Source organism: Bos grunniens, chromosome 2, assembly GCF_055505025.1.
Source record: "Bos grunniens cultivar Pamir isolate PY7600 chromosome 2, Bosgru_T2T1.0, whole genome shotgun sequence".
Taxonomy (NCBI): Eukaryota; Metazoa; Chordata; class Mammalia; order Artiodactyla; family Bovidae; genus Bos; species Bos grunniens.
In genome coordinates, this window is record NC_141166.1 from 66,957,270 (window position 1) to 67,101,448 (window position 144,179).

Below are 144,179 nucleotides of genomic sequence, written 5' to 3' on the forward strand. Positions count from 1 at the left end.
TTACATATGGTAATGTAAGTTTCCATGTTGCTCTCTCCATATATCGCACCCTCTTCCTCCTCCCCACCCTTTATGTTCATAGGTCTGTTCTCTATGTCTCTTTCTCCATTGCTGTCCTGATAATAAATTTATCAGTACCATCTTTTTAGATTCCATATATATGTGTCAGTATGCAATAGTTTTATTTCTCTTTCTGACTTACTGCACGCTGTATAATCGGCTCTAGGTTCATCCACCTCTTTAGAACTGATGTGTTCCTTTTTATGGCTGAGTGGTATTCCATTGTATGTATGTACCACAGCTTCTTTATCCATTCATTTGTCAGTGGATATCTAGGTTGCTTCCATGTTCTAGCTATGGTAATTAGCAAGGCAGAATTTTAACCGCTGGACCACCAAGTAAGTCCCAAGCAGAGGCTTTGGGCAGAAGGCAGGGCTAGATCAGAGGCTTCCGAAGGCAAGGCTGGATCAGGAGGTGGGAGCCATGGCAAGTGCAATGCATAGGGTTTTCTGTGTGCAAATTCTGTGTTAAATTTTGGGGGGGGGGGGTAGAGAAAATGTGTCATTAATTCAATGGTCCAATCAGGAAGTTTGGGAGAAGAAATCCTTCTGAAGTTCTCTTCAGAACCTATTTTAAACACAAGGGAGAAGGTTTGTTTTTGTTTGGTTGTTTGTTGAATGAGATGTTTTCTCTTTGTGGTTTTTGTTGGTTAGTGGATGGGTTTTGTTTTTTCTTATTTCTAGTGTTATTAATAAAATCTCATCATGGCACTAACTAGCATGTATTACCCTTTAAGGGTCATGAATCACAAATGTAAGCATTCTCAAGGTCCAAATTTGTTTCTGGAGAAAGATACACAGGCCTGTAGCAATCACTCTTCTCATCTCACATTCTTGGCAGATATTGCTAATCAATCACTGAAGGCTATCTCAAGGCTGATTATGGAGCTGCACATCACTGAGCACACTAGGCTACCACTGCCAATCAAGAGGAGTTGCTTTCTTATCTTAAAAACCTTCTCCATGCCTGCTCTTTGAAGACAGAGACCCTGGGTCACCCTCAATTCTACATTTCCAGCATTTAAGATGAGACCTTGCATACAGTGGGATCCTCCTGGTGGATCACATGGTAAAGAATCTGCCTGCCTGCATTGCAGGAGAGCTAGGTTCTATCCCTGGTGAGGAAGATCCCCTGCAGAAGGAAATGGCAACCCACTTCAGTATTCTTACCTGGAAAATCCCATGGACAGAGGAGCCTGCTGGGCTATGGTCCAGGGAGTCACAAAGAGTAAATGGAGTGACTAACACTTGCATACCATAGGTCCTTGGGATACATACAAGGAAGAGAGAGACAAAATAGACAAGAGGAACCATTAAGAGTCAGGTTATGGGACCTCCCTGGTGGTCCAGTGGTTAAGAATCTGCCTTCCAAGGCAGAGGAGACAAGTTCAGTCCCTGGTCGGAGAACTAAGATCCCACATGCTGCAGAGCAACTGAGCCCATGAACCACAAGGAAATATCCCACATGCTGCAACTAAGATCCTATGCAGCCAAAGATAAATAAATAAATAGAGTCAGGTTACTGGAGACCCAGTGGCCTGTGATAGAAGTTCAATCTCATCCCTGATCAGCCTCAGAGCCCAGAACTCTTTTCCATCCATCTTGCTGTAGCCCCCAACTTAGGCACTGGGGAGCTCCTTGTATGCTGTGGGTTTATGCAGATGCACAACTGCTGAGGTGGAAAGAGCACTAATTCAGGAGCCAGAACGCTGGGTTCCTGTCCCAGCACAACCACTCACCTGCTGGGAGATCTTGAGCAAGAAGTAGCCGGGCACCACCCTCAGGCATGCGCCCTTTGTAGACAATGGGGGCCTTGTGTCAAAAGGCTGCTGTCCATCAGTCCTTTTCTCCTCAAATCTGTAGGAGTCCACTGCTGTCATCGTCCCTCCAGTGGAACTGGAGGACGCTTCTGCCCTCTCACTTATGTTCCTGGCTCAACAGCATCTCTCTTGAGAAGGCTTTCCTGGATATCCTAGCTCATGGATGGTACCTTTCTTCCTTAGAGCCCCTCAGCATTGATGGCCTGCCCCACGATCGATTTGAGCCTATATTTAGCTTCTCTTGTTGTTGAGCCATCTCCCATGGGTGTGCTCTCTTTCTCCAAATAGGTAGGAGATTTCTTGAGAGCCGAGAATATGTGCTTTGTATTTCCTTAATGTCTTTCACAAGAATAAAAGCAAAGTGAAATATAACAATAATGATGGTGGTGGTGGTGATGAAGATGATGGTGATGATGTGATGTTTGATACTCATTACCAAACATTTTACGCACACGTGCTCATCTTTTTCCTAATAACAACCCTGAGAAGTGTTATCTTTCTAACTTTTCAATGTGAAAGCTTAGGTACAAAGAGTTTATAGGATTTGCCCACGGTACACCAGGAGGGAAAGTCTGGAGTCTCAGTGCCTCTGGCCCAGACCCATGTGTTTAAGAACTAACTGCCACAGCCTGAAAAGCCTGGCAAAGAGTAGTTCTTGCTGTACACCTACATCCACAGGTTCAAACACCTTGAACTGAAGATTCAAACACCTTCAGTTTGTGACACTTCTGTCTAGTTCATCTCTATATTCCCAGTGCCTAGCGTAATATTCAGTATATGAGCATATGAATGAATGGAGAGGCTCTAAAAGAAAGGTCACTCCCAGGCCCTGCCAGCCATTCCCTGGTTCAGTACCACTCACCCATCCATAGTTCCAGTTCCCTGCCTTCAGGCACATCATGAACCTGTAAGGCTATTTGAACAAGCTAAGGAAGACCCACTCACTTTAAATCTTCTACTCATGGCATTTACCTAGCAGCCTCTCTAACCCTGCATAAGTAATTCATCTTTCACATTTCCTTTTAGAACATTTTAGAACTTCTTAATAAACTTTGGGCAGCTAATTAATTTACATATCTGATCGTCCTAAATGCACATTTATACAGTTTCTAAAGAGAACCAACTCTCAAATTCTTCAGCTACTCCTTGCTAAATCATTTCACTTTATGATGGAAACAGAGAGTTAGATGGGATTCAGATCTGACCACCTCTATCTGCAGTGCCACTTCCCCATGCTTGTTCAGTCCAGACCTTTTCAAGAGTCTTCCAAAGCATTGTGGTTACACATCACCCAGGGACCTTGTTAACATGCTGATTCTGATTAAGTTGTCTAGAGTGGAGATAAAGAGCCTGCATTTCTAACAAGTTCCCAGGTGATATAGATACTGTTGGTCCCTGGACCACATTTTGAGAAGCAAATCTCTACCTTTCTCCTAGTTTCAGCAGAATGCCTTCTCCCCACTCCCAAGTCCATTCTACATCCTCCCAGTAATTAAACACACAAAACTGATCTCATCACTTTCCTACTGGCAACCTGTGGGATCCTGTCCATGCTCCTTGGCTTGATTCTGGTCATTGTGGTCATCTTGGAGCCCAGCCTGTATCTCTGTACCCTCCTTCACTTGCCCCATCACACTACTCTTCCCCAATACACCCAGTGTGTGTCTCCCTCATTTTTGTGGCATGCTTATCTCTGAGCTTCCACAAAGCCTTCTCTGGCCTCCCTTTTCTTCTACCACTCCTCAAGCCTGATGAAAAGCTCTTTCCTTCTGACTCCATAACACCCTCTGTGTAATTTTACTGGAGCACAGGTGCATTGATCCAGGTTGGAGTCCCCATCAGACCAGGACTTTCTGGAGGGCAGGGACCAACTCTATCTTGCAAATCTCCATATCCTCTGTGACTCAACAAATATTTATGATATTAATAGAATGAACAGATGAGATCTCTTTGAAAAATTCTTTGACACATAAAGGAGGACAGTTAATTGAATTTACAGAAGGAAGAATAGCTCCTTTGCTGTTAATACAAATCATTGTTTCGTGTATAAACTAACTTTTCAAGGCTAATAAGATGTTTGCTTATATTAATATGTTTGACTGTGTCATTTACTTTGCAAAGTTCAGGCAAATTTTTAAAATACTGACTGTCATTAAACAATTTTTAAGGGTGGAGTGAGCAAATTAAATGTATTTACTTCATAACTTACACAGAGGATAATGCTCTTTGAAGTGGCTGCAGCACAATTTTTATTCTGTCTTAGAGTCATTGTTTCCTGAAGAATGATTTATTCAGAAATTATAATGAAAATTACTAGCAATATTTCACTGGAGATAAATCAGTTCAGTTCAGTTCAGTTTCTCAATCATGTCCGACTCTTTGTACCCCATGGTGCAGCACAGAGAAGCCAGGCTTCCCTGTCCTTCACCAACTCCCAGAGCTTACTCAAACTCTTGTCCATTGCATTGGTTATGCCAACCAACCATCTCATCTTCTGTCATCCCCTTCTCCTCCCGTCTTCATCTTTCCCAGCATCGAGGTCTTTTCAAATGAGTCAGCTCTTCGCATCAGGTGGCCAAAGGATTGGAGTTTCAGCTTCAGCACCAGTGCTTCCAATGAATATTCAGGACTGATGTCCTTTAGGATTGACTGGTTGGATCTCCTTGCAGTCCAAGGGACTCTCAAGAGTCTTCTCCAACACCATAGTTCAAAAGCATCAATACTTCAGCACTCAGCTTTCTTTATAGTCCAACTCTCACATCCATACATGACTACTGGAAAAACCATAGCTTTGACTAGACGGACATTTGTTGGCAAAGTAATGTCTCTGCTTTTTAATATGCTGTCTAGGTTGGTCATAGCTTTTCTTCCAAGGAGCAAGCGTCTTTTAATTTCGTGCCTACAGTCACCATCTGCAGTGATTTTGGAGCACAAAAAAAAGAGTCTCTCACTGCTTCCATTGTTTCCCCATCTATTTGTCATGAAGTGATGGGACCGGATGCCATGATCTTCGTTTTCTGAATGTTGAGCTTTAAGCCAGCTTTTCCACTCTCCTCTTTCACTTTCATCAAGAGGCTCTTTAGTTCTTTTTTTCTGCCATAAGGGTGGTGTCATCTGCATATCTGAGGTTATCGATATTTCTCCCGGCAATCTTGATTCCATCTTGGGCTTCATGCAGCCCAGCATTTCTCATGATGTACTCTGCATATAAGGTAAATAAGCAGAGTGACAATATACAGCCTTGAAGTACTCCTTTCCCGATTTGTAACCAGTCTATTGTTCCATGTCCGGTTCTAACTGTTGCTTCTTGACCTGCATACAGATTTCTCAGGAGGCAGGTCAGGTGGCCTGGTAGTCCCATCTCTTGAAGACTTTTCCATATTTTGTTGTGATCCACCCAGTCAAAGGCTTTGGCATAGTCAATAAAGCAAAAGTAGATTTGTTTTTCTGGAACTTTCTTGCTTTTTCAATGATCCAGTAGATTTTGGCAATTTGATTTCTGGTTCCTCTGCCTTTTCTAAATCCAGCTTGAACATCTGGAGGTTCACAGTTCATGAACTGTTGAAGTCTGGCTTGGAGAATTTTGAGCATTACTTCGCTAGCGTGTGAGATGAGTGCAATTGTGCAATAGTTTGAACATTCTTTGGCATTGCCTTTCTTTGGGACTGGAATGAAAACTGACCTTTTCCAGGCCTGTGACCACTGCTGCATTTTCCAGATTTTTGCTGGCATATTGAGTGCAGCACTTTCACATCATCATCTTTCAAGATTTGAAATAGCTCAACTGGGATTCCATCATCTCCACTAGCTTTGTTTGTAGTGATGCTTCCTAAGGCCCACTTGACTTCACATTCCAGGATGTCTGGCTCTAGGTGAGTGATCACACCATCATAGTTATCTGGGTCATGAAAATCTTTTTTGTATAGTTCTTCTTTGTAGTCTTACCACCTCTTCTTAATATCTTCTGCTTCTGTTAGGTCCATACCATTTCTGTCCTTTATTGTGCCCATCTTTGCATGAAATGTCCCTTTGTATCTTTAATTTTCTTGAAGAGGTCTCTAGTCTTTCCCATTCTGTTGTTTTCCTCTATTTCTTTGCAGTGATCACTGAGGAAAGATTTCTTATCTCTCCTTGCTATTCGTGGGAATTCTGCATTCAAATGGGTATATCTTTACTTTTCTCCTTTGCTTTTCACATCTCTTCTTTTCTGAGCTATTTGTAAGGCCTCATCAGACAATCATTTTGCCTTTCATTTTTTGGGGGATGGTCTTGGTCACTGCCTCCTGTACAATGTCACTAACCTCTGTTCATAGTTCTTCAGGTACTCTATCAGATCTAATCCCTTGAATCTACTTGTTACTTCCACTGTATTATCGTAGGGATTTGATTTAGGTCATATCTGAATGGTCTAGTGGTTTTCCCTACTTTCTTCAATTTAAGTCTGAATTTGGCAATAAGGAGTTCATGATCTGAGCCACAGTCAGCTCCCAGTCTTGTTTTTGCTGACCGTATAGAGCTTCTCCATCTTTGGCTGCAAAGAATATAATCAATCTGATTTCAGTATTGACCATCTGGTGATGTCCATGTGTAGAGTCTTCTCTTGTGTTGTTGGAAGAAGGTGTTTGCTATGACCAGTTCGTTCTCTTGACAAAACTCTGTTAGCCATTGACCTGCTTTGTTTTATACTCAGGGCCAAATTTGCCTGTTACTCCAGGTGTTTCTTGACTTTCTACTTTTGCATTCCAGTCCCCTATAATGAAGAGGACATCTTTTTTGGTATTAGATCTAGAAGGTCTTGTAGGTCTTCATAAAACTGTTCAACTTCAGCTTCTTCAGCATTACTAGTCACGTAGGTCTTCATAAAACTGTTCAACCTCAGCTTCTTCAGCATTACTAGTCACGGGATAGACTTGGATTACTGTGATATTGAATGGTTTGTCTTGGCAACAAAAAGAGATCTTCTGTCATTTTTTAAATTGCATCCAAGTACTGCATTTTGGACTCTTTTGTTGACTATGATAGCTGCTCCATTTCTTCTAAGGGATTATTGCCCACAGTAGTAGATATAATGGTCATCTGAATTAAATTCACCCATTACAGTCCATGTTAGTTCACTGATTCCTAAAATGTTGATGCTAACTCTCGCCATCTCGTTTGACCATTTCCAATTTGCCTTGATTCACAGACATAACATTCCAGGTTCCTATGCAATATTGCTCTTTACAGCATCGGACTTTACTTCCATCACCAGTCACACCCACAACTGAGTGTTGTTTTGCTTTGGCTCTGTCTCTTCATTCTTTCTGGAGTTATTTCTCCACTGATCTCCAGTAGCATATTGGGCACCTACTGACCTGGGGAGTTCATCTTTCTGTGTCCTATCTTTTTTCCTTTTCATACTGCTCATAGGGTTCTCAAGGAAAGAATACTGAAGTGGTTTGCCATTCCGTTCTCCAGATAGATAGACAGACATAAACTTTCACACAGTATTAAGAATAAAAATAACAACCACAAATAATAATAGCTATAGTTTATTACACAGTTACCCAGTACCAGGCATAAGGCTCACTGTTTACATCTGTGATTTCATGTGATCCTCACACTAACCCTGGGAGATTGTCTCCATTATTCCCTTTGAACCAACAGGAATACTGAGGGTCAGAGGGACTGAGCGATTCATCAGCGGGTTCCCACTTAATGTCAGAGGCTTCTTTCTGTGCTCATAGCCACTAAGCAAGACTGTCAAATGTTTACAGTGATTGGATGTGGTTCAAAGACAAGTGTGTCAAGTGATCGCGTGGCATAAGACAAAAAAAGTGGAACAGAGCTTCCATTCTCTGTGAGCTGCCTTCATAAGACCAATGCAACACCCAAGATGGCCACATTAGTAGGAGAGATGCAAAGCAGATTTATCCTTGATGGAAACTCCACTTGTAGTGAGGAATAGGAGGCAAACAAATCTAAGTGGAAATGCAATTATTAGGCATGGAATGATAACAGCTGCCTGGAGTTAAACCAAAAATGTCTTACATGAGAGCAGCCTATAGTGTGGATCAAGATGATGTAAATGACTGGGAGAGAGGTAAATATCTACGAGAACCCCTTGTCTCATGCCTCATACATGGCACATCATTCATTCCCTAAGGTGTCCCTCTGACGCTGTTATAGCTGTCACCATTTAATAGATGCAAAAACTGAGGCTCTCAGAGATTCAGGAATTGCTGCCTAAGTAACAAGACAATCTTTGTTTTTTTTTTAAGATTTATTTATTTTTGGCTGTATTGAGTCTTATAGCGGCACACAAGCTTTCTCTAGTTGCACGGAGCAGGGACTATTCTCAAGTTGTGGTGCATGGGCTTTGAGCACTAGGGCTTCAATGGTTGTGACGCACAGGCTTAGTTGCTCAGTATATGGGATCTACCTGGACCAGGGATCAAACCCAGGTCCCTGCATTGGCAGGCAGATTCTTAACCACTGGACCACCTCGCAGGACAGTCTTTTGAACTCAGGTCTGTCCTGTGTTCTTGGTGCAGTTGTGTGGAATATGCTCACCTCCGCTAACCCCAGTCACTACAATGCTGCCATTCTTAATGAATTTTTTTAAGTTATCAAAAAGTCATTTGCCGGTAGACTCAGCCTGAGGCTGTGGCACATACCATAATCAGAGGAAAGAGACTTGGAATTTCAGGAAATCATGGAAAAATTAGTAACGTGAGAGCATTGAGACTTATTGAAAGGGCAGGAGAGTAAGAAAAAATTTTTTCATTTTATTATTGGAAACCTGAAGAGATGAAAATATGACCTTCTTCTGCCTCCCCTGCTTCTAAAAAGTGACAAAAGTGTTTCATATTCCTACAAGCTATATTAGGAGAAGTACCTCCAAGTGTGTGCCGCCTCCTGGGAGCTCAAAGTTTCAATCTTTTTTTTTTGTTGTTCTTTGGCAAGAAGAAAAGAGATGCTGTTTTAGGACAGAAGTGTCCATATGGTTTTGATCTGGGTTGGGCTCTAGCCAAACAAAGCTGTAACCCAGCCTGTTCCTCAAACCATATTTGCCCCCCAACTCAGAGATGCCCTTTCCCAGCTAACCACTAGGTCCTTCCCAGACAACTGACAAACACTAAAGAGAATCCTCAGATCAGAAACCCCAGAGCTCAGGCCCCATCCCTGAAGAGACCACAGGGTCCCAGGAATTGTCTTCCACTCACTCTTACTTCTCTCAGCCTTAACTTCCTTTTCTGTGAAATGGGGAGACTTTTGCTCCTCCATAGTTTTGTGGAGAGCAAAAAAACATTGCACAGTGTTTTAACTAGGCATTAGCTTTTGCTGGTGACTCAGCAGTAAAGAATCCGCCTGCAGTGGAGGAGCCATGGGTTCAATTCCTGGGTCAGGAAAATTCTCTGGAGAAGAAAATGGCAACCCACTCCAGTATTCTTGCCTGGAGAATTCCAAGGACAGAGGAGCCTGGTGGGCTACAGTCTATAGGGTTGCAAAAGAGTCAGACATGACTGAGCAACTGAGCATGCTACGACAGTTTTCATCAGTATTAACTAGCACTAACTAGGCACTTAATAAAAGAAGCTATTTTATGATTGTCATCCTCTCCAATAATATTAAAGTAGAAAGGCCACCCAGTGAGGGCAACCTTTAAGGGAGGTACCCTTTCCTCCCACTGCTGTGAAGGTGATGGTCAGAGGACAGCATGTCCACCAGGGTGCAGGTGGCACTCTCACCCTGGAGAGGAACTATACCTCACTGCAGCTCTATGACCATGCAACAGGCCAAGGGCAAGGACTTCTTTAACAAGAGGAGTCTGAGTGACTTCAACGGGCAATGTGAGCCATACCAGTGCCCAAGCTGTGCTATGTCCTGAGCTCCTTTTGCACTATAACATATACTGGGCAGTGTGCCCTGCACCAGAGCCAGGGGGGCAAGTGAGATCTGAAAGCCAGCCTGCGCTCCATTGGTCAAGCCTGTCCCCTGGCTAGAGGAAGGGGGCACTTCTGAATTTGCATCCAGATGTGGAGCAGCCAGTGGTGGCCACATGCATCCGGTGGAGCTCATAAGACCAACCTTTGATCATAAAGAGTCCTTCCTTCTTCTCTTCCTTCCACCAACCCTTTCCAAGACTCCCCTGTTTGTTTGTTCACTGATCCCTGCTTCAAGGGGCCCAGGATCTGATAGGGGACAGACGTGAAGGCGAATGACTACAGAAAAGGGCAACCCAACCAGAAAAGCGGCTCCTGATCAGAGAGGAGCAACTGCCCCAAAGGGGTGAGGGACTGACTCCAGATTACATGACTCATAGTTATTGGGCAGAGCCCACATGAGAAAACTTCATGAAAAGGCCAGAACATGCAGCCAGATTCAGAGAGGACATGGGGAAGGAGGCACAGGAGGAAAGGAGAGGCAGGAGTGGGAGGAAGAGAATTCAAGATGTATTAGAAAGTGTGAGGTGGAAATGAACGAACAAAGAGGGCCCAGCTGGGAGGAAGAAGCTTGTGACTGGGTGTGTATGCATGTGCATGTGTATACACATATTTGTGTGTTTATTAGGGGTTGAGTGCAATCTGTATAAGACACTGAGATGATCTCTTCATAGGCACTGTCTCCTTGAATTCTTGTGGCAGTCTTGTAAGGTAGTCTGTGTTATTCCCATTTGGCAGATAAGGACCATGGAACTCACAGAGATGAACCCCAAGTAGCCTCTGTTGATATACACAGAGCCCACGCCATCTGTAGGGCAGCACAGGAAAGGGAGAGCTGTCCTTTACTGCTAGGAACACAGCTCCTCCCATGTCCCCTCTTCATCTTCCCTCTGTGGCAGCTCTAGGTTCAAGGCAGGAGCCCAGGGTCCCAGAAGCTCTGGTCTGCCAACAGAGCCAGGGCCTCAAAGGCCATAAGCAGATGAGGTTAAGGTGTCTGACATGGAACCAAAGATGCCTCAGTACAGAGTCCAGAAAGCATTTGGAGAGCTGTCTGTTTTTCCTCAGTCCAGGTACATGGTGCCTCACAGTTATATTAATTAGACAAATCTAATCATGGAAATGAACTGACCCAGATGATGAGCATGACACTCAGCCTCAAGTTCCTGGTGACTGTCAGAAAATCCAATTAAGATAAAGCTGAGCCAACCATACTTCAGAAAGATGATTGGAGACGGGGGTGGGAGCTGAGGAGAAGCTAAGAAAAGAAATCATATCTTAATATCCATTAAATCAACCTTCCTCTTAAGCAATACCTCTTGGGCTGGGGAGAGGCCAGGAGGGATCTGTTAGAGAATTAAATGGAAAGTAGGCATTGCCTATTCCCCTTTTTGCTATTTTCCTGAGATTCTGGTCAGGGGGCATGTGGTGGGCACAGGAGATGGGGACACATGGGTCTATGTGCCATCTAGAAAATGCTGGGCCAGGAGTGTGGGAGTCCAGTGTCAAGTCTGGGCTAGGCACCATCACGAGTGAACCAGGTAACCTTAGGCATTTTGTTCATTGAGCCTTAATAAAATGGAATGCTAGAAATGAACCAAAGCCAAATCATAGAGTGTCTTCAGAGACCCAGGGAAATTGTGGATATGCAAGAATTTGAGAAAGTAAAATTTTCTATCAAGTAGGTTGCAGTGAATTTTAGTTTTGCATAATGAAATAGCAAACAGAAAACACTGGTGAGGATGCTCAAGAAGGAAGTAAGTGTTAGTCACTTGGTTGTGTCTGACTCTGCGACCCCATGGACTGTAGACCGCCAGGCTCCTCTGTCCATGGGATTCTCCAGGCAAGGATACTGGTGTGGTCATTCCCTTCTCTAGGAGATCTTCCCCACCCAGGGATCAAATTCAGGTCTCTTGCACTGCAGGCAGATTCTTCACCATCTGAATCACAAGGGAAGACCTAAGAAGGAAGGGTGAGGATTTCTTCTTCCTTTCATCCATCCATTCCAAATGCATTGAGCCTCTGTATGCCCAAGGTCACAGAAGGAGATAGAATATGGTGCCTGACTCAGACAGAATCTTTTATATATAGGCCAGGAAAGAAGGTGTTTTGTGTCTGTTTTTCTTCCCATTATACCCCAATAATACTTGACAGTAGTTAATATTTAAGAGTGCATACTCAATAAATACTCGTTGATTAAATGAATGAACTACCAATTTTGTAAGGGTTCAAGACAAGTACACAGACATTTCAATAAAGTATGGTAAAGTCAAGAAGAGTGATAAAGCAGCCAGGCGAACTCCATGAAGGGCACCTCACCCGCTGGGGCGGAGGGAGTTCTAGGAGTGGCTCCGGGAAGGAGTGTGCTGGGAAGGAGAAGTCGGGAAAAATAGACCAAAGCCGGGCTGGGGGGTGCTAGAGACAGTCTGGGGCCCTCCATCCACCTTAAGGAAGGAGGACCCAAGGATGGGGAAGTCAGATCGTAGTCTTACAAAAATACTGTGTGTGTGTCCAGTCAAGTGAGACAGCAGCCAGCAGAAAGGGAAGCTGGAAATGGTGAGATTTGGTTTGCGCCGGAAGAGCGGGTTGCGCCAGGGACCAGAAACTAAAGTGGAGAGCTCTGGAAGGCACGGCTGGAGAGGAAGGACAAGGACGTGAGAATGACGGTGGGTGTGACTTATTGGGATGGAGGCAGGGAAATTGGCGGGGGCGGGGGGAGGGATGAGCGCATGCGTTGTGCTCACACGGGCGTGTGCCTGTGCGCCAGCGCGCAAGCGCGCGCACATTAAAACTACAGCTGATAAAATTGACAAAGGCGAGAGAGCCTCTCGTCCCTCGCGGCCACCGAGCTGGCGCAGCCAATGATGCCCGAGGCGAGGGGGAGGGACCATTGGAGCGCCGGGCAGAGCCAGACCCAAGCAAAAACAAAGCCGTCTCTCTGAAACAAAACCGAAACAGACGTGGCCAGGGAAAGGTAAATATTTCTGAGATGATGTGAACAAAGGGGAAAAGTCAATCCAGGCAAGTTTGAGTGTCTGCTTGGAGACTTCGGCGACCCTGAGAGCTGGATACTTTATGAGAACGTCCTTTGCCCCTTCTCTCCCTCTCTCCCCGAAGGAAAATAAATCCTTGGCCAAAAGAGATTTGACGACAAGAAAAGAAGACCGTCTCCAGACTGTCCCCGCTGGCACTAGCGGGACCCGGCCAGAAGTGCCTCGTGAGTGACATTGAGGTCGGTGGCTCAGTACTGTCACCCTCCAAACACCATGGTGCAGAGAACGAGGCCCTCCGCAGTGGGACAGGCGCAGCGCCAAGGAAACCTTTTTCTCTCTAGTCCTTATTGCTAACCAGGGAAATAACGCCTCGACATTTCTGCCTCGTAATACTGCTTCCTGTACTCCACCCCAGATTCGCTGCACCGCAGCCTCTCAGCCCCACCCCGACCGCCCACTGTGAGTCACCCCCTCTCTCCCTTCTCTAAACCAGAGTATCGCAGAGCAAGGCCCTATTGTGGTTACCCATAAATGCAAAGGCGCGGAGACACCAGTACCTCTATGAGGACCTGGCATTTTAATTAGCACACTCCAGCAGCTATAAACCCCGACTGGTGTCCCACCTCTCCTCCCCCTCCCAGTGCCCTCCTCCAACCTCCCCACTCACCCCCATCTATGTAAAAAAAAAAAAAGCCATAAAGCCTTTCTCCAATCGCCTTCTTGGAGTTTATGCAACCCCCAGAACACAGGTTGATTGGAAAGGTCTCTCTCCTGGATAACAACAATTCAATGTGCCTTGACATTTTAATAGCCTGCCGTCCTGGTGAACACAATCGAGCAAGGCAGTGAAGCAAAAATCATTAGGTAAGCAAGATAATCTAAGCGGGATCTGCCGCCTGCACGCTCACATCTGGGGCAGGCTGCACAGCTGGGGCAGTCGGCAAAGCCCGCGGCCTCATCCTGCTTTGCAGAACTCTGTTTGCTCCTACATAGACACTTGTTCAGCTAGAGACCCGCACACCTGCAGACAGGTTTTGGGAGATAAACACAGACAAGTACAGGCTCACTGAAGCACCACCTCCCCTATATGAAATAGCTTGAGAGTATGCAAATTTACAATGAATCAAAATACCCGCCACCTCTGCAAACTACCACCAAATTAAACCCACTGCTCTCAATTCAGGCTTTGCTGTATCACTGAAAATGAAGCAAATATTGGCTGAAATTCCTAATGTCAACTATCTATAAAGGCTGATGTATTTCCATGCATCTGTACATGTTTATGCAAAGATTTTGAATATAATACCATGGATAAATATATAATTTAAACATAAATATGTAATATAAAACATGTATGCTGACTGTATGGAAGGTAATATTATAAATGTTCCACATCTATTATTAAGTCATTTAATCCTTGAACTGTATGTTCTGTTATCCCCATTTCACAGATGAGGCACACATAGCTGAAACAACTTGTCCAAAGTCATCCTCTAGTAAGTGGTGGAACCAGGAATTTTGATTCCAAGCAGTCTGTCTCTAGAGTACAGGCTGTCATCCTGTGCTATGCTGTCTCACAGAAAGTAAATCACACAAATAAATGAAACGTGTTACACGTCTTTCTGAGGTCAGCACATTCCTTCATGAATGTATAAGTTTACGCACAAAACACATACTTCTAGATGGACAGTCAAAAGGGCTTCCCAGGTGGCTCAGTGGTAAAGAACCCACCTACCAGTTTAGGAGCTGCAGGAAATGAAGGTTTGATCCCTGGGTGGGAAAGATGCCCTGGAGAAGGAAATGACAACCCACTCCAGTATTCTTGCCAGGAGAATCCCATGGACATAGAGGATCCTGGAGGGTGACAAGCCATGGGGTCACAAAGAGTCTGACATGACTGAGCAAGTGAGCATACACGCACAGAAGGTGCAAAGCAGTATGACTGGCTGCTTTTCAGCACAAACACCTGCGTGTATATATTCAGCCATAATCACATATTGAACATTTCGTGAGTCCCAAGATTGTGTGTTAGTATTGACACAACAATTAATTAGACACAACTGCCACCCTCTGTACCTTGTAGCCTCTGAGAAAGTGAAACCAGCAAATGGATGCTTGACCTTGCAGGTGATCAGGTTAGAGACTGACACAGAGCTGCAGAAGCTCAGAGGACACCACCTCCCACCCCCATCTGCCTCACGCAGTCTGTCCCTGGTTCTTCTTGGCAAGTCACACACCTATTCCAGAGAGGTTGCCATCACTCCAAATACATGGAGCACTCCACTTGGGGATTGCTTTCAAGAAGGTTTTTATAAGCTGCCCAGGAAAATGAGTCTTCTTACTTGGTAATTACACAGAACACACATGCTCACACCCCTTTCTTAGGAAGGAGGTAGAAATGACATCACAAAACCCCGGGGGTTTTAGGGGTGAGGGGGTGGCCACAGATGACAGAAAATTCTCCTGTTGGATCCCAACCCTCCCAGATCACCGATGCTCCTCCCTCTCTCCCTGCACGGAAGTCCCCAGCACAGACCAGTTTCCCTGGGTGCTGACTTGGCAGGCTCTTCACTTTATGAATATGACCCTCAGAGGGGAGAGCCCCTCTCAGCAGCCCCCGAACTATGTTATCACCGTTATTAAGGAGCTTAAAGAGGAACTGGGAGGAGAGACACCGCTGGAATTGCAGCCTGATTGTGATTGATGTGTTCCTATTAGCGTCTCAGTGTTATCTCTCTGGATGGCAAGAACAGCCAGTGGCTTGTAACACAACAGATTACCTGAGTTCTCAGCCTTAGAAGGATGTTTAAATAAAATATAGTCCCTCTTAGCAAGAGGCTCATTTTCTCCATGAGGCTCCCAGACTATTTCATGTCAGCTCTGATTCGCTGCGACTCTCCTCAGTAAACATGTCTTATCATTAATAATTCTTTACAAGCACAATCTCTAAGAGTCCTCTCCCTCTCTCTGTCCCTCTCTGTCTCCCTCTCTCTCCCTCTCTCGTTCCCTCTCTCTCTCTCCCTTTCTCTTTTCTCTAGGTGGCTGGATTCAGACACATCACGCACCAGTTTGGGTTCCAAGGTGCTTCCCTCTGAATTTTCACCTGCCTTGCCAAAAATGATTGATTACGCTGGGCCGGCTGGGTGTCCGGCAATACCCAACAAATGACTTTGGCCCCTAACAGCAGGCCTTGGCCAGATAGAAATCAATATTTCACCATTAAAATCTATCAAAGAAGAGTTAAGGCACCATCTGTCCCTGCCGCCTCTCTATGGTGTGTGAACATTAAATCCGACACTTGTACTACATGGGTAATCAATATATAGTGGTTCACAGATCATTTGTGGTTCCCTTTTAGCAGTGATGGATGTCTGGAATCGTTGTGATTCATTTTGTCAGACCATTAAACAAGATTCTGTCCAGTTCCTTCCTGATTTCATTTAGAGGATCATTCTTCACAGTTCATAAGAGGGAAACGGTTTTACCAATCTGCTTCTATTTCAATAAGTCACTTTATAGAGATTTTGTGTCCTCCAGACTGTAAAAATTCTGGAGCGATAGTACAAACAGACCTCTAAAACTATTCACTGCATGACATATGCATAAAGTGTGAAGAGAGGAATGTAAATATGTTTACCTCTTTATCTGCAAATGTTAGTTTTTACCCACTCCTGGCTGGAGCACTGGTCTACGGGCGCTCTGGAAACAGAGCCCGCCACAGTCATGGGAGGGTGGTGCTGGGGTCTGGGGAGCTAATTGACAGAGGCAGGGGAAGCCCCCAAAGCCTCCATGGAATGACTAAAGGCAATGGAAATGGCCTTTCCAAAAGTTGCATTTTGAGACTTTCATTTCTACCATCAAGAAGATCTGCCTTTGACTCAAACCTCTGGCAGGGGCCCCTCTGTATCCCCGTGCAACACACAACCCCAGAAGACCATGCCCTTGAGGACTGAGTGTAGATAATCACAAGGACCTGCATGACAATATCAGCCACCATCTGTGGAGTGCCAACCTGTTCATAAGTGTGGCCCTTAACACGACAGATAGTGTTTGTCCCACTTTCCAGTGAGGAGGTTGCTGCTCAGAGAAGTTAAATAGTAGAGCCAGGGAACATGAGAGTCAGGACCCAGACACAGGCCTGTCTGACACCAGAGCCCACGTGACCATAGTCAGCTCCTGGCTGGTGGCCGTTACTTTGCTTCAGTCTTTGCAGATGATATTGTTTCAACCCGAGTGAATTTCCTTCAATCCTCCTAGGACTGCACCAACCAATCAGGTGCTATTAGGAAATAAAATTTTATTCTATTATTATTTTAAGTAAATCTGTAACAGGATCACTAAATAATGCACTTTAAAGCCAGACACTTAACATTAAAGTTTTTTCTGTTTTGATATTACTGGATAATTATATCATTGTAGCTACTATTAGATAGGCAGATGTTGATTTAAATATTAATAAATGTTTATGTATATATGTACTGTATATGTACAGATACATACACATACATAATTTATATTTAATTATCATATCAGTTCAGTTCAGTTGCTCAGTCGTGTCCGACTCTTTGCGACCCCATGAATCGCAGCACGCCAGGCCTCCCTGTCCATCACCAACTCCTGGAGTTCACTCAGACTCACATCCATCGAGTCAGTGATGCCATCCAGCCATCTCATCCTCTGTCGTCCCCTTCTCCTCCTGCCCCCAATCCCTCCCAGCATCAGAGTCTTTTCCAATGAGTCAACTCTTCGCATGGGGTGGCCAAAGTATATAGTAAATACATATAATTTAAGAGTTCAGAGATAGTGGCTCAGTTGGGGTAAAGAATCCGCCTGCAATGCAGGAGATGTTGGTTTGATCCCTGGTTCAAGAAGATCCCCTAGAGAAGGAAGTGGCCATCCACTCCAGTATTCTTGCCTGGAGAATCCCATGGGCAGAGGAGTCTGGCAAGTTACAACCCCTGGAGTCACAAGAGTCAGACATGACTTAGCGACTAAACCACCACCAGAGATAATTTAGCTTTTCTTTCATTCCTTTCTTTCTAACATAAAGTAACCAGATCTCAAAAAGAATAAAAGCTGGCCCTGGGACAGGAAGCTTGTTTCCTGACTTTCAAGTCAATAGACAACATAAAAAAAATTATAAGCAACAGAGTGTTGCTCAATTATAACTTTGGTGATAGATTTCTTGAGAGAACAATCGGGAGAGGGTGGCACCAATTTTGCAGTTGAGCAGGGGGAAGACCTCTAACTACCCAATGCACTAACCACCATATATTCCTGCCTTCAGGTGATAACAGCAGAAGGTTGAATCACTTCAGACCCAAGGCCACATCACTTCAGACCCAAGCCAGACCCCTAGCCAGACCCCTGTGGAGAGCAACATCCTGGGAATTTCCAGGCAAGGGCACTTTTAGGAGCTGTTGGGCATGGCAGAGAGAGCTTGGATTTAGACTTCAGAAAGACTAGGCAAAAAGCCCATCTGTGCTGCTAATTAACTGTGTCACCTCAGATAAGTCACTTCACCTCTCTGAGCATCTGTTTCCTCATCTGTGAGAGTGACACTAGTCGCTGCCTCACAGGGTAATTGTAAGAATTAAACGAGACAGTAAACACCAGCACACGTCCCAGTACAGAACATGTCAGTTACTGTTCTTTTATTTTTCTTCTTCCCTTCCTTCCTCCTTGATGTTACTCCATAAATTGGTATTATACTATATTTCAGCCTCTAGCAAGAACCTGTAATGGGATCTGCCACATAAGAATTTATCTAAGTTCTTCTTGATTCCAGAAACATAAAACCTAGGAATCAAAATGAGAATTGAGAGGTCTTTGGTCCAACCATTGACCCAATGCAGGAATCATTCTCACCACCTTTCTGACAATTCATTTTCAAGGACCAGGAGTTCCGGCAGTCACCAGGAAGTCCACCTCATTGCTGGACAGTCTTTTAATGATAAACCTGCCTCCATGTACATCCCATCCATTAGTCCCAGTAATAATTCCAATCCATAACTACCTCATGTTCCGTATAATAATGTAATAGAATGAAAAGAAATGTTCCTTTTAATTTGTGTTAAAACGACCTTCTTGAAGCACTTTGATTATTGGACTGAAATCCAAGAGGTTTACGAATTTGCCAGAGCTGGCTTTTATGCATGTCTTTCGATTTTAGCTCTGAGCACATCCTTGCTCATACTGAGTGTAGTCAAGAGCTGGGATTTTTTTCTTTTATGAATCCTTCTTGGTCCTTGTCATTCTCTGAATTTTCTCTGTCTCTGCTGTTCTGATCTTGAACGTGAAATCCCAAACTGCTCAGAACACTCCAATTTTATTTTCAGGTTTCATCCATACATTTCTTCCTTTATTTTATTCACTTTTCCTCCATCTCTGTGTCCTTCCATCCATCCATCCTTCCATCTCAAATATCCCAGTCAAAGCAGAAATGGATCTGCAAAATGCTCCTTAATAATGTGATGCAAGAATCTCTAGTCCCAACAGTAGTGCCAGCCTCAGGAACTGTTGAAACAGCTGCTGCCCACTTTCACCACTGATCAAAGGCATGGGCATGAGCCCCAGGTGGGCAGGTTGCCATCCCAGCCAGGGCCTCAGGGCCTATCACTGTCTCTCAACTCTTCCCACCATTTGCATACTCCAAAATCACAGAATGAAATCCAACAGTTCTATTTTGTGCATTCCTAAGAAAGCCACGCTGAGCTCTCAAGGTCTGTGAGTCATTCAAGACATAGCAGCCCTCCCAAAGTTGCCAATGCTTCATTCTGCCAAGTTGCCCAGTTCAATGATCAGTTGCATTACTGAGGTTAATCTTGCAGGCCCTCCTCACATCCCACTCCTTGCTAATGTGCCATGTCCCAAATGTCAAAATCTGAAAATGCCAATATTGCTGCCAGGTTCTTGGTCTGTCTGCAGACCTCTGAATCCAGCATCTCTTTGTCTCCTAAATCATGTCCTGCTATCTAAACATCAATAACATTTTTTTTTTCTAATTTCACTTTCAACTCCTGCTCAAAGGGGCCCATGAAACTATAAGACTCAGGACAGGCGGGACACAAGACTTAAATCAGTCCTTTCAACTTGAAGCCACGTGGTGACAGAGGATCAAGGAGAAGTCAGGGACATTTCACTTCTTCCCAATCATAAGGCTCCTTGGCCAGCATGTATCAGGTGAGGATTTGGGAGCCAGGCTGATATCTGCTGCCAATGGCAAGGAAGGAAGGAAGGAGGGTGGCTGGACCAGCCCTGGAAGCTTCCACCTGGCAAGGGATTATTGGCTCCACAGCAGAGCCTCAATCATAGAGGCTGTTTGCAGGCAGGCAGCCAGATGCCTGGTGCCCCACACTCTGGGGAAAGGGCTGGAGGAAGCCATGGGGAATATTAGAACTGGGAAGCTTACCAGGGGTCCTCAACCAGAGTGGGAGCACAGTGTCTCCTGAGGGCACACAGAAGTGTGACAGTGAGTTGTTGCAATGGCTGAGGGTGCCGTGGGCAATTAGTGGGCAGGATGGGCTGTGCTAAATGTGCTCTAAAAGATGAGACAGCCTCACGTGATGACAAACTACCCATTCTAAATGCCAGTGGTACTCCACTGACTGAGTCCAACCCCTTCATTTTCAGGTAAGCAGGATTTGAAAGATTTCCCTCCAAGAGGCCGAGGGATAACTTTTGTTTCTGCCCGTGGTGTCTGTGTATATTCAGCTTTCCCAGAAAAAAAAAAGCTTTTCTGAAGGTAGTTGCTTCTCTTTAAGCTCATCAGCAGGGCCACAGTCCTGAGAAATGGGAAGGAAAGTGACATTCATTGAATGTGCCACTCCTGCACGAAGTGCAATACTTAACACAGATGATCTCATTTCCTTTCTGAGGAAAAAAAAAAACAACACAACTGGGAATCAGGTGGTACTGAAGGAAAGGAGACTCGGGCTCAATTAGTAATCAGCTCATTGAGTAAGCTGACCAAGGTCACACGGGTCATCCGTGGCAGAGGCAATATTGCAATTCAACTCTTCCAGGCAGCCAAGTCCTTCCCCGGAGCCACAGGAGAGCAGCGAGTTGGGTGTCTCAAATCATCTCTCAGGTACTTCAGGGTTTCTGGAGTCTCCACCCACCTGGATCAAACTGGAAAAAAGCCAAGTTCATCTTGGTGCCTTTCCTTCCTCTTATGGTTCCTGTAACCAAATCGCTTCACCACCAGTTACCCAGTAGAAGCTGGTTATGGTTTACTGTTTGCCAGGAAAAATGGCAACCTACTCCAGTATTCTTGCCTGGAAAATTCCATGGACCGAGGAGCCTGGCGGGTTACAGGCCATGGGGTCAAAAAGAGTCAGACACGACAAAGCATGCATGCACGCACACATACACACGCTATGTGAAAAATATGGAAATATAAGAAACGAAGCTCCCATTATAGAATGGGGATGGAGAGAGGCATTAGTGCCAAGGAGAAGCAAAGCCTCTCACTAGAATTCTTACCGTTTCACAACTCTGCCTTACATTAACCAGACTTAGAGACCCACTGAAGAAAGAAATGTGCTTTGTCCTGGGGCTCCTAAGTCTGAAGATTTGCCTTTTCTTTCTCACTGGCCTTGAACCATTCCGTACATGGAAGAGCAAGGCAGTAGTGAAGAGAAATACAGAGAAGATGAGGGAGCTGGCACCTCAGCTCAGGCTGGAGAACCTTCAGAGAAAAAGATAATGGAAACGAACAACAGTGCCAGTAACATAATGGCCCATCTCAGCAGGTTTTAAAATCCTTATGCATTTACTCAAATGCATATGACCCCACTGGGACCCCTAGCCTATTACATTTCAGCTTGTGATCTGGGCAAGTGCCTTAAGTTGGCTGAACCTCAGGTTCCTCATGTATATAAACAGGGGGGTCATCCCTACCTCACAGTGTTGCCATAAGAAATGAACCTGGAAATAAAGCACCTTGCACACAGTAGGCACTCAACAAGAAGCAGCAGTAAGGGCTGATTCACTCCAAAATGGAGTCAATGGGATGCATTTGAATAAGAGAGTGCAAAAGAGCTCATTACCTCCAAAGCTCTGACTCTGCTATCCTCAATCTCTTTTTTCTCCTAAAGAGTGGGTGGGGGTGGAGGGAAAAAGAAAGGGGAGTTTTCAGGGTAACAAGACTAATCAGGATTTCACCATCAAAGCAAATATATCCAATTAACAGCTATTAAAGAAGCATTTTCTGGCACTGTGCACAATGAAGGCCATTCTATCTAGTGGAAATTAATCTTAATTATTGGTACCTGCATACATACGTGCAAAGGGAAGCAACTCACATTAATCTACATTAAACTTAATAGCAGTCCGTGTATTATCTATTCTGAGTCAAAATTGACTGCTGGCCCCTGCATAGATATCTGCAGTGCTAACTCAAGTAATTATAGTGCAGTGGGTCTCAAAGACACAATTTGTTCCCTATATAATAAATCAGCTGCTAGAAGCCTTTTTATAATTAAAAACCAAAAGGAAAAAAATAGAACTGTATAAGCAAATGTCATTTTCTTCCAAGGGAAATAAGGAAAAGGAAAATGTGTCATCTTGTTGCTTTGTCTGAAAGGAGTATGAAAGAGCCCTCTCTGATGGAATTCCCAAACAGAGAGGAATACAGAGTTAGGTTTCAGAACTGTGGAAAGAACATTCTTAAAGCCTCGAATTTAACGTGTCTAAGACGCCTTAACTTTATTTCCAAAGAGTCCAGTAAAGCCATCTGAGAGAGATGCCTTACATGACCTGGAATTTTCAGTAGTTTGGATCAGAGGGGAAGATTGGATCAAATTGATCTTACTAAATCCCACTGAAATGGGAACCCTTCCATCAACTACGAGAAAAAAGGAAGGGTGACTGTGTTCTCTTCCTCTCTATTGCTAATGGCCCTTCCTGTCAGGGCATCCTGCATTTATTCAACAAGCCAAGCTTTAGGAGATGCTCTGCTGCTGCTGCTGCTAAGTCGCTTCAGTCGTGTCCGACTCTGTGCAACCCCATAGACGGCAGCCCACCAGGCTCCGCTGCCCCTGGGATTCTCCAGGCAAGAACGCTGGAGTGGTTTGCCATTTCCTTCTCCAATGCTTGAAAGTGAAAAGTGAAAGTGAAGTCGCTGTGTCCAACTCTTCACGACCCCATGCACTGCAGCCTACCAGGCTCCTCCGTCCGTGGGATTTTCCAGGCAAGAGTACTGGAGTGGAGTGCCACCCTTCACCAATCTTCCTCAAGCTTGTCATCTCTGTCTCCAGAAATCACAGGCCCTCCTGCCACCTCAACAACTCCAGTCAGGACTTTTGTTAGTTACCTAGAATCCTACAGCTCTGGTCTTCTATGACCCCTGAGGTCGTCCAGTCCCACTTCCAACTCAGCCAGCGCTTCCTGAAGTGTGGCATGCCCCCCTCCACCCTACCCTCCAGAATGGGCAAGATTGAACCATATATGGATAACACAGCAACTTCATTGCCTATTGCTGACCAACAGGGGCCCTAAGGTCACACTCCACATCAGAGGACAGCTCGTGCCACCTCAGCTTGGGATACAAGCTCACGCACGCCAGATTTTCCCAGACTGGCCACCTGTTCCCTTATCATAAGACCCCAGCTCACCCCCAGGCAGGACCTTCCTAAGCCCCTGCCTCCCCACTGCCCATTCTCAGCTCTCACTTCTGGGTCCCCCTAAGCCTGCCCTCACCCTGCCTAACACCCCTATTGTGACCCAGTTAGGGTCACCATGTCCAGCTATTGAGGTTGTGCCTGTAACTGCAAACTGGCCCCAGGGCTGCACACCCTGTGCCTCCGGCAATTACATAGGGCACCGTCACCACCATTTTGCCTCAGTCTTGACTCCTCCCTATGCCCTGCCTCCCACCCCACACCCCCCTCCCATCCCCCCCACACAACGCCCCCCACCCTGCCCCAATATCCAACCCCCGCACCCCCACCCCGCCACGGGCAGCTTCGTCATTATTTTTTCCACAGGTGCTGCTCTGCTCTCAGCCTCCAGGGTTCCTTCTTCAGTCAAAGCAATTCCCTGCCCCTCAATCCCTCACTGTAGAACTCAGAGGTCAGTCTCTGATCCCTTGCATGAATCCACCACCCTAATCCCTGGTCCAACCTTTCCCAATTAAGCTGAAACTCCCTCTTGGATCACAAAGGTGCCTCTCAAGGCCATGATTCTTCCCATCTCTCCCCTCAATCTGTGTGGAGCGCTTGCTGCTTCCTTCTACCTCTTACTCTTGTTTGCTTTATTCTTCATTATACAATAGTGTCATTGAACACAATTTTAAAATCAAAACCCACTGTATATGTTTCCTGGACTAATTTTAGAAAATATAGAAAAATAAAGAAAGGCAGCCTGTTGGTGTTTGCCTCTCAAGTCTTCTTTCTGTGGACATATAACAGACATTCTAATACACAAAAGGGGCATATGATCAATACTGATTTTTTTAATGTTCTTATTCATTCAATTTTTTAATAGGTAATATGTGTTCTGGACTGTCAGTATCCCATTCCAGAGACAACCAGCATTACCAGCTATTTTATAACTTGAAATTTTCTAGGAATAAGTGATAAATAAATATATATATAAACTTGTTCATACATGTGTTATATATGTTAAATATATATATATGTATTAAACATATATACATCTTTTTACACAAGTGATGGGATCCATCACATTCCTTTACATCTTGCTACTTTCTTTTGCTTAATAAATGTTAAGGTGTTGGAGATAATTTACACTTTAAATGACCCAAGTGTGTGCCTACTAAGTCACTTTAGTCGTGTCCAACTCTATGCGACCCTATGGACTGTAGCCTGCCAGGCTCCTCTGTGCATGGGATTCTCCAGGCAAGAATATTTGAGTGGGTTGCCATGCCCTTCTCCGAGGGAATCTTCCCAACCCAGGATGGAACCCATGTCTCTTACAACTCCTGTATTAGCAGGCAGGTTCTTTTCAAGGGCTTCCTTTGTGGCTCAGCTGGTAAAGAATCTCCCTGCAGTGCTGGAGACCTGGGTTCTATCCCTGGGTTGGGAAGATCCCCTGGAGAAGGGAAAGGTTTTCCACTCCAGTATTATGACCTGGAGAATTCCATGGACAGTCCATGGGGTCTCAAAGAGTCAGACAAGACTGAGCCTCTTTCACTTTGCTTCACTCCACTTCACTTCTTCTTTACAAGGAGCACCACCAGAGAAGCCCAAATAATTCTCAGTCTTCCTTTTTAAATATATTCTTCAACTGAAACAGTGACTAAGTCATAAGACAGAGTTCAGGTATAGCAAAAATCATGAGAGAGGTATTTTAACAAATGAAGTTCAGAACACGATATTCTCTTTTATATATGAATTCTGCCACTTCCCCTGACCACCCAACCTTGTCCATAAGTGGCCCTCTGGACCTGCTTGAATACTCCCAAAGATGGGGAACTCACTTCCTTTGGAGGTAGCCTTAGGTGGTGAGGCTCTCATCCTGAGCCTTTCATCAAACTGAGATCTCTCCAGTTTCCTGGATCCCTTAAACCCAGTGATTTCAACTTGTTGGTACTGTTTAGCATTTTAAATCTATCCCATCCATTTGGATACTTAATAGCCACTGCTCATCAGTGTGTCTTAACCATTTCATAGCAGGCTGCCTTGCCCTTTTAACTTAATTTTGTTAAAATTAACAAGCTTGGGAGGGACTGAAGCTTGGGATTCTCTTGCATCCCCTTCCAGTGCCTGCCACAGTGCTTGCCGCACTGCCGCTGGATAATGTCTCCAAACCTTCCTGATGTTTATATATATATATATGTGTGTGTGTGTGTGTGTGTGTGTGTGTGTGTGTGTGTGTGTGTGTGTGTGTATTTGGTGAACAAATAAAAGGACAAACGAGGAAGATCTAATGGTAAAGAACCTGTCTGCCAATGCAGGAGACTCAAGAAAGTTGAAGGAAGGTTTGATCTCTGGGTCAATCCTCTTGAGAAGGAAATGGCAACCCACTCCAGTATTCTTGCTTGGAGAAGCTCATGGACAGAGGAGCCTGGCAGGCTGCAGTCCATGAGGTCACAAAGAGTTGGACACTATTGAGCACACACACACACACACAACTGTGGCTTTTCCTTGAGAAACAGTGATGACAGATAGGTTAGTATTAAATTCCTCAAGGGAAATTTGTAGTACCCAAGTGCTAGAGACATCTTCCCCCAGGAACCCCTGGATGCTGACAGGGCTACCGCTTGCAGTATTGAGCAGCCCTGGAGCTCTGTTTACAAAGCACCCAGTCATGACCAAAGCAGCAAAAACACAAAGCTGGATGCTAACTTTCTAGGCCATGCAAACTTCAGGAAACCAGGTGGAGTCTTGGAATCAACCCCAAAGATCACTTTTCTTCCCTAACCCTCTGCCCAGAAATTGCAGGCACCTCTAAGTTAAAGCTGTCAGTTATGCTATGAACAAGCATATACTGAGACCATATTAGTTAAGAAAAGACCAGTTCCATTGTCTCAACACTCTAGGTAGCAATATACAATGAATTCACATAAACAGCTAAACAATACTGCAAATAAAACACCTTGACAAAACATTCATTATTGTGGTCGGAGGAGAACGGGGCTTAAAGAACAAACCTTTGAATCCTGGCTATGTTACTTCTCAGCTGTATGACCTCTGGAAGTTGACCTCACCTCTCTGAATTTTATTCCTACACAGAAAGTAATAATGACGTCTCATAATTGTCCTAGGAATTAAATGAAACTTGGAAATATTACATATGTGAAGGTGGTCAGAAAATGCATGTGGACTTTAGAAGGTGATGGGTGGGAAGTGGGACACAGAAGAGCGATGTGGTAAAGTAGGAAGAGGGTCTGTCACTGGCAGAGAGTTGTCATCTGATGGTGTGATGGAGGAACCTTAACACGTCCATAACTGCTCACTTATCTTGTTTTTCTTGTCACTCCACAAATATTCAGTGAGCATCTACAAATGGCGAACAACTTAGACAGAAGGACTGCCCTCGTGGAGCTTACAGTTTATCAGAGATACAGACACATAAAGGACTTGAGTTCAGTGAGTTCAATGTTCTAAGAGGGGAAGGAGACATGAGACATGGAGTGACATCTAATCCAGGCAGGTGAGTGAAGAGAACTTGTGAGAGGCAGGTGACATCTCATCTCTCAGAGACAAGTAGAATCATCTAGGCTGGGGTAGGGTGGGGCAGAGGAGGTGGTAGTGGAAGAGTCTGAAAGAAGTTGAACTGATGCCTACTATCTCTCAGAGAGTGCAAGGGAAGACGTGACCTGACAGCAGAGCTTCATAAATCACAGTTAATGAGTTTGGATCATATCATATGAGCCAATTTAGAATTTTAAGCAAGAGAGTGACACACATGATCAGATTTGCATTTTCAGAAAGCCGAATGAGTTGTGGCAGGGCAAGACCCCTGGAGAGGGAATGACAACCCACTCCAATATTCTTGCCTGGAGAATCCCATGGACAGAAGAACCTGGTGGGCTATAGTCCATAGGGTCACAAAAAAGTTGGACATGACTGAGTGACTAAATAACAACAAGATAAATACAGGGAGACAGGCTAGGAAAAAGTTGTAGGAACTTAACTAAAGGAGGGATTATAGGGGACCAGAGAAAACAGAAAGATGTTTAGAGAATATGGCATACAACATTCAAGAAAAACTGGAGTAAAGGTCAGGAAAGGAAGAAGTCAATAGTGGTTCCCAAGTATCTGGCTTAGGCTTCTAGGAGAAAATATGCCACCATTGGCTGATCTGAAATTTTGAGGAAAGACATTGAGATTGATTTGGAGTATGTCAAGTTTGAAGTTCTTGGAAGATATCCAAGTAGAGATGGAAAAGAGCAAACTAATATGTGGGTTTCAAATCAGTGACGTTCCAGATTAGAGACAGAAGTTTGGGAGAATATCAATGATAAACAGCTGCTGGACTATCAGTGAGATTTTTCCAAGAGTAGGAGCAAGTGGGAAGACAGGAAAGCTGGCAGAGAACCCTCTATGATGTGGGCAGAAGAAAGGGACTCAATACAAGAGACTGAATGTCAGCTGGATAGGTGGGAGGAAACCTCACAGAGAACACAGTGTTACAGAAGCCAAGGAAGAGAGGGCATTGCCAGGATGAGATAAGATTTGAGAAGTATTTATTGGATAGGACAGTAGAAGTCTTTACTTGGTGATATGAGTAAGTTCCAAGAGAATCCAGATTGCCAGGGTTGACAGGCAGGTGAGAAAGGAGAAGATAGCAAGTTCAGACAAAACTTACCAAGAACTTACCATGACAGTTAAGACAGAGAAGTACCTGAAAGGAGATGAGTTTGGGAAGGGTTCTGGGAATGATGTTGTTTTTCAAGGTGAGAAAGCCTTGTGCTGTGTGCTGTGCTAAGTCACTTCAGTCGTGTCCACCGTTTTTCAACCCTAAGGACTGTAGCCCAGCAGCCTCCTCTGTCCATGGGATTCTCCAGGAAAGAATATTAGTGTGGGTTGCCATGCCCTCCTCCAAGGGATCTTCCCAACCCAGGGATCAAACCCATGTCTCTTATGTCTCCTGCATTGGCAGGTGGGTTCTTTACCACTAGTGCCACCTGGGAAGCCTTAAACATGTCTTGATACTCATAAGAAGAAGTCAATAGGAAAGAAAGGTTAAAGATATATAGAAGAGAGGAAGGAAATGATGATAGAGGAGAATCCTGAGGGAGATTAATGGAAATAGGATCCAGGAGGTATTTCACTGTAATAAGAATGAAACATGTATATCTGTTAGAAAATCTTTCAGGCTTAAATCCTGTAGGACTGTGACATGAACTCACATTTTAGAAGTCAGGGAATTGCTTAACCATTGGTTAAGCAGCTTAATGTTGGCAGGTTTCAACACTTTTTTTGTTGTTTTTGTTGGCAGAACTCTATGATTTGCTTCACCTTTGCCTCATTACAAGATGGCTGTGGCAGCTTTAAGAATCAATACTTCTATGACCAATTCACATCAGGAAGCATGAATTGGCACAGGGCAGGAATTCCTTCTCTTATACCTCCATTTTAAATGAGAGAATAATATTTTTAGAAGACCCCTAGAAGACTTCTTGATGCATAATATTACCTAAAGTTAGGACTGAAACGTCATCCCTAGGACAAGGCTGGGCTCACTTCTCTGAGATGAAGGCATCTCCACCCAGTATCAGTAGAAAATCCAGACTCCAATGATAAAGAAGAAAGGGTAGATAAGGTATGTCAGTGGGTTTGGAAGCAGAAAATTCAGTGAAATCTCATCAAATGTCTATTTTCTCTGTCATTTTGTCATCCAGTAAGAGTGAGTGGAAAGATTTGGTGGGATATGAGGTCTAATAGAGGTGGGGATCTCAAAAATAACCACTGTGAAGAACGGGAGACCAAACCAGCCAAAGAAACATCTAAAATTCCTAGGGGGTCCTCAGAGGGAGCATGCTTGGGGAGGAACTTATAGACCTAAGGAAAGAGGACAGGGAGGGAATTGTGTCCCAAGTGGTCACATACACCAGGGTCTCCAAACCTTGACGTTGTTGGCATTTTGGGGAGTTCATGTGTGGGGTTATCCTGTGTACTGTAGGCTGTTTGCGCTTCCCTGGTGGCTTAGATGGTAAAGAATCTGCTTGCAATGCAGGAGACCTAGGTTCGGTCCCTAGATTGGGAAGATCCTCTGGAGAAAGGAACGGCTACCCACTGCAGTATTCTTGCCTGGGAAATCTCATGGACAAAGGAAACTGGCAGGCTACAGTCCATGGGGTCGTGAAGAGTTGGACACTGATTTAAGAGACAGGGGTTCGATCCTCAGGTCAGAAAGATCCCCTGGAGGAGGGCATGGCAACCCACCCCAATACTCTTGCCTGGAGAATCCCATGGACAGAGGAGTCTGGCAGGCTATGGTCTGTAGGGTCTCACAGAGTTGGACATGGGTGGAGGAACTGAGCGTGCACGCACATAGGATGTTTGGCAGCACCGTGGCCTCTGCCACTATATGCCAGCAGCACACACACACACACCCTTCAGCTGTGACAACCAAGAATGTCTTCAAACAATGTTGAATGTCTCCTGGGAGACAAAGTGGGCTGAGTTGAGAACCACTGCTATACACTATCTCACTTAATCCTGTAGTTCAGGGATGTGGTCCTGATTTCAGGGATGATATTAAGTGCTCAAGGACACACAACTAGGAAGAAATGGAGTCAAAATTTAAACCAAGTCTATGAGAGACATTCTTCCCCCCAGCCGTGAGCTCCACAGCCTGAAATGTACCACCAGCACCACCACCAAATGGGTACTCAGGGTCTTTGGTCCTGGCCTCAGCCTTCCCATCAAGGTTCTCCACCCCCAAAGAGTTCACTTTGAGTAGCGAGCTGTTTTTCCAGAAAGAATTAGAGAACCCATAAGAATTAAATCTTTACAAGAGTTCTATACACTCTTTTCTAGGAAGTCAATCCTCCCAGAGAAACATGTGGCAACATTTTCCCAAGGACTTGGAGAAGGAAACCAGCATCCAGAAAGGAAAATCTTCCAAGCTGGAATGTGCTCTAGCCTGCCTCTTTAAATTAAAAAAAATAAAATAAAAGTTATATGCCTGGGAAACATTATATCTGCCAAAGCAATACAAGGACTCACTATAAAAATGACAGCTCAACTCCATACTGCCTTTCATCCTCAAGACTCCAAGAAGGGCCTCAAAAGTGAAATTTTATCCAAGTGCACACAAACACACACATTTGGGAGAATTCACACATATATCACTTTGTCCACCTCTCTAATGAAGGTGGAATGCAGTGGCAGATGTTTACCAGCTGCCCACCACTCACCCTGCAGCAGTTTAGGACAGGAAGCCAAGGACACTCGATCCAAGAGGAACTGCAGGGAGAATCCAGGGAGGTAAAATCTAATCCTGCAAACTGGGATTCAGCCAAATACATGAAGCACCCTCTGCATCGTTGCTTTGTCCCTTACTTCAAGAGACCAAATGGAGAATGCCAGGCACCTATCTGCATCAGGGAGGCTATGCTCTGCCCATGAAGAGTTGGAACTAGATACGGTCCCTGATACTTGAGGCACAGGTGCCATACACACAGCCTGCGCCTGAGCCCAGTAAAGTCAGGGTTATACGTTTGGTCCCCAGTCTGGTCAGATATCTTCACTCTGTTTAATAGGTTTTGGTTGTATCCCTATTGTGGAGATGACTTCTGGTCTCATTACATGATAAGCTTTAAAAAAAAAAAAAAACAATGAAGAATTGCCTCATTGACTGGAGAGATTTCGAGAAATCTGGATGTCTTGAAGGAGGCAATGGTTCAGGAAGAGGAAGTCACTGCTGAGATTACTAGGAAACTGGAGAAATAAGAGAAGAAAATCTGGAAGAAGGAAGAGAAAAGGCTGGCTACAATTACCCTGGCATCTTCAGAAAACAGTAGTGCCCCAGAGGAGTGTGAGGAGAAAAGTGAAAGACCCAAAAAAGTAGAAAAAACAAAAGTTCCAGGAGGCTTCTTGGGAGAATGGAATGGAAGAATCATCTGCCTCCTTCTCCAAATCCAAGAAAAGGAAATCTTTTTCCAAGGAGGAGCTAGTTAGTAGAGATCTTGAATAAACAGCTGGCAGTGGAGGTCTTCCCAAGAGGAAGTAAGTCTTTCCCCAAAAAGGAACCAGTTGGTGATCCTGAAAAGTCAGAAAACAAGAGGGTCCCTAAGAAAAAGAAAAAATTCTCTTCCAAGGAGGAGCCACCCAGCAGAGGATCTGAAGAGGCTGCTCCCAACAATAGCAGCAGTTTCAAGAAAAAAGAGAAAGCTCCAAAAGCTATCTCAGGAAAATTAGAATGGACATCTCCCTAGTGGGGCATAACTTACAGAGATGTTTCCTAACCCATCCTCTAGACCCCAATAAAAAAAGTTTAAAAAGATAAAAACAAAACAAAAAAAGAATCACTAATGTACTTAGGTAGTAGGGGAAATGAGAGGTTGCGGATGGCATCTTGTCCAACTGGGTAGGGCAGTGCATACAAAGCAGGGTGAAATGAACTAACATCTGTTCATGTTCACCTGGATTCAGCTCAGGTGAAGCTCTGACCTAGGAGCTTTGAGTGTGTGTCCTTAGTCGCTCAGTCTTATCCAACTCTCTCCGACCCCCATGGACTGTAGCCCAGCAGCCTCCTCTGTCTATGGGATTCTCCAGGCAAGAATACTAGAGTAAGTTGCCATGCCCTCCTCCAGGGGATCTTCCCAACCCAGGGATTGAACCCAGGTCTCCTGCATTGCAGGCAGATTCTTTACCATCTGAGCCACCAGGGAGGCCCAGGAGCTTTACCAATGTCATCTCTTATTAGGTCATAGTATCTGAACTTTACAAATGAAGAAACTGAAATCTTAGGGAAGTTAAGATATTTTCTCTAAATGTTTTTAGGGAAATTAGGATATCTGTTACCTGGAGTAACAGGAAAATTCGGGCTTGGAGTACAAAACAAAGCAAGTCAAAGGCTAACAGAGTTTCACCAAGGGAACACACTGGTCATAACAAACACCGTCTTCCAACAACACAAGAGAAGACTCTACACATGGACATCACCAGATGGTCAAAACTGAAATCAGACTGATTATACTCTTTGCAGCCAAAGATGGAGAAGCTCTTATACAGTCAGCAAAAACAAGACCAGGAGCTGACTGTGGCTCAGATCATGAACTCCTTACTGCCAAATTCAGACTTAAATTTAAAAAAGTACAGAAAACCACTAGACCATTCAGGTATGACCTAAATCAAATCCCTTACGATAATACAGTGGAAGTAACATATAGACTCAAGGGACTAGATCTGATAGACAGAGTGCCTGAAGAACTATGGACAGAGGTTGTACAGGAGTGACATTGAACAGGAGGCAGTGATCAAGACCATCCCCAAGAAAAAGAAATGCAAAAAGGCAAAATGGTTGTCTGAGAGGCCTTATAAATAGCTGAGAAAAGAAGAGAAGTGAAAGGCAAAGGAGAAACGGAAAGATATACCATTCGAATGTAGCGTTCCAAAGAAGAGCAATGAGAAATAACAAACCTTCCTCAGAGATCAATGCAAAGAAATAGAGGAAAACAATAGAATGGGAAAGACTAGCGATCTCTTCAAGAAAATTAGAGATACCAAGGGAACATTTCATGCAAAGATGGGCTTGATAAAGGACAGAAATGGTATGGACCTAACAGAAGCAGAAGATATTAAGAAGAGGTGGCAAGAATACACGGAAGAACTGTACAAAAAAGATCTTCATGACCCAGATAATCACAATGGTGTGATCACTCATCTAGAGCCAGACATCCTGGAACTTGAAGTCAAGTGGGCCTTAGAAAGCATCACTACGAACAAAGCTAGTGGAGGTGATGAAATTCCAGTTGAGCTATTTCAAATCCTGAAAGATGATGCTGTGAAAGTGCTGCACTCAATATGCCAGAAAATTTGGAAAACTCAGCAGTGGCCACAGGCTTGGAAAAGGTCAGTTTTCATTCCTATCCCAAAGAAAGGCAATGCCAAAGAATGTTCAAACTACCGCACAATTGGACTTATCTCACATGCTAGCAAAGTAATGCTCAAAATTCTCCAAGCCAGATCTCAACTGTACATGAACTGTGAACTTTCAGATGTTCAAGATGGTTTTAGAAAAGGCAGAGGAACCAGAGATCAAATTGCCAACATCTGTTGGATCATCAAAAAAGCAAGAGAGTTCCAGAAAAAGCATCTACTTTTGCTTTATTGACTATGCCAAAGCATTTGACTGTGTGGATCACAACAAACTGGAAAATTATGAAAGAGATGAGAATACCAGACCACCTGACCTGCTTCCTGATAACTCTGTATGCAGGTCAAGAAACAACAGTTAGAACTGGACATGGAACAACAGACTGGTTCCAAATCAGGAAAGGAGTACGTCAAGGTTGTATATTGTCACCCTGCTTATTTAACTTATATGCAGAGTACATCATGCAAAATGCTGGACTGGATGAGGCACAAGCTAGAATCAAGTTTTCTGGGAGAAAACCTCAGATACACAGATGACACCACCCTTATGGCAGAAAGTGAGGAAGAACTAAAGAGCCTCTTGATGAAAGTGAAAGAGGAGAGTGAAAAAGCTGGCTTAAAATTCAACATTCAGAAAACTAAGATCATCCATCCATTCCCATCAATTCATGCCAAATAGATGGGGAAACAATGGAAACAGTGAGAGACTTTATTTTGAGGGGCTCCAAAATCACTACAGATGGTGACTGCAGCCATGAAATTAAAAGATGCTTGCTCCTTGGAAGAAAAGCTATGACCAACCTAGACAGCATATTAAAAAACAGAGACATTACTCTGCCAACAAAGTCAAAGCTATGGTTTTTCCAGTAGTAATGTATGGATGTGAGAGTTGGACTATAAAGAAAGCTAAGCACCGAAGAATTGATGCTTTTGAACTGTGGTGTTGGAGAAGACTCTTGAGAATCCCTTGGACTTTAAGGAAATCCAACAGTCCATCCTAAAGAGATCGGTCTTGGGTGTTCATTGGAAGGACTGATGGTGAAGCTGAAACTCCCATACTCTGGCCACACGATGCAAAGAACCGACTCATTGGAAAAGACCCTTATGCTGGGAAAGATTGAAGACGGGAGGAGAAGGGGAGAACAGAGGATGAGATGGTTGGATGGCATCACCGATGTGATAGACATGAGTTTGAGTATGCTCTGGGGGTTTGGTGATGGACAGAGAGGCCTGGCGTGCTGCAGTCCATGGGTCACAAAGAGTCAGACACAACTGAGCAACTGAACTGACTGAAGACATTTGTTGGGGTTATATCCCTAATAAACCAGGTTTCAAGCTCAGGTCTGCCTACCTCAAAGGGCACATTTCATGTTACCACAATATCACAACTGAGAATATTGTTTTTACCCTAGAAATCTCCTTTGTGTCTCCTCCATGTCATTACCCACCTTCTCCAGATAAACACTGTTCTTGCTCCTTTTCAGTTCAGTTCAGTTCAGTTCAGTTGCTTGTATTGCTGCTGCTGCTAAGTCGCTTCAGTCATGTCCAACTCTGTGCGACCCCAGAGATGGCAGCCCACCAGGCTCCCCAGTCCCTGGGATTCTCCAGGCAAGAACACACTGGGGTGGGTTGCCATTTCCTTCTTCAATGCATGAAAGTGAAAAGTCAAAGTGAAGTTGCTCAGTTGTGTCCGACTCTTCGCGACCCCCTAGACTGCAGCCTACCAGGCTCCTCCGTCCATGGGATTTTCAGGCAAGGGTACTGGAGTGGGGTGCCACTGCCTTCTCTGAGTTGCTTGTATTACCACAGATTAAATTTGCCTGTTTTTGAACTAAATATAAATGGAATCATCTACCATGTATTCTTCGATATCTCACTTTTTTCACTCTAATTAGATTTATGAGATTCATTTGTGTTTTTGTGATTGTTGTCGTAACTTGTTGATTCCCATTACTATATAGGATTCTACTGTGTGAATATATTGTTGTTTATTTACCCATCCTATTGTTTATTTGCAGGTGGGTTGTCCCACTTAGGAATATTATGTATAATAATGCTGCTTCAGGCTTTCTTGACATCTCTTTTGGTACCCATCTGTTTGCACATCTATACCTAGGAATAAAATTGCTGAATCATAATATACAGGTTTGTTCACTTTTAGTAAATAATGTCAAATAGTTTTCCAATTAACATTCTCACTATCACTATGTGAAGGTTCCATTTGCTCCACCAAAAATTGGTGTTTGAGTTTCTTTTAAAATTTTAACCATTCTGGTGACTGTGTAGTTGTATCACATTGTGGTTATATTTCCTTAATAATTAATGAATTTGAAGATGTTTCCAAATAATTATTGGCCATTTGATCCATTCCCTCCTTTGTGAAGGGATATGTTTTCATATATTGGTTTACTGGAGATCTTTTTATATGTGCTCTGTACGTAAATCCTTTGTTAAATGATTGTATCACAAGTATCTTCTTTCATGGTGTGGTTAGCGTGCTCATTCTCTCTGGTATCTTTTCATTCTTAATTTTAATGCTTTTAATGAAGTCCAGCTTATCAAATACTTTTGTTATGATTTTTATATAATTTAAAAAATATTGGCCACTCAAGTTGATAAAAGATATTCTCCTATGCAATGTTTTGACTATTTATTATTTACCTTCCATATTTGGATTTACAATCCCACATGAATTTTCAAGTATGAGGTAAGGTAGGAGTTAATTTTTCCCCCTCTAAATGGGTATCATATTAACCTCAAAACGGTTATTGACAAAACTGTCCTTTTTACTACTGCACTGAAGTGGTAACTTATTCACATACATGTGTAGGTCTGCTTCTGAATTCTTTATTCTGTTCCTCTGGTCTGTTTGTCTATCTTTGCACTCATTCTGTCTACCTTAATTAACATGGCTTTACAGCAAGTCTTTATAGTGTAAAGTACGCTAGCTTTGTTCTTCTTCCAGGTTGCCTTTGCTATTTTTGCCCCCATAGAATGTTACATGTATTTTAGAATCAGCTTGTCACTTTTTAAAAATCCGTGAAATTTTAAATGAATTGCATTGATCAATTTTGAGAAAATAGACATCTTTACAAAATTAAGCCTTTCTGATCTGTAAACACCATGTATCTTTCCATGTATTTAGGTCTTCTTTAATTTCCCACAAAAATGTGTAATTAAAAAGTGAAGGTCTAGCTGTTTCTGTAGACATAGTTCTAGGTATTTAGCAATTTTAATCCATTGTAAAGTTTATAATTTTTAAAACTTTATTTTTGCATTATTTGTAGGTAGTATATAGAACACAAATACTTTTATATTGCCTTGTATCCAGTGTCTTTGCTGAATTAGGTTTAGTTTTAATCATGTATCTATATATTCTTTTTATATTTATCTATATATTCTATATATTCATTTATCTACATATTCTTTATATTCATTTATCTATATATTCTTTTGATACAAAATCATGATATATCCAAATGATAATAGTGAACATACTTGTCTCACTTCCAGTATCAAAGGGAAAGCTTTCAATGTTTCAACATTAAAGAGATACCCTTTACAAACTAAGATTCCTTTCATCTTACTTGGTGTGAGTTTTAATAATGAACGTAGTTTTAATTTTGTGAAGTACTTTTTCTGCATCTCTTGAGATGATTATATATTTCCTCCTTTATTCTGTTAATGTGGTGAATTATAATAATTGATTCTCTAAGGGTAAGTTAACCTTCCAATCTTGGCATAAAGCCTCATTTGGTCATGATGTATTCTCTCAGTTGTATATGACTAAGTTTGAATTTGTTTAGTTCTTTGGGGGCTATTTTGATTTCCTTTTTGAGTAATGGGTTTAATTTACATATAGGTAAACTTCATTATAATCAGAGAATCTATTTCTTTTTTTATTTTTTTTATTTTTTTTATTTTTAAACTTTACATAATTGTATTAGTTTTGCCAAATATCAAAATGAACCCGCCACAGGTATACATGTGTTCCCCATCCCGAACCCTCCTCCCTCCTCCCTCCCCATACCATCCCTCTGGGCCGTCCCAGTGCACCAGCCCCAAGCATCCAGCATCATGCATCGAACCTGGACTGGCAACTCGTTTCCTACATGATATTTTACATGTTTCATTGCCATTCTCTCAAATCTTCCCACCCTCTCCCTCTCCCACAGAGTCCATAAGACTGTTCTATACATCAGTGTCTCTTTTGCTGTCTCGTACACCGGGTAATTGTTACCATCTTTCTAAATTCCATATATGTGCGTTAGTATACTGTATTTATGTTTTTCCTTCTGGCTTACTTCACTCTGTATAATAGGCTCCAGTTTCATCCACCTCATTAGAACTGATTCAAATGTATTCTTTTTAATGGCTGAGTAATACTCCATTGTGTATATGTACCACAGCTTTCTTATCCATTCATCTGCTGATGGACATCTAGGTTGCTTCCATGTCTTGGCTATTATAAACAGTGCTGCGATGAACATTGGGGTACACGTGTCTCTTTCCCTTCTGGTTTCCTCAGTATGTATGCCCAGCAGTGGGGTTGCTGGATCATAAGGCAGTTCTATTTCCAGTTTTTTAAGGAATCTCCACACTGTTCTCCATAGTGGCTGTACTAGTTTGCATTCCCACCAACAGTGTAAGAGGGTTCCCTTTTCTCCACACCCTCTCCAGCATTTATTATTTGTAGACTTTTGGATCGCAGCCATTCTGACTGGTGTGAAATGGTACCTCATAGTGGTTTTGATTTGCATTTCTCTGATAATGAGTGATGTTGAGCATCTTTTCATGTGTTTGTTAGCCATCTGTATGTCTTTTTTGGAGAAATGTCTATTTAGTTCTTTGGCCCATTTTTTGATTGGGTCGTTTATTTTTCTGGAGTTGAGCTGTAGGAGTTGCTTGTATATTTTTGAGATTAGTTGTTTGTCGGTTGCTTCATTTGCTATTATTTTCTCCCATTCTGAAGGCTGTCTTTTCACCTTGCTAATAGTTTCCTTTGATGTGCAGAAGCTTTTAAGGTTAATTAGGTCCCATTTGTTTATTTTTGCTTTTATTTCCAATATTCTGGGAGGTGGGTCATAGAGGATCCTGCTGTGATGTATGTCAGAGAGTGTTTTGCCTATGTTCTCCTATAGGAGTTTTATAGTTTCTGGTCTTACGTTTAGATCTTTAATCCATTTTGAGTTTATTTTTGTGTATGGTGTTAGAAAGTGGTCCAGTTTCATTCTTTTACAAGTGGTTGACCAGATTTCCCAGCACCACTTGTTAAAGAGATTGTCTTTAATCCATTGTATATTCTTGCCTCCTTTGTCGAAGATAAGGTGTCCATATGTGCGTGGATTTATCTCTGGGCTTTCTATTTTATTCCATTGATCAATATTTCTGTCTTTGTGCCAGTACCATACTGTCTTGATAACTGTGGCTTTGTAGTAGAGCCTGAAGTCAGGTAGGTTGATTCCTCCAGTTCCATTCTTCTTTCTCAAGATCGCTTTGGCTATTCGAGGTTTTTTGTATTTCCATACAAATTGTGAAATTATTTGTTCTAGCTCTGTGAAGAATACTGTTGGTAGCTTGATAGGGATTGCGTTGAATCTATAAATTGCTTTGGGTAGTATACTCATTTTCACTATATTGATTCTTCCAATCCATGAACATGGTATATTTCTCCATCTATTAGTGTCCTCTTTGATTTCTTTCACCAGTGTTTTATAGTTTTCTATATATAGGTCTTTAGTTTCTTTAGGTAGATATATTCCTAAGTATTTTATTCTTTCCGTTGCAATGGTGAATGGAATTGTTTCCTTAATTTCTCTTTCTGTTTTCTCATTATTAGTGTATAGGAATGCCAGGGATTTAGAATCTATTTCTTTGAAGTTTCTTGAAACTTGTCTTACTTCTCCATTTATAGTTTATTCTGGTATTTATTTTATGAGTACATGAAAAGAAAATGTATTCTGCAATTATAAGTTGCAGAGTTCTATAGATGTCAATTACATTGTTTCTTGTGTTGTTCACATTTTCTGTAATTCTACTGATATTTTATGTATTACTTTATCAGTTATTGAGAGAGCTTTGTTAAAACCTCACACTTTGTCAGCAAAATTTTCTACTATTCTTTAATCTGTCATTTTTTGCTTTATTTATTAGGAGGCTATTTTAAGTGTATAATTACTATGTGTTCCTCAGACGTTGACCCGTCTAATGTTTTTAAATATTCTAACACTTTGAATTGCTTCTTATCCTAAAGTCTGCTTTGTTTGATTTTAGTATAACTATAACAATCATTTGGTTGATGTTTTCTTATGTATCTTGTTCTATCATTTTGCTTCCAATTTCTCTGTACCCTTACATTTAAGATGTATCTTTTATATAAGTAGCATTTAATTGGAATTTTCGCTTTTATCCAAAAATATTATTATCCAAAAATATTTGGACAATATTTTTTAACTGACGTGTTTAATGCATTTATATTTAAAATAACTACAGATGGATTCGGAGAAGGCAATGGCACCCCACTCCAGTACTCTTGCTTGGAAAATCCCATGGACGGAGGAGCCTGGTAGGCTGCAGTCCATGAGGTTGCTAAGAGTCGGACACAACTGAGAGACTTCACTGTGACTTTTCACTTTCATGCATTGGAGAAGGAAATGGCAACCCACTCCAGTATTCTTGCCTGGAGAATCCCAGGGACGCGGGAGCCTGGTGGGCTGCCGTCTACGGGGTTGCACAGAGTCGGACATGACTGAAGCGACTTAGCAACAGATGGATTTGGTTTTAAAATCTAACATTTTATTTGTTTTCTAGTTGTCCCATTTCTTCTCTCATCCTCTGTACTGTTCTTCATTTCTTCTTGCATTTCTGTATTTCTAGCTGAGATTATTTTTCATTTGTCTAAAGAACTCTTTTTAGTATTCATCTTATTGTATCAGTTGGTAACAAAGTCTCTCAACTTTTGATTGTCTAAAATGTCTAAAAACCCCCCAAATCATGGAACCCCAAATCCCCAGGGAATCCCAAATTTAAAAAATCCTATTCCAAGCCCCCAGGAATCCCCCAACCATGGAAGTCCCTATGCCTGAGATGGAGGAGACTGTAGTCAGGATATGCATCCTAGGCACCCAGGGCATGTCAAGCCCTATTCATAGGCACCAGGAGGCCCCCAAACAGAAATTCTCATCCCTGGAAACCAGAGGACTTCAATGCCCCGAGTCCATGGATCACAAGATACCCAAATTCCAAGAGCCCCAGTCCCAAGGGAACCCCAAATCCTCAAGCCTCCCTCTCTAATAGACAAGGAGCATCGAGGCCTTCAGGGGATCCCAAATCCTGGAGCCCCCATTTCAATCTACGTTCTGGTCACAGGTCCAAAACGCCAAATCTAAGTTACTGGCCCTGAAGGACCTCAGAGCACCCTGGTCAGAACAGCAGAAACCGACGGAGACCCTGAAGGCCCAGGGTGTCCAGGGCAGACCTGGGGCCCTGAAAACCAAGGACAGCTCACGACTGCCCCTTCACTGCATGTCCCCAAACTCAGCATGACCCCTATCCCCTTCAATAAAGACGTTTCTATGGCAAAAAAAAAAAAAAAAATGCCTTAATTTTATCTTCATTTTTTTGAGGGATATTTTTTCTGGGTATCAAACTCTAGAATGGGAGATATTTTCTTTCAGTTTGATGAATATGTCATTGCAATGTTCTTTTTGCTCCCAGCATTTCTGTTGAGAAGTCAAATGTCAATCTCATTGTGGCTCCCTTAAGGTTATTGTGTCTTTTTAATATCACCTCTTTTAAGATTTTTCTCTTTATCTTGATTATGATGCACCTAAATATAGTCTTATTTATATTTACTCTAGTTTTTAGAGTGCATATTGAATTTGTAGCTGGATGATTTCTATCAGTTCTGGAAAATTCTCAGACAATATCTCTTCAAATATTGCTTCCATCCATGTTATTTCTCTTCTATTTCTGAGTTTATACTTACAGGTTGTAAGAACTTTTCACCATGTTCCATATGTCTCTTATACCTTTTTTGGCTTTCTCCAATTTTTTACCTCTTTGTGCTTCATTCTGATATTTTCAGCTAGCCTACAATGATTAGCTTTCTAATTATTTTTTTATATGATTCTATTCTTCTGTTAAGTCAATCTATTGAATTATTTATTTCTGTTACATTACTCTATTGAATTAATTACTTTTTACTGTAGTTTTCAGTTTGAGAAATTTATTTTAATTCTTTATACTTATAGATTCCAGTTCTCTGGTGAACTCTATCTTGTCATCTACTTTTTGTACATATTTATCATAATTATCAAATAATGACACCTGAATTACCTATGGCTCTGCTTCCATTATCTGTTTCCTTGTTTTTCCTTTTAGTGATTTTTAATTGAATGCTGGACATTATGTATAATAAATTGTAGAGAAATTGGGTAATGTTACTTCCCTGGTGACTCAGATGGTAAAGAAACTGCCTGCAATGCAGGAGATCCAGGTTTGATCCCTGGGTCAGGAAGATCCCCTGGAGAATAAAATGGCAACCCACTCCAATATTCTTGCCTGGAGAATTCCATGGGCAGAGGAGCCTGGTGGGCTACAGTCCATGGGGTCCCAAAGAGTCAGACACGACTGAGGGACTAACACTTTCACTTTCATCTCTCTCCACAGGGACTTTAATTTCCTTCTGGCTGGCAATTAAAGTAGAAAAGATCACCTTGGCTGAATAATAATTGAGATAATTTAAGATTTGATTTTGGTTTTCGTAAGAGTTGACTACTTTTTAGGTCTTCACTTAATCCCAGGATATAACCTCTAAAGGTCTCAACTGAAAGCCTCAGTGTGTATAAGGCTCTCTTCTGTACTGTGTCCTGCACTCCAATAATAGCTCACCAGCACCTTGAAACTGAAGAAAGTTCTGCGTTGGTTTATAGCCTCAATGCTAGCACATGTAATTTAGAAATTGGCAGATGTCTCAAGGTGGAAGCAAGGCAGAATATAGGAGCTTATTTCTCTGAGGCTCTCTTTCCTCTGAGATCTTGGTCTGCCATGTCCCAGTTGCCTTGGTAATGCTGAATTCCAGATTTTGTCTTGATAGCCCCATGAGACTGCCAAAATCTCTAACCACTGTTTCCTGCTTAGTGTCTCAGCCCTATTATGCTTATAAATCAGTAAATTCTTCCAGTATAAAAAACATCAGAAAATATTGAGCATCACTTTTTCTAGGCTCTTGGCCCCACAATGTCTGGTTGATTTGGTTATTCGCCAATGCCTTCAAGGAGCTGGGTTTTTTTTTTCCCCCTTTTATAGAGCTTTTGTTCTCTTTATTGGGAAACATATTTTCATAAAAGCATATTCTCACAGTCATAGCCAGAGGTGAAAGTTGATTGGTTATTTTTAAAGTTCCCCAGGTGGCTCTAATATATGATCATAGTTAAGGACCATTGTCCTAACTTATCATACTCTCTCATGCACATGTAATTTCCTCTGCCAGGAACTCCATTGCACATATTCTGCCTGGCTAACCTCTAGAGGAAGCCTTAGTTATGGACAGATGGGGTCACTGGCCATCCTACGTAAGTCTATAAAACATCTTGTCTATCCAACTTTATCACTTAATCCATTCGATTCTAATTTGTGAGTTTTTGCACTTATCTCCTCTATCAGATTGTGAGTTTCTTATGAATAGGGACCATCTCACTTTTTTGTTACATCTTGTAAGTCCTTGAATAGATGATATTAAATATCATATCGCTCTTAAGTTCCCACTGTTCCTAAGCAACAGTCCTTTTTCTTCCTCTCCAATCCCATGGAATAGCTTTTGGATCCATCCCAACACATCTGTCCTTTTGATCCTCTGAGACCATTGTAACTCTTCACCTTCCCAGGCTTAATCAATATGAAGCATTTCTAATCCTGCTACCAACTTTGAATATCCTTCACGCTTCTTCTTTCATTTTCATGTATGTATGGCATTCTCTTTCTGCTAAATATACATGTTAATGCTTTTTGGGGTGTATTAATTCAGTCAGTCAGTAAGCATGTGTAGAGCTACTAATATATGCACCAGCTGTGAGGGAAGGTATGGCGGGTTTCATTATTCAAAGCTCAGCTCAAGGTTATTACTTTTGGAAAATGTCTTTCTAGGTGTGTTATTTTGGGGGATGGTAGTGCTCCTTTATCCAGAGTTCATGGCCTGGTTGGAAAAGTGAAATGACCCCATCCTTCCACTTTGAAAGAGATGAAGAGTGCTTCCTGCATTACACTAGCTATTTAGCTAACTGATGAAAGTGTTATCATATTGGAATTTTTCTAGATATATATTGGGAGAATGGGGGGAGGGGGATCAAAACTTGCTGACAGCCCAAAGAAAAATATCTTCCCACCAGAGCAGCTGTTGCTTAGTTAATGTGTGTCCTGTCAGTGAGAAAATAGGAGGCTTTCTTAAAATGTCTTTTTTTTGTTTGATTGCTTGCCTGTTCCAACACTGATTAGCTTGTTCTATGCATGTATCATTTACAAGGGGTGTGTGTGTGTGTGTGTATGTGCGCGTATCACTAGAGGGAGCAGAAGAAATGGGAGGGAGATTGTCTCTCTCATAGTTGCAACTCCAGCTAGGCTTCTTCTCTGCCCTTACTATAATTCTCCAGTGGTGCTGAAATAGTGCTGTGGCAGCAATAGTGCTGTGAAGTGGGCTGTAGAGAGCATCTAGCCTCTTCCTGGGTTTTAAGCATTAGCATCTTTTTGTGATCCTGTAGGCAAGAAAATGTGGATCAAGACTATCACTCTGTGATAATCTCCCAAAGGTCAAACTTAGATTCAGTAGAGTAATCCTAGTGAAAGAAAAGAAAGTGAAAGTCACCCAGTTGTGTCCAACTCTTTGCGACCCCATGGACTATACAGTCCATGGAATTCTCCATGCCAGAATACTGGAGTGGCTAGCCTTTCCCTTCTCCAGGGGATCTTCCCAACCCAGGGATCAAACCCAGGTTTCCTGCATTGCAGGCAGATTCTTTACCAGCTGAGCCACAAGCTGAGCCACAATCCTAGTAGAGAGAGCTATATAATTTCAAAATAAAATATCCAAGTAAGTAGTTGTATTTCTGTTTCCAGAAAGCAGGAAACATAATTTGTTTACCTTTGCACTTCTCATGGTACCCGCTGCAGTGATTTCCATTCAAAAATGAGGAAATGAATCCAAATAGTGATAGAAAACAAGAGAGATTGTCATCTGTCTTAAGTGGATGAGGTCTGAGCCTGGTCAGTTGTAGGAGAATGTATGATATGAGTTATATGTATTCCTTTTAGACCTGAGAGTGATGAGTGAGTAACCAAATCCCTTTCAGGCTTCATGTCTTTCTCCTACTGAATTATCTGTATTTCAAGTTTTCTGTAAATTGATACCAACAAGCATATTCCAGACTAATACTTACCAATGACTGTAAGTATAATACTTTTTTAATGACAAAAGTTCCCCTTACCCATACATGTGAGAAGCTATACTTTTAGAATCACTGATTGAGAAAATACATGACAAAATCAACCATGAGTCAGTTTCTTTTTTAAGGATATTTGAATCAATACAATATCTGTGCATATTTCAAAGTCAATATAAATGTTTGTATGTATGATACATTATACATATAGACAGTATTTTACTTCCCTGGTGGCTCAGATGGCAAAGAATCTGACTGCAATGCAGAAGACTTGGGTTCAATTCCTGGGTCAGGAAGATCCCCTGGAGAAGGGAATGGCTATGCCTTCCAGCATTCTTGCCTTGAGAATTCCATGGACAGAGGAGCCTGGCAGGCTACAGCCCATGGAGTTGCAAATAGTCGTACTTGACTGAGCAACTAACAATAACTCTGGATTTACAGACCCTTTGAAATAACCCTTTGTTCCCTAGTCTTTCTCCCTTTATCCCTTCTGCTCACACTTCCTTCATGTTGTAGCACTCCTACTCAAGGATCTTATCGTTCTTAATTTTGTACTTGATTCCTTTTCTCTCTCTTGCCTGGCTCGGCTTGTCTGCTCCTTTCCAGTAGCCCTAGTTTAGCCATCCCTTCATTTGAAATCAAATTATTTATTATATCCATTTGATGACCTCATTAACTTCATGCAAACTTGGCCCCAGTCCTGGCCATCAGCATACCTCACTTATCTCACCTCAACTAAGCAAATAAAAGTTCTCCTAAAGCTGTCTTCCTTGTTTGGTTGGTTGCCTGTTACAGCCCTAACTGGCTATTTTGTATACCTGGGGAATTCATCAGTGACTATATGAGATCTCCAGTGATAACCATGTCTGTCCTTTGTGAAGAACTCAGGTCTGGGCTCTACAGCTTGGAGAAGTGCATAAATATTTGTTAGGAAAAACAAAATTATGAAGGTTGGAGGGGCACTTGTAATGTCAGTTCAGTTCAGCTCAGTCACTCAGTCGTGTCTGACTCTGTGACCCCATGAATCGCAGCACGCCAGGCCTCCCTGTCCATCACCAACTCCCGGAGTTCACCCAACCTCATGTCCATCGAGTCAGTGATGCCATCCAGCCATCTCATCCTCTGTCATCCCCTTCTCCTCCTGCCCCCAATCCCTCCCAGCATCAGAGTCTTTTCCAATGAGTCAACTCTTTGCATGAGGTGGCCAAAGTACTAGAGTTTCAGCTTTAGCATCATTCCTTCCAAAGAAATCCCAGGGCTTATCTCCTTCAGAATGGACCGGTTGGATCTCCTTGCAGTCCAAGGGACTCTCAAGAGTCTTCTCCAATACCACAGTTCAAAAGCATCAATTCTTTGGTGCTCAGCTTTCTTCACAGTCCAACTCTCACATCCATACATGATCACTGGAAAAACCATAGCCTTGACTAGACAGACCTTTGTTGGCAAAGTAATGTCTCTGCTTTTGAATAGGCTATCTAGGTTGGTCATAACTTTCCTTCCAAGGAGTAAGCATCTTTTAATTTCATGGCTGCAGTCACTATCTGCAGTGATTTTGGAGCCCCCAAAAATAAAGTCTGACACTGTTTCCACTGTGTCAGGTGTTCCCTATTTACAGAATCTAATTAAGCTACACAAATTGAGGATATTTTATGGCCTGCAAGGGAGACTGTCCTGACCTAGGCCAACACTGACCTAAATCAGAAGAGCAAGATAACAAGGGGCTGAACTTTTCCATCCCGCGATCTTCATTCTTGTAGTTTGTTTTTATAGCTTTGTTTCATGGGTGCCACAGAACAAACAAACCCACCCGCCTCTTCCAGAGGATACTTTCACAAATTAAATGGCAATTTTTCTGTTCCCCTTTTGACTTCTTCCTTTAGGTTTAACCAGACTTCCCTGGTGGCTCAGATGGTAAAGAATCTGCCTGCAAGTTCGGATACAGAGGAGGCATGTGTTCAATCCTTGGGTCAGGAAGATCCCCAAGAAAAGGAAATATCAAGCCACTCCAGTATTTTTGCCTGGAAAATTTCATAGACAGAGAAGCCTGGTGGGCTACAGTCCATGGGATCACAAAGTCCGAGATGACTCAGCACACACACACACACACACACACACACACACAGAGTGTTGTCTGAACAGTGACAAACACAGTGTTTGGGTTGATGTTACGTGGGCCTTACTTATGTGCCTTCCAGGATTTCTGAACTTCGGTTTGCTTTTTAAACTGACCCTCAACGTGTGAGCTGCCTGGCTAGTTACTGACATCCTACCTGTTCCTGACCTTCAGCAATGGCAACACTCCAGACTCCTGGCTGGACAACCAGGATGACTCAGCGCTTCCAGACAATTTGCTGCATATTCTGCTCCTAACATCTATCTGGTGGCCCCTCTTCATGAATCTGCCATTGACAAGGTCCAAAGTGCCAAGAAAGAAATCAGACAGAAAGAGGTCATACCCTAAAAGAAGGTCTATGGAGCCTATAGGAAGTTCCAAGTTTAAATCTGCAAATCTCTGTGGGATTTTCCTTCTTCATGGCTGAGTCCAGAAAAGAAAGTTGACTGAAAGCTGGAGACCACCCCTTGACAAAATATTTTTTTAAAATGAAAGTTCTCAAGTATTCCTGTTTTTTTGGCTTTTAGCTATGTGGTATTTCAGAGATTTCTTGTTCTTAAAATCTGTTAGCAATCCCCAAATCTACAAACAGGCTTTAGAAGATGGGGGTTGGGGAGGCAGCGAGAAAGATTGTTTCAGGAGCAATCCCTCTGAAAGGAAAAGCCGAAACCTAAATTGGATACAGCTGAAAATATCTCAATCCTGCACGATTAGTCTTGACACAAGCCCTGCAGCAGAAGCATTCTGTGTGTTAAAGGAATTACTCCAAAGGTTTTTCTTTTCTTATTGCCCACTTATTTTTCTGAAAAGCCATCTTCTGCAATTCTCTATTTTACACTAATGCAAAGCCTTCTGGGATTATTGTCCTATATGGATTCCAACAGGAGACATTTTCCTGGAGGCCATGATTAAACAGACTCCCTGGAATTTCGGCTTACCTGAGCCAGCTTGAAGCATCAACACTTCAGGAATACTCAGCCCAGCCAAGGAGCCCTGAGTGACCACAGTAAGACAAAAAATCAGCCACATGAAAACTGAATAGGGCCAATCAAATCATTGTTTTGTCCTCCAGGGAGCAGTCTTGATTTCCTATTTCATCTCTTTGGGTTTGTAATGATCTAATACCCAAACCGTCACCACTTCCTCCTTGAAGTTCCTCCAAATTTTAGAGCTTTGCAGACAGGGGTGTTGTTTGCTGGATTCTGATCCAAGTCAATGGGATAATCTGTCTACTCTCATTCTTAAGAATCTCTGTTCTCACCTCTGTTTGGATGTCAGCTTTTCAGATTTACCAAACAGCAGCAAGCCGAAAATGGGTTTGAATAGAAAATGAGAGAAATGGAACTTCAGTTGATCAGAATGTTTGCTCTTATTTTTAAAAAGGCTTGAGTCATACTGGATGCCTTAAAACCACATGGATCGTGGGACATCAGCAAAAGAAGGGACAGTATTTGGGAATCCAGTCAAATTCAAACCCCTCTGCAGGGCTTAGTCCCCCAAAATGCTGGTTCACATCTTCCAAACACCAAAAAAATTCACTTTATAAAACCAGCCAGATCTAATCTGAACTTTCCTATTTGTTCCAGCAATCCATAGTTATTGCACTCTGCCAAGAGGACTTTTCCTCAGGCACACTCTTCAGGAGAATCATATAATCTATTGGCATAATGGTCCTTTTTCAAGAGAAGTATTTCATTTTAATAAAAATGTGTACCACCATATTTAATCAATCAGGCTGATTGACAACAGCAATCGCTGAGTCTTGCAGCAGATGCTGCTGCTACCTCATTCTTATTCCAGTTTCGTTTCTCAATCAAATCCATGTGTAAAAAACATAATGTGCTGCCAACACAATGTAATAAAACCTCAACTGAAATGCACACCAGCACGACAGAAACTGATAACTCCAAGTATGGGAAAAGTTAACTTCAGAAAAATCACTTCTGACACCCAAGTACTCAAGGTTTATGGACAAGAGATGCATCATCTCACAAGAGCTAACATGAATAGACCAAATTCATGGATTTGTCCTGAAACAGAAAATAATAATCTCTAAAGCAACATTTTCCAAACGCTGGCAGAAAAAGCCTTTTTAAGCAGCCCAGAAATCATCCTTAAAATTGGCTGAGTTTGTTTGAGATGCACCATTTGTGTCACAGAGCAGTAAATTAGTACTTGAGCAGCATTTTTTTTTTTTTACGGTGGTGCAGACTGGTTAAAGATGATGTATCACTGGTTGTCACAGATTGAACCAGCAGTTTTCAAAGTTAATGATTCATAAAGGAATAAAGGTAACCTAATTACAGCAATACCAGGACAGAACCCAGTTACTGCACTCAAATTCTGAGCTCCAAATTTCAGACTGGGAGAATTGTGCATACTTCTGTGGGACTTTATTCATGCAAAAGGGTGAGTTAGGGAGCAGACTTATGAATGCCTAGAAAGGAGGATAGATCTGCTGTAGTTATCATAGTAATTATACTATGAAATCTATGATTATACTATGTTGACTGGTATTCTCCAAAATTTATGTTCCCCCAGAACCTCATCATGTGACCTTACTTGGAAATAAGGTCTTTGCAAATGTAATTAGTTGCAATGAAGTCAGGCTAGACTAGAGTGGGCTCATCCAATGACTGGTGCCCTTATAAGAAAGCCAAGTGAATACACAGACATATATACAAAATGCAGTGGGAAGATAGACTTGTCAAGACAGAGGCAGAAGTTAGAGTGATGCAGTTACAAGCCAAGGAGATTCAAGGGCTTCCAGCACCACCAGAAAGAAGCAAAGCATGTGTGGCACAATGCAGCAATGCCAACATTTGAACAACAATTGCTGGTAATTTCTTACAAGGAATTCATTCACAGTTGGACATAATATGGCCAAATAGTGTCACAAAAGGATCTGGCATCACAGAATGGCTATAGTCACAGGTAACATTTAACAATGAAATACAGGAAGTCAATTTTTTTTTTAAGGTGGCACTTAATATAGGAATTGTTCCTACCAAAAATTAGGAAAGTCTACAAAATCTTTATGCAGGAGACACTTCCACAAGAAAACCCTCTAGACAGTTGTAGCAGGCCACTGGGGTTATAGAATTTGTACAGTTGTTATGTGACAACTAACTGGGGTAATCACAGCTAGAGCTCTAGAACACAGCTGAGAGATACACTCTCAATAACAATCTCAAGCACCTGAACCAGAGTGAGATGCCTTCATGGTTAGCACATCAACCTTTGCAGAAGGATGTGACCAGCCCACTGTGAACTGACCTAGATCCATGTGGGATGTAGAAGAAAATTCAGGAGAGGCTCAGTCCTGAAGGATTAGGACTGAGGATATAGTAAGCCATCATGGAACCCTACGACTCTGCTTTGGTTACATTTGCATCTAGTTACTGCACATGCATACCTGTCTCAAGCTCATCGTTGGTAACCTATCCAGGGTTCCTTTTGCACTGTGGGTTTGGTTCTTCTCAACTCAGTATCTCTTGACTTTATGAGGTCCTCAGAAAAGAAACATTTTTGATGCAGTGAAATAAAAACATCTGGTCCACAATCCAGATGAAAACCACAGTCAAGAAATGTAAAACTCAAGTACACAGGCCTTTTATAGAAGAACGCAGCCTAAATGAGACCTTTTGCTGAGTCTGGGAGCAGGAATATGATTCTCTTGAAAAGAGAATGGATCCATCATCCATTAGGGAAATCTATAAATCTACAACTGATTTGTAGTCCCCCTTTCCCTTGTTTGATCACACAGAAAAATGTATTTCAATATTTATAAGGATTTACATCCTCCCAACTCAAAAAGAGTTATGCATAACCCACTCCAGATGAACACTTACCAGGCCACTGAAGAGGGTACTGTGGATTTTCTGAGATATTTGACAGTAATCATTAGCTTCAACCCCTTTCTGGGTCATCACTGTCCATAGTGTTCAGAATGAGTATCTAAAGACTGCCTCAGCTCTCTTCTGGGACCAATGGAAAGCAAAGGATCAATCTATAAAGAGCTTTGAATGCACAAAGCAGGGGGGTTTTGAAATACATTTTGGTTGTTCTATGACTAAGGCCAGAGGCACCAGGCCTCCATAGTAACTGGGTAGTAACCAGGTCCTACACCTTTCAATGTCTTGGATCTCAGACGTGTTATGAGGGCACTGGTTACTACCAGATATAGGGGTGACTTTTATACAATTGGGCTCTTTGGTTAGCATTTATTTGCCAGTCTCAGTCCTCAGGCTCCTAATTATTACTATAACCAGCACATACAGTTTTCCCAACCCCCTCCACCCCCCACCATAAACACACACTGTGTTCAGAAATGCCTGGAATCATTTGTTGGCCCCTTGTTCCTCTCATTGATCATATATCCACTTATGTCCCACATTTCAGGAATTAGAGTGGCTTAACCAAGATCTTTGATTTTTGACACACAGCTGATGGGAGAAGGCTCTGCCTCCACATCCCACTTGCCCAAAGTTTTGACAACCCCAAAGGGATACCCAAACTTGTAGAAAGAGGTAGAGCCAAGAGACTTTGTCCTGAGTGGACCTCAGTAGGAAGGGGGAAGATCTAATTTAGCAGCCAATGTGATAAAAGCTAGAGTCAGAGGCTTAATGGATAGCTCCAGGTAGAAGAGGACTAAGGATCCTAGCCACACAGGAAAGTCCGAGACACTAGAAAGCCAGCAACCTCCTAAGAACACATGAACTTGGTGCTCCCTACCTCTCACCTTCCAACAAGTGGGTGGCATGTCAGCAGGGCATAAACACAAGATTTGCTCTGCACCCCTCATCAAGGACATACCTGAGAGCTGTGCCCTGCCATAGAGACACTGCCTAGGGACACCCCCTGATGCCTAGAAGGATTTTGTCAACCAAGAATGAGAAGGAGAGAGCTATGGAGAGACTACTAGACTAGGATCCAGGAAACAAATCACCTAGTTAATCACTCTGGTACAGTGCCTTAATTTTCTTATATATAAAACAGAAGCAACACTTGTCCAGATAGGACTGTGAGATGGAAGAACTCAGCCCTGGGGTTTGATAGCCTTGCTATTGCAAGTTAGCTCTGCTATTTCCTAGCTGAGTATCTTGGACATTTAATTCTGAGTTGTAGTTTCCTCATCTGTGAAAATGAGGGTCATGACTGAATACAATGAATCACATGTATGAAGTCTCTGGCTTAGAGAAGTTTTAGAGACATCACAGGAAAAACCTTAAGGTGACTTTCTCAGAGTATGAACCATAAAGTGCCACACTGGTGTTTCAGAGGCTACTTCAAGATGGCAAACTTTCAAGAATAGGACTTTTTTCCTTCCCATGATCCTTTCAAAATAACAGATTTTTTAAAAATCATAAAATAAATAATTGTTGTTGTTCAGTTGCTCAGCCGTGTCCGATCCTTTGCGACCCCATGAACTGCAGCACACCAGGCTTTCCTGTACTTCACCATCTCCCAGAGCTTGCTCAAACTCATGTCCATTGAGTTGATGATGCCATCCAACCATCTCAACCTCTGTGGCTATAAATAGTAAAATAAATAACAGTGAAGAGAATAAAAGGGATGTTGTCTTTGAAAAAGAAATTTTAACAGATTTTAGGAAAACAAAACTACGGCAAATGTCAATACACTAACAGGTAGACCCAAGTGGAGGTGTCCACAGCCCAAAATACACAGGATGGGTGATGATGGAGGAAGGCATACATCTTCCAGGCAGGACCCTGGGCTTAACTCACCCACTCCCCAGAAAGCAAGTTTTCCGTCTAAAGAAATTTAATTGCTTTATTTGGGGAAGAACACGACAGGTGACAAATGTGTTGACACCCCAGAGTCAGGCCTTCTTGTTTAGGGTTACACTGGAAGGAAGCTTGTTTGCATGACCTGCTTCCATACATAGAAACTGATAGCACTCCTGTTCCACATTTTAAAAAATGAGTTTACAGTTCAACACGGACAAACATTTGAGGGGAAAAAAAGATAGACAAATACCTCATAAAGCATCATTTCTATTTGTGTATGCTCAGTCACTTTAGTAGTGTCCAACTCTTTGTGACCCTATGGACTGTAGCCTACCAGGCTCCTCTGTCTATGGGATTCTCCAGGAAAGAACACTAGAGTGGATTGCCATTTCCTCCTCCAGGAGATTTTCCCTGCCCAGGGATCAGAGTCAAGTCTCTTAGGTCTCCTGCATTGGCAAGCGGGATCTTTACTACTAGCACCACCTGGGAAGCCCCCATTCCTATTTATTCATCTTCAAATATTATCAGACAACTATTGATGAACAGATATTTGAGAAAAAAAATTAAAAATACACCATAAGAGACAAAGAGAATTCAAACAGCCAGAGACTTGAAAACACTTTATATACATAAGGTGAAATCATAAAACCAGGATTTTTTTTTTAATTAAAATAAGAGAATAGTAAATATTCTTGGGAAATTAAATTGTCAAAAAAATTTTTTTAATTAATAGAAACACTGGAAGATATAATTGAGAAAACTTCCTATAACAGTGAACAAAACAACAAAAGAAGGATAATAAAAGATTGAAAAAGAGGAATGAAGCATAAATTCAGGAGGTATAATAGCCAATTAAGAAAAGTTACAAAAGGGTAAGGGGAAAATTAGGGAAGGAAGGTTATGAAAGAAACAATAAAGAAAATTCCAATGACTGAAGAGAAACACAAATATTAATCAGAATTAATTAAAAGAATGAAAACCTTGATGTATCATGCTGAAATATAATATCACCCAAGATAACATTCTTGAGATTGTAGGGTCAAGGAACTGTAAACAGGTAATTCTAAGGGGATTTGAATCAAAATGGATCAGACTACTTATCAGCGACCAAGGACACTAGACCAAATCAAGGCTTCAAAATATGAAGGTAAAAACTTTGGACCTGGAGTTCTATATCTAGATTCAGTTCAGTTCAGTCATTCAATTTTATCCAACTCTGCAACCCCATGGACTGCAGCAACCAGGCTTCCCTGTCTATCACCAACTCCCGGAGCTTGCTGACGCATGTCCTCGAGTCAGCGATGCCATCCAACCATCTCGTCCTCTGTCGTCCCTTTCTCCTGCCTTTAATCTTTCCCAGCATCAGGGTCTTTTCCAATGAGCCAGTTCTTCGCATCAGGTGGCCAAAGGATTGGAGTTTCAGCTTCAGCATCAGTGCTTCCAGTGAATATTCAGGACTGATTTCCTTTAGGATTGACTGGTTGGATCTCCTTGCAGTCCCATTTGATGAGGATATCAAAGTTCAAATAATGAACATCTGTCATTTTACATATTTAGCCCTGGAATCTGAATTATCAATTCCTAAAGTGCTCTAATCATTTTGGACTAAAGACAAGTACCTGATTAGTGGTCCAGATTCCTGCCACACTTTGTCCTTGTGATTATACCAAGTGAGTGGCTCCTGGCTTAGATCACTAACACTTGTATTCTATGGAGAACCAGACTCTGAGGGAAAAAAATAACTAATATTCTGAGTACAAGGTACTTTTCTTGTCTTATAGAGTTTGGGATTATACACTTATCATGAAGCCTCAAAAACAGGTTTACAGTCTTTACAAAGGGCGAAACAGATTTTCCTTTCCTTTCTTTTAGAGAGCTGAGGGTTGGGTAGTTGCATTGTCAGCCACTCTTGACTGCCTATAATGAAACTACCTCAGACCTTGAGGAGCTTTCTGTGGAGGCAATCAGGAAGGTGAAATTTGGGAGATGTGTCCAGCTCTTCAGCAGAGGTGCTATTGTGCCCACCCTGGGGAAGGCTTGAGAAACTTTGGGAAGAGTGACTGACGCCCAGGAACTTCAACAGTAGGATTGGGCAGGAGGCAGGAGTCCTGGCCAGCTCCCCCGCCACACACATAGTGCACCTCTGCCTGCCATCCATACCATATGCCACCCTCTGAGCACATCACAGGCTGAAGGAGCCAAGCTTCAGCCACGCTTAACCTTCACCTGCCAGCACCATACTATGCATGAAAAATATCAAAGTGAATCATGAATGATTCTTGCATTTAAAGAGCTCACAGAGAAATGGGGACATGCGGCACATAAGGGTCATCGAAGCTCCCTGAGAGGCGCAACTTGCAGTACAAGTGAGAATTGGCTAGACAAAATCTGGAAAAGAGACTTCCAGACAAAGAGAAGATGCTGACTGAGTCTCAGCTATTAAAATCCCCAAATTCCAAAGGCATGAGCACTGTAGTCTGAATAGCTAGTTTCCATACCATCACTGGCTTCCCTGATAGTTCAGTTTATAAAGAATCCACCTGGAATGCAGGAGACCCCAGTTCAATTCCTGGGTTGGGAAGATCTGCTGGAGATGGGATAGGCTACCCACTCCAGTGTTCTTGGGCTTCCCTGGTGGCTCAGCTGGTAAAGAATCTGCCTGCAATGTTGGGAGACCTGGGTTCGATCCCATATCTTCTGAGGGCACCAAGGACCTACACTGGAAGGCTCCCCCTGACTGCAATGGGAAGGACAAATTGGGAGAGGGGAGCCTGGGTGACAGTGAAGGTCAGGGGCTATCACAGAAGTCTACTATTACTGGAATCTGAGAGTATGCCAATTTACTGTAAAGTTTGAAAACTATTAAGATACAGAGATTGATGAAAGAGAATGAGGAAAAGAAATCAAGCATGACTACTGGATCCTGGCTCAGGTGATTGAAGGGTCAGGGTGGCATGCACCAGGGCATGAGGAGGAAGACCTGGAAGGCACTACTTAAGGAAGGGCACAGGAAGCAGAACCTGGAGAAAACAGCTGAAGAGTGAGCAAGAGAGGATGAAGGAAAACAAGCCAAAAACCCAAGGAAAGGTGAAGGGTGAAGGATCTAGGTTAGACACCAAGAATTTACTTCCAACTGAGTCCTGAGTACTTGAACCCAAGCTTGGATGTCTAAAACATAGAGCTTTTCCTTGCAATTCAAAAAGTCCTTCCTTTCAGTCCTATTTTTTCCAAGTTCTTCATGTTCCAAGATTTCACATTTTACTACCCCACTCATTTAGTACGTTTAATTAATTTCTCAATATTTTTGTGTATGCGTTACTGCTTTCTGCACACATAGACATACTAGGATGAAGGAGGAGGTTCTGCTGATTGGTATTTGTAATGTGCTGAGACTGATGAATGAACTCATTCACACACCGTCACCATCACCAATACTAATAACAACCTCTGTTACTAAGTGAGAGTCTCACCTCCTGTTTATTGAGCATCTATTATGGATGAGGTCTTCAATTATGAATTTTATAAACATGGCCAATAAACAGAGTAGAAATAACATTTCTCTTTTATAGAGGGAACAAGTAAGACTTCGAGAAGTTAAGTGAGTGGCTGAAGATCACAGAGTAAATAATAAAAAGTAGTGGGACATATGCGTACTATCCACCAAGGGTAGAACCCTTTAAAAATGTTTGTGTGCCTAAATGACTGACTTCCTTGATTTCCTTGTTATGATTTGTGAGGAGAGGAGGAGTTTGGGAGGGGGGAAGGAGCAGAGCAAAGGAAACAGAATTACGTGGAATCGGGTCAGGGAATTGCTGTTCCTGAGCCCAGGATTGTAAATTGCTGGCTATGTGTTCAAACACTCCATCCTGCACAATCTCTTTCAGAAACTAATAAGTACATGAATGTTTTTCATTTGCCATAGAAATTTATCCAAATAAACAGAACACCCTGATGCAAAAATTCCTGGCCAGCTTTGAAGAGCAGAACTTACAAATCATTTATTTGTTCATTTAATATTTGTTCAAATATTTACCAAGCACCTACTGGATGCCAAGCATTGGGCTGGTTACTAGGGATTCAATGGCAGACATATCCACCACGCCAGCATGGGAGAAAGAACAGAGAATGCCCTGCTTGAATTGTCTTTGTGGAGGGGACTTAAAGGATGAGAGTGGTTGAGGAGAGGTGGAGGGCTTTGTGGGCAGGGGGGGACGCTTGAGCCAAGGACTGTTGCTCTAAAGCTGTTTTCACCGCTCCTCCCTACCTCCATGTCACGTGGGCAGGCTTACATGGCCTGACCTCTCTGGCTGTATCACAGGGCCTTCCTGTGGGATTCTTCTGCACCTTACGCCAATCTGTAGGAGCACCTATAAACAGACAGTAGGTATGAGCAGAGCTCTCTGGTCTGCCAGAAGCAAGGATTATTTCGGCTTTCTGTCCCTGGTACAGCACAGAGCAGGTCTTCAGTAGACACAGTGGGATATTCACAGCATACCGAGCAGGTTTTTAATACACATCAGGACCCTTTGGGTAGTCCTGGGCCACACTGCCCATTTAGCCACGTTATAGTTCCTTTCTGAGCAAGCAGTTTGGAGATAATACAAAGGTTGGAGGCCCAGGCTCTGCCAGAATAACTTCAGCACACCACTTAAGTTTGTTTTCCTCCTTCATCAAAAGACACGTCAAGTGAGACCATGGTGGACTTGGGATGCGATAGAACTTACCAAAGCCCATGAGTAGGTTTGTTTGTGCTACAGAAAGTCCAAGGTCAACCTTACACCCCATACTCAAGATGGAGCAGAGAGAGATTATCCAGAAAGGAGGTAACATCACATTTGGTCTTTCCTTTATTTCCTTCTGACCTACAATTCTGTGACAAAGTGTTGCTCTTGTCTGTGAGTCACCTGAAGCTTACTTTTTCGACAAGAACAGAGTTCAAGCGCCTGGCATAGAACACAACGGTAGCTAAAAGAATACTGTTTATGGAGAACTGTAATTTTTGAACAGGTAAAAGTGTCACATGGCTCAAAGATGAAAGTAATAGAAAAAATGGACATTGAGAACCTTGACCTCACCAGGCTGATATCGTCCATGTTTGATAACATGCTCTCTGCCCCCATGAGTCACCAGTTTCTTACCTGCCCTTCCAGTGATTCTTTATGCGAATGCAAGCATATGCGGAATTTTGTTAACTGCATCTTCAGTATCTGTGGAGACAATCATATGATTTTTTCTTCTTAGATCTATTTTGATGAACTATCTTTGCATTCTTAGAATAAGCTGCACTTGGTTATGGAGTATTATTCTTTTAGTATGTTATTGCATTCTGATTGCTAATATTTTATCTAGGATTTATGCATCAATACTCATATGTGAGATTCATTTATCATTTCATTTCTGTATAGCATTTGTATTCAATTTATCTTTTCCAGGTGAAAATTATTTGAAACTTGTCCTTTTTTGTATATGCCTGTGCCTGCACACTGAGTCAAATCCAAATCTTTGCAACCCCAGGGATGGTAGCCCACCCACCAGGCTCCTCTGTCCATGGAATTCTCCAGGCAAGAATACTGGAGCAGGTGCCATTTCCTTCTCCAGGTTATCTTCCTGATCCAGTAATTGAAACTTCATCGCTTGTGTTTCCTGCATTGGCAGGCAGGTTCTTTACCAATTGAGCCACTGGCGAAGCCCCTTTATTGTATATGCTCTGGAACAATCTGGGCTTCCCAGGTGGAGCTAGTGGTCAAGAAGCTGTCTGCAGTGCAGGAGACTTATTAAGAGATTTGAGTTCAATCCTGGGTTGGGAAGATTCTTTGGAGGAGGGCATGGCAACCCACTCCACTGTTCTTGCCTGGATAATCCCATGGACAGAGGAGCCTGGCAGGCTACAGTCCATAGGGTTGCACAGAGTCGGACATGACTGAAGTGACTTAGCATACATGCATACACTGGACCAATTTAAATAGTGTTGGAATCATCCAACCTTTAAAGTTTTGGTTAAATTTGCCCATAAAATTTCTAGCCCTACTAGTACTTAAATTTTTGAATTTTATAATTTTCTCTAATTTTTTTCTATGAAAATTGGTCTATTTAGAACTGGTTTGAGTAAATTATATCCTTCTAGAAAAATCCATTTCTTTCAGATTTTCAAGTTTAGATAAAGTTGTGTAAAAAACTTTTTAAATTTTCCTTCCTTTCTTCATTATTTTCTTCTTGTCATGTATTATATTTTGCATCTGTTCACTCTTCCTTGATTTATGAGAAGATTTTTTGTTTCATTGCAATAATTCAGGTATTCACTTATTTACATTGTCTACCCAACCCTGTTATCTAACTCATTCAGTTCAATTCAGTTCAGTTGCTCAGTTGTGTCCAATTCTTTGTGACCCCATGAATTGTAGCATGCCAGGCCTCCCTGTCCATCACCAACTCCCGGAGTTCACTCAAACTCACGTCCATCGAGTCGGTGATGCCATCCAGCCATCTCATTCTCTGTCGTCCCCTTCTCCTTCTGCCCCCAATCCCTCCCAGCATCAGGGTCTTTTCCAATGACTCAACTCTTCAGATGAGTTGGCCAAAGTATTGGAGTTTCAGCCTCAGCATCAGTCCTTCCAATGAACACCCAGGATTAGTCTCCTTTAGGATGGACTGGTTGGATCTCCTTGCAGTCTAAGGGACTCTCAAGAATCTTCTCCAACACCACAGTTCAAAAGCATCAATTCTTCAGCGCTCAGCTTTCTTCACAGTCCAACTCTCACATCCATACACGACTACTGGAAAAACCATAACCTTGACTAGACGGACCTTTGTTGTCAAAGTAATGTCTCTGCTTTTGTATATGTTATCTAGGTTGGTCATAATTTCCTTCCAAGGAGTAAGCGTCTTTTAATTTCATGGCTGCAATCACCATCTGCAGCAATTTTGGAGCCCAAAAACATAAAGTCTGATACTGTTTCCACTGTTTCCCCATCTATTTCCCATGAAGTGATGGGACCAGATGCCATGATCTTAGTTTTCTGAATGTTGAGATTTAAGCCAACTTTTTCCATTCTCCTTTTTCACTTTCATCAAGAGGCTCTTTAGTTCCTCTTCATTTTCTGCCATAAGGGTGGTGTCATCTGCATATCTGAGGTTATTGATATTTCTCCCAGCAATCTTGATTCCAGCTTGTGCTTCTTCCAGTCCAGCGTTTATAAGTTAAATAAACAGGGTGACAATATACAGCCTTGGCATACTCCTTTCCCTATTTGGAAACAATCTATTGTTCCATGTCCAGTTCTAACTGTTGCTTCCTGACCTGCATATAGGTTTCTCAAGAGGCAGGTCAGGTGGCCTGGTATTCCCATCTCTTTCAGAATTTTCCAGTTTATTGTGATCCACAAAGTCAAAGGCTTTTCCAAAGTCAATAAAGCAGAAATAGATGTTTTTCTGGAACTCTCTTGCTTTTTCGATCATCTAGCAGATGTTGGCAATTTGATCTCTGGTTCCTCTGCCTTTTCTAAAACCAGCTTGAACATCCAGAAGTTCATGGTTCATGTATTATTATTATCAGCACCTAAAGTCCCTCCAAGTCATGAAGGGCCCTTGTCCTACCCACTGTAGAAATATAGAAGGGTAACTGGATTTTCCAATTGGTTCAGTAAACAAAGTCTGTTCTGGGGACTCCCTAGTGGTCCAGTCAGTTCAGTCACTCAGTTGTGTCCAACTTTTTGCAACCCCATGAACTGCAGCACTCCAGGCCTCCCTGTCCATCAGCAACTCCCAGAGTTTACCCAAACTCATGTCCATTGAGCCCGTGATGCATCCAACCATCTCATCCTGTCGTCCCCTTCTCCTCCCGCCCTCAATCTTTCCCAGCATCAGGGTCTTTTCAACCCTAGTGGTCCAGCAGTTATGAATTCACTTGTCAATGCAGGGGACATTTGTTAGATCCCCAGTCTGGGAAGATTCCACATCCCAAGGAACAGCTGAGCTCATGTATCACAACTACTGAAGCCTGCACACTCTAGGGCCCACGTGCCCCAACCACTGAGCCCATGAGCCTAGAGCCTGTGCTCCACCATAAGAGAAGCCACTGCAATGAGGAGCCTGCACACCACAATAAAGAGTAGCCACTGCTTGCTGCAACTAGAGAAAGACTGCCTATGGCAATGAAGACCTAGTGCAGCCAAAAATAATTTAAATAAATAAATACATTTTTAAAAAAGAGACCTATGTTTTTGGCTCTGAATGAAGCTTTTCACATCTACCTTTTTGATTATGTGGCTTCGCTCACTCGCTCGCTAAGTCTCTTCAGTCGTGTCCGACTCTGTGCAACCCCATAGACGGCAGCCTACGAGGCTCCGCCGTCCCTGGGATTCTCCAGGCAGGAACACTGGAGTGGATTGCCATTTCCTTCTCCAATGCATGAAAGTGAAAAGGGAAAGTGAAGTCGCTCAGTCATGTCCGATTCTTCGAGACCCCATGGACTGTAGCCCACCAGGCTCCTCCGTCCATGGGATTTTCCAGGCAAGAGCACTGGAGTGGGGTGCCATCGCCTTCTCCAATTATGTGGCTTAGGTCCTTTGTATTCGTATTCACTTTTGGTCCAATAGATCTGAGAGGATGTCTTACTATTTCCTGAGACATGAAATGGCTGAGAAGAAGCCAGTTCCTGGGGGTGGGGTGGGGAGCACAGGCTCAGGCAGGGACAGGGGAGTGGGCTGTGAAGAAATCATGGCTTTGTTGGAGACATCTGTCAGATCATCTCCAACCAATACACTCTTGCTGTAAAGAAAAGGGCTGATCTAAATTGATCAAGGTCTCTATTGTTTAATTTCTATTAGTATTCTTGAAAGGAGAAAGAATCAACCTCTCATTTAATCAGGTAATTTTATATGGGTTTCTTTTTTTCATATGTTGATTTTGCTTACCAAACCAAGTCAAAAAATCTGGTTCTCCTTCTATATTTCCATGGTGCTCAAGACAAGGCCTTTTTGTGACTTGCTGAGCACTCACTAATGGCCAAACTCTCTTCAAGGTACTTTGTATGTCTTAGGTCACTTAATCCTTGTATGAACTCATAATATTTTCATTTTGCAAATTAAAAACAAGATGAGTGGAGGTAAAATAACTTGTTCGAGTTCAAACTGCTAGTGAGTGGCGGAGCCAGGACCCCAACCTTAGCTACTATGCTCTGGGGTCCCTTTTAGAGACCAGCTCTTTCAGAGAGTTAATTTTACAGGTGAAGTAATAGACCTAACGTTGTTGCATCAGCTAGCGAGCTCCCAACAGACTTAAACTAGACCTCTAACATTTGGACCTTCATCCAGAACTTTCTCACTATAACAGCACTCTATGGATAGAAGCAGTGTTTTGTAATAGAAAAGAAAGTGAAAGTCGCTCGGTTGTGTCCAACTCTTTGCGACCCCATGGACTGTAGTCCATGAACTTCTCCAGGCCAGAATACTGAAATGGGTAGCCTTTTCCAACATCACCATATAAACTCCCTCCAAGTCACAAAAAGGCCTTGTCTTGAGCACCATGGAAATATAGGAGAACCAGATTTTTTGACTTGGTAATTTGCTGGATGATATGGGCTAATCATTTTTAGCAACTGCTGCCTACCTCACCTCACATGTCTATAGGGTAACACCATAGTAGATGGAAAGATGTTTTAACTTATGGGCTACCTAAATACCTTCTGGTTCCTGAACAAACAGTTCAGCTATGGAATAAAATCACTTTTAATATGATTGTGTGTATATGTTAGTCACTCAGTCATGTCTGACTCTTTGCGACCCTGTTGACTAAAGCCTGCCAGTCTCTTCTGTCCATGGGATTCTCCAGGTAAGAATACTGGAGTGGGTTGCCATCCCCTTCTCTAGGACCTCTCCAAGAGACCCATCCCAGCTACCATCCTAACCCAGGGATTGAACCCAGGTCTTCTGTATTGCAGGCAGATTCTTTACCATCTGAGCCATCAGGGAAGCCCTTTAATACGATCAGGATATACAAAACTACAAAAAGTAATAATTCTTTAAGAGAGAAATTCTTCTAGGTACCAATGTACTTTCACTAGGCGTCTCCTCTACTCTTCGGTTCCCACATATATGACTTCATTCTTTGTTCATGGATTGTGGGTGTCAGGCTTAAAAACAGGCACTTTCTCAAGACAAGTAGGAACTTAAGATAGCGAAATGGGAAAGAATACCAATCAATTCTCAGGGGAGAGCATGATCATTAAAAACAGCACATAAAGGGGTGAGTCTTGTATTTCTTGTAACCAAGTCCAGCCCTGAGAGCCTTTCTCTATTGCCAAAAATGATCTAACATCTCCCAACATAGCTTGGCTTCAGATGGTAAACTTTTTTCTCCATTCCATACTTATTCCAAAAATTATGAAAAGAGAAAGGAGTTTATGACATTTGGAAGAAACTGATCTGCTATAGCAATTTTACTAAGAAAGAACACAATGGTTTTGGCAAAATAAGAGAATTTCATTCTGAAATTGTAACAACGTCATCTCCTACTGGAATTATTTGGCTTACCAAAAATCAAAGTTGTTAAGCTGGCGAGGGCAGGGCCATAAGGCAAATGACTAGAGGTGATACTCTGTACAACTCTACACACAGAGGCTTTCAGAAGCTCATGTTAGGGAACCTGCTACTGTGGCTGGAGCTGGTGGTGTTCCAGTTGGATTCATTCACAATAAAGCAGCACGATAGGATCAACTACAAACCCTGGAAAACTGTCCTCTCACTGTACAGAATCTTTATGAAGAATGAGAACAGAAAACTAAGGACTTTCTCAAATCACAGCATCATGAAAAGATTTGTTCAAAGCTGGTCCCACAAACTATTTCTTCTGGGTTTCGCAGCAGAAACTGAACAGAACATGTTTCCATCATCTTAAAGAGCAAACTGGCTTCACAAGCCTTCTAACCTAGCATTTGAGTGTGTTCAGTCACTCAGTTGTGTCCGACTCTTTGCTACCCTGTGGACTGTAGCCTGCCAGGCTCCTCTGTCCATGGGATTTTCCAGGCAAGAATAGTGAGTTGCCATTTCCTGAAGTGAGAGCAGCTGGGATGGGTCTCTTAGAGAGGTTCTAGACTCTCCTTTCCCAATTTTCCTACTTTCCATTTCAAACAAGAGACTGAACTGATTTAATTGTGGGATAGCTCAGATTTGAGGGAATTGCTTCAATGATGTCTCTAGCTTCACTGACCTAAACACTTTTATTTGCAAAAGATCTTATTTAAAAGAAAGTACCGCCAGCTAGTGCTTAACCACATAGATTATCAGGAGCCTCTTCCATGACACTGAGTGAGATAGCTGAGCTGGGAACTTTCACATGTGGTTAAAATTTAAGTCATTAATGAAAAGGTATCTGGCAAAAGTGGGAAAAGAGTTGAAAAAAGGTGAGTTTTTCATGAAACTGAATGTAGGTATTTTCAGAGAACCAGATAACCCTCAGGAACAGATCTTATGGCCGTTTCCAATATCATTTAGTTCAAGCCACTCATAATTGCTCAAATAATCTTTGGATGATCTGTTTGGTGGGCAGGCTTCTCTTCCCATTGAGGGACACACGTTATCTGAAGGGCATGTATAACTTACATGTAATCCAGGATATTAATCAGTATGGAGAGGGAAATGGCAACCCACTCCACTATTCTTGCCTGAAAAATCCTGCGGACAGAAGAGTTCAGAGGATTACAGTCCATGGGGTAACTGAGAGTCAGACATGACTGAATGACTGAGCACATTAATCAGTAGAGGGAACACCAGCACATTATTTTAGTCATGGTTGGTCAGTTACAAAGAAGAGAAAACTAATCAATTTAAATCCTTTTTTAAGGAGTTTATTGGAAGAAGAGTACAGGTTTCATGGGAAGTAGAAAGACATGAGATGGTTTTCTTTTTTTTTCTTTATCACCTACTGTTTCTCTCTTCAATTAGCAACTTTATCTTGCTTTTGCAACTTCCAGTTCATAACGACTTTTGGGCTCTGATGGCACTTGTCTATTCAGTTATCCTTATTTTTGTAATCATATTGAAACAGGTTGGGACAGGATCCTTTGCCACATTCATGCAATGCTTGCACCTGTCTCCTCAAGCCCCCACCAAAAAAAGCTGTAAGGGACTAAAAGTAACAGTGTGCACGCATGCACAGTTGGGGCAAATTCTGGACAACAAGATACAAAAAGATCAAAAACGTCCAATTGCCACCTCTGTAGAGCTGGGAACAAAAAACTGAGGTCAGGAGTAAAAGCAGGGTAATGGGCATGCCCCTTGCATACAACACCACCAAAGGGATGGGCAGACGGTAAGCCACCCCTCCTGCCTGAACTCTGGCCATACCTCTACCCTCACCCCATATAAGGAACCAACTCACACCCCTCCCCCAACCCACTTAAGCAGCAAGCAAGGGAAGCTATTACTTGTTCTCACTCTCCACTGCTGCAGCAGAGGCCCCAATAAAGACTTGCCTGAATTTCTTTTCTGCCCTCTTATCAATTTCTATTTCTTGGCAAAGTCCAAAAATCCCTGTGAGTATCGATATCACATTTTGTCTGTGCAGAACCAGCCTTGAGATTGGTGTGGCAAGGGATACCTGACCTGACCAGAGCCAAAAATTTTCTGAGACTTTAGTAGAATCTCCTGAGAGACAGGACATGCGTGGGAAGGACTTGAGGCTGGAGCTGCCAACACTATCTAGCCTTGTAAAACCCTAGCCTCGTGTCAATACAGTAGACACAGAGAAAATGGAAAGAAGCTGTGCTCTGATAGTTTTTGCTACCTGATTCCTGGCTGCATGTGAAGCCAGTCTTGCTTGTTAGTTTCATGAGCCAATAACTTTCTTTTTTGCTTAAGTCATTTTGAACCAGGTATTCTGTCAGGCAGGCTTCCCTAGTGGCTCAGTGATAAAAGAATCTACCTGCCAATGCAGGAGATGCGGTTCAATCCCTGAGATGGGAAGATCCCCTGGAAAAGGAAATGGCAACTCATTCCAGTATTCTTGCCTGGAAAATCCCATGGACAGAGGAATCTGGCAGGCTACAGTTCTTGGGGTCGCAAAAGAGTTGGGCATGACTTAAACACTAAACAACAACAACATTCTGTCATGCCTATCCCTGAAAGTCCCAAATGCTGTAAACCATCAGCCCTGGATTCCACTGAGTCAACCCCATTCCTGACCTGATCTCATTGCTCTAGACTCCTGATTGGCCTTATTAGGTAGGGCTTGCTCAGGAAGGCATGGAGTTCACTGTGGTATGTGAGACAATTCTTTGCAGAGGTAAAGGTGGGCAGAGTGAGAGGAAGTCATTAACCTTTTCATTTATATTCACTAATTAGAAGTTTGATCTCATAATTAGCCTAAATCTGTCCTGTCTTCATTAAAGTCATTAATGTCAAAATATAAGTGATAATCTACAGAAATCACTTCCAACTTCTTAAATAATGCTTGTGATTTTTTTCACATGAAAGTCTAATGGAAATTTAGAAAATGTTCATTTCCTTGTTATTCTTCTGTGGACATGCCAACAATATTTTAAATTTTTCATTATACCAACTTTAATTTTAAAATTAAAGACACTGGATGACATAGGAGGTCAAATTTAAGTGATAAATGAAAATGTATTTGATAAGAAATGCTTTTCATCCTATTTCTTCATTAAGGGAATAACCCAAGTCTTAGATTTAAAAATATCTCTAATAATAAGTCATGATGCAAATAATCTTCTCCCATTGCTTTTCTTTCAAGATACCCAATTTATTTCATCACAAAATAATAAATCTCATGCTCAGAATCTATTTCTTAGCCAAGAGTGGCACCACTGAAGTTGTTCATTGCTCCAACTAAAATTTAAAATTGTTTAGGGAGGGTAAGGGCATGACTTTCCCATATATGTTTTAGTACCACATTTAACATTTCATAGAAATAAATCAATTTAGGGGAAGGAAATCCAAAAAAAAGAAGGGATGTATGTATACATATAGCTGATTCACTTTGCTGTAGAGTAGAAACTAACACAGTATTATAAAGCAACTATACTTCAGTAAAAATTAATTTAAAAAAAAAGAAATAGGTTCTATTAACATATTTCTGTTTTGACAGTACAGACAGTAAAGATCTGCATCTTTCAGCCTGGGAAGGACAAGGGCTTGGAATTACCCTCAGTTTAGCATCTACTTGCATGATGTTGGCTAGTTATGTGTAATCTGGATAAGCCTTTGTTTCTTCATATTATATTATAGATAATAGTATTTATATCATAGCTTTAATGGGGTAATTAAATGAGGTGGTATATGTAAATCATATAATAGATACTCAGTGTTATTATGTACCAGCTATTACTTAAGGTAACAAATAATTTCCCATTATAACAGATACATTCATAATTCATGAATGTCCCTTTTCTACCAGTTGTCAACATTGACATAAATCTTGCAGAGTTATAAAATTAAATCTACATTTTTCATGAATTGAAATGTTAATGCCCTGTTAAAGCTATTGAAATGTCTCATTCTGCTACTAATTGGCTCTGTGACCGGGGACAAGCACTTAACCACTGTGAGTTTTGTAAAATGACGATTGGGCTGCCCGTGATGAATTTTAGGGTCTCTTCTAGCTCCGTCATTCTTTTCCTTGAATCTTATAATGCAGTTAAGTTGCTATGTAATATTATATGAGTCATCATGGGATAATCACATCTTGATTTTAAATGAATTCATATTGATCTCAGAAGAAGAAAAATGGCTGCCATCTAAAACTAGCCTCCCAAATAAACTTAGGATAAAAGCAGAGAGAGAGAGTGAAAGATGACAGTACAATAATTCATATGCTCAGATTTTATAATTTTGGAAATCTCTAAAAATAGTTTTTCAAAACTTGAAGATCAATTTTGTGACACAGGTGTAGTGGAAGAAAATGTGTGGCTGGACATGGTGGACACTTACCCATTAGATTTACAATCTATGGCTCCCCAGGCAAAACTCCAAACCCAAGATGCCCTAATGACTGCTGTGCTTCTATTTTTCTGAAACTGCAAAACAGATTTGTCTATTAACCACTCCTTTGGTATTTATTTTGAAACCAACTGTGCGGTTCTTGGCCCCTTCACATACAAACGATGCCAGCTCTTGCACAATTCCACAGAATTCTTCCACAGTTCTCGCTTGCGCTGCCCAATTTTTTTCTTACTTTCCCCTTTTCCCTCATAAATGGTGAGCATATCAGGAATGATGAACCCATTAGGAGATCTCTACACATTGGTCTATAAGACACTGAAGGAAAAATTCAAAAGATGCCTCCACACAAAAGTGGGGGAAAGTCACATAAATTTCAAACAGAAGAAAGTTCTGTGTGTGGAGAGCCCTGATCCTCTGACAGATGGCACACAGCGCTTGCTGGGCAGTGCTCAAGGTTTGCTCCATTGCAAATACAGAAACAATAAAACCGTTTAGCGATTTTAAAGAGCTCTGTAATGAAGTGTGACATTCTAACAAATAAAGGTTTACTAAGGTAGAACAGCCAGGATTTAAGGGATCTTAAAACAGGATACTATTTAATTGATGTAAATGTCATTCTCAGGATGGCAAAACTTCAAGAACTTCAACTTGTACATGTGTGTAGGTGTTCATGGCTATGAGTACAAGCACACGTGCACAATAAGATCTGAAGTTTTAAATGATGTATGCCCATTTGAAATTTTCTTGACGTTAGAAAAGCAAAGGTTGCAAACCTTACATTCAGTTGCCTTGGGCAAGCAAGAAAAAATATCTGTCAAGACCCAGGTCTCACTGTTAAGGCTGGAGTTGAGAAATGCCCTCCAAATGCCTTCAAGTCAACATTAGCTATGACAGAAGCAAGACTATTATTTAACAGTAGCAGCAAATGTCAAAAACAAACTGTACCTGGCATTTTGACAAGACACTATTGAAAGAGAACCACTTCTTCAGCACTTGTGTAACCGTTGGGGAGAACTCGACAATTAATATCCTGAGGTCTGGTAATAGGATTCCCAGGCTGTTTGGTGATTTCCTTGATACACATGAAAGGCACAGGCAAGTGGCGGACACAGGCAAAAATAATCTGAAAAGATGAGGCCTGGAGAAATGGACTGATAGGTTAGAGATCAGGTGTCATGCGGCTAATTAAAACGTACTCCTTCTTCGGGAAAGTGCGCTCTCATGGTTGTGACACTATAAAGTATGAGGACAGAGCCGTCATCCCCAGGCAAGAATAAGATGCTGACAAAACCCATCTCCTGCTTCCCACATCCTTCCTTCCCTCTGGTGTCCTCATGCCGTCCTGTGGCACCTCACCTGAGGTTCCCTCCCTGGATGACACCACAGCCCAACCTGGCCAAGCCTCCTGCCAAACAATTTCTCAGAATGACAATGACCAGCAAGCATTCTCTCCTGCTTCCCTAGGGACCAGCTCACTGTTGACTAACCTGGTGAGGGAAGCTGTGGACGGTAGTTATCGGTGTCATGGATTCCTGCATCCTGCTTCCTTCCATTTCAATGGAAACATGAAGGGAGTTTTCCTGATATAGAGGGGATGTCCACATGCTGGTGCAGAACCTGTACTCTGAAGTGAACAAACAGGAGGGAAAAGAGAACTAATATTTCACTGGGCACCTGTTTACATATTACTGTGTTTAATGTTAACAGACCTCTAAGGAAGGTGGTAGTGTATCTTCATTTCAGAGATGGAAAAACTGAAATTTCAAGAGCTTGGGGGACTTGTCCAGGGTTGTTGCTGTTTAGTCACTAAGTCACATCCAACTCTTTTGTGACCCCATAGACTATAGCCCACCAGGCTCCTCTGTCCATGGGATTCTCCAGGTAAGAACACTGGAGTGGGTTGCCATTTCCTTCAGGGGTTCTCCCCCACCCAGGGCTCAAACCTGCATCTCCTGCACTGGCAGGTGGATTCTTTACTGCTGAGCCACCTGCGAAGCCCCTTGCCTGGGGTTCCAGTTGGTAAATAACTCCTCAGGTGTTCAAGCTTGAGTTTGACTAATTTCCAAGGCTCTTTCCTGATTCTGCTCAACCTCAAGATCACACCTTCATTAGCCACGGGATGTTCATTTTCAGTAAAAGTCTGATGCTAATGGGAATTCTGTGAGTTGTGCTAGACGGGGCAGCCCCAACTTGCAGGACTCCCACAAGTAGCCCCACAGGCAGGTGGGGGTCCCCCCTAAGCAGAACACACCCTGCCTATAAGCTTTTTGGGAGCCATTTAAATATCAAAGTGAGGGACTTCTTTGGTGGTCCAGGGGCTAAGAATCTGTCTGCCAATGCAGGGGACACAGGTTCGACCCCAGTCCATGAAGATACTACATGCCTGGGAACAAATAAGCCCAGTGGCCACAACTACTGAGCCTATATGCTAGAGCTCAGGAGCCACAACTACTGAAGCCCGCCCATCCTAGTCTGTGCTCCACAACAGGAGAAGCCACAGCAGTGAAAGCCCACGCACACTAGAGAGTAGCCCCTGTCTGCCACAACTAGAGAAGCCTGCACAGCAACAAAGATCAATGCGGCCAAAAATAGGTAAAAACAAATAAATATATTTTTAAAACCCCAGAGTGAAGTGAAGCCCTGTTTTAGGTCCTACCTCTCACCACTTCCTCTACCTGCAATCTTCACTACGTCCAGACCCACCTTTGGAGTCTTCAGAGTACATCCACCTGTTTGTCCATGTGGTTTTCCTGTTCATCTCATGCCCAAGAGAACTGTCCTCCCCTCCTCAAGCTTATCTGACTCATCAGTACCTGTGCCCTTGCCTTCCAGATGCCTTTCCTGGCTACCTTATAAACATCCTGTTCTTACTCTAACAGAACTTACCATCTATACAAACCGTGTGCATGGATGGATCCCACCAGGCCAGTATTTATATTACAAGCACATCAAAAACTAGACCAGCAAACACAATAACTCACACAGACTTCTCTCAGACTGAACTTAAAGGTCAGAAGTCAAAACCTGTTAACACATCCTTTCTATGCTGTCAGATTTCCATATGGGACTGTGCCCATAGAGGCTAGAGTAGAAAGTCTGCTATCTAGAGAGGCTTCAGGCCCAAGTTCAGGCATTCCCCCATGGCTGAAGTCATCAGACTCTCTAAGAACACTTTTGTTGACTAGAGAACCCGGATCCCAGAGGGAAGTAAACATGTTAAACGCACATCTGCGAACTCAAGGTGTATTCATGTCAGAGGTGCCTTGGTGCCAAGACACTTAGCAATGGTCTTGGGATTCTGCTGGAAATGCACAGGCAAAACAGCTTGCAGGGACTTGTAGGGACAGTACCATGTGGTGGTGAGAATCCTTGGCTGTTGGAGCAAAGTTAGACTCAACTTTGAAATCCTGCTCTGCCATTCAGAAAATCATGGAAGTTGGCAGCTGTAAAACTGCTGATGAGTGTAAAAAAGCTGATGAGTGTCTGCCAGGGGTGGCAGCAACATTTGTAGGAAGCACTAAGGAAACGAATAATTTCCCACACCCTCTCACTTTCAGATGATAGGAAAAGACAAAAGTAGAATTCCTCCTTCTTCCCCTCTGTTCCGGGACATGGATACAAAGTTTATATTTTATGTATTTTTTAAAGACTGTAATTTTCAGTCAGTTCAGTCACTCAGTCCTGTCCGACTCTTTGCAACCCCATGGACTTCAGCACACCAGGCTTCCCTGTACATCATCAACTCCCAGAGCTTACTCAGACTCATGTCCATCAAGTCAGTGATGCCATCCAAACATCTCATCCTCTGACATTCCCTTCTCCTCCCACAAAATTTTAACACTCCAAAATTTTTCATTGTCTTGTATTTGTGTTCACTATGAATCATTTATGGAGAAAAATATTCTAGTGGGAAGAAATTGCTACAAAACACTTTAAAACAGCTGTTGTAGGCATTGCCAGTGATCACCAGTATTTGGTCCTCCTGTCTGTCAAGGGAAGGATCACACATTCCAGCCTCTCTGTGGTTAGCCAGGGCCACAGGAACAGAACTCATCCTAACAAACACTTAAGGATCACTAATTTATTTTTTCGGGGGGGGGGGGGTGGGGAGTGGGGCAGAAAGTTGAATTTGACTCAACTTTATTATGAATTTTACATATATTCTGGAAAGACTCACTTTAACATATCCTGACCTGCTTTTCCCTTCTGGACAGATGTGAGGCATAGAAAATTCCACAAAGATCTGTCTTTACAAATATCTTTAACCTTCATGCTCAATTTATCAGTCTGCAGCCTTCCCAAGCCCAGTGTGTGGAGACGAGCACAGCAGCTGCTTCCAGTTGATCCTAAGATGATGGGGCAGCAGTCTGTCTTCCTGTAATGTCCTGCTGCAAAATCTCAAGGTTTTGTCAAAGCAGAAGGAACTGTTTAAAAACAGAACTGCCACTGTCATAACTTGGTTGAGCAGACATTTCCGGAAGATCTAGGAGTGACATGTGATGACTACACAGGGAATAGAAATGAGTTTCATTCAATGGCAGAAATTTCCAGGGAATACATTTTAGAAACTTTTCTTCTAAAACAAACAGATTCAACACTTAGATTCTGCTCAGTTGCTCATCACAATGAATTGGTCCATGATCACATTCTGTATAAGTTACTCAAAACGTGTTTCAAAGAGAGACAAAATCCTGCAAATGGAACAAACTCATGGAAACACCTAGTACTAAATGAATTTATTAATTTCAGAACAGTAATAAAAGGACTATTTTAAATGGAAATGTTTTCTATGCACTCATTACTTTTAAAGTCCACCTTTGGGGGAAGCCACAGAACAACTGGCAGTTAAAAATCCTACCATGGCAAAGCAGAATAGAACACTCTTGTGCTGGCATAGAATTTTGATTTAAAATCAAAACTGTCCCTTGTTCATGAACATCCTCATAAACAGCACAACCAGGGCAACAGTGAAAGGGAAAAATTGCCCATATATGGCAATCAGTTTCAACACGAGGCTCATCAATAGCCCAGTCTTTCACTGGCACATCATTATCTATCTGATCTGCCAAAGCTGATCCTTAACAACATTGTCTTCAGAACAGTTGACATACCCTGGAAAAGTCTGTCTTGTAAATCACAAAGAAAGATGACAGGTTTCACAGATTTCATCAGTGATAAAAAGAAGGGAGGCATAAAGAAAGTGATATCAGGATACTTACCCTTCCTGCCATGATGATCTTAGTGAACTCAATAAATGTATTTCAAGGGGGAGAAAACAAAACTTCCATACTCCAGTTTTTATTGAGACCAAGTAAGAAACCACTGACTTAATCCATTTATCTCAGTTCCCAACTAGACTGAGTTTTTGAAATGTAAAGACAAATGATCAGGCAGATGGTAAGATTTTTATGGTATAAAAAAATGGTGATGAAGATTGAATCAGGGCGGCAGACTGGTCAAGTTGTAGCTTCTCCCACCTACCCCAAACCCACAGAAACAACAAAAGATTTTCAAAAGGAAAAGGAATCCACTATACTGCCAGGTAAGGAGAAGTATTCTCCATGGACTAGCCACTACAAGGAATCCATGAAAGCAAGAAAACAACTGAGTGCAGACAGACAGAGAAAAATCACAGTTCACTCAAGGAAAGGATGTGCTAAAAATGAAACCAGAGATGGCTAATGCATGGAGCCCAAAATACCAAGGGCAACAGACCTTGTGGGCTAGGAGTCTTCCTACAGAAGTAGCCATGTGGCCAACCCCTTCACACTTCTACTGGCCATCTTGGACCAGATAGACACAGTATTTGTTCCCAGATGCAAGCTATGTGAGCACTAAGTTCAGAGAGGCCTGGGAGGGGGCCTAAGGTAGACCGGGGAGCGCTCACACCCACAGACAGACTGAGCACAGGCTCATCCTGCCCTTCCCTGCTCTTTGGAAGAGTTTAGAACTTTAGATTAATTAATATCCTCAGCAAATGCAAGAATGACCACATACATACACCGCCCAAAAACAGAGATCTTGGAAATTTCAATTGTTATCACTGAAATTAAAAATTCAATGGACAGGTTGAACACTGAATGGGCACAGCTGAAGAGCAATTCACTGAGCTGGAAGTTCCAGTTAAGTAATTCTTCCAGAATGTAACCACAACAGAGAAAAGCTAAGGGGTATATAGAAAACAGGAACATATCAAAGATCTCCCAAACAGAAGAATTTCAGAAGACCAGAGAAGGTGAACAAAGGAATAGTAACAACAAAGAGAGAAAAAAAATTATACAGAATTAAAAGAGATGATCTCTGATTGAACAGGATCAGTAGGATTTACTCCTAAACACCATGAGCTTTTGGGTCACCTAGGATGTTGAAACAACTAAAAATAAGCACATAAAGAGAGGAAGGGACTCTAATTAGAATTCCAATACAATCAAGCATTTGGATAAGCTGTTTCACTCAAATGGGCATTAGGACTACAGACAAGACCTTCCTTTCCACCCAGCCTCTGGGATCAATCGTTTCAGTAGCATCCATACTGCTACCAACAGCTGGTCACCCAGGCCCTGGACCTCCACCCACTTCTGTGAACTATGGAAATACAGTTGTTCAGATCACATCTTGGACCTCGAGATCTTGAAATGAGCCACTAAATTCCTCTGACTGCAAAACCCCAAGCCAATCACCCTTCCCATCAAACAGGGTCTTTGGCCTCCTCCGACTTGCTGTCCTTTCACCATCACTGTTGTCCCATGCTGCCAAGTTAGCACTGCTGATCCAACTTCCTTCCTCAGTTCATCTGGATCCCACAATAAATCTCTTAATGTTGCATTAGGAACCTCCATTAATCTTCCACAAAACTTTGTGCCATGTCTACCAACAAACTCTCCACTAGACTCAATATACTCCATCACAAATGGCCTAACCCCTGGGCTACTAGCCCATTTGGACATGATATAATCATGTCAATTGGCTCTGCTGCAAACATCTGATCTCTAGCCTTACCTGGGTCCTTGATGGCCTCAGAACTATCTGAAAAGTCTTTCTTTGCTTCATGTCAGGTCCTAAGCTCATTCTTCATAGTTACATCCCAAATCTCCACCATTCTTTCAAAGTTCTCTAGTTGCTGCAGCTACCCTCACTCAACAAATGACAGTACATCATCAGTGTTAGTCACTCAGTCACGTCCAACTCTTTGAGACCCCATGGACTGTAGCCTGCCAGGCTCGTCTGGCCATAGAATTCTCCAGGCAAGAATACTGGAGTGGGTAGCCATTTTCTTCTGCAGGGGATCTTCCCAACCCAGGGATCAAACCCGAGTCTCCTGCATTGCAGGCAGACTCCTTACTGTCTGAGCCACCAGGGAAACACCATATGATCAGGCTTTTCTCAAATATATTTTGTGAGTTATTAGTATACAATGATACACTCTAAATGTTAAGGTAAAATAGGTTAGAAAAAAACTATTTGTCAACATAGAACAATAAGGTATTACTTCCTGTTCTTACGAAGTCAATTATTCCTTTCAATTGCACTTCATCCTACCAGTTACCATGCCTGAAATTCCCTCCTATTTTGGCTTCCAGATCACTCTTCTGTTTTCCTTCCCACTTCTGACCACAACCCTTTCATCTCCTTCACCAGCTTTCTGCCCACAGGCCAGTATGCCTCAGATCTCCTTCTTTTCACTGTAACATGCTCCCTAGGTGATCTCATCCACTCCTACAGCTGCATTTATTACTGTCATATGCTGATGACTCCCTCATTACATCCAATAACACAGACTCAAATATCCAACTGCATATAATCATCTTTCCCAGGTGCCTTCTACACATCTCAGCCTCAATATATCAAATCAAACTCTTATCTGTTCATCTACTTTTCTGCATTCCTCTTCTGGTTTATGGAAATACCATCTACTTACTTTTTCAAGAAAGGAAACTTACCTTTCACACATTTCTTCTTCCTAAAAACTTATACCCAAGTAAACAAGTTCACATGATTTAATCCAAAATGTATCTCAATGCGTTCCTCACTTGTCATTTGCAAAGTCACTACCTCTCTCTCACCCAGAACCTCCACCTTATATTACACGTATCTACACCTGTGAGATGCAACCTGGGCTGCACATTAGAATCACAGGGGGAACTTATGAAACTCCTAATGCTCAGAGCATACCTCAGGTCAATTATAATATATTAAGAGTCTCTGAGAGTGGGATTCATGATCAGCATATTTTTATAAGACTCCAGAGGACTCTAACATGCACTCAGACTTTAAAATTTCCAGATATAAGCCCATAGAATGAAAGTGCATACTGAATACTAAGCAAGAAAAATGAAAACAAATTTTAAAATGAAACAAATAAAAGTGAAACTAAATAACCTCAAGGATAAAGGTAAATTTATGAAAAAGTGCCTAGAGAGACAAGACACGTTAGTGTTAGTCACTCATTCATGCCCGATTTTTTGCAACCGCATGGACTGTAGCCCACTAGGGTCCTCTGTCTTTATAATTCTCCAGGCAAGAATACTGGAGTGGGTTGCCATTCCCTTCTCCAGGGGATCTTTCCAACCCAGGGATTGAACCCAGGTCTCTCACATTGTAGGTTGATTCTTTACCAGCTGAGCTACTAGGGAAGTACCAAATAACCTCAAGGATAAAGGGAAATTCATGAAAAAGTTCTTGGAAAGACAAGACAGATTACCTACAAAGGGAAGAAAATTACACTAATAGGAGACTTGTCATCTGCAACATTAGATGATGGAAGACAAGTTAAAAAAACTCTTCAAAATGGTGGGACTGGGGGGATACTGAACCTAGATTCTATGGCCTGCTAAACTGCTCTTCAAGAATGACTTTTTCATACACACAAAGCTAAGACTCTACTATTCATGGACCATCACTTGCAGAATTACCTTACAAAGAACATTATGTCATTATCCATGAGCCAAAAGACTAGAGAAGTATTAAATGATGTTGACCCAATCTGGATTTCCCCTAGATGTGTGAAATAGATGCACCACAGAGAGGACTCAATGACCTCAATGAGGGTAAAGTAGTTCAGTGCAAACAAATAAAGATTATAACAACAGTATGACCAGGGTTCTTGCTAGTTAATTTTAACTATTTGCTTGCGCTTTCATAGAATTTTAAGTTTCAGTTTTCAGCTAGTCAACATTTGACACTTTAAATAATAAATGCCAGGAAGCACTGCCTATACATCCGTATTAAAATACATTTACCATCTTCTTCCATTGCCAAGAAAAAAATATATTTATCAAAATATCAAAACAATATTATTTTTGTCAGAAACACCTTTTCTTGTTTTCTAGGTGATAGGAAAATAATTCAAGAACTTAAAGTAATAATCATTCAGTTCCTGTAATACTAATACTAGTTTCCTTCACTTTTCTTAATAAATTCAACCATACATGTTAAATTTTATTAAATTAATCCTCAGTAGTAAAATTCTAAGATTAACCACAAAGAAGAAAAAAAGACTCTTAACCAAGATGATAATTATGTATTTAATACATCTTGCTTTAAACAGCAATTTCCAAAGTAAACACATCATAGGCCTTATAACTTATTAAAGATTTATAGTGCTTACAAAGTTGATTCTAAAAATATACCTTATTTGTTCTAAATGAATAACATTATCTGGAAGATAGAATAATAAATTATAGTAGCATGTTTACCACCACTACTGTTAAGATTGTGTACATATATTCAATATGAAATCAGGATTTTCATACTTTCAGCCTTAAAACATAAGAGCAGATTAAAGTTTGGCATATAAGATCTCAGTCTGATAGCGATGGTTTTAAAATAAAAAATGAAAAAATATCTAGTTGACATTACAAGAGCAGCACATGCACACACACACACATACATTCTCTCCCTCATTCAATCCAACCTATACAGCCACATACAAACAAAAACACACACGCTTCCAGAGTAAGCAGAAGATTTTGCCTTTGTGGATCAGATAAATGCCATCTATTTCAAAAAATATAAAAATTGGAGAAAAAAGTTAACTAAGAGTATGTTTAAATCATACTTCAAAGGCTCCAGCTGTTGGAAAGATATGCATGAAACTATTATTGGGATCTTTAATGTGCACAGTATGCCATCCCAATTCAGTCTTAAATAATACATTTCTGAACTGTTCAGTAATGAGCACATGAATACATAGGACACCATGTGCCCATCCACTCCCCAGATGGCAATCCACTGACAATAAATCATATGATGCAGCCCAGCTCAAATGGTTTACTTTATAGAATCCAATAGATTATAGAACCCAAGAGGATTAGAAATTTCACTTGGACCTGTTTGGGATTTCTTATACATTCCATGTACAAAAGTAGTAGAATACTACATTGTAATTGACAGTTAATATTACTTAACACTGTGGCACTGCAGAAGGTCTTTTTGTATTTCTAAAGCATATTTATTCCAGTTAAATTATTCAGTGGTCCCTACTTTTAATTTCTAGATTTAGACTCAAAACAATTTAATGCTGATAAACTCTCTTGCTTGTCACTTTTCACCTCCAGTAAAATTGGTCAAAACAAAAAACTACTCTGAACTCTCTTCAGTAATTCAGGTTTGCAAATATCCCGTGGAAGTTCTTTTTCATCATATATTTAAACACCCTCGAGACGACATTAAAATAGAAACTAACCACACATTAGGGCACCCATAACTCACACTGCTGTAATTAGAAAAATAAAAAGGCACAACAGTAAGTGAAAGAGAATATACCAGCTTTCCATTTGCTTTTTTTTTTTTTTGGCTTTCCTCACATTTTATTTCATCAACTTTATAAATTGTTCAAAGCACTCTTATAGTCTGCATGACGGTAACAGAATTATTTTGGCACATCAACACTGTGATACGATATACAGTATACCTAAAAAATTAATTTAAAAATGTCATCTATTAATCAACATGTTTTTTAATATAGCATATATATATTTTACAGTTATTTAAGTCAAATACATAAAGGCTTGTACTTGATTTACAGATGAAGCAATCACAGATTGCAGTAACATATGTATGTGTGTATATATATATGTGTATGTATGTGTGTATGTGTGTGTGTATATATACACACACACACCAATCAACGGAAAAACTGCATCCTGGCAATTTTATAGTCCGAAGTTTTGTTGGTCTATCTATCATTTGCATGCCTTTTTCATCTTGCTTTTCTGTACAAAAGATATATTTCTGCCTTCTTCATTCTTGATGAGATTTTTCTGCAATAACTTTACATTCATACTGTAAAAATTAAAAGGTTAAAAGGTTAACAGAGTAAGTTGATTTTGAATAGCAATTTCCATATAAACTAAAAAGGTCTAAATGTAATAGTTTATTAGCATATGCCCACTGTATTCCTCAAAGAATCCGAGAGTTGCACAACTATTAGGATTAAATGACCATTATGATAGGAAAAAAGAAATGCCACATTCTAGAGGCAGAGCCAAAAGCAGGAAAAAATGAGATTTCTGCATTACAAGCAAATGACAACAGTATATAATTTAGATAATATAAAAGGAGGCAAAATATACTTCTTTGTGGGCTCACTAAGGCATACAAGCAAAGGAAACATCACGCACTTAAGGACAGGACTGATACCATAAATTCAGATATTTTTTCAAATAACTTTAAAATTGAAAAGAAAAAATCTACTATATTAGCAAAAGCTTCAAATCAAAACAATAGTTTAGAAATCAGATCAGATCAGATCAGATCAGTCGCTCAGTCGTGTCCGACTCTTTGCGACCCCATGAATCGCAGCACGCCAGGCCTCCCTGTCCATCACCAACTCCCGGAGTTCACTCAAACTCATGTCCATCAAGTCGGTGATGCCATCCAGCCATCTCATCCTCTGTCATCCCCTTCTCCTCTTGCCCCCAATCCCTCCCAGCATCAGAGTCTTTTCCAATGAGTCCACTCTTTGCATGAGGTGGCCAAAGTACTGGAGTTTCAGCTTTAGCATCATTCCTTCAGCTATACAAATGTATACCCATAATTCAAAATAAAGTAAACCAATGGATTTAGGATAACTGGGAGGTTAGGTTACCAAATCTAGCATTGTAAACCACTCAATTCTCTCAGGTGGCTAAAATGGTAAAAGTGACAGCACTTATTCATGAAAGTGCTGTGGCATCTGAATGCTACTCCTTTTGACTTGACATCTATGGCTGGGCTTATCAACAATGTCCTTTTCCTTCTTAATTAAAGTGATCAAACATCTTGATTTGCTGAAATAGTCCTAATTTATATCTATGGTAGCAACATTATTATAAATAGTGCCTCTTCTCACTTTTAAAACTGTTCCTTTTTTATGGAGTAGAACTGTATAGAGGAGTAAAATAATTAGTAAAAATTGGAGGATAAATCATCTCACCTATCAGTAACATATTTTAGATTTTCTATCCAGAGGTTCTTTGTATTTTTTAATACACTTGTGATTAAATTCTTCCAAGTGATTTATTCCACTGCCCTTTGGAGAAAATTTATCTTACATCTCAAAAACAGAAAGGTGACTAAATAAGCATGAGCTTACCATTGCCAGTTGTCGACCAATGTTTCCCATTGTTATGCCTCCAGCAAAAAATATACATGGTAACCAAGAACGAACATAGAGAAAATCTGGAGATGTATATCTAGAATAACAGAAAAATTTTTAACAAGTCACAAAGGAAGTAAGTACAATGACAGTACTAAGATAATTACAATGGAAATAAGTTACTCTGAAAATTAAAGTGGCTAATGCAATTTTAAAATCTCAATTCTGAATTCACTTTTCATTATTTTAGGATAAAAGCACCAAAAAGAATACTTACTGATAAACACCATTATAGACTAGCAGCTGAGTGACCACAGTTGCCAAGAAAGCAATTCCTACTCCAAGGCCAAAACCACTTCTAGATCTATCAAAAGTCCACCACAATCCAATGGATAGTGCAGCCAGTGTGAGAGACAACTGTATATTGTTATCAAAATCCACTTTCTGAGATCAGTGTTAAAGAGTCATCTTAAAATTTGTAACCAAATAATATCATCTGTTCATTTTTCTAAAATAAGAGATGTTAATGTTAAGACTAGAGTGCATTCAACTTTTTAATACAATGTACAAGACTAGAGAGGATTAAAACTATGATGGCATGATACTTCACTAATAGATCTTACTGATGTGACATGCAATCTCTCCAAAAAATAGCACAGTATATACATTTCCAATTATCAGATCAGACCCATTATTTAAGAAATGCTTTCTTCGCAAAAAATGTAACTGGAAGCTTCAAAATACAAATATTGCTAAAGGCACACACTTTTGCTAAAATGGAAACCACTATTACTTCTCAAACAGGTTTAGAATTGTTTGAGAATCATACAGGAACTTGAAAATAGAAGAGTTGACAGCTATTTAACAGGGTACCACAGTCTCTATATGATTTACTGACAGACACATTTTATAATAATGCAGTTCAGAAACAAGAGTACCAAGGACACACTATCCCTTTCTATTATGTCAACTGTTCTAGTTTTAATTTGTTGAGGAGAAAGCCTTGAAGTGAACATTATCTTCCAACCTGCCAAGCTATTTTGGTTCCTGAGACTTTCTGGTATAGGACAAATGATATTTTATTTCCGTCACCTACTTAAGCATCTATTCACAAATATACAGCCCTTTTCTACTCCAAAATCTCTGGGCAAAATGAAGCTTTATAAATTCAATTTTCTAATTTCTTTGCCAGAGGATTACACTAAAGGAATTAATTTCAAATATCATTAAAAGGGCATTATCTATATCCCAAAGGCCACATCTTGGCTCTATATTCAGCTCCCCAGAGGAGACTACATATCTTGCCAAACTAACTGGCCATGCTGCAACTACAGAAAAGAGAGAACAAGCTCCAAAAATGCATATAAAACCATTTTCCACTTCCTTTAACACCACGCTGTATACCACCATCCCCCCTCTCCCACCCAACCAGCGGGTACCCTGAACACCCAGCCTTCTTATGTCTCAGCAGTCAAGGACCACTCAAAATCAGTCCTTGTTTAGGCTTGATTTATAAAGAAACCTATAGTCTATGGGTATGCTTTCTGAAAAAGCTTTTATTCTTTAGAGGCTTTTAAACCTCCAACTCCAAAAAAATGCTTGAGTTCTCTGATTTCTCTATGTAATAAACACTCTTGTAATGAGTGGAGTTCAACATTAACTGGTTCTATCTTTGCTAACTAAACTAACTTTGTTACAAGAGGCAAAGCAAAATAAGGAGACTTCCAGGGAACAGGTAAAAACATGAATCAAAAATATTATAATGTGACTTTCTAAAGTCTAAGCAACCTAATATTAAGTCTGTGTTATAAAATTTGTAAACATTTTGGATTTTGCTTAAAGGATGAACAGAACAGGTGAGATGGTTATATTTAAGGATTTCATTTAGCGAGGAAGAAAAGAACCACCAAAGCAAAGAATTTAAAATAGACATGTAAATCTTTTAAATTCCAGAAAAGGTTATTTAAATTTCTCAACTTAAAAAGAACCGAACTGTCTACGATAGAAAGGTCTAATCCAGCAGACAGAGATGAATTTACACACTTGTAGGGCTCCTGGGTCAGAAAAGCAAAGTTCCTAGACGCACCAGGATCTCCAGGGTCTGGACTCGGCTCTGGCACAGCCTTGCAGTATGAATTACTTAGCCAAGTACCGAATCTCTAGAGCTTTCCCTTCTCTTATCTGAATAAAGAAAACATGGAACTAGGAGATTTCTAAGTTTTCCTCCCGATATAATATTCATGAGTCTGTCTTTCTAAAGCCCTCCTAACCACTAGATTTGTTTGTTATAAAATCCTAATTCTCAAAGATTTCACAAAACTAAACATGTTGAGAAACTCTTTTAAGACAAAAAGAAAGGGAAAAACCAAAAATAAGTGCCACTGAGGCATTTTCCAGTGGCTTCACAGCTCTCCAAGAACCAGCACAACTGGGAACAGAAAGATAAGATGTGTTTTCAGAATCTAGGACTCGGCTTCTTTCCTTGGTTCCTCTTCTCTAGCTTCTCCCAATCACCTTGACACTTTCTGTTAAGAGACACTGGAATCTCCTTGCCCCATGACACATCCTCTCTTCAGCTAACTGAGCCCAGCACAGAGTTTCAAGAGGAAGCCTCACAGTCTGAGTCATAGGTCTCTTTACTTCCACCTTCTAAGCCATATCTTCTAGAAAAGGGAAGACTGAACTAGCATTTCCCAGATCCTCTTCTACAGAGGGAAATCAGGGACAGGGGTTCAGGTAGGAGGCAGAGAGGATGACAGGATCAAAACCTTTTGAGGGCAAAAGCTTTTGTTCTTGGGGGCACATCTTTTTCCGGGGAGGGGGTAGAAGGCAGAGGAGAGATGGGAAATAGAGGTTACTTTATCCTTCAAGCCAGAACATTATGAAAACACTCATGAATCAGTAAATTAAAATGTCAGAATCCTTAAAATGATTAAACTTTAAGAATATGTAACTTAGGAAAAAGAATTTCTTTTTCAACACAGGTCTATATTGGCTACTTCTACTTCTGCCCCTTTTAAGAACATTTATGTGGTTTGTGGGTGTTGATTAACACCAACAAATGACAGTCTTTAAAAAAAAGAAACTATATATACATATACATATATATATATTTCAAATTAAAAAAAACAAAAACAAAAAACTAGTACCTGAAGTCACCACATGTCCTTACCAGCTAATCTCAAATAAAGAAAGAAAAGAAATTCCTTTGAAAATGTACCTGTTTCAATGTTAGAGTTAGCAAAACTAGATGGAGATAATGAAGTAACCTAATTTAAAGAAAAATAGGGAAATTTTTTTTTAACGTACAAAGTTTCTGAGTGATTGAAGTGAAAGGCTGGACCCCACACTGTACTTGCGTATTCTTTTTATGACTAAGTGGGTGTATCACAATTCGACAACAGTGAGGTTGCAAGGGTCTGCTTAACCTTTGGTTTCTCGGAAGCTGCCTTGTTATTACGCATCTCATCACAGCAGAAAGGATACAGCGCTGGCGTGATTTATACCAACAAAGACGGCTACACACCGCATCACACTGGACCATTCTCTTTTAAACTTATGTGGTTCTCCTAGATGCCTGTCAATGCAGGGGTATAATAACCCAATCACAGCTGTGGGGGAGAAAAGCAAAAAATTAAGTCATTTCCAACGGTTAAGCTAAGGGTCACAACAACCATCATAAGCATTTGAAAGATTCTCTAGAAAAGCTTTTCAATTTACTTAACATTAATCATTGATACTATAAACTTACCTCCCAAAAGAAAAAAAAAAGTGAGGATAACACCACTGAAGACAGTACTGTAAATGATTACAACAGCAGTCTCAATTACAACAGGCAAAACAGTATTTCATTGTATGATTCAGAATTCAACAGACTGGACTAGAGATGAGTCGCACCACGTTTCTACTACTAATATCTCTGAGACTTGGAAACCATCAAACCAGTTAGCAGTTAAGTAATATTCTTTTTAAGCTATATACCCATGCAACATGCCATGAAATGACACAAATCTAAAGAGAAGCTTGAAGTGTAAACACGTACAAGCTCATCACACACATACTACTAGATGGATATGGCTATACTGCTATATGGAGGATCCTGTCCCCTCATCTAATGTCTTGTCCTGACACTCCCTTCCAACCTGGCCCTCTAATGAGACTCTAGATCAGCCTGTCAAAGCAGGGAAACTTGCAACAGAAATCTATCATAAGACTCATTCTGCAGAGGAAAAATGGAGAAAACATGGTATATGGAATCACATGTTTTCAGTAAAAACTGAAATTCACTGTTAAAAAGATCAGAAGAAATCATTTTAGAATATTTCTTCATTTTGCAAAGAACATATTGAAAGCTAACAGTGCAATTAATTATGAGTAATTCAATTTTTAACTTAAATCCTTGTTAAACCTCAACATTTTACTCATTTGGTAGGAGAGGATTTAAAATGCTAAATTACTCATTAAAAAAAAAAAAAAGAGTATTTCATGAACCAAAACATTTTTCAACAAGGTATGAATAAAATATACTTCTACAGACTAAATTTAATAGGAAATATCTGGGCAGCTTTAGTTTGATAATCTTCCTAAAAACAGAATGTTTACGCTGCCATTTGGTAATAAAAACACAACTGTCACACTGGTTGAAAAGTATGCTTAAAATGTCCAGTATTTCCTACAATGAATCATGAAATTATGGTACCCAAACCTAAGTAACCAAAGGGTTAGAAGCCCTTGCCTGGGCTGGTACTGGTTAGCTCTAGCTCACAAACAATGCATTCTATCTTCAAAGAAAAATGAAATCAACTAATATAAAAAAATCACAAGCTAGCAGACAAATGGAACAGCATAGCAAACAGGCCATATGGCCACCATGCCATCTGGATTTGAGATGTTGCAATGAAATATACATTTTCTAATCCACAAAACTGAATGGGCTCTTCCGATTAGGCTTTTGCTGAGGATAAATGGTTCACAGACCATCAAGACATTAGCAACACATTTCCCCAATGCAGAGTTCCAACAACTACTAGTAAATTTTAAAGTTTCAAATTATATTCCTATTTAAAAGGTTCTGCTCTAATATCCTGTGAGACTAACTGACAGCATTTCCAAATTTCTACAAAGTTAAAGTGGCAACAAGCATGCCTAACAGCTGAAATATATCTGAATGAATATTACCTCTTTTTTTGTTCTCAAGGGGTCATGAAACTAGCAGCTCAATGTGTCGGTCCTTGCTCTTGCTCCCTCTTCCCTTCCTTTGCCTGTTGCTGAGGATATCAACTAAGATCAGGCATTTCAAGTCAATTTTCCTCAGCAGCTGATGCCATAGGTAGAGAATTATCACATAGAGAGTACTGACATGTGTGGGCAAAGATATAAATAAGTAAAATTGACTATATTTTTATGCATGTGATGTCAGACTCACAAGTGAGAGACAACTGAGGAGAGAAAGCAAAAACACAAAAAGAAATTTAAACTGCCACGCTGCCAACCTTGGGATTTGCCAATAAAAATCAAATCCATCGAGTCTGCATGGTTCTTGGATGCTCACTGAGAGGGAGAATTCGAGGGAGCTTGTCACTTCCCATTAAATGTCTTTTTTCTTTCCTTTAAATAAAGGCTTGGCAGAGTCTGAGAGCAAAATCTACAGTGCAGGAAGGCAGCACTGTTGAGAGCTCAGCAGAAATGTGTCTGGTCTTCTTGTCCTCTTCCTCCAGTTTCTTATTTTAACACGAGAGACTAAAAATCATGCCTGTGTAAAACCATATGCAAACACAGTCCTGCTTAATCAGATGGTTCTCTGCAGCAAAAATCACATTTCTTGAGGTATATTTCAGTTATTTCCCAGTAACTAATTGTAGGCTACCAAGACCAAAAACAAGATAAGTTTGTAAAACATCAAGTCATTATTTTTCATGGTAATGTGTTTAATGCAGCACTCCACTAAAAGAAAAAGTTAAGTTAAACATTTTTCAAGGAAAGGGAGCTGAACAAGCACAACCATGGAATGAGATATACTTTCATGAAGAACTATGACAGGCTGAGCAATGTGTTCATCTAACAAGATGAAGCAGAACCCACAATGTGTCTGGTTCTTCATATTTGCTGGGGATTTAAAAAGGGTAAACGAGTAAGACGTGACTCAGTCCCAAAGTGACCACAGAAACAATTTGATCAAGTAACGTGTTACGGGCAGCACTGCTGCTGCTGCTGCTAAGTCGCTTCAGTCGTGTCCAACTCTGTGCAACCCCATAGATGGCAGCCCACCAGGCTCCCCCATCCCTGGGACTCTCCAGGCAAGAACACTGGAGTCGGTTGCCATTTCCTTCTCCAATGTATGAAAGTGAAAGTGAAAGTGAAGTCGTGTCTGACTTTTAGCAACTCCATGGACTGCAGCCCACCAGGCTCCTCCATTCATGGGATTTTCCAGGCAAGAGTACTGGAGTGGGGTGCCATTGCCTTCTCTGAGGGGCAGCACTAACAGGGCCCAAAGGTCCCGTCTTTCCTGCCGTATGCCAAGGGGAGGAGGGTGTAAACCTGTTAGGAGAGTAACACAGAAGAGGTGACCCTTAAGGCAGAGTGTTCAGTGGCTGAATGGTCTGTAAAGGGCTTTCTAATCAAAGGGAAGCATCTGAGGAAAAGCACAGACAACAGAAAATTCCTGGTATCATCTGGAAACTGGTAACTTTAGGCAGAAAGAGTTTTAGAGTCCAGAAATTCTCTGAGAAGGATACAAGCTGGCAGGGGCCATGTGCCAAGTCACATTAGTCGTGTCTGACTCTTTGCGACTCATGGACTGTAGCCTGCCAGTCCATGGGATTCTCCAGGCAAGAATACTGGAGTGGGTTACCATACCCCCTTCTAGGGGATCTTCCCAATCCAGGAATGGAACCCATGTCTCTTATGTCCCTGCACTGGTAGGCAGATTCTTTACCACTAGCGCCACAGGTGGTGGAAAGCCTGTGGAAAGCATACAGGCCATACAAAGAGACTTTTCCCACAGTCACTGGGAAAATAACACCCTCACACTTGTGCCAGATAGAGGGACAAACGTTCTTCCAGTAGTGAGGGGCTAACACAGGACAGGAAAGGAGGGGCTTGGGGGGACGAGGGAGACAAAATCCAAGGCAGAAAAACAAAATGACTGAAAATTCCAAGCAGAGCGGTTGAGGGCCTAGACCGAGATGAGGCAAGGGAGAGATGGAAAACTTGGAAACCCAATGTGGGTCATGAGAGAGAAAGGAGGAGCCTTGTAAGGCTCTCCAGTAACTGGGTGACTGACTGCATGGGCCAACAGAAAAGATGTTTGTTTTGCATTTTTAAATCAGATATTCACTTCATAGGCACAAACACAGTCTAGTTACTAATGATTTGTCAGTCAAGTTCTCCAGTTATTTTAGCCACATAATCTTTTTTCCTATTTTTTCTTCAGAAATACTCCTTTGTAGCTCTCAACCACATTCAAGAGGTTCTTAACTCCAATTCTAACGCTCTGTGCAAGTTAAAAAAGTTAACCAACTTGAAATACTGCCCATTATTAAACTGAAAACAGAGAACCAGGAAAAGGAGAATGGGATCCAAAGGAGTTTACCAGGGTACTCTACTAGCTGCCCCTCCCGAAGCACCACTAGTGAATTTCCCAGAACAGGGTTTACATGTACAAAGTGGTGATTTTGGAGATGCTCCAGAAGGTAGCTGCTCAGTCTACAGATATTTATTGGACAGAAAAATCAAAGGATAATTATCAGTTTTTCTGATCTGAGATGATAAGAGCCAAGAGAACTTTGAAAATGCACAGCAACATATATACACAAAAACATATACATACCATATATACACATAAACTGTACACACTGTTTCTCACAGCATTTACCTTTTTTAAACACTTTCCCTAAAATTGGAGCTGGGGTGTGGGGGAGGCAGCAATTACGTAAGAATCTATTTTCCATCTATGGCAGCTTGCACACACCTGATATCCTTGTCCCTACCTACTAAACACCATGACCTAACCAACACCATCAAGTGTGGACTTAACTGGAATCTCTCCTTTCATTTGCCTGGGCACCTCATGAAATGTACCACTTTCAGAAGAAACACTTAAGCAAGAAGTATAAATGTAAATACTCCACATGAAATGATATGAGGTTAAGCTGGCAACTGGGACAAGCTAGTGGTTGGGAAAAGGTAGGAAAGTAGGAACAGGGTGACTGAAATGTAGCATTAACATTAGAAATTTTCCTTCCTAAATGTGAGTTTGTGGCAAAAGTGCCCACATCACAGGGAGAGATGTACTCCCTGCTCCTCCCAGTAAGGGAGGCGCAACGGAACCTCAGTCCGGTTCTCCTGCCCTTTCCCAGAAGGTGCAGCATAGGCCGGTGTACTGTAGGCCACTGTACCTTCAGGCCAGGCACTGAGTCTGGAAAGTTCAGAGAGGCACCCAGAGAGGGGAGGAAGAGTGGCTCCCTCTGTGCCTTTCCCCAGCATGTGATGATGTGATGTCATGTGGCCACACCACTCCCTGCTCTGGAACCCTGAGCTCACTGATACCCTCTCCTGTTTCTTCATCCCCTCAAAATAGGCACAATGCAAACATCTCATTCCCAAGGTTGCCCTACAGATCCCTGTGATTAAGGGACAGACCAAAACATTAAGACACTCAATAAAACAAGGGTTTTCCTCCCCCGCTGCTCCTTTGTCTATTCTGGAAAGACACACTCTTCTAAGTCCTGAAAAGCTTCTACTGTACAGGGACAGCAGCTCTGCTACAGGAGAAAATAAAGAAGTAGAAAAAGTTGTTGGGAAAACTTTTTTCTTCTGAATGTAAATGAAAGAAAAGAAAACACATGAGGACTGGTAGATACTGAATACAACAGAGAATAATAAAATACAATTTATGCTTTTTTCCTTTGTCTATTTGAACTGTCAACTGTTCTCTCAGAGAATAGCAGCAGCCCTGGGGAAATGAAGAATCATAACCTTTACAAGTTCTCTTTTAAGGTAAATACTGTAATAGTGAGACATCAGATATAAACCATGCTGAAACCTTACCACAAAAATGCCTTTCCATCCACACAATGGGATTATGTAAATGTCCAATAAGTTTCACAATAGCATTTTAAAAATATCTCACACCTAACCCCTCACCCTTGGCCCTCTAGCTGTAGGACATAAATCAAGGAAGATCTACATTATATTGAAAGGTAGTGATATATATTAAGTGTGAGATACCAAACGGACATTCATAAAATAATGAATTCTCTTCTACCCATGTGGCTTTCTTCTACATCTATTACTTTATTACATAAAGTAGTATAATCTATTGGTCTCACTAGAAAAAGCCAAAGAGCTATCCATTATAGAAGTGCAGCATCAATACAGTACTCTGAAATGCTCCACTTTATCCAATATACATTGCCCATGAAGAGAGATCTAAACTAATAGAATAATGATTTTAATCGAAGACAATCTGCCTTACTTCTCTTTTAAGAATTTATTATTCTGAAAGTATATCTAAAAACAAGATATAAAGAGAAAAAACATACAAAAATCTAAAAGATAACATGAGGCTTTAAATTTGTATAAAATTATAGTCAACCCTTCAACAACATTGAGGCTTAAGGGCACCAACCCTCTGTATAAGTGAAAATACGCCTGTAACTTTACAGTTCGCCCTCTGTATACACAGTTCTGCACCTGCAGATTCAACCAAGCTCAGACTGTGTGATACACATTTAGAAAAAGACAACCCCACACATAACCCTTCACACTTGTGCTGTTCAAGGATCAACTGTCTTCCATTTTTCAAGTTTTCATTTACTTTAAAAACTGGACGATAACATACATCAAAACCTTAAAACCAGTGTCATCAAAATAATTTCAAATAAATTTATATGAGGTGGGTTGAAGAAAGAACAAAATTAAGAGGTTAAAAGCCTCATCCTCAAGAGAATCAAGACTGTTTTTAGGACTGAATTTTTAAAGGTCATATGGGTCAGTCACATAGAAATCAGACACAAACGAATAAGAACTCTATGATTCCATTTATACTAAATTCTAGAACAGGTGAAAATAATCCAGATTCAGCCTGAGGCTGGTGGTAGGCTGCAAAAGGGCACAAGAGAATTTAGAGGGTACTAGAAATGCCTGGAAAATCCCATGGGCGGAGGAGCCTGGTGGGCTGCAGTCCACGGGGTCCCTAAGAGTAGGACACGACTGAGCGATTTCCCTTTCACTTTTCACTTTCATGCATTGGAGAAGGAAATGGCAACGCGCTCCAGAGTTCTTGCCTGGAGAATCCCAGGGACAGGGGAGCCTGGTGTGCTTCCGTCTATGGGGTCGCCCAGAGTCGGACACGACTGAAGCAACTTAGCAGCAGCAGCAGCAGAAATGTTCTATTGGAGAAGGTAATGGCACCCCACTCCAGTACTCTTGCCTGGAAAATCCCATGGACGGAGGAGCCTGGTAGGCTCCAGTCCATGGGGTCGCTAAGAGTCGGACACGACTGAGCGACTTCACTTTCACTTTTCACTTTCATGCATTGGAGAAGGAAATGGCAACCCACTCCTGTGTTCTTGCCTGGAGAATCCCAGGGACGGTGGAGCCTGATGGGCTGCTGTCTATAGGGTCGCACAGAGTCGGACACGACTGAAGCGACTTAGCAGCAGAAATGTTCTATAGCTGAACTGTGGGGGTGGTTACATGAATGTATGATTCATCTAAACTCATTAAACTGATCACTTAAAACAGGTCCATTGTACTGTATTTAAACTACAACCCAGTAGCGCTGACTTTTTCAAATATTTCCCAGAAAACAGCCATAGTCATTTATCCTAATGTCTTTTGCATTACAGAAACAGCCTTCACATACCTGATGCTGTGCCACAGCATGGCGGTACCCACCATGCTGAAGAAAAGATGCTTGCAATCACATCAGGTGGAAAGAGTGTCACATTTCTCTGAATCTGAAGTAAATTTAACACTAATGCAAGAAATACTCCAATAAAAAACAGCACTACTCCTCGAATCATCAAGTTCACACTCCGGCTAGTGACAGATGAGATATATGGACCACGCTTTTTGGGCCCAGGTGACTCTGTCTCTCCTTCTGCCATGGTTTCATAAGTTCAGTAAGTTGGCAAAAAAAAAAAAAAGGAACAAGAAAGGGTTTCCCAGCTGAAAAAGCTGATTGTATGAACCAAAGCAGACTGGCGTTTCAACAGTACTGCATCTCGTCCTAAAACAGGACCTACCAGAAATCCTGCAAGAGATAAGAAAAAAGCAATCAATGTATGCCTAATAAATGACTAGAGTTTTCCTGATTTCAATACTAGTTCATTTTAAAGAACAAATAATGAAATGACAAGTTTACATGCTTATTTAAATTAGTTACTTATGGAATAAGAAGACGTAAAAAGCATTTTTATATGCATATTGTAATAAAACATGAAGTGCTAAATTTATATTTACTAGGACAGAACTAGTGACTTTGCTTGCCCCACATCAGTGAAAAAAGCAGCTCAGGCTACCTGAGACACTTTTACTGTTGGAGAAACCACAAGATCAAATCTCCAGGTTTCTGTTTCTTCTACCCAAATCTCCAAGCCCATGTAATTGAAGGGCTTGGAGATTCACATAGAAATTTTTACACTTTACAGAACTTTACAGAAAATCGGCATATTCTGACTGTTAGTGTTTTACTGTTCTCAATCAAATGTGACATGCTCAAGGAGGACGATCTCCATAGGGGAATAAAATGACTCTTTTAATGTTTAATGCTTAAACATGTGAATTTCTGCACAAAAGTGCCCTATAAAAAACAGACCACCACCCATTCACTAACACGTACATCAAGCATAGAAATCAGACCTGACCCTCTGTCCCCAGGTCCAGAGTTGTGAGCCACCCCTGCCGTCACCCAGTCCACCTTGGTTGCAATCATGAGAGCTATTGTGAGAAAGCTGAGCAGGAAGCGTAAGAAAGGAAGCTAAGAAAACAAAGAATAACCTCTGGGCTAGATTCTAAGGAGTTCGAGGCACAGGGGGTCTGATTCCTAAAACCTAGAACTTTCCAAGTACAGTCACTCTAGGTATTCACTCACCATCACTCCCTGCCCTTGCCAAACCAAAGTGGTCTTTCCTTTGTACCCAGAAGTGAGTTTTAAGAACATGCATGCATGCTCAGTCATGTCCAACTTTTTGCAACCCCATGGACTGTAGCCCCACCAGGATCCTCTGTCCATGGGATTTCCCAGGCAAGAAATACTGGAATGGGTTGCCATTTCCTACTCCAGGGGATCTTCCTGATCCAGGGATTGAACCCATGTCTCCAGAGTCTCCTTGTCTGTTTAAAGCAAATAACACTTGAGACTATTTATGGCACAGGTGGTAAAGAACCCACCTGCCAATGCAGGAGACATAAGAAACACAGGTTCGATCCCTGGGTGAGGAAGATCCCCTGGAGTGAGGGCATGGCAACCCACTCCAGTACTCTTGCCTGGAGAATCCCCATGGACAGAGGAGCTTGGCAGGCTGCAGTCCATAGGGTTGCAAAGAGCTGGACACAACTGAAGCGACTTGGCACACATGAGCTATCCTAAGCACCTGACATACAGTAACTCATTTAATTTTCACAACCCTAACAGGTAAGTGCAATTATGTCCATATTACAGGTGAGGTAAAAAAGCAAAGAAAGGTTGTCACTCAAGTTTCTACCCTTAGTAAGAGGGCAAAATAGAATTCAAATCCATGCAGTCTCTCTGGCTCCAAAACCCTCATTCACACCATCATGTCCAGGCTCCCAAACTCTTACATACTCCCCTAGGTGTTTTTTTTTTTTCTATAAATACCAAAAAAAAAATTTTTAATGGGAAAGTACTATATAGATCATTTTCATAACTTACTATTATCCCACCCAACAATGTATCTTGGGCATTGTCACCTCAGTACATAAATGATATTTTCTCTGAATAGTAGTTTATTTAAAACTTAAATATGGCACTTCTAATGATGAAAGTGAAAGAAGAGAGTGAAAAAGTTGGCTTAAAGCTCAACATTCAGAAAACTAAGATCATGGCATCTGGTCCCATCAGTTCATGGGAAATATATGGGGAAACAGTGTCAGACTTTATTTTGGGGGGCTCCAAAACCACTGCAGATGGTGACTGCAGCCATGAAATTAAAAGACGCTTACTCCTTGGAAGGAAAGTTATGACCAACCTAGATAGCATATTCAAAAGCAGAGACATTACTTTGCCAACAAAGGTCCATCTAGTCAAGGCTATGGTTTTCCCAGTAGTCATGTATGGATGTGAGAGTTGGACTGTGAAGAAGGCTGAGCGCTGAAGAATTTATGCTTTTGAACTGCAGTATTGGAGAAGACTCTTGCGAGTCCCTTGGACTGCAAGGAGATCTAACCAGTCCATTCTAAAGGACATCAGTCTTGGGTGTTCTTTGGAAGGAATGATGCTAAAGCTGAAAATCCAGTACTTTGGCCACCTGATGCGAAAAGTTGACTCACTGGAAAAGACTCTGATGCTGGGAGGGATTAGGGGCAGGAGGAGAAGGGGATGACAGAGGATGAGATGGCTGGATGGCATCTCTGACTCGATGGACATGAGTCTGAGTGAACTCCGGGAGTTGGTGATGGACAGGGAGGCCTGGCATGCTGTAATTCATGGGGTTGCACAGAGTCGGACATGACTGAGCGACTGAACTGAACTGAACTGAATAGCAACATGATGATGATGTGTATATTTGCTTTACGAAATACAAACTTTGTATGTACGTCTTATTCACTATCAAGTTTCATTGTGCCTATGAACCCAGAAAGGTACCTATGTAGCCCATACTGGGAGCTCCACAAATTCACATTTGTTTAATCAAATTGGGTTAGCTCTTTCTGAATCAAACTATACTGGGTTAAACAAGTCTTTTGGAAGGTGAACCTAACCAAAATTTAATCATTTAAAATATCTTTCCTCTAAGCTTCCAAGTTTCAAACTACCTTACGAATGAATTTTGGAATAAAGCCCATGTGTACACTGTAGGAGGGATGGAGGAGTTTATTTTAAAAATAAACAGTATAAAAAAATGAGAACATCTGTAAGTACTAGGAACTTTCACAGCCTATCAGTTCCATGCAATAAACACTTTTTTTTTAACTGCCTCTACCACACTCAAAGCATATGCCCAACACCCAGAGGGGGAATTCTATCCTCAACCTCACAAACCCACTTCAGTCTACAGCATCACTGACCTCTATAGCTTAGTTGCCTAGAAAAAACAGTACATATTACAGTTGATTCATGGGAAAATGTCATGTGTTCTGGTGTTCAGTAGCTACAGAATTCACCATCATGATAAAGCACCCATTTATGGAGGGACTACTCTATGCCAGGCACACAGTAACTCTTATCTTCAAAATAATGCTACAGGTAGGTATTATTTTCCACATTTTACATGTGAAGATATAAAGTCAGAGTCTTAGCAACTTTCCTATGGTTACATGACTGGCAGTATTAGAACTAGAATTGTACCCTACATCTGACTGATGGCAAAACCCCTCCTCTTTCCTATAAACCTTGAGTCCCATTCCAGCCCAACTCCTCAGACTTCTTTTTTGGCACATCTCTTACAGAAGGGGATTTGGTTACTGAAAAGATGGACAGACACTGGAAAACAATCTCAACTGTAAACATTCCAATGACATTCAGTTCAGTTCAGTTCATTTCAGTCGCTCAGTCGTGTCCGACTCTTTGTGACCCCATGAACTGCAGCACGCCAGGCCTCCCTGTCCATCACCAACTCCCAGAGTTCACCCAAACCCATGTTGATTGTGTCGGTGATGCCATCCAACCATCTCATCCTCTGTCGTCCCCTTCTCCTCCTGCCCTCAATCTTTCCCAGCATCAGGGTCTTTTCAAATGAATCAGCTCTCTGCATTAATAATAAAATGACATTATGAATGTCAATTAATATCCAAGTAGAAAGATCATAAGAATAAATGTACAAATACCTTGTGATTTTCTTTAAGAGAACCAGATCAAGGAGTAAAAGATGTATTAAAGAAAAAAATCATATGGCCAACTTCATACAATATTCAACCAACAGTCAACTCTTCATTTCTCAAACTTGAGTAGACACAACAATACCCCCTGCCTTCTGCTATTAAAACAGCTACTAGTGCACAAAGAGTAAATACACATTTTCAGTAACCCAGCTGCTCTAGTAAATCACTTGTTTCTGTCTGAATTTTTCCAAAGGGGAATTTTATGTCAAATAATATTTTTAAAAGAACAAAATAGCTTCAGTTTTTAAAACCTGTTTCCAGTGTAGTACACCCCATCTCACATCACTCACCAGTTTTTGTCAAAGAGCAGGATAGGACAGGGCAAGACAATTTCTTGTTGTTTGGAACAGCCCTAAGCATTACAAAACATTGAGTAACCTTGGCTCGTGCCCACCAAATGCCAGTGCATGCCCCCTCCCCACTTTGAGATAACTAAAAATGGCCCTACATATTTCCAACCACCCAAACACCCACAGGGAAGCAAGGCTCTCCCACCCAGAGCCACTGATTGCTAGACTCCTTCCTCATTCTATTTCAAGGCTGCCAGAGACTTTTTACACTGTTTATGTTATTCTGCCGCAGCTGTTTATTCAATCTTTCCTGAAAGTGTTTGTTTATGGTTTCCTACTTCACCCCAAAAGTAGTTTTTTAAAAATAACACAACACTTGTCTGATGTTTATTTGAAAAAAATTTTTAAGCTACTTTTTTAAGACCAAAAAGCTAATTTTGTGACTACATAATAATCCAATAGTATATAATTTCTGGAGACAAAAATAAAAGTTAAAATGATTTAGAATCACACTATCCTAGAATTTAAGAAATGGAAGGGAATTGGGAGTTCATCTACTTCAGGAAGTATGTAAGTCTGATACAAAACAAAAGCAAAGAAGTTGTGCACATAAGCATTCTTCAGAGAAGAGAGTTTGGACATTTTTACATCAAGTTCTCAAAAAAAAAAAAAATCCATGATCCAAAAGAAGTTAAGGATCAGTGATCTAACAGTTTCCTGGCAAAGTAAATGAAACCCAAAGTGTTAAGTGAAGTGACAAGATCAAGAATATATATACTGGATCTTCCTATGACAAAAAAATACAGCGAACTCCTAGAAATGGCCAGACTGACTCATCAAAGGGATAAAACATTCTACACCCCCTACTACACAACAATTAAGTTCCTAAAAAAGCATGTTTATTATAGTCACTCATTAGGGGAGTAGGTTATTTTAAAGTGAAAGTTCTTGGAATAAGTATCCTTAATATGTTTTAAAATTTGGTTTTCTGATTATGAATTGATAATATCTTCCTAAAGTGTAATTATGTCTATAAATGTTACATTACACCAGTGATAAATTCAATTCTCAAAAAAAATTTTAAACACCTATATTTGAAAAATTTAGGTTACCCAAGAAATAATTTTCTGATCAAGAAGTCTCCGGTATAAAAATACCACTTAAAAGATAATATCGCAATAGATCCTCAACAATAATCCTAGTAAGTAGGGAGGTGTTTTTTAATCCTTAACCTTTTTATTTTATGAAATAAAATAGGTTAAGCAAGCTACTGAGAGTATAAAACTGTTCCCAGGTAGTACCTACACTGGCCCCAAGCACGCTGGCTCCCTTTCCAGAGTGCTTCTTCACCACAATTGCCTTTTCTAAAAACACCATACAAAAACAATTTAGTGCCACACAAGAAATAATTTTTAAAGCCATTTTTTAATTTTTTTTTCAAAAATTGACAAAGAAGAAACTTCCACAGAACATGAAACATTCTACCTTAAGCCCCTGACCTACAATTTCTATACAGTACGTTACTGAACAAAAAGAAAATAGTTCAAATAGTTTGGATAGATCAATAACAAATCATCAAAACTGGGAAACATTACTCCCAGTCTATGGCTGCCAATCAATGGGTTATTATTACCATCAGATAAATAAAACAGGGTTGTAACTGATTCTCCGCTTTGTGAATGAAAATCAAAGTTTACATTGGCCAGTGAAAAAACTTCCGGGCAAAAGGCATTTGAAAACAAACACACAAACAAAATCTCCTGAAGAACCAATTAAGAATCAACTGTATTTTAACAATTGCAACACCCCCAAACCAAACAAGATCATTAGTCTTCAGAGGAAGAGCAGTCACAGAAGTGTTTATTCCCTCAGATTACCTTGTCTCTTCAGGTACTTAGGTCAGAAAGATTACTAAATAATAAAATTAAATTACTACCTCTCTCTTTCTTATCCTATGCTCTAGTAATTAGAAAGGCAGTCTCAAAATAGAATAAGCATCACAATTAGGAAAAAACACAAATCAACGAAACTGTCCTTTAAAAAAAGCATACAGATGTGATTCATGGGCTACGGACACTAAGAACTTCTAGGAAGAAAAACACGTTAGCCTTGAAGACCCTGCAGCTCATCTTTCCTATCAACATTAAAATCCAAACACAGAAACTATTAAACAAGCAATATTTGCATCCCATTACTGCTTTTAAATAACAAATCTCAGTCCATAAAAAGGTTACTCCATCGTTTCAGAATAATTTTCTGATAACGATGAAAATAAGCTCTGTCTTTAAATTACTGAATTGCATTTTAAACTTTGCGCCATAGGTAGAAGCAACAGTTGTCAGTTTAAAAAGAATTAACCTCTTTTCCCAAATAAACATACATGATTCATAGCTTGGTCACTTTATATCAGATATGTACTGAGAACTGTAACAAAACACTACTCAACCTAATGTCCAGAGAAAGACTGAAAGGAGGGAATAGGAAGAGTACATGGCTATTAAGGGGGAGAGGGAGGGGGGATATAAATGGGGTCCCGCCATTCATTTTCACTCAACTGTTCCCTATCAAGGCCAAATCCCCAAATTAGAAGATACAAGCTGGCCACTGCCAGGCTGCCTTCATTCCTCCTGAACCCAAGACTGGAGCCTGACTTCCCCTGAAACCCTCAGTTCCACTGCGATACTGATCCCTGCCAGTCTCAGTGCCCCAGTTGTCAAGACTATTCATTCTTTCTTGAAGCATTTCCTCAATAACCCTAAAGAACAGTCAGCTCTCCTTGGTATATTTTCCTAGACTATCTAGCTAACGCCACACTTCACTTTTTGCCAGTGCTAACTGGACATGGGTTATTATCACTTAAGTTTTAGCACCCTTTCCCCCTCGTCCCCCATTATACTCACACTGCTTTCCTTTTCTAGACTGCCAATCTTCAGTGACCAAATCTAAAATCTCGGGAACTATCACCAACTGACTTCTAGGTCCTGGCAAGAGTTCTCTTTGGCTTTACCTCACACCTTCTCCAGAGGTCTCCAATTAAAATCCAAAATGCCAAAGTCCCACTCCTCAGCCCAATATCTACAAACCTTTTGGCTGATCATAAGCGTACTATCAATACAATACCAACCTTTCCAGATCCCTTCCCCTCCTAAGCCTGAGTCTAGTCTCCTTGGCTACAAGCCTACCAAGTCCTGACAGCTCTAAGCTTGACAGCTCGCCAACTCTACCCCTTCATATCTTCGGGGTCGCCCTTCCCGCCGTCCGCCAGCCTTCTTTCCGCCCGGGCACTCTTCCACTGTCCAGGGAGTCTCGGCCTCTCGTAGGCCCTCTCCCTGACCCAGACGTCCCCTTTCCGGATCTCGCCGACCCTCCTCCAGGTAAGCGGAGCCCCTCGCCCTTCAGGCCCCATCTGTGGTCCTGGCTCCTCACACTTGCCAGGAGGGTTCCCAGGTTGCAAAAATGCAAGCGGTTCCTCTCCTCGAAGGCACCCCTTTCCTCAGGCTCTTTCCCTCAGCATCAAGTCTCTCGCGCTTCCCTAGGGGACCCCAACTCACCCCCGCCTCCGCCATCTTCTGGGACCGGCCCCCGCCCCCCCTCCGCCTCTTCCTCCTCCCCTCCCACAACTCCGCCCGAGCTCCACTGCGCCTGTGCGGCCGACGCTCAGACGCTCAGACGATCGGGGCAGAATAACTTCCGGTTCCTACAGAGGCCAGATGGAAGGCCAGAGAGCCGGGGCAAAAGAACTTCCGGTCTCCGCGAGAGTAGCGGCACCTGTAGGCGTGGACCGTCGATTGGTGGAGGCTACCAGATCAGCTGTTGTTTGCTGAGCGGGCAGTAGTGGGTTGTGAGGATTGCGCAGACCCTATGGGCGGTGCCAGAGAATCGCGCAGCTACTCACGCAAACCCTTGGCGCGTCCCTCTCTTCGGAGCTGAAATCGGAGTTCTGGAGCGCAGGTCGCCTGTCCTCCTGCTAAGGATGTTGAGAGTATCTTTTGTGATTTGGCCGACCTTTATTTACCTTTTTTCCTTCCCTTCTAAAGTCATAACTTCTTTGGGGAGAGAGCATAATTGATAATTCTATCTTCTCCATCCCACAGCACTTTATGCGGCATTCATTAATAATCGTTCCCCAAGTTTGACCAGGTAAAGCGGTTTGGGGACAGTTTTCATAGAAAGAGCTTTTGAGGTTTACAGCGAAGTCGATTTTGCGAAGTAAAATACAAACTACTAAGAGGAAAATACAAAGTAGAGAAATTACAACCCTTTTTTTGTCAGAAGTAGTATCATAATATGGTTGTGGTCAAGTTACAGTGTTCTTGTGGAAAGTTTTTACATGAAGTTTGGGCCTGGAATTATTGTTTAAGAGCTGCGCAAAGGAGTGTTAATTGGTGAAATTCCTTTGTTTTTTTTTTTTTTTTTTTTTACTTTGAACTGATTAATGATGCTGTTTCTGACCTTTTTATGGGTACGTTTATTTCTGAAAAATTTGAAGGCGATGTTAAAGTTGCACCAAAATACACCTAAGCAAGTATTTACATGGCCTTTCTTATTTTCTCTAATGTTTCCTAAAGGTCGTAAATTTCTCTCCTGTAGGTTTTCACACTACCAGTAGGGTTAAAAAAAAATGGATAAGGATGAATTATACTGAATGGATGCGCAATTTTGAAAAGAGAAAAGCACCCAGAAAAGAGACAGTAACTTCAAAATGTCCTTAACATCCGAGGCCCTCTTTAAAGCCCCATGAGTCCTCTTCATCAGGGTCTTGCCTTTTTCAAACACTTAAAAATTGTCTTCAAGAAATTGCTTATGGAAAATTTTATCCTGGAGAGGCTTTTGTTTTAGTTTAAATATTTATTGATTTCAAGAAGAGACAAGACCTAAAAAGCAAGAACCATGTGGCACCAATTTCTAAGTTTCTTACATCCAACACAGTCATTCCTATTGCAGTATAGGGCAGAATACAAAGTACTCAGGAGAAATACAGAGAACCACTGTCTTCTGATTAAGTTTGGGGACAGTTTTCATGGATTATAAGGAGGCAGATAATATGGCGCTGTGCATTCTGGTGAGAGCTCAGAGATGGGAAAACTTGAAATAGATGATGGAGCCTGGTGCATGGACAGATGTCTTGAGACACGAGATCTGAATGTCATACTCATGAATTTGGACTAAGCATTTGTTATTATCATGTAAACGTGAAAATCACAAATTACTTGATGCCGGAATATAAATTGATGAAGAACTCTGAGAAATTGGAATAACTGAGTTACTTTGAAACTGGTGTAATGTGGCTGGGAGAATACTGGTGAAGGATTCTTGAAACCTGGTGCCCTGACAGCATGTGCATAATCATGTCCAAAAAATTCACTTTTTTTGGCCTTTTTTCTCGTTTGTCTAGGTTTGGTCTAGGTTATTTCTAAGATCCTTTTCATAGGCAAACGTATCAATGATTTGATAATTCTGTAACTTAAGAAAAACGTTTTTTTTCCATTAACCTTACATGTTGTTTGGCTTCCCAACTGAATGGGACAAAAGGTAAACTGGAAAACAAAACCTTTCTTACTTAGCTAACATAAACACCCACAGAATTTTATTTACCTTGTTAAAGTGAGATGTTGTTAGACTAACATTAGTTATTGCCCAAGAGTTGATGACTAAGCCTCTAAGAACCTGGACTTGGAAGCCTTACCCAAATTAAAACCATCTCCCTGGAAAAAAAAAAAAAGTGTTACAGTTTTCCTAGTCAATAGCTAGAAACTAGAGCACTAGTGACAGTAGTACTAGTTTTGATGGTGTTTTGATGTAGGAATACATATAGTTGCGGGACACAAAAAGTCAAGGATTTTTTGCCTTTTTGAGAGTCCAGGATGGACCATTTATTCATCCATCCTTTAACAACAATCACCTGAACATCATGCACACCCCAGGCACTTGGCATTGAATCCCAAGAGGAAAGCGACCTTTTCTGCCTTCTGAAGTTTGCAGTAGGTTTGAGGAAACACACAGTAAATAGTTAAATTAATATATAATTTCAAAGTGAGACAAGTGATGACAATGCAAAATCTGTACATTCCAGGAACTGAAGGCAAAGCAGCTAGTAGCTAGAGATTGAGAAGAAGGTTACAGATTAAGATTGTGTATTAACATTGTGACTTACTATATGCCAGTGAGTGTATGTGTGCGCTCAGTCACATCTGACTCTTTGTGACCCCATGGACTGTAGACCTCCAGGCTTCTCCATCCATGAAATTTTCCAGGCAAGAATACTGGAATGGGTTGCCATTTCCTACTCTAGGGCATCTTCCCAACACAGGGATCGAAACTGCGTCTCCTGTGTCTCCTGCATTGGCAGGTGAATTCTTTACCATGTACCACCACTATGTGCCGGGCACTATGCTGAATTCCATTTCTTTTCAGATGCTCCAAACCCCTTCAAAACAGATACTACATAGTAGATGAGAAATTAAGCTCAAGAGCAGTATTCTCAACCTTGGCTGCATAATAAGATCACCTGTGAATCTATTAAAATTTCTAGTCCCTGAGCCTCATCCTCCATATATTCTGATTTAATTGGGCTGAAATGGGGGCTTGGGCCCTTCTAATAAATCCCTTGTGTAATCTTAACATGAAGCCAGAATTGAGCATTGCAGTCTTAAAAGTTAATTTGCTCAGGGTCAGTTAGCAACTAAGTGGCAGAGGAGGTAGAAATTAAACCTATATCTGTCTGATTCTAAAACCTGTGCTCTTAGCCACTCATTAGTGCTTAACATTTAACTACATGTAGCACCAGTTACATACTAAGAATTTTATAAAACACAAAAATAAAAATGAACAAGACAGAGGCCTTGCCTTCCATAAGCTCACAGTCTTTTAAGGCAGAAGCCTCAGTAAATGAAGCTTGGCCAGCTCATGTAGGCAGAAGCAAGTCATCTGAGGACTCTCATTGAGATTAGTTATGTTCATATATCAAGCTAGATTGGCACTGAAAGTAACTTATATTGCAATCATCGTTTAAAAGGTGGTACAAGCCTGAACTAAGACAATGGCTAGGGTGCAGAGAATGTGCAGGACTTGCTGAGCGCTGATGTAAGGGTGAGGACAAACAAGGAAGAAGTGGAAGATGAATTCAGAGTTTTGAGTTTCATGGACTGGCTAGAAGTGAACCCCACTGATCTAGAACAAGAACACAGAACTGGCGTCTGGGGTTCAATGAGTTTGAAATACTTGTTGGACATTTAGGTAAAACTCTTGATTAAAGTGTTGGAAATGTGTGTCTGAAATTGAAATGAACAAAGGGGTAGAAATAGAGTTCTGGAATCCTTGACCTCCAGGTGATAGTTGAAGGCATGCTTTGCATAGTGTGTATGCTGTGTATGGAATTTTTTAAAAAGATAGCAGACATCAACAAGGGAAACAAATCCACAAAACCTGATATTGCTATATTTGAACAGTTCAGTAAAGCTATTTTTATTCACAGTGATATTAAACCAGTCAACTTGTGATTATCCATGATGAGATTTTAATACTTTGCAGACCTTTTCTGGCCATATGGCCCGTTTAACAGATGATGCATAGTCACGGAATGCAAACCAATTTTAAATATTGGCTGAATATTTAAGAATGCTATATGATGCATTCAAAATGTAATCGAAATATCTTACAACAGTGTTTACACACATAAATAATTTGTTTGTAACCCTAGTTTTAATTTTGATTATTTTAATATTACTTAAACTTAAAAAAATTGTAATGTTCTAGATATTCAACTAGTTAGAAAATTCTTAGGCTTAACTCATACATCTATAAACCAAAACATTTGCAAACTAAATATGAACAAAGGCTTAAAAATGTAATATTCAAGTTACAGAATGTGAAAGATATTTTTTAAATTGAAGCATTTCAATAAATATTGAAATGGACCAACTGGACATGGAACAACAGACTGGTTTCAAATTGGGAAAGGACTATGTCAAGGCTGTAAATTGTCACTCTGCTTATTTAACTTATATGCAGAGTACATCATGTGAAATGCCAGGCTGAATGAAGCACAGCTGGAATAAAGATTGCCAGGAGAAATATCAATAACCTCAGATATGCAGATGATACCATCCTTACGGCAGAAAGCAAAGAGAGCTAAAGAGCCTCTTGATGAAGGTGAAAGAGGAAAGTGAAAAAGATGGCTTAAAACTCAACATTAAAAAAAAAAAAAGACAATAATGGCTTCCGGACCTATCATTTCATGGCAAATAGATGGGGAAACAGTGAAAAATTTTATTTTCTTGGTCTCCAAAAGCACTGTGGACAGTGACTGTGGCCATGAACTTAAAAGACACTTACTCCTTGGAAGAAAAGCTATGACCAAACCTAGACAGCATATTAAAAAGTAGAGACATTACTTTGCCAACAAAGGTCCTTATAGTAAAAGCTATGGTTTTTCCAGTAGTCATTTACACATGTGAGAGTTGGACCATAAAGAGGGTTGAACACCAAAGAACTGATGCTTTCGAACTGTGGTGTTAGAGGAGACTCTCAAGAGTCTCAAGACTCTCTTGAGAGTCTCTTGAACTGCAGGGAGATCAAACCAGTCAATCCTAAAGGAAATTAACCCTGAATATTCATTGGAAGGACTGATGCTGAAGCTGAAGCTCCAATAATTTGGCCACCTGATGCAGAGAGCTGACTCATGGGAAAAGACCCTGATGCTGGGAAAGATTGAAGGCAAGAGAAGAGGATGGCAGAGGACGAGATGGTTGGATGGCATCACCAACTCAGTGGACATGAGTTTGAGCAAGCTCTGGGAGATGGTGAAGGACACAGAATCCTGGTGTGCTTGGAGTTCATGGAGTTGCAAAGAGTTGGACATGACTGAGCAACAGAACAACAACAACACTAAATATTGAAATAGTTGTTACAGAATGAATAATTTTTGAGGTAAAACATGCTCTTAATTGCAGTTTATCATGTGATGGCTCAATTCTTTTAATACTTCTCTTTATTAAACCTTTATTTGTGCAGTTATCCCTACCATTACTTGAACTTCATTTAGAGCAAGTGATAATTTAAATCCATCTCTGGTTTTTAATCAGTGTAAGACTATTAGAAGCCAATCTTAAGAGAAATCATGTAGCAGTACTCTGTTAGAATGCTTTACTGATACCATTCAAAACATGCTTGAATTGATATTTTAAGGTTATCATGTAACTAAAATCATATCATTTCAAAATTCTCCAGTAAAATTCTGTACTACTGAGAATATATTCACATCCTCTAAAGATCTTCAAACACTACTTTGAAAAAACTATCATAATCTATCCAGTGTTTTTGCTTATTTATATCTTATAAAATTCCTTAGCATAAATCTCAAATTCTCAAAATGTATTCCATAGAATTAATAGTAACAGGAATATGTGGGGAAAATAGGATTCTGTGCTCATATTTGGTAAGCATTCAGTTCAGTTCAATCGCTCAGTCGTGTCCGATTCTTTGCGACCCCATTAACTGCAGCATGCCAGGCCTCCCTGTCCATCACCAACTCCCGGAGTCCACCCAAACCCATGTCCATTGTGTTGGTGATGCCATCTAACTATCTCATCCTCTATCATCCCCTTCTCCTCCTGCCTGCAATCTTTCCCAGCATCAGGATATTTTCAAATGAGTCAGCTCTTCACATCAGGTGGCCAAAGTATTGGAGTTTCAACTTCAACATCAGTCCTTCCAGTGAACACCCAGGACTGATCTCCTTTTGGATGGACTTGTTGGATCTCTTTGCGATCCAAGGGATTCTCAAGAGTCTTCTCCAACACCATAGTTCAAGAGCATCAATTCTTTGGTGCTCAGCTTTCTTTATAGTCCAACTTTCACATCCATACATGACCATTGGAAAAACCATAGCCTTAACTAGACAGACCTTTGTTGACAAAGTAATGTCTCTGCTTTTTAATATGCTATCTAGGTTGGTCATAACTTTCCTTCCAAGGAGTAAGCGCCTTTTTAATTTCATGACTGCAATCACCATGTGCAGTGGTTTTGGAGCCCAGAAAAATAAAGTCAGCCACTGTTTCCACTGTTTCCCATCTATATGCCATGAAGTGATGGGACTGGATGCCATGATCTTAGTTTTCTGAATGTTGAGCTTTAAGCCAACTTTTTCACTCTCCTCTTTCACTTTCATCAAGATGCTCTTTGGTTCTTCACTTTCTGCCATAAGGGTGGTGTCATCTGCATATCTGAGGTTATTGATATTTCTTCCGGCAATCTTGATTCCAGCTTGTGCTTCATCCAGCCCAGCATTCTTATGATGAACTCTGCATATAAGTTAAATAAGCAGGGTGACAATATACAGCCTTGACGTACTCCTTTTCCTATTTGGAACCAGTCTGTTGTTCCATGTTCAGTTCTAACTGTTGTTTCCTGACCTGCGTACAGGTTTCTCAAGAGGCAGGTCAGGTGGTCTGACTCTGGTTCCAAATAGGAGAATTCATGGACAGAGGAGCCTGTCAGGCTATATAGTCCATAGCGTCACAAAGAGTCAGACATCACTGAAGCAACTTAGCACAGCAAAAATACATTTATCTTAGAATGTTCTAATACAGCAGGCACTAGACACATGAAGCTATTTAAATTACTTTAAATAAAATACAAATTCAGGTCCTCATTTGCACTAGCCACATCTCAAGAGCTCAGTAACCCCATGTGGATGGACACTGAAGATTTTAAAACTTTTCTATCATCACTAATTTTACTGGAAAGCACTATATTAGATGATTTATGTAAATCAGTCTTCCTCAAAATACTGACAAGAAAAGCATTAAGAAAGAAAGGCAAATCGTTATCTACCACCAATTTGTCCACCTAAAATTTATTGGTTCTTTTAGCATGTTGGAGACAGAATTATGTAATACAAAGGAGTTGCACTTAATTGTGGTTTTTTAATTTTACTTTGGGAAAAAGTCTGAGTATGGCATTCTAAATGTTCAGACTTGGCACCAGCTTCTTCCAGAGGGACAGGCCAATTTCAAAAGGCAGCTTGGTTTCTCAGCAAGAATCATGAGTAAGTGACCTGTAGAAAGACTATGGCATGTTAATATGGGCCAAGTTATAAAAAAAAAATAAAAAGCCTTCCACTGAAAACAGTGTTTATTTGAATATATTTTAAGTATTACCTTAAAAACATCAAAGAGCTAAAAAGATAAAGAGGGATTAGCAGGCAAAAATCTAAGGGAAAATGAGACCCCAGAAAAGTAAGCATAGCAAGGAAGCTGCTCTTGCCCAAAAATTATTTGCTGATTGGGAAAAATTGAAATTCTGTCTTGACAGACTTTTCAGACAAGAGATTATGTAAAATCATGGAGTCTGCTAAATTTGGGGTCAGAGACCTCAAATTTAAAAGACAAGACCCTGGGACTTCCCCAGTGGTTAAGAATCCACCTCTTTCTCATATTCTTTTCCATTATAACTTGTCACAGGACATTGAATATAGTTCCCTGTGTGGTACATTAAGACCTTGTTATTTATCCATCTTGTACATATAGTCTGCATCTGCTAATCTCAAGCTCCCATACCTTCTCTTGCCTGCCGTCCCCTGCCCCCAGCTCTTGGCAACCACAATCTGTTCTTTATGTCTGTGATCTGTTTCAGGATCTTCCTACATCCTTTGTCAGTATTTTGAGGAGACAGGAGTCCTTTCACAGAGGGAAAGGATGAGCCCAAGGTTTACTATTAGTTGAGTCAGAATAGAGATCAGATCTTCTTATTCCTAATTCCTTGTTTAAAAAAAAAAAGAATTTATCTTGTTCTCAGGACCATGCTTTAAGTCTTTTAGATCATGTAAAAGAAATTTTTTTCTACTGTACTAGCTTAACAGACAGTAATAGATAATTAACAGTGACAATAATGGATAATTCTTGGTATATTTGTAGGCGAAGCTTTCATTCATTTTCTTGATAGTATGCCCAGAATATTAAATATAAATTATTTATCATTTTGTAGCTCCATTCACGGAGGTCACCCACTATTCAGTAGTAGTCACAAATGTGAGCTAATTTAATAATAGGGATACTTATCTTTTTTTTTATGTAAACTCAGTAAATGTCTTCTGCAATTACTGACCTTAGCTTGCTTGTAATTTTTAAATTGAGGATGAGCCCTATACCACACTCAAACAAACTGGAAGAAAAAAGGAATGATGGAGGTGCTTATAAATCAATCTGGTCACAGACAGGTAAACTAACCTGAATTCTCATGGTTGAATTGCTTCCATCTGTGATGATTAGTAAGATCAATGCTGGCTACAGAAAAAAAATGTGGTCAAAGAGTGGGACAGGATGGGAAACAGGGCAGGTTAAACCTCCAATCTTCTGAAAGAAGGCAGTAAGAGGAGCGTTTGCCATTTAATTTTGGCCTTGATGTAACCCTTTCAGGGTGCTTTTGGGGTTTGTTAGGAAGCAGTGATGACTAAAGTCAATAAATTGAATGTATATAAAGTCAAATGGTCCCTGTAAGGCTTGGTATGTATCATCAGGTAACAAATAAACTAAACAAAGCCCAAACAAGGTCACCATGGATGAGCAAGCAAATGCAAAACACAACTCTAAGACAAAGTCACTGAGGTATAAAACATCAGGGTGAGAAGACAACTGGAAAGATTATAGACTATAAACTATTTGTCAGAGAGGCAATGATAGAGACCAAGAGTAAAGAGGCAACACTAGCTATTAATTATTACCAGGGCCCATACAATTTGAGGTCAAAAAGCACAACAAGGTGCTAAGAGATTTCTCTCCTGCTAATTCACCACATGGTCATTCTAGCTCTGCAACACTCCTTCATTCAAATGAATGCACACCTGAGGGCTTATATAGCTTTCAGTCTCCCAAAGGCAATATGAGTATTCTAAATGAACTTCAGCTAGACTCACAGTTGTCTAAAAGTGTATAATGCTTTTATAAGGGGATCAAAAAAGTAGCAGAGAATTTCCTCTGGCTTCCCAATTATATATACATGTGGAGGAGGGGGTACATCTATATACACACAACAGCAGAATATTTTATCTGATCCAAATGGAGGACATAAATGATTAAATAGTTCAAAATTCCCTAAAAGAAGTGTGCATAAGGCTAGGTGATGTAATGAATTCCCTGGTGGCTCAGATGGTAAAGCGTCTGCCTACAATGTGGGAGACCCGGGTTCGATCCCTGGCTTGGGAAGATCCTCTGGAGAAGGAAATGACAACCCACTCCAGTACTCTTGTCTGGAAAATTCCATGGTTGAAGGAGTCTGGTAGTCGACAGTCCATGGGGTCACAAAGAGTCGAACAGGACTGAATGACTAAACTTTTGACATAAAATACACCTATAGAAATTCAAGGGCTTGAATTTAGATTTCTTCTGGAAATTGTTCAGTCGCTAAGTGTCCGACTCTTTGTGACCCCATGGACTACAGCACACCCGGCTTCCCTGTCCTTCACTATCTCCTGGAGTTCTCTCAAACTCATATTCATTGAATCAGTGATGCTATCTAACCATCTCAACCTCTGCCACTCCCTTCTCTTCTTACCCTCAGTCTTTCCCAGTATAAGGGTCTTTTTCCAATAAGTCGGCTGTTCACATCAGTTGGACAAAGTATTGGAGCTTCAGCTTCAGCATCAGTCCTTCCAATGAATATTCAGGGTTAATTTCCTTTAGCTTTGACTGGTTTGATCTCCCTGCTGTCCAAGGGACTCTCGAGAGTCTTCTCCAGCACCACAGTTCAAAAGCACCCATTCTTCGGTGCTCAGCCTTCTTTACAGTCCAGCTCTCACATCTGTAAATGACTACTGGAAAAATCATAGGTCTGTTTGACTATACAGACCTTTATCAGCAAAGTGATGTCTCTTCTTTTTAATATTCTGTCTAGGTTTGTCATAACTTTTCTTCCAAGGAATGTGTCTTAATTTCATGGCTACAGTCACCATCTGCAGTGAATTTGGAGCCCAAGAAAATAAAATCTGTCACTATTTCCACTTTTTCCTCATCTATTTGCCGTGAAGTGATGGGACTGGATGCCATGATCTTAGTTTTTTGAATGTCGAGTTTGAAGCCAGATTTTTCACTTTCCTCTTTCACCTTCATCAAGAGGCTCTTTAGTTCCTCTTCACGTTCTGCCATTAGAGTGGCATATAGAGTTATCTGCATATCTATAGTTGTTGATATTCCTCCCAGCAGTCTTGATTCCAGCTTGAGCTTCATCCAGCCTGGCATTTTGCATGAAGTACTCTGTATGTAAGTTAAATAAGCAGGGTGACAATATACAGCCTTGACATACTCCTTTCCAAATTTTGAACCAGTCCATTGTTCCCTGTCTGGTTCTAACTGTTGCTTCTTGTCTTGCATACAGGTTTCTCGGCAGACAAGTAAGGTGGGGCCTTAGATTTCCCCAAAACAAGAACAATCAAAATAATTTTCCATAAATATAAACTATTTAAAATGACTTTAAATTCAAAGAGGAAGGGAAGGGGAGGGATAAATTAGGGGTATGAGAAAAACAGATACCATATACTATACATAAAATAGATAAGCAGCAAGAATTTACTTACAATACAGGGGACTATATTCACTATCATTTAATAACCTATAATGGAAAATAATCTGAAAAAATATACATATATAACTGAATCACTTTGCTATAAACCTGAAACTAAAACAATATGGTAAATCAAGTATACTTTAATAATTTTTTTCAGTTAAAAATTTTAAATTTTTAACTTCCTTGATATTTGAGAAACATTGCTTTCTTTTTAAAGCTAGGAACTAATGCTTTAATAATGATTATAGAGAATTAAAAGAACTTAAAACTTCAGAAAAAGATCTTAGATTAATAAAATTGATTTTACTATTGATGTGTGACAGAACCATCAGTAGAAAAGACATTCCAAACTGAGTAATATTATATGTTGCTCAGTGATAGCCTAGAGAGTCCTGGCAATGCTCAGTATTCTCAGAGGGTTTATTAGATACCTTAGCTCCAGAAGATCTCATAGCTCCTCTGTTATTTTAAAGAATGATTCCTCTCCTAGAGCTCGGTTTTCTTTGAGGAAGTGTGAGCCAGTGGAAAAGCATGATCATTGTTTAAAAGGAGGCAGATCTATGTTCTCATCTCTGCTCTCTATCCCCAGCTGGGTATTCTTGGGCAAGTTGCTTGACCCCTCTGGTCCTCCATTTCCTCATCGTTAAAAGCACTTCTTGTTGTATGGAATACATCTTATTAAGTCATAAAAAAATCATAGTCTTGTGGGTATTATTACTAACAACTTTGATATTCTCCATGACAAATGACCTTCGTATTTCTGTTGAATGTCTCCAGGATTGCAACTTTCTCACTTCTTCATCCTTGCACAAAAGCTCTGTGTATGACAGAGTTCTCCCTAGAATTCAACTGCCCTCATCTTTTTTATTGCTCCTGCCTCTTGACTCCATTTTGTGTGACAGCTTTTTGTTCAATTCTCCTCCCACTCCACACTCCCCACAGATTCTTGTCCTGGCTGAATATACTGTTTCTTTAGTCATTTTACATATCACAGGTCCTCTGTCCCCTTACCATAACTGTTGCTTTTTCTGGACATACTCCAGTCTGTTAATACTCTCCATAGGATTACTTCCAGAACAAACACCAGAGTTGCATCATCTTGTCCCTTGTTTTGGATCCTTCTTTTAACAAAATGTCCTATCTCAGTAGCATTTTTGGCAACCACATCCCAGTATTAAGTTGTGTTGAGTTGTTAAATTTAAACAACTGAAAATTCTTTCCATGTGCACAAACCACATTTTCTCTTTCCTGTTCTTTTATAGTTGTGGGTAGAATTTTGAGTTGTTTGGATGTTTCCACATTGTCCACTGAGGGTGAGGGGTGGATGCCTAATCAAAAGGATTTATAATTTCCCCGTTGAATTTCTTTTTCTTAAACCATGTCAATAGTTACTACCTGGAAAGATCTCTGGGTTACAAATTCCACCATTTAACATAATGATGAGCCCTTTCAGCTTCATGTTACTTACAGCCTGTATCTGCATGCCATGATGCTATCATAATCTTATTCCAAGTCCTTAGTAAACATTTTTGGTAGTACAGCACCAATCCCCGAGGCCAGTGGTTGGCTCTAAAGGGAGCCCTGCCTTTTAGTTAACATACCTCCATTCATCAGAAATAATTATTTTCCTACTATATGCCTAGTTCACATTTAGAGGCTATCATTCAGTTCAGTTCAGTCGCTCAGTCGTGTCCGACTCTTTGCGACCCCATGAATCGCAGCACACCAGGCCTCCCTGTCCATCACCAACTCCCAGAGTTCACCCAAACTCAAGTGCATCGAGTCGGTAATGCCAGCCATCTCATCCTCTGTCATCCCCTTCTCCTCCTGCCCCCAATCCCTCCCAGCATCAGGGTCTTTTCCAATGACTCAACTCTTCATTTGAGGTGGCCAAAGTATTGGAGCTTCAGCCTCAGCATCAGTCCTTCCAATGAATACCCAGGACTGGTCTCCTTTAGGATGGACTGGTTGGATCTCCTTGCAGTCCAAGGGACTCTCAAGAGTCTTCTCCAACACCACAGTTCAAAAGCATCAGTTCTTCAGCACTCAGCTTTCTTTACAGTCCAACTGTTACATCCATACATGACCACTGGAAAAACCATAGCTTTGACTAGAAAGACCTTCAGAGAAGGCAATGGCACCCCACTCCAGTACTCTTGTCTGGAAAATCCCATGGATGGAGGAGCCTGGTAGGCTGCAGTCCATGGGGTCACTAAGAGTTGGACATGACTAAGCGACTTCACTTTCCACTTTCATGCATTGGAGAAGGAAATGGCAACCCACTCCAGTGTTCTTGCCTGGAGAATCCCAGGGACAGGGGAGCCTGGTGGGCTGCCGTCTCTGGGGTCGCACAGAGTTGGACACGACTGAAGTGACTTAGCAGCAGAAAGACCTTTGTTGGCAAAGTAATATCTCTGCTTTTGAATATGCTATCTAGGTTGGTCATAACTTTTCTTCCAAGGAGTAAGCGTCTTTTCATTTCATGGCTGCAGTTACCATCTGCAGTGATTTTGGAGCCCCAAAAAATAAAGTCTGACACTGTTTCCACTGTTTCCCCATCTATTTCCCATGAAGTGATGGGACCAGACGCCATGATCTTAGTTTTCTGAATGTTGAACTTTAAGCCAACTTTTTCACTCTCCTCTTTCACTTTCATCAAGAGGCTTTTTAGTTCCTCTTCACTTTCTGCCATAAGGGTGGTGTCATCTGCATATCTGAGGTTATTGATATTTCTCTTCAATTCTTTGGTGCTCAGTTTTCTTTATAGTCCAACTCTCATATCCATTCATGACTGAAAACCATAGCTTTGACTAGATAGACCTTTGTCATTGAAATAATGTCTCTGCTTTTTAGTATGCTATCTAGGTTGGTCATAGCTTTTCTTCCAAGGAGCAAGCAACTTTTAATTTCATTTTACTTGTTAGTAAAACTCAGTAAGTTTTATGTGCTACATGGGGATGACAGTGAGGTTAAATGACAAAATACATGTGAAGACTTCAGCACAGGATAGGCACTCAATGAGGGCTTCCCTGGTGGCTCAGATGGTAAAGAATCTGCCTGTAGTACAGGAGACCCAGGTTCGATCCCTGGGTCAGGAAGATGCCCTGGAGAAGGGAATGGCAACCCACTCTAGTATTCTTGCCTGGAGAATTCCATGAACAGAGGAACCTGGCAGGCTATATTCCATGGGTTTGTAAGATTTAGACACAACTTAGCAACTAATGACCAAACCACCATGAGGCACTCAGTGAACATGAATTTAAGCAAATTCTGGGAAGTAGTGGAGTACAGAGGAGCCTGGGTGCTACAGTCTGTGGGGTCGCAAAGAATCAGACACAACTTAGCAACTCAGCAAGAAGACATTCATTAAATGGTAACTCAATATTATTCATTTCTTATTCTTTTAACCATAAACTCCTCCATCCTGTACTACAGTTCTGCATAAAATGGCAGGTATATATCTGTACAAAACACCCTGGCAGCTGACTTTATAACACCATGTGTTCTTTGTGAGTTTTTGCGTGAGTTTTACCTGGTTTCATCAGCAATTTTCATAAGATCCACTAGGGTGACAGTCACCCATTTTTCCTCTTCTTTTGTAACCCTTCTAGCCCCTGGCTCCGCCATGACTTGCACAGTCCAGAGGTGCATGCTGGATTATATAAACTCCCCTATGCTGAACAACTGAATGCAGGAGCCAAGCCTGTTACCCCCAATTTCTCTCTACAAATAACTCAGACACTTTGCTAAAGGGAACCTAATGTAGAGGAATGCTGCTTGTCCAGAGTGATTGCAGTGCTTACAGGTGTATAATTAGTCACTAGTCAGTGTGTAAATACTCTGTAAATTGCTTTATTTGTGAATGTGAAAAGCTCTGCAGAAATACACGGTATTATAGGAACCAGGGCTGAACACAGGAGATAAGGTACTGTGGCGGGAGAACGAGTGAGTGAGGTGTCAGCGTGTGTCATGCATCCCTCAGAGGGAACGAAGCTGCTGGGATCTCCCTGCTTGCTTTCTAAGAACACTGACTCCCCTGGGTGAATAATTTAAAGGGCAAATTACCCCTCTTCTGGGTACCAAAGCCAGCCATAAGCTGAAATTAAATTAAATCATAAAGCCCTACAAGAAAGTGAGGAAAGAGTCAGAAATATAAAACCAAGGGAATCCAGAGCTAAGCATGAAATATTAGAGTCAGTGTGATGTCCTTGCCTTGCTGTGCTGATGAAGGGAAAAACTGAAAACCACCCTGGTATAGACTTAAAGGACCACCATCATATATCCATTGTTAAGTACTTGGCAGTGGCTATTGCAATGATTTCAATTCCAATGGGGTCTTAGAGGGAGGTAGAAGAGAGAGCACTAGATCAACTGCAAGTCCTTGCACTTGAGCTAAGTAGCTGGGTGACCTTGAGCAAGTCACCACCTATTCTGAACCTTACTTTTCTTCATCTTTGAATTGAGAAACATGAAATCAGAGTCTGTACTTCTAAATTCCTTCCCCCCAACCATATCAGCTCAAAGATTTTTTTTTATTTTTAAAAAGTTGATTTTTTAAAATGTACAGAAGGTGCCATCTGTTAAATGTATTGCTTTGCGTTGCATGGGTGCTCAGTCATGTCTGACTCTTTGCGACCCCATGGACTGCAGCCCTCAAGGCTTCTCTGTCCATGGGATTTTTCAGGCAAGAATACTGGAATGGGTTGCCATTGCCCACTCCAGAGGTTCTTCCTAACCCAGAGATTGAACCCCCATCTCTGGCGTCTCCTGCATTAGGAGGCAGATTCTTTACTACTTGCCACCTGGGAAGCCCATTCAATACATATAAAAATATAAATATTAAAATATGCAACAAAACATCTATTTTTTTTTTTTTTTGGTCAGATTCTTGTTCAGTACTAGGAAATGTCTTTATTTTTTTTTATTTAATTTTATTTTTTTAACTTTACAATATTGTATTGGTTTTTGCCATATATCAAAATGAATCCGCCACACGTATACATGTGTTCCCCATCCTGAACCCTCCTCCCTCCTCCCTCCCCATACCATCCCTCTGGGTCATCCCAGTGCACCAGCCCCAAGCATCCAGCATCAAACCTGGACTGGCGATTCATTTCATATATGAAATTATACATGTTTCAATGCCATTCTCCCAAATCATCCCACTCTCTCCCTCTCCCACGGAGTCCAAAAGACTGTTCTATACAACAGTGTCTCTTCTGCTGTCTCGTACACAGGGTTATTGTTACCATCTTTCTAAATTCCATATATATGCGTTAGTATACTGTATTGGTGTTTTTCTTTCTGGCTTACTTCACTCTGTAAAATAGGCTCCAGTTTCATCCACCTCATTAGAACTGATTCAAATGTATTCTTTTTAATGGCTGAGTAATACTCCATTGTGTATATGTACCACAGCTTTCTTATCCATTCATTAAAAGTAGAAGTTCATGAACCTGTTTTACAGCACCTGACCTCAGATGACATTAAAATGTCCTATATGTTCCTTAGTAGGAGGCCAGGAGACACATGGGCAGCTATAGAAACAGAAAACCATAAAGTTTTATACTAAAACACAGTATCCACACAAATGTATTCTCCAAAAGGAAATGAAAATTTACATGGCGGCTTAGGGGAGTGGTCCCATCCTGTATATCAGAACGAAGGGACATTTTGAATACCCAAGAATGGCTTCTGAGGAAGGAATTCTGCTTGCCTGTACTAAAATAAAACCCAACGATCAGGAGTTCTCCATCAATGGAATGAGAAAGGGTTGTGAAAGAGCTCTTTTATGTAATCAATACAAAGCAGGGACTTTGGTAAACAGGCTGGCAGCTCTTCTGCTGCCAATGTGGCATGAAGCTCTAAAAGTCAAAGTCAACAAAACAGCTGATGTTTTCTAAGATGCTATGTCATTGAAAGACCTGGAACATGTCCTAGATCCAGCATAACAAGCTTAACTCTATCAGCATCATGGCTAAGCCTGCTCAGCCTTTACTGCCATGACAATAACACAGGAAATAAAATTCTAAAACATAGTGGTCCTTACCTCTGCTGGAAAGCTGTCCTGTTCACTCTCTGCCTATATGAGGCAGGGAAAAAGACTGGGCTTCCCTGATGTCTCAGACAGTAAAGAATCTGCCTGCAATTTGAGAGACCCAGATTTGATCCCTGAGTCAGGAAGAACCCCTGGAGAAGGGAATGGCTAACCTCTCCAGTATTCTTGCCTGGAGAATTCTATGGACAGAGGAGTCTGGCAGGGTACAGTCCATGGGGTCACAAAGAGTCTGACACGACTGAACAACTAACACTTGCACTTTGACTCCATGGTAAAGACCACAACAGGAAATGCTCACCTAACTGGGGGTGACTAGATCTTTGGATTCCATTGGCCAGTAAAATTTCAAAGAGAAAGAGAGAGATCAACAAATAGAGGCCAAATTTGATGCCCTTACTTCACAAACTAAAAAGCATCTGCTACCCACAACCACTGTCATTTTACAAAAGGGTTCTTGCTTGCTTAGCTGCGCAGTCACGTCCAACTCTGCAACCCCATGGACTGTAGCCCACCAGGCTCCTCTGTCCACGGAATTCTCTAGGCAGGAATACTAGAATGGGTTGCCATTCCCTTCTCCAGGGGATCTTCATGATCCAGGGATCAAACCTGGGTCTCCCACATTGCAGGCAGATTCTTTACCATCAAGCTACCAAGAAAGATAACAGTAAACGAGGGAAAGACCCTCTCAAAATGAGTCCTCTAAATTGCTTATATTTAGCTTTCAGACACACTCATTACATTGCCCTTGATGTTTTTTCAGTTCAGTTCAGTTCAGTTCAGTTACTCAGACATGTCTGACTCTTTGCGACCCCATGAATCGCAGCACGCCAGGCCTCCCTGTCCATCACCAACTCCCGGAGTTCACTCAGACTCAGGTCCATCGAGTCGGTGATGCCATCCAGCCATCTCACCCTCTGTCATCCCCTTCTCCTCCTGCCCCCAATCCCTCCCAGCATCAGAGTCTTTTCCAATGAGTCAACTCTTCGCATGAGGTGGCCAAAGTACTGGAGTTCCAGCTTTAGCATCATTCCTTCCAAAGAAATCCCAGGGCTGATCTCCTTTAGAATGGACTGGTTGGATCTCCTTGCAGTCCAAGGGACTCTCAAGAGTCTTCTCCAACACCACAGTTCAAAAGCATCAATTCTTCGGCGCTCAGCTTTCTTCACAGTCCAACTGTGATGTTTTTTAGTAGTCACAATTAGTAAAAACTTCATCTTGGACCAGAATGCACCTTAGGCCTGCATTTGGAAATCCTGTTGTTTGTAAGATACTCTTAGAAAGTCTCTTCTTCCAACAATTCCACCCATAAACGTCCTCGGGGTCAAACTTTTAGCCCCATTTCTTCTTTGAAGCTTTTCCTGATTACCTATAACTATTATGATCTTTCTACTTTCTGAATTCTTTTAGCACTTATAATTTTAATATATAATTTAACACCTTTTTGGGAAAAATTTTGGAAATTGAGAATATTCTGTAGATTATTTATTTTTACCTATAGAATTTAAAAATTTTTATTGCTAACTGAGAGAACCACAGTTAGACATCACTGAACATCCTAGTTTAGGAAAGAAAAAAAAAAAAAAGCCCAGAAACCTCAAACATAAATCCTCCATTATTTTAAATGCATTTGAAGTTCGATAAGGTCTTTTTAAGGTTGACAGTATGGAATCCAATATATTTTGATCAGGAGACTGATCATTGAACAGATTGTAGTAGTATATTAAGAAAAGTTCACTAGATCTTTGGTTTTAACATTACCCCTTTTTTCATCAAGCTCAGTAATCATCAGGACAATTGCTCACCTACCTCTTGTTCAAAATGGTCCCATATTCTAATTTATATAGAAAACCAGAATTCTGTATGTAGAAAATTATCTTAGCAATCATTTAATCTATCCCCTTAGGGCTTCCCATGTGATGCTAGTGGTAAAGAACCCACAAAGAATCCACCTGCCAACACAGGAGACGTGAGAGATGAGGGTTCAATCCCTGGGTCAGGAAGACCCCCTTGAGGAGGGCACAGCAACCCACTCCAGTATTCTTACCTGGAGAACCCCATGGACAGAGGAGCCTGGCGGGCTACAGTCCATGGGGTCACAGAGTCAACACAACTGAACACAGCACAGTACACATGCAGTCTATCCCCTTGTTTAACAGATGAGGTATCTAAGACCCAGCTAAGTGAAGCAACTTGCCCCAGATACCAAGGAGATCAGTATTAGAGTTGGAATTCCTACTATGGTATGTGATCTTGTATTTTAAATATAATACTCTTCTATCCTCATATCTCCAGATATGCAGTGCACTAAATATCAGTGCAGTCCCTGAAAGAAATTATAAGGAAGACGAGGTTTTCCCAGTACCATAGACTCTCTTTTTTTCTTTCATTTTACCCTTGGCTATTTCTTCTTCCCCTCCTTGGTACCCATAACTCCTACCTTCTCTGCACACAATTGTACTTCCCCTCCAAACTTATTAAAACCTAAATTCTCAAGAAAGGATATGGTAAATTTATCTACCCACGGTAAATTCCTAATCCTTATGGAGTGGTTGCCATGTGCCAAACATTATGCTGGGCATGGTTTAACATGTTATTTCTCTTAGTTGTTGTTGTTGCTGTTCAGTAAGTAAGTTGTGTCCAACTCTTTGTGACTCCATGGACTGCAGCACACCAGGCTTCTCTGTGCTCCACTAATTCCAGGGGTCTGCCCAAACTCATGCCCATTGAGTCAGTGATGCTATCCAACCATCTCATCCTCTGTTGCCCCCTTCTCCTCCTGCCCTCAATCTCTTCCAACATCAGGGTGTTTTCCAGTAAGTCAGCTCTTCGCATCAGGTGGTCAAAGTACTGGAGATTCAGATTCAGCATCTGTCCTTCCAGTGAATATTGAGGGTTGATTTCCTTTAGGATGGACTGGTTTGCTCTCCTTGCTGTCCAAGGGACTCTCAAGAGTCTTCTCCAACACCACATTTCAGAAACATCAGTTCTTTGGCACTCAGCCTTCCTTATGACCCAGCTCATCTTTATGATCAGCTCTCCATACATGACTACTGGAAAAACATAGTTTTGACTATACAGATCTTTGTTGGTAAAGTGACGTCTCTGCTTTTTAATACACTGTCTAGATTTGTCATAGCTTTCCTTCCAAGAAGCAAGCGTCTTCTAATTTCACCATCCGCAGTGATTTTGGAGCCCAAGAAAAGAATATCTGTCACTGCTTTCACTTTTTCCCCTCCTATTTGTCATGAAGTGATGGGCATACTTGCAGTTTTACAAAGTAATGAGATAAGTCAACAGGTTTCCTGTTTGCTTGAAACCTTTAATTTCCTTGAAACCACGTATAGGCGATAGTTTACTTCCAAAGTCAGCCAAGCTCTTCAGAGTTGGAATCTTGCCTTTCTTTTGTCCTCTCAAGGCAATTATCACAGTCTTGATACTTAATAATATTTATAATTTATGTTGACAACATAAGAGAGCCTTCATTTTTCTTTTTCAATGCTGGTCTTTCTTCTTTAAGTAAAATCCAAGCTTTAACCTTTCCACTTAAATGCATCTTGAAATATTATAAACATTTTTAGATGTTATTATCAAAGCTACTCACATCCTGGAGTAAGAACCTGGAAATAAGGATTACCACTTCTGGAAAAATATACCAAATGATCTCTGCCAATTCTCTAAATTTCTCTGGGCTCAAGTTTTCACATGTATGAAACAGAAAAATCGTCCTTAATAGAGACTGAAGTATAGGAGCATTAGGAGCACGCCTTTTAATCTTCTGTATGTTACCATACAGAGCCTCATCTCCAGCGCTGCCCACGCAGATGCTCAGGAAATGCTTGCTAACTGAAGATTTTTATGATCACTGATAGAAAGACACATAAATGCAAAACACGAATTTTCCCTTGCCCCGAGTTACCCAGGAGCATCATTCTCATTCAGAGATGACCACACTTCTGAAAGTGGGTCTCATAAAACATACAATTTAATGAAGCCATCTGGGAAGATGATCGTTGTATAAATGCAAGGTATTGATATTACCTGGGTACTTGGGGAAATACCATGTAAATGAAGGTACAACCCAGCTCCATAATTCAAATCAAGTATTGATGTACAAGGTCTTTGGATAATAGACTTGGAAGACTGATATTTCTCCGGATCTGAGGTTACTTTTCTTCCCTCCTTTGCAATTCTAGTATTTTTGCAATAAGATTTTATTTTATTTTATGGAAAATATCTTTTCTGTTGAACAGGAATCTATCAGTGTCAACTGGGAATCTTGAAACAGAAATTTTACATCTGACTTTATCATTTTTTTAGCTTCTATTCTTTAGAAGCAAGAAATGATGCAAACAATACAAGCGTTTCTTTCCTGCTCCAATAATTATGCAGAATGTTGTTCAGTAATTCAGCATCCCAATTGCCTCAACTGCTTTTATTATTATTATTTTAGCAGAGAGGTATGTTCTACTTCTGACCTTATCCCGAGGGCTATTCTGGATGGAATCACCCCGTGATTGGTACTCCGTTTTAACCAATGTTACCTCCCTTCTCTGAGAGACAATTGCTAAAATAGTGCCAAGCTCAGTCATGCCAGTAATCACAAAATGAACTTTCAGCCAGCTTCAGCACTCAATCTTTTATATGGCTGGGGAAAGGGGCAGAGCATATTCTCTACACGTGAACTGGGTCTTCTACCTCTGCTGAAGGTATCACACCTTGCATTAAGGCAGCAGCTACCCCTACTGTGTAAATCAAAGTTCCTCTGGGTTTCCCAAGGTTTCTGCAGGACAAAAGGGTTGCAGTATTTGTGCCCACTTTTCAGAAACCCTGAGTCCATTTAGCCCTAGCTATCTTCAACCTCAGGCTTCCCAGGTGGCGCAGTGGTTAAGAATTCAGCTGCCAATGCAGGAGATGCAAGAAACATGGGTTCGATCCCTGGGTGGGGAAGATCCCCTGGAGGAGGCAATGGCAACCTGCTCCAGTATTCTTGCCTGGAAATTTCCATGGACAAAGGAGCCTGGAAGGAAACAGCCCATGGAGTCGCAAAAAGTTGGACCCAAATGAGTGACTAAGCACAAACACACACATTCCTCAACCTCCCCGCTCAACACACAATCATCAAATAATAATTAAATACAGTCAATCACAGCATGGCTCCCAGGGGTCAGTGGGATTCATTGATATGGTCTGGCTCTATCTGTGGTGAGTTTTCTGGACCCAGGGGCTACATACAGTGTCCTTCTAAAGAATGTGCAGGGCTTGATAAAATATACTCAGAGAAATGTTAATATGTCTCACTATGATTATATATTTTTTCTTTTCCCATATAGTTCTTCTGATTTTTGCTTTATGTATCTTTGTTTCTTTGTTGTTAAGGTGTCTAATGGTTTATGATGTCTGTATTTTTTGTGAATTGTACCTTTTATCATTAAAAATATTTGTCTTTGTTTCATTTAAAATAAATAAATGAATTAAAAAAAAAAAAAAAAGAATGTGCAGGGATGGGGGCCTGGAGATAGAGAGGTTGTTCCACTTGCTTTGCCTGGTTGATGACTCAGATGGGATAGATAGGGAGCTAATGCTATATCTCTGATGTTTAATCCTTTTCATACTCACTGAAGAAACTCCTTCTCCCATTTCTTAACTTGTTGCATCTCTAAATCACAGCCTGAAAGCAAGTGTGCCCAGAGCTGAGGACCAAGACATAGCCTGTATCCCAGGGACAAATTTGCATATCAGAAGCAGGATAAGGAGAATATACTGGCCTTTTTCCCGTCTCACACTCTGCCAGGTATATCACTGTCCATCCCTGATAGAAAAAGAATATTCTGAGTTTCAGCCTAATGGGACTGATGGGAAGTCTAGTCTTGGAAGCCACATAGGCAGGCTCATTTAGTGAGTGCTGTGAGCCAGACTGGGTAGAAGCATGGGAGTATAATAAGGAAGAACACCCAATTTGTGCCCTCAAAGGGTTCTTAGCCAGGAAAGGACCTCATAGTAAATTTGACTGTATGTACATATATGCATGCATGCTCAGTCATGTCCGACTTTATGAGACCATGGACTGTGGTCCACCTGGCTCCTCTTCCTTGGAATTTTCCAGGCAAGAATTTTGGAGTGGTTGCCATTTCCTACTCCAGAGGATCCTCCCAACCCAGGGATGGAACCCGTGGCTCCTGTGTCTGCATTGGCAGGCAAATTCTCTACCATTGAGCCACTGGGAAGCCCAAATTTGACTATGTGAATCTGTTTATATCCTCAACATTATTCTCAACTTTAAGAGCCTCCCAAGGTTTTTTTATGTTGCAAAATGAAAGAAAATTCCAAAGGTGATGACAAAAATAGTCTGAACATCCCAAGGGATTGGAACTCTGGCTTTAGAGATAGCAAGTAGAAATCTGTCTCATCCAAACAGCTAACAGCAATGGGTCAGCAACTAACATGTTGAGAGAAGCAGCAAGCAGATTTGCTGCAAATACAAAACAGATATGGGGAAAGCATTTCAGTCTCTTGTAAAACATTAGGCAGTTATGGGAACTAAACATTTATTTTTAAAAGGTCTCTTAGCTGACTTCTGTGTGTTCAGAGATAGGCAACCACAATATGTGAAGACGATCAAGAGTGACACAGTCCTTTGAGTCACAACATTGGTGGGAACATGAGGTTTTGCCCAGGGAAAAATTAAAGGGGTATTGAGTCCCACTGTAAAAGACTTTAAAAACCCTTTACCTAATATCTGAAGACTCTATAGATAGAAAAAATGTATGACCATAACCAAGAAGTAGAAAACCGGGTTTAGAAGCTTTTTGTACTCAGTGTGGTGCGGTAGGGGTGGGGATGACAAAAGACTTGAGGTTAGGAACACGGGAAGAGCTGATAAGTGTTTTTCTGTGCAAACAAAAAGCGAAATCCTTTCTAATGATTCCCCGCCCCCCAAGTGATTTTCTGTACTCATCAAAAGTATTTGACCAATAGAGTTTCATACTCAGTCATTAAAACGTTTGGGAAATTTTATTCTAAAACACTAGAAATTGCTTTTCTGATTATTTTTCTCCATAGCAAAACCTTTAGACTGTATAGAAAATGATTGAGAGAAAAACAAAATCACCCATAATCCTACTACACAGAGATAATCAATAGTAACATTTTGGTGGATACCCTTCTGCATATTTCTATGTATGTGTACACATGTGTTAGCATATATTTTTTATAATAATGAAATCATGTTAGGCATACTGCAGTTTAATGGGTTTTTATTGATTCTCAATAATATATGGGCTTCCTTGGTGACTCAGAGGTAAAGAATCCACCTGCCAGTGCAGGAGACTTGGGTTTAATCCCTGGGTTGGGAAGATCCACTGAAGAAGGAAATGGCAACCTACTCTAGTGCACTTGCCTGGGAGATCCCATGGTCAGAGGAACCTAGTGGGCTACAGTCCATGGTGTCTCAAAAGAGTCAGATATGACTGAGCAGTTAAACAACAAAACAAACAATATATAATTTTTTATTTCAATAAATATAGATTCCAATTAGTATAGTAATAAGTAGTGTTCCCCCTAAATTAATGTCTACCCAGAAAGTGGCTCAGATGGTAAAGAAGTGAAGTGAAAGTCGTTCAGTCATGTCCGACTCTTTGCACCCCCATGAATTATACAGTCCATGAAATTCTCCAGGCCAGGACACTGGAGTGGGTAGCCTTTCCCTTCTCCAGGGGATCTTCCCAACCCAAGGACTGAAGCCAGGTCTCCGGTATTGCAGGTGGATTCTTCACCAGCTGAGCCACAAGGGAAGTCCAAGAATACTGGAGTGGATAGCCTATCCCTTCTCCAGTGGATCTTTATGATCCAGGAATCGAACTGGGGTCTCCTGCATTGCAGGCAGATTGTTTACCAACTGAGCTATGAGGGAAGCCCCAGATGGTAAATAATCCACCTGCAATTGCCGGAGACTCGGGTTCAATCCCTGGGTCGGGAAGATCCTTTGGAGAAGGGGATGGCTACCCCACTCCAGTATTCTTGCCTGGAGAGTTCCATGGACAGAAGAGTCCATGGGATCACAAAAAGTTGGATAAAACGGAGCAACTAACACACAGAACCTCAGAATGTAACCTTAGTGGGAAATGGTGTCTTTGCAAATTTAATTAGTTAAGGATCTAGAGACGAAATCATCCTGGATTTAGGATGGGCCCTAAATCCAGTGACTGGACCCTAAATCCAAGAAAAAGGAGAGGGAGATTTAGATACAGAGAGAGACAAGGAGAGGGCCCTACGAAAATGAGATTAAAGATTGGATGGGTGCAGCTTCAAGCCAAGCAGCACCTGAGGCCACCAGAAGCTGGGAGAAGCAAAGAAGGATGCTCTCCTAGAGCCTTCAGAGGGACTCTGACCCTGGTAGTACCTTGATTTTGGACTTCTGATCCCCAGAGCAGTGAGACAATAAATTCCTATTAGGTCACCAAGTATGTGGTAATTTGTTATGGAGGCTCCAGGAAACAAGTACTGTACAGTTAGCATTTTTATTGGCTACATGGTATTTATTGAATTCCATTCTTCATGGATTTATTACCACAGGGAATGGAATACAATGATGGACATTGTATTGTGGGAGGGAACACAACCTAATGGTTAACAGCATGGAATCCAAAGCCAAAGAGACTACCTGGGTTTGAATTTTGATTTCATCACCTACTAGCTATTACTCTAAATTGTTAGTTGACTGATGACTTGCTGTTATGGAAAATATATTTACAGTGTCTGACACATATTAAGTACCAAGTAAGTATTTTTTATTTATAATAAATGACTAGAGATGGATAATTCTTTCTATGTCAAAGAAGAGATATATTTTCAAAAATCAAATGTAAGTATAAAAGTCTGAATAATAAGCATCAGAGTTCTCATTTGCTCACAGGAAACACATTTTCATAGAAAAATTATAGTTGCCAAAGGCAATAAATTCTCAATTTCTACTATCTCTGGCAAAAAAAAAAAAAAAGAAAGCATATTAGTAGTTTACTTTTATTGTCCTTGAAAAGGCAACTGTTAATTGTTCAACACATTGGCATTTAAGTCAGACTACATATAATTTCAACCCTGATCCTGCCACTTTCTAATATGAAGGAAATTACTACACCTCTATGCTCCTTACTCTTTCAACCACAGGCTGGGATAGTTTTCCCAGTCTTATTAGAATGATTATAAAATTTAAGTGAAGAAATTTATGCAAAGTGCCTAGTTCAGAACCTGGAACATAGTAGAGGCATAAAATAGGGTGTTCTTATCACTAAAAGGAAAAAAAAATTAATGTCTAAGAAGATGGTAAGGAATAGTCTATTGGACAAAAAAGACAAAACCTAAGTTATCTGCAACCACTTTATAGATGAATAACAAATACAACTGGTCTACAAGTCTTTGGATACTGCATGCCATAAGCAAAAATCTTCACCATGCCCCCCAAATATGTGTATTTATAAGTTATAAACATATACAATGACATTCATATGCACATCTTAAAACTTAAAAATTGCAAAGAGATGAAGTAAAAATTTTAAAGTTCTGGCATTTCTTTTCTACACTCTAGTGGATCATCTGGAATGCCCCTCACCTGAGTTCAAATGCTCCAGTCTGAAGATCTTTGATGGTACAATATTTTCAACTGTAAGATAGTATAGCAATGGAGCAGGTCTAAGGATTTGCTGATCATCCTTCACATGGAACTAACCAACAGCTGATGTCAATACCTAACTGTCTGATATATATCCAAAATTTTCAGATTTGGTCCTAAGACCATCCTTTATATGAAACTTCTGGAATTTCCAGGTAGAACTGACAACTGCATCCCCTATCCTTAGATAGATACTCACAATAGCATCTAAACCCTTGATTGCATTTATTAGCTTTTGAGTGTTTCTACCCATGTTGAGTATCAGTTTCTCAGTGATAAGGATCATGCCAAATTCTTCACTGATTTACTAGTACTTGTTGTATGCGTGTGGGCTCAGTCACTTCAGTCGTGTCCAAATCTTTGCCACACTATTGACTGTACCCTGCCAGGCTCCTCTGTCCATGGGATTCTCCAGGCGAGAATACTGGAGTGGGTTGCCATGCCCTCCTCTAGGGGATCTTCCCGACCCAGGGATCAAGCTGTGTCTCCTGCATCTCCTAAATTGCAGGCAGATTCCTTACTACTGAGCCACTAGGGAACCCCAGTACGTGTATAGTAGATACTTAATAAATACATACCAAGTGAATGAGATGACAAAACCATATAGCAATACAATGGATAAAATTAGGATGTTTCAGAAGCATATAGAGGAAAAAAGAAAATGCTTTGAAAGAAAATGCTAACTAGAGCTTCTTCAACATAGGGTTATGTTTAATTTGTAACATTTGACTTGTTTGCAGCAAATTGCACAAAATTTCCCAGTGAATCCTCCAGATATTTCAACAAAATTCTTGGTTGCCTCGCTCCTCTGCACAGCTCTTCTTCTGCTCTACAGAGGAGGGGAGTTGGGCCCGGATGGAGTGTTTATGTACTTGCTAATCATATGTTTGTTTTCCTCTAAACTCAGTTCTGCCTGTCATGAATAGTTCCAGATGATAATCATTTTCATGCTTTCAGTCAAATAAAGGCTCCAGAAGGACCAGGAAGAAGGGAACACAGCCAGAAGTTTAATATCAAGAGCAACAAAAAGAAGAAGAAAATAAATTTAAATATTCTGCTTCACATTTTTTGCAATGCATTTTAGCATTTTAGTACTCCTGTTCACCTGAAATGAGAATATTGCAGTAGGTTAGAACACGAGTTCAAATGTGTGTGTGTGTGTGTGTGTGTGTGTGTGCACGCTCAGTCATGTCTAACTCTTTGAAACCCCATGGACTGTAGCCTGCCAGCATCCTCTGTCCATAGGGTTTCCCAGGCAAGAATGCTAGAGTGGGTTGCTCTTTCCTACTACAGGCGGTCTTTCTGACCTAGGGATTGAACCCAAGTCTCCTGCTTGGCAGGTGAATTCTTCACCAAAGCACCACCTGGGAAGCACTGGGAAGAGTTCAAACGGGTATTATTACAAATAAATAAGAAGGCTAAATTCTACCCCATACTTACATCTCTCAAGAGTCATCTGAGTTTTTAAAATTTTCTCTCTTTCTCATCACCCACTTTGTCTTTCTTGTTAACTTGAAGCCTCTACTAGTAACTGTTAGCAATATTTATTTCCACATTTGTTTCCCTAAAGCACTTTCCAAAATGAGTTTCATGAGATGTTCATAGATGCTCCATGAGAAAAGTTTCTGTAGTCAAATGTTTGGCAAATTTATGGTTTTTACAAGTTAAACAGATGCTTTGCAACAGTTCTTCTCATACACTTTAATTTACCAGTGGACCTAGTCAATCTCTAAAAGGAAGCACAGTTTTTACCACAGAACCCTCTTTTTCTGAAATCATCCAGCCAGACTAGTGGTCTGATTAATACACTTGAAGAAAAACCACCCTTTGACATATAAAATGTGAAAGTGTTAATTGCTCAGTCAGGTCCTACTCTTTCCAACCCCGTGGACTGTAGCTCCCCAGGCTCCTCTATCCATGGAATTCTCCAAGCAAGAATACTGGAGAATACTGGAGTGGGTTGCCATTTCCTTCTCCAAGGAATCATCCCAACCCAGGGATCAAACCTGTGTCTCCTGCTTTGCAGGTGGATTCTTTACCATCTGAGCCTCTGGGAGCTTGTGTCGTCAGAGACACAGACATTCAGAACTAACTACCTCAGTTCCTCAGATTGCCATGCAACTCTCTACCACATTGAGAAAACATCACCAAGGAACTATCCCATCTACTCATACAACAAATTTCATTCTTCCCGTGGGCTGACAACCCCCACCCTGGGGCCTGAAATGCCAATTCTGCAGAAAGAGATAGGTTAGAATTACTGCTGGGTGGAAGAGCAAAATGAACTAAACTGGACACCATGGCTTTAGTAATATGCATCCCAGGGCCTAAATTGTGCATTTAATCTCTCAGCAGTTACACACCAGAGTGAAAATGCCCTTCTCTCTTGGGGTGCTTTCATAGAGAAGCTCTATTTTTACTCCCACTCACCCTAAAACAAAACCTTTTTATTACACATGGCTTTTGTTTACACTGTGTTCCCACCAAGAATACCACCTCTCTACCTAATTCCTAGTCTTCAATCTCCTCCTACTGCACAGACTTCTCTTTCTACGCACTGTTAAACCCTCTCAGTTCTCTGAATACCCTTACTACTTAGTGTCTATACCAGAAGTCAACAAGGCATCCTCCTTCCAAATTCAGCCTGCCATCTATTTTGGTAGATACAATTTTATTGGAACACAGCCACGGCCATTTATTTATAATTATCTACAGTTGCTTTCTCTCCATAAGAGCGAACTTGAATAATTGAGTTGAGCCATATAAAATGCAAGCCTAATATAATTACTATCTGTTCTTTACAAAAAATGTACCAAACTTTTGTCCATACCATTTCTTTAGTAGTTATCAAAAGCTTCACATTGGTATCATACTTTGCTGTTTCTATATGTATTCTCAATGAGCTTTAAGCCCACTGAGGGCATGGTCTATAATTTATACTTACTTTGAATACTTTGCAACACAGCTCAGAATAGGTTATTAATAAACATTAACTAATCATTCAATTTCTTCTTGATTTTCTTTGAGAGAGCACAATTTACCCAAATTCTCTGTAAGATGTTCCTGGTACCAAAAGGAAAGAATAAATAGTATCTTATTGATTTCTTATGTTTCAGATTAGTAACTTGTGATGAGAAGTGAGCACAGCCTATTTACATTTGTTAGCTTCAAATTTTCTCTGAAAGTAAAGTAAACCTCAAAGGGATGGCTATATATTTCTTCCTGGTAGTTCGGAAAATGTTATCCTTTCTATACACAAATTACATAATTGTAATATTTTCCCTGTCTACTGTATACTGATTCCAACAACCTCAAAACAGCTGCAAAACACACACACATAACACACACTAAAGTACTAGCAGATATAATTTGGATTAGCAGAAATTGATCAGTACTGTTAATAAATAGACAAAAGGCTCCAAATGGAGTCACTTTTGCTATGCCCCATATCATTAAACCAAGACTGAATACTTAACTTAATTACAGTTTCAGCTTCTCCTAAGAATGGAATCTTAAACCAGTCAATCAGGAATTACCTGGGCAGCACTAGTGAGGTAATCTGTCTAATAGGCCCTGTGTCCCATAGAGGAAGGTGACCTTGCCACAACCAATCCACTTTTTGCTAATATAACTTTCTTGTCCTGCACCCTTCTGCCTATAAAAATCTTTTATTTTGTACAGTTCCTTGGAGCTCCTTTCTGTCTGCTAAATTGGATGCTGCCCCATTCATAAATCATTGACTAAAGTCAACAAGATTTTAAATTCACTCAGTTGAATTTTGTTTTAACAATATTGGTGGCAGCGGTGGGATTTGAAGGAAATTTCTGATGGCTTCAGGGATGATGAGAAACACAGATCCTGATTCCCATGAACCCTTTGAGTTCTCTGTCTTCCTCACCATCTCCAAGAGCTGTCAGTAAGCTCCTCTCAGTTTTGAGCTCTGCTATCTTTGCGTTGAGCTCCTGATCTAATTGGCTTTCCAGTCCAGGGCAGCTTAGCTTAAGCTAGGAGACAGTTCCACCCAGAACCCATGCCCCTAGTCCTTGGTTCAGTCAGTAATTCCCCAAATGATTAGAATCCCAGCCCTTGGTTAAGACTCCAGATTCCACATTGGTATCTCCTGATGGTTCAGTCTGCAATTAGACTTTTAATTGAAATCCCAGTCTGCAGTCCCCTTTCATTGGGGTCTTTTTGTTCAGTCTTTTCCCTATTGCCACATTGGCAATTGTTGGAGGTCCACACAAGGCCTTCTATTGATGAGTTTACAATAACATCTCTTTCTCTTTTTTTTTGCGATAGCGATTTAAAGTACAATGAAAATGGAAAAACCAGCTGTGGTTCTGAATACGTTTGAATATGTTTGACAGGTGTTCATCAAAACATGGATTAATTACTCAGAATAAAAAGTAGCTTGGAATCATAAATCTATCAAAGAAAACAGAATGTTCTATTAACAGAACCACCTGAGGTTTTCAGCACCCTGGCATGAGCATCTAGGCAGATGGATAGCAATGTGTGAATGAAGGTAATCCACACAAGACAATAGTCATGACAGTGCATAAATGTTTAATGTAAAAGGAAAAGAAATGATATACACTTGAGGTATAACTGATTCTAGGAGGCTGGAAAATGGGCCAGGAAAAAAAAATGTAAAAGTGGTTATCAAGGTAAAAAGAAAAAAAAAAAACAAACACAACAAACAGACTGAATTCCAGGTAGGAAAATTTTTTAAGAAGGAAAGAGTAAAGTGGACCCCAAGTTTGGGAAACTGCCTAGTATCTCAGATCCTTTTAAGACAGGTCTGGTCAGAGGTAATGTCACTGAAGATTGAAATTAAGTCTCCATATTAGACTTACTTACATTTCAACATGGGTCCAGAGTTATTTTATAATACAAGTCTTAATTTTTAAAGTATCTTCATTCTTGCTCACCTTCAAAACTACTAAAGCTATTTAGTTGTGTCTTTAATGACCAAGGCCAAAGTATTTATTCAAAACTCATTTAATGATATTTTATTATAGATATTACATAATCCCTAAGTAACAGTGCTTGTTCCTATATATCAGGATGAAATATCTCTCAAGTTTCTCCAGTATCATTATAAAGTAAAAGACACGAAAATATTCAGGAAACTAATCCTATATCAATCCACAGTAGCTACTCTACATTTTGTTATCGTTTAGTCACTAAGTTGTGCCCAACATTTTGGGACCCCATGGAATGTAGCTCACCAGGCTCCTCTGTCCATGGGATTTCCCAGGCAAGAATACTGGAGTGGATTGCCATTTTCTTCTCCAGGGGATCTTCCCAATCCAGGGACCAAACCCAAGTCTCTTATACTGGCAGGAGATTCTTCAACACTGAGCCACTTGGGAAGCACTACTCTACATTTTATATCTGCACAGATAGACGGCTCTGGGATAATGTATTACATTCTCACTGACAGCAATGCACTTTCCACTTGGTGATTATTTGTGATCATTAAGTACACACAGATATTCCTGCCAAGTAAATGGTATATAATGTTTGTTGTTTGTTTATTTATGTTAATCCACACAAATCACTGACTTTCAAATGTAGGTCATAATTTAATGAACTTGGAGTGTATGATGGAGTCATAATATACTTAAGACCAACAGTTAATGCAATTGCCAATTTCAAATTATTTCCTGACAAACTGAAATATCTGCTAACAGTAGTCTGAAAACCAAAATCATTTTGGCCCAGTTCATTAAATTATAACATCTCTTTGATTACTGCTGGTGTGTTACAGTGCACACCTGGTAAAGCTATTGCTATTGGAAATCTCGAAAGCCAAAAGCTGAAAATCTGGTAGATGCCAAGCCCTTAAAGGGCTTCCCTGGTGGCTCAGACAGTAAAGAACTTGTCTGCAATGTGGGAGACCCTGGTTCAATCCTTGGGTTGAGAAGATTCCCTGGAAAAGGAAATGGCAATCCTTCATCCAACTCCAGTATTCTTGCCTGGAGAATTCCATGGACAGAGGAGCCTGGTGGGCTACAGTCAATGGGGTCACAAAAAGTCAGACACAACTGAGTGACTAACACACTTTAAGCCCTCAAAAGCCATTAGAACACTTGCCATCTAAGACTCCTGTGTTAGGATAAGTTGCTCACAGAAAGGGTTAGACTGACACTAGGTCACCTGCAACCTCAAGAAAGTTTCCATGCAATGAGGCACACTGTAAAACATCACATAATCCCCAACTCAGTGGTATTTCTCTCTTAGGTATGAGTTTAGTCCCGAGAAACCTAAAGCTTAGCTATAGAAATGAGATCCTTAAGTTCCAAAGAGTTGAGCATGCTACCTTCCAGCATACCTACTTACTTTATAGCTAAGAACTATGGTTCCAAAAGCTTTGTTTGCATCCATGCTTAGTCACTTCAGTCATGTTCACCTCTTTGTGACTCCCTGGACTGTAACCCACCCGGCTGCTCTGTCCATGGGGTTCTCCAGGCAAGGATACTGGAGTGAGTTGCCATAACCTCCTCCAGGGAATCTTCCCAACCCAGGGATCAAACCTAAGTCTCTTATGCCTCCTGCATTGACAGGCAGATTCTTTACCACTTGAGCATTTGGGAAGCCCTTCCAAAAGCTGTGGATATCTACAAAAATGTCAAAATATCACAAAGACAATCTATAAATACAATGGCCATGAAGAGTAGCATTCCAATTAGAAAAGATTACTTAATAAGTTTACTTGAAAGCAAGGACTACCAAATCAAACAAACAGAATGGAACACCTATTTTAACTGACATGCAAAAGCCTCTAAAAGGATTCAAAATTTCAAAACAGCTTTATTGAAAGATTCGTTACAAATGGCTAGTGAAAAACTGAAGACATAATAGGTACCTAAATCAAAGGACTGTAAGACTGACACCATTCCTACTACTCCCCTCTATCTTTCTTTACTTGAGTATTCATTCTACTAAGCCTTTTTCTGAATTGTCTTTATACCCTGAAGAGACTACTGCTGGGCTCAGTTGCTTCAGTCATGTCTGACTCTGAGACCCCATGGACTATAGCCTGCCAGGCTCCTCTGTCCTTGGCATTCTGCAAGCAAGAATACTGGAGTGGGTTGCCATGCCCTCCTCCAAGGGCATGACCCAGGAATCAGGCATCTCCTGCAGACAGATGTCTCCTGCATGCCCTGCATTGCAGACAGATTCTTTGCCACTGAGTCACCTGGGAATCCCATAAAGAGACTACTACATGACTATAAACAAAAGTCTGCCAAATTAGTGACCTTACAGATACTCCCATAACTACCCTCAAAAGAAAGTCCCTAGCCTGGGTCCCACCCTGAGCAGCTATAACCTGTCCCCTGTGGACAGAGACTCCATGATAAAGATAATGGCAGGAGGGAGAAGGAGCTGAGTCCTACTTGGATAGAAGATAAAGAAACCACATATTTCTCATTCTTGAGGTCAAGGAGACCTCCCAAATTATGTATATGCAGAAAGGTTCCTCAGAGGTCACAGAAGGGAGGAGGCACCAGACCATAATATGTTCTTCTTCCCAGAATCCCTTGTGCTAGAATCTACTTTGGCTAAAAGATGTGTACATATGCAGTGGAGGGCCTTGAATTAGACCAAATAGGGACTCAGAGCTAGGCAAAGCAAGATAACTGGTCAGAGAATATCTGGAAGAATTGCCGCGTATAAATGATTTGAACTACTCTAAGGACACAACTCTTTCTCTAAGCCTGCCCACGTGTGTCTATCCCCATGCTTTTTTCCTAATAAACATTTTACTTCTGTTACTATTGTCTGTCTGTTGGAATTCCTTTCTCCAAAGTAGATGAGCCAAGGCTTTGTCACTAGCCACTGGTTCTCATCGTCTAGAGGTTAGGATTCAGTGCTTTTGCTGCCACAGCCTGGCTTTGATCTCTGGTCAGGCAACTGAGATCCTGCTTCTAGTCACTGTAGGCTGAGGCCACCCCAAAACACCCAGGGTTGGCAGAGCTCTGAGAAAACTTATGGTGAACTGCTACATCAGTCCATTATCAACTGTTGCCAAAATCTTGGCTCTCTGTGCACCAGTGCCAAACAGAAATACAGAGACAGAATTATGGAAAAGAAAGAAAAAGTGGCTTTATTACTTTGCCAGGCAAAGGGGGAACATAGTAGGTTAGTGCCTCAAGAACTGTGCCTCCCCTCCCTGGTGTGTAGGGAAAGGTTACATAGTCAGGCAGGAGTATACAATAAAGAGCAAGGCAATAACAGTCTTGTATTCTTCCTTCTGCGGTTTCAAAAGGGTTGGGTTTGCTGACAAGACTGGGGTGTGTGCAGGGTCCTAGGTGGTCTGTCTTCTTTTCTTGATGAGTCTCGGCCTCAGGTAGTTTCATTGCCGCTGCTTCTTTGATTAGCAACTGTTCTGCTTTTAGAACTCAGAGAAGGTCATGGAGGCTGGAGTCTTGCCTACAAGGAATAGGGGACAAGAAGGCCTCTGTGCCCAGGAGTCCCACAGGGCCCTGCTTGACATCACAACCAAGGGGAAACTAATATTAAAATTAGTGGAAAACCTTACCAAATTCTAGAAGATGCTACAGCCTGAAGATGAGATCTTGGAAAAACTGGTAAAAGTGAGAGAAGAGTGAGAATTCTTACCAGGGTCAGCATTCCAGAATCTCTAGTGTCCTACTGAAAGAGAAAAATGAAATTTCATGTTGTCCCTTTATTTCCAAATTCACACCCACTGATTGACAGAGATTGATCCTGTGGCAGCTGCTGCCTTCTTACTTGTTCTGTTTTGTGTCCTGAGAACTCAGCTTGGTAGCCATCAGAAATGTGGGTTGAACTCCATTTAGAGCTAGAAATCTATTGCCAGCATTCAGAGCAAGTTTTTATTTGGCTATGTATGGAAGTGGCTCTGGACCTTAGAAGGGTAATATTTTTGCACCCTCTTTGGAAACACCCCTTGGGCCCAGAATCCCAGGGACGGGGGAGCCTCATGGGCTTCCAACTATGGGGTCGCACAGAGTCAGACACGACTGAAGTGACTTAGCAGCAGCAGTAGCAGCTTGGGCCTATGGAGTTGTGAATTTAAAATGCTGTCTGCCATATCAGTAAACAACATCAACATTGTTGCAACCATCAAACTACTATAGTAGCCCCCAGCAGTGCACTCTGAGACAACTCAGGCTGGGAAAGAACAGGATACTGGCCCTAAATAACTAAGGTGCTTGTCAAAGGAATGATTTTGATGAGCCCAGAATTTCATATCTTCCCATACATGGAAACATGCTAATTTCATTAATTTGAGGTGTCTGATTTCTTTAATTAACAGTAATCTTTTGATGTTCTAACTACTGACTTTTGTTGCAAAACTCCTATATATCCTGCCTCCTCCCTTATCTCTTCAAATCAGTCTTTCAAAGTTATCTGAGAGACTGCCTCCCTGGCTTGAAGTCCTCAGAAAATCCACTGAATAAAAACATAATTCTTAACTTTTAGGTTTTGCTTTTTTTTCAGTCGACAGCTTTATTCAATACTCCCAGAAATATTTTTTGGCCTCTTCCCCTATACTAAACCAAAACTATGTACCCAGAGGAACAGAGCAAACTTCTGAAGCCTTTGTGAAAGAATTTACTGAAACATCCCAAAGACAAACAGCCCTATTCAGAATATAAAAATCTTTTGATTTCAATCTTAGTTGGATATCTTCCCCCTGATATAAAAAAGCAAATTAAAGATGATGTGGTTGGATGGAAGAATCAGCCCTATCAATTCTTTGAAGAGTTAAAGGCAACTCTCCTTATCTTACAAATCTTTGCAAGACCAGAAATGTGGCTCCAGAAAGAATTCAAAATTTACCTATGCTTTTTACCAAGCCCCAAACCTCCCCAGTACTTTGGCCACCTGATACAAAGAGCTAGCTCATTGGAAAAGACTCTGATGCTGAGAAAGGCTGAGGGCAAGAGGAGAAGGAGGAGACAGAGAATAAGATCGTTGGATGACTACACTGACTCCATGGACCTAAGTTTGAGCAAACTCCAGGAGATAGTGAAGGACAGGGAAGCCTGGTGTGCTGCAGTTCATGGGTTCATGGGGCTGCAAAGAGTTGGACAGGACTTACTGACTGAACAAAAAACTTCCGCTAATTTATCTCAAAAGGCTTGTAAATATTGTAAAAATTCTGGCCTTAGAAAACAAAACTCCTTCCTGAAGACTTGCATAGTTTCCCTGTGCCTTTGAGATGTAAGTGTTCTATCTGGCCTTCTTCAGGAACTTTTATCTAGACCATCTCTTTGTAATAAAAATTTTAGGAAATAATTCTTATCAGAAGGAAAAGGGAACAGGTTATCTGGAATTTAGGTAAATGACAAATCTTAAGTGTTTTCTTCATAACTATTAGTAAAAAGCTTTACTATCTGAGTAGGTAAATTTATTCCATTTGCTAAAACACAATTTGAATCCAACTTCCTTTGTAAACTCTGAATTATCATACCCATCTCATGGCTATATAAGAAAAAACTGTAAGATCTCTGTTTGTGTCAGTATGTTTATGTATGCCTATGAATGGGTGCGATAATACAGTTTATAAAGGAAGTTGGATTCAAATTGTGTTCTGGCAAATGGGATAAGTTAAGGTTACGTACTCAGATAGTAAAGCTTTTTACTAAGAGTTGCTGCTGCTGCTAAGTCGCTTCAGTCGTGTCCGACTCTGGGCGACCTCATAGACGGCAGCCCATCAGGCTCCCCCGTCCCTGGGATTCGCCAGGCAAGAACACTGGAGTGGGTTGCCATTTCCTTCTCCAATGCAGGAAAGTGAAAAGTGAAAGTGAAGTCGCTCAGTCGTGTCCGACTCTTAGCGACCCCATGGACTGCAGCCCACCAGGCTCCTCCGTCTGTGGGATTTTCAAGGCAAGAATACTGCAGTGGGGTGCCGTTGCCTTCTCCGTAACTAAGAGTTATGGAAGATAAATGTATGTTGGGCTTCCATGGTTGTTCAGACGGTAAAGAATCTGCCTGCAATGCAGGAGACTCGGGTTCAATCTCTGGATCGGGAAGATCCCTTGGAGAAGGGAATGGCAACCCACTCCAGTATTCTTGCCTGGAGAATTCCATGGACAGAGGAGCCTGACAGGCTCCAGTCCACGGGGTCACAAAGAGTCGGACACGACTGAGTGACTAACACTTTCACTTTAATGAATGTATGTTAAAGATGTGTGTTGCTAAAATTAATTTGTAAAAAGAGAGCTCTATTTAATTAACTTAAAAACAAGCACTGTATAACTTCAGTATATTCTCAAATATAAAACCTCTCCCAAATGTTTTTCAAGTTCATGTGATTTAGAATAATCTTCAGGAAAGAAAAGCTATTTTAAATTTGTCGGTTTAATTAAAATAGACATGTCTTTAGAGTTATCAGCATCGAAAATAATGCAGACATACAACTTTTACTTACCTGGGTTTGTTAGTCAAATAAGTTTTCTCTGTTACAAAATGTTTCAGCAAGAAAAACAGCTTGGGGTGAATGCTGACTTTAATATCTCATGAAGGTTTTGTGGGTAGTCTAAATGTAATTGTTGGGAGTAAGTAAATTAAGTAAGTGTGAGAGGACCAAGAATTTTTAGGTGAGGTTTGCAGCAATAATTGTCTTTTATAGTATGTCTACTTTGTTTCCTTAAATTTTTTTAGTAACTTGAAACTTTAAAGTTTTACTAAGTTAAATTAAATTATGGATGCTGCTGCTGCTAAGTCGCTTCAGTCATGTCTGACTCTGTGCGACCCCATAGAGGGCAGTCCACCAGGCTCCCCCGTCCCTGGGATTCTCCAGGCAAGAACACTGGAGTGGGTTACCATTTCCTTTTCCAATGCATGAAGGTGAAAAGAGAAAGTGAAGTCCGACTGAGCGACCCCATGGACTGCAGCCTACCAGGCTCCTCCATCCATGGGATTTTCCAGGCAAGAGTACTGGAGTGGGGTGCCGTTGCCGTCTCTGAAATTATTGATAGTCTATATTATTTCCTAATAAGCTAAAATATTGAAACATTAATTACTGAACATAAGTATATCTAGTGTTGGCTTCTTATTACCAAGAAACTTCAGGTATATATTTCTATTGGTAAACATGTTTTGTGCCACATTGAAATACTGTGCTATGAGAAAGCACGTTCCTAGAAATTATTAGATGTCTTTATAAATTTGCCAATTCACAGAATGCTAGTGTAGCAAACAGTCCACAATTATTTACATTTTAGCTTTCAATGGGAATTAAGGATTCTAGCATTAAGAATTTTAATTAATATGTGTAATTAAAGCTACTTAGAAGTAATAAGGGTTAAAGGTGAAAATTGTATGAAAAGTAGATAAGAAAAGCGAAATGATGGATTGTCCCAGAATGAAAAAAAGGAAGAACATACGTTAAAATCTGAGGAAATATTTTAAAAGTTGTAGAAGTTTTGTGGAAAAGAGTCTTTGGAAAGGAATTTTATCTGTGGTCAAACTGGCTAAGACTGTGACAAATTTGTTTAAAAATAAATTTTAATATCAAAATGCACTACTGTGAAATTAGGATTTCATGCTCTCTCTCTGTTAAAAGAACAAATGTTTTGCTGGACTTTTGGTTTGTTTTGATAGGAAAATTGTGAAAGTTTGTTTATCTTTTGAGTAATCTGCCTAGACAGCAAAGATTTTCTGTCTTATCAAAATAATTTACTGTGCTTCATATTATCTTTATCAGCTCTTTGATTACTTAAGAAAATTGAATCTTCTCAATATTAAGAGCTAAGTTTTGTCCACAGCTATGTGGTCTTCTGTATTTGCCATTAATATCTTCTATTGTTACTTTGTTGAATGGATAATTTAGTATTGTTTCATAATTGTCTCTGATCTTTTTAGTCAAGGGTCCAATTTTTCTTTATATTTTTGATACTCTTGCCAAAATCAAATACTAAATGAAGTCTGTTTGACCTGAAACTAACTGTGATTTTCCAGAGGGATCCTGGAACATCTCAAAAGAACTGTTCTCTTATAAAAAGAGAGGTTAAGCTAATCAGGCTTATTTGATATGTTAAACTGCATGGGAAGCATCCACTAAAAAAGATGCACAATGTGAGAGTTGTGAGTAAAGTTGTGTTTGGGGGAAAATGAGGACCGCAGCCCAGGACACAGCACCGCAGTTAGCTCTGAGAGACTGCTCCAAAGAAGCAGTGGGGGAAGGTCAATCAATAGACAAGATTTTGGTGAAGGGTGAGTTCAGCACAATCCAACACTCATTTTACAAAAGGTTTTCAGCTAGTCATGAGGAGCTGATGTCACCTGAAGGGATTTAGTGAATTTTAAGAAATGAGGAGATGCAAGGATTGGAATCATGAAACAATTTCTGAAAATATCTAACTATCCAAAGACCTGTTCCAATTTGGAAAAGGAGTACATGAAGGCTGTATATTGTCACTCTGCGTATTTAACATACGTGCAGAGTACATCATGCAAAAGGTCAGACTGGATGAAGCACAAGCTGGAATCAAGATTGCTGGGAAAAATATCAATAACCTCAGATATGCAGATGACACCACCCTTATGGCAGAAAATGAAGAAGAACTAAAGAGCCTCTTAATGAAAGTGAAAGAGTAGAGTGAAAACACTGGCTTAAAACACAACATTTGGAAAACTAAGATCATGGCATCCAGTCCCACCACTTCATGGCAAATAGATGGGAAAACAATGGAAACAGTGACAGACTTTATTTTCTTGGGCCCCAAAATCATTGCAGATGGTGACTGCAGCCATGAAATTAAATGATGCTTACTCATTGGAAGAAAAGCTATGACCAACCTAGACAGCATATTAAAAAGCAGAGACATTATTTCAACAACAAAGGTCCATCTAGTCAAAACTACGGTTTTTCCAGTAGTCATGTTTGGATGTGAGAGCTGGATGATAAAGGAAGCTGAGTGCCGAAGAATTGATGCTTTTGAACTGTGCTGTTGGAGAAAACTCTTGAGAGTCCCTTGGATTCAAGGAGATTAAACCAGTCAATCCTAAAGGAAATCAGTCCTGAATATTCATTGGAAGGACTGATGTTGAAGCTGAAACTCCAATACTTTGGCCACCTGAAGCAAAGAACTGACTCCTTGGAAAAGACCCTGATGCTGGGAAAGATTGAAGGCAGGAGAAGGGGACAATAGAGGATGAGGTGATGCCATCACCGAGCAAGCTCCAGGAGTTGGTGATGGACAGGGAAGCCTGGTGTCCTACAGTCCAAGGGGTCGCAAAGAGTCGTACATGCCTGAGTGACTGAACTGAACTGAACTGAAAGACCTTTTCCACCAGTTTCCCTAGAGCACAGTGCCTCATTCTCAGCAGCTGCAGCATCACAGGCAGATGGCAAATGTTGATGTTGTTCTTCAGTCACTGGCAAATGCTCTTGGCAAGTGCCAATCTGTAGTCGACACTTCAGTTCAGTTCAGTCACTCAGTCATGTCTGACTCTTTGTGACCCTACGGACTGCAGCATGGCAGACTTCCCTGTCCATCACCAACTCCTGAAGCTTGCTCAAACGCATGTACATTGAGTTAGTGATGCCATTCAACCATCTCATCCTTTGTCATCCCCTTCAATCTTTCCCAGGATGAGGGTCTTTTATAATGAGTCAGTTCTTCACATCAGGTGGCCAAAGGATTAGAGCTTCAGCTTCAGCATCAATCCTTCCAGTGAATATCCAGGACTGATTTCCTTTAGGATGGACTGGTTGGATCTCCTTGCAGTCCAAGGGACTCTCAAGAGTCTTCTCCAACACCACAGTTCAAAAGTATCAATTCTTGGCACTCAGTTTTCTTTACGATCCAAGTCTCACATCCATACGTGACTACTGGAAAAACCATGGTTTTGACTAGATGGACCTTTGTTGTTGAAGTAATGTCTCTGCTTTTTAATATGCTGTCTAGGTTGGTCATAGATTTTCTTCCAAGGAGCAAACATCATTTAATTTCATGGCTGCAGTCACCATCTGCAGTGATTTTGGGGCCCAAGAAAATAAAGTCTGTCACTGTTTCCATTGTTTTCCCATCTATTTGCCATGAAGTGATGGGACTGGATGCCATGATCTTAGTTTTTTGAATGTTAAGTTTTAAGCCAGCCTTTTCACTCTCCTCTGTCACTTTCATCAAAAGGCACTTTAGTTCCTCTTTTCTTTCTGCCATAAGGGTGGTGTCATCTGCATATCTGAGGTTATTGATATTTTACCCAGCAATCTTGATTCCATTTTGTGCTTCATCCAGCCTGACATATCGCATGATGCACTCTGCATATAGGTTAAATAAGCAGGGTGACAATATACAGCCTTGGCGTACTCCTTTCCCAATGTAGAACCAGTCGGTTGTTTCTTGTCCAGTTCTAACTGTTGCTTCCTGACCTGCATACAGGTTTCTCAAGAGGCAGGTCAGGTGATCTGGTATTCCCATTTCTTTCAGAATTTTCTGCAGTTTATTGTGATCCACAGTCAAAGGCTTTGGCATACTCAGTAAAGCAGAAATAGATGTATTTTTGGAACTCTCTTGCTTTTTCAATGATCCAGCAGATGTTGGCAATTTGATCTCTGGTCCCTCTGCCTTTTGTAAAACCAGCTTGAACATCTGGAAGTTCACTGTTCACGTACTGTTGAAGCCTGGCTTGGAGAATTTTGAGCATTACTTTACTAGTGTGTGAGTTATTTTTGTAGTCTTAAAACTGTCCTTCTGAAAGGTTGTTGTTGAATCATGCGAATACACTGGGATTCTTGGCCCCCGGAGGAGAAGAATTCAATCCGGGGCCAGAGACGAGGCTTGATTGCTCAGAGCTTTTGTGTAATAAAGTTTTATTAAAGTATAAAGGAGATAGAGAAAGCTTCTGACATAGGCATCAGAAGGGGGCAGAAAGGATACCCGCCTGCTAGTCTTCAGCTGGATGTTATATAGTCACTAGCAGTCTGTTAATCAAAGAAAGGAATGTCTTAAAATTCAGAATGGCACCAGGCCCCTCACCCATAAGATGCATTTTGGGATAGTCTTGGTGCCAAATGGTTTATCCTGGGCCATAAAATGATTAACTTGAATCTTGAAGAAGGACAGATCACCATACAAATAGTTTCATTTACATAGATTAGGAGAACAATATCCATACTGGTTTGTCAAGTAGGTTCTGGGCCAAGAGGCGGAACCAACTTGGAGACAGAGTTTGGGGTAAAGGCATAGTACATCAGCATAGCTTAACATGGACATTTCCATAAGAAAAAGGCATTGGTTATCTCTAGGCTCAAGAATAGCTAACTTCAGGCAAAACCAGGTGTCATTATGGCCACACAGTATTTTAAGAGAAACCTCCCTTTAAATTTGTATAGAGAAGGAAAAAATATTGCTAGTTTGTTTCCTCCTGACGCTTAAGAGAGATAAAAATGTCTGACACTTGCAGGCTATTTCCTCCATTTGGAGAACCCTGGCCTTCCTGCCTGTTACCCTCTCACTTCCCTGAGATGGCATAGGATGAGGGGGACTAAAGATAGATAATTTGTAGCCACTGTTGAATGACCAGGCAGGTACTGATGCCAAGGGACTCATAGCGCTAACTCCCACAGCAGAAAGCTGTATTTAAAGCAGCCTGGGGAATAGAGCCTGAAGAATAATAGGAATCAGGTAGGCCACACAGGAGTTCCCTATTGTATATGCCTTTATCATGCTTTAAATAAACATGAGCAGCTATCTTTCCCAGTAAGAAACCATACTGTTTTACTGTCTGTGTAGACTAAGACATCAAGACCTGTAAATACCACACAGAGGATCAAGTAAAACTGCAAGGAGTTCCGAACAGTATCTGGGAGTGCTGCTAATGCCTTAAATTATGATCACATCTCTCAGACTGAGAGTCTGATCAACAGGATGAATTATTTAAAAAGATAAAACAGCCCCCAAATGGAGTCACCTACGCTATGCTGATTGTCACCAAACCGAGACTTGTTACCTAATTTATAGCTTCCGCCTCTCCCAGGAATGGAATCAAACCAGTCAAACTGGAATTACCTGGTCCACACTAGTGAGGTAATCACCTGATAGACCCTGCTGTCCCCTAAAGGAAGGTGACCTTGCCATAACCTGATCTTTACTAGTATAACTTCCTTGTACCTATAAAACTGCCTTCTGCCTATGAAAGTCTTTCATGTATATATATTTCATATATATATGAAGGAGGGCATGGCAACCCATTCCAGTATTCTTGCCTAGAGAATTTCATGGACAGAGAACAGTCCATATATATAAATAACTCAGTTCTCTGATGGCCATGATGCTAGGTTTTCTAATGGCAACTTGTTGGACTGAGTGGCCTGAGACCTATGTTCACAAGCAGGATGGCCCTGCAATGACCTAGTATTTTAATCCTGGAGGTGGCCTACATAATGAGCCTCTGCTGGATCAGAATACAAGAGGCAAACTCTTTGCATGTTATCTATTCTGAAGATTTCCCCAGCTAACGTTTGTCAGGGCAAATGAAAATCCTAAGCTAAAAGTGGTGAAAGAAGCCCTTTTCAAAAGCCAATAAGGAAATCCTCCTCATTATTAGCAGCTTTTACACACTTAGATGGAGTTAGATCAGTCACTCAAAAATGCTCATTTTAGTCAGTGCCAAGAAGTGGGTTCTGATGATCTGTGTGTGGTTGACACACACATAACTGCATTCTCATGACTCCCAGTGGTTGAATATGCTGGGCTGAGTTATGCATGCATGCTCAGTTGCTAATTTGTGTCTGACTTTCTGTGGCCCTGTGGACTGTAGCTGCCAGGCTTCTCTGTCCATAGAATTTCCCAGACAAGAATACTGGAGGGGTACACAGTCCCTTCTCCAGGGAATCTTCCTGACCCAGGGATCAAACCCACATCTCTTGCATTCCAGGCAGATTATTTACCACTGACCCACTGGGGAAGCCATGAATAAAATATGAAAAAAAAGAAACATTCTCAGAATTTTCCAGCTTCACCACTTCCATTCAGTCTGACTCATATTTGTTCCTGGAGAAATGTGAGGACTGGCTTCAGGTTAGATATGATGTGATCTTCCTCAGGTCTGGCCCTGGTTGGTGGCCCAAGCAGAAAGAGTTATGATTTTTCTAATGTGAAATTATAACAGCAGATATGTTCGAATGTATAGAAAGTTGCCCTTTTATAATACTAACAATCTTCCATAGTTAAAATTTTCATGTCTACTGGTTGAGAGGTGATAGGACTTATTCATAGCATTTACAGTCTAGTGGATTGATAAATATATAACATGTTGAAAAGGAGTTTTGCAGGAAAAGAAACATTATTTATCAGAGCTTTAGTTTCTCTTATGTTTGCCTTAAGCTGAGCAATACTGGAAGCTGTTTGATTTTTATTTATTTTACATTTATTTGGCTTTCTTTACCTAATCG

At 41.0% G+C, this 144,179-nt stretch overlaps 1 protein-coding gene and 1 long non-coding RNA gene across 7 annotated transcripts; one reads left to right on the forward strand and one right to left on the reverse strand.

Annotated features, from left to right (window-relative positions):
* Nucleotides 1-12,523: 12,523 nt before the first annotated feature.
* On the forward strand, nt 12,524-14,413 carry LOC147378200 (uncharacterized). The gene is made up of 2 exons (XR_015151476.1): nt 12,524-12,775; nt 12,919-14,413. It is a non-coding gene; the product is annotated as an uncharacterized LOC147378200 (long non-coding RNA).
* Nucleotides 14,414-56,069: 41,656 nt separating this feature from the next.
* On the reverse strand, nt 56,070-99,087 carry INSIG2 (insulin induced gene 2). 6 transcript variants are annotated; one of them, XM_086367273.1, is made up of 7 exons: nt 99,047-99,087; nt 91,007-91,396; nt 83,626-83,750; nt 80,417-80,583; nt 80,137-80,236; nt 57,747-57,815; nt 56,070-56,975 (listed from the first exon to the last, which is right to left on the reverse strand). In XM_086367273.1, the coding sequence occupies exons 2-7, from the start codon at nt 91,248-91,250 to the stop codon at nt 56,880-56,882; spliced, it is 801 nt and encodes a 266-aa protein (XP_086223399.1). In that variant the 5' UTR covers nt 91,251-91,396; nt 99,047-99,087; the 3' UTR covers nt 56,070-56,879. The 6 variants fall into 6 exon arrangements, with proteins under 6 accessions (XP_086223399.1, XP_086223417.1, XP_086223406.1 ...); XM_086367291.1 differs by having other exon boundaries at nt 98,922-99,087; XM_086367280.1 differs by lacking the exon at nt 99,047-99,087 and adding an exon at nt 98,396-98,591.
* Nucleotides 99,088-144,179: the final 45,092 nt, after the last annotated feature.

Excerpts from the sequence above, each read along its gene's own strand:
- INSIG2 (XM_086367273.1), bottom strand. The coding sequence starts at position 91,250 with ATGGCAGAAGGAGAGACAGAGTCACCTGGGCCCAAAAAGCGTGGTCCA. Across the intron at positions 57,816-80,136 it reads TTGGTCGACAACTGGCAATG|ATACTGAAGATGCAGTTAAC; the intron begins GTAAGCTCATGC and ends TTGTCTCCACAG. Across the intron at positions 56,976-57,746 it reads AAGAATCACTGGAAGGGCAG|GTGCTCCTACAGATTGGCGT; the intron begins GTAAGAAACTGG and ends GTCTGTTTATAG.